This window comes from Rhinolophus ferrumequinum, chromosome 10 (genome assembly GCF_004115265.2).
Source record: "Rhinolophus ferrumequinum isolate MPI-CBG mRhiFer1 chromosome 10, mRhiFer1_v1.p, whole genome shotgun sequence".
Classification (NCBI taxonomy): domain Eukaryota; kingdom Metazoa; phylum Chordata; class Mammalia; order Chiroptera; family Rhinolophidae; genus Rhinolophus; species Rhinolophus ferrumequinum.
The window spans coordinates 9000768-9119961 of NC_046293.1; the positions used below are offsets into that span (position 1 = coordinate 9000768).

General features: G+C 51.3%; 6 protein-coding genes and 1 long non-coding RNA gene across 12 annotated transcripts; 4 read left to right on the top strand and 3 right to left on the bottom strand.

Annotated features, from left to right (window-relative positions):
* Nucleotides 1-6623: 6623 nt before the first annotated feature.
* Nucleotides 6624-16889, top strand: SOX10 (SRY-box transcription factor 10). Its single transcript, XM_033117121.1, has 4 exons — nucleotides 6624-6843; nucleotides 7344-7858; nucleotides 12329-12597; nucleotides 14981-16889. The coding sequence occupies exons 2-4, from the start codon at nucleotides 7422-7424 to the stop codon at nucleotides 15682-15684; spliced, it is 1410 nt and encodes a 469-aa protein (XP_032973012.1). The 5' UTR covers nucleotides 6624-6843; nucleotides 7344-7421; the 3' UTR covers nucleotides 15685-16889.
* A 3617-nt stretch (nucleotides 16890-20506) lies between these two features.
* On the bottom strand, nucleotides 20507-30341 carry POLR2F (RNA polymerase II, I and III subunit F). Of its 2 annotated transcripts, none has more exons than XM_033117122.1 (5): nucleotides 30218-30341; nucleotides 28643-28712; nucleotides 25351-25481; nucleotides 21155-21226; nucleotides 20507-20685 (listed from the first exon to the last, which is right to left on the bottom strand). In XM_033117122.1, exons 1-5 carry the CDS (start codon nucleotides 30235-30237, stop codon nucleotides 20595-20597), a joined length of 384 nt encoding a protein of 127 aa, XP_032973013.1. In that variant the 5' UTR covers nucleotides 30238-30341; the 3' UTR covers nucleotides 20507-20594. The 2 variants fall into 2 exon arrangements, with proteins under 2 accessions (XP_032973013.1, XP_032973014.1); XM_033117123.1 differs by having other exon boundaries at nucleotides 20618-20759.
* An 87-nt stretch (nucleotides 30342-30428) lies between these two features.
* On the top strand, nucleotides 30429-37095 carry C10H22orf23 (chromosome 10 C22orf23 homolog). Of its 2 annotated transcripts, none has more exons than XM_033117119.1 (7): nucleotides 30429-30581; nucleotides 30955-31066; nucleotides 31858-31920; nucleotides 35006-35188; nucleotides 35846-35977; nucleotides 36196-36296; nucleotides 36479-37095. In XM_033117119.1, exons 2-7 carry the CDS (start codon nucleotides 30964-30966, stop codon nucleotides 36548-36550), a joined length of 654 nt encoding a protein of 217 aa, XP_032973010.1. In that variant the 5' UTR covers nucleotides 30429-30581; nucleotides 30955-30963; the 3' UTR covers nucleotides 36551-37095. The 2 variants fall into 2 exon arrangements, with proteins under 2 accessions (XP_032973010.1, XP_032973011.1); XM_033117120.1 differs by having other exon boundaries at nucleotides 35894-35977.
* A 956-nt stretch (nucleotides 37096-38051) lies between these two features.
* On the bottom strand, nucleotides 38052-62624 carry MICALL1 (MICAL like 1). 2 transcript variants are annotated; one of them, XM_033117118.1, is made up of 16 exons: nucleotides 62197-62365; nucleotides 57774-57822; nucleotides 57275-57416; nucleotides 54194-54282; nucleotides 52945-53087; nucleotides 51304-51764; nucleotides 49977-50034; nucleotides 48722-49101; nucleotides 46927-47342; nucleotides 44600-44734; nucleotides 43877-44003; nucleotides 43650-43740; nucleotides 43437-43510; nucleotides 41069-41183; nucleotides 40827-40873; nucleotides 38052-39752 (listed from the first exon to the last, which is right to left on the bottom strand). In XM_033117118.1, exons 1-16 carry the CDS (start codon nucleotides 62340-62342, stop codon nucleotides 39631-39633), a joined length of 2595 nt encoding a protein of 864 aa, XP_032973009.1. In that variant the 5' UTR covers nucleotides 62343-62365; the 3' UTR covers nucleotides 38052-39630. The 2 variants fall into 2 exon arrangements, 1 of the variants encoding a protein (XP_032973009.1); XR_004424128.1 differs by having other exon boundaries at nucleotides 39658-39752; nucleotides 41069-41178; nucleotides 62197-62624.
* A 3777-nt stretch (nucleotides 62625-66401) lies between these two features.
* Nucleotides 66402-70736, top strand: LOC117028908 (uncharacterized). The gene is made up of 4 exons (XR_004424159.1): nucleotides 66402-66451; nucleotides 67480-67535; nucleotides 68715-68778; nucleotides 69784-70736. It is a non-coding gene; the product is annotated as an uncharacterized LOC117028908 (long non-coding RNA).
* A 4461-nt stretch (nucleotides 70737-75197) lies between these two features.
* On the bottom strand, nucleotides 75198-98016 carry EIF3L (eukaryotic translation initiation factor 3 subunit L). Its single transcript, XM_033117906.1, is given in 15 exon segments — nucleotides 75198-75405; nucleotides 76254-76334; nucleotides 79934-80004; nucleotides 80007-80430; nucleotides 81454-81624; nucleotides 82416-82444; nucleotides 82447-82569; nucleotides 84074-84245; nucleotides 87514-87587; nucleotides 87799-87868; nucleotides 90785-90846; nucleotides 93882-93961; nucleotides 96202-96412; nucleotides 97423-97471; nucleotides 97984-98016. Coding segments are annotated over 15 exon segments (1689 nt in total). The 3' UTR covers nucleotides 75198-75366.
* Nucleotides 98017-105265: 7249 nt separating this feature from the next.
* On the top strand, nucleotides 105266-116239 carry ANKRD54 (ankyrin repeat domain 54). 3 transcript variants are annotated; one of them, XM_033118113.1, is made up of 9 exons: nucleotides 105266-106051; nucleotides 107462-107509; nucleotides 111361-111459; nucleotides 113340-113411; nucleotides 113889-113936; nucleotides 114011-114135; nucleotides 114349-114456; nucleotides 114840-114910; nucleotides 115709-116239. In XM_033118113.1, the coding sequence occupies exons 1-9, from the start codon at nucleotides 105718-105720 to the stop codon at nucleotides 115716-115718; spliced, it is 915 nt and encodes a 304-aa protein (XP_032974004.1). In that variant the 5' UTR covers nucleotides 105266-105717; the 3' UTR covers nucleotides 115719-116239. The 3 variants fall into 3 exon arrangements, with proteins under 3 accessions (XP_032974004.1, XP_032974007.1, XP_032974005.1); XM_033118116.1 differs by having other exon boundaries at nucleotides 111366-111459; nucleotides 114840-116174; XM_033118114.1 differs by having other exon boundaries at nucleotides 105272-106051; nucleotides 114840-116165.
* The last annotated feature ends 2955 nt before the right edge of the window (nucleotides 116240-119194 follow it).

Genomic DNA, 119194 nt, shown 5'->3' on the forward strand with positions numbered 1-119194 from the left:
TTTCGTTCAACGGGATGTCAATCCTGCCATGGCTCTGCCAGTCCCCAGGGTTACTGGGAGCCGCTGGGAGAACATCCCCTAACAGCACTTCAGCACGATTAAGAAGCAATGACTACTATCAATCCCAAGGGCCCCCGACAGTCACCCTTTGCAGGCAGAGTCCCGAGATGCTCCTAATAATAGCTGCCATTTATGGAGCCCTGGTATGTGCCAGGCACAGTCCTAAGTGTTTACATATATTATCTGGTTTAATCCTCACCACAACCTGGAAGGAAACTGAGACGTTAAGTCATTTGCCAAGGACACACAGCTAAGAAGTAGGGGTGCCAGGATCCAAACTCCAGAGCACCACACCTTGCTGTCTGTGTATGTCCATCTATCTGCAAGTCACTCATTGTGTACTTTCTATGTGCCTGGCATCGTGGAGGAAGGTGGCACAGATGCAGTTCACAGGTACAAACTCCAGCAGACCCAATGTCCTGCTGGCAAGGTGAGCCAGGCAGGAGGCAGGGGAGGCTCCAGGCCTCGGCCAATAGGCAAAATGTCCTGTGGGCAGGGCTGGGCCCACTGGCTTGGGCCACGCCTCGGGAGTGGGCAGAGTGGATGTGGCTACAGCTCAGGTCGGGGCAGGGGGCGGGGCAAGGTGGGGGGTGGGGTGTGTGGAGCTCTGTGCTGCACTGCAGGGGACACCCTTAGGGACACCCAGGGCCTCCCTGGGTCAGAGCTCCTTACGGGAGTACCCCACCTTCTTCTTGACTCTTGGGAGAGAGGAAGGGGGAGAGAAAAGGACCCGAGTGGGAGGAAAGGAGTTAGGACGAGGAGGAGTTGGGGATAAAAATTTTAAACAAAGATCCATTTTTTAAGTGCAAAACTTAGGGCGTTTAACACCCTAACAGGCCCTGCATCTCAAAAAAGAGGAAGTGGAGAGCAGTGTCTCCTAAACTTATTTGTCCACAAAAATGTCTTTTCAAGAGATGCGATCAATGTCAGGAATTCCAAGGGGCCTGAGGTACCACCTTGGAAATACTGGGTTAGGCACTGGCCTCTTGTTTTGAAATATAATTCACGGGCTATTAAATCTGGAAATGTCTTCGGAGGTAACCTAGGCTGCCCCTCGTTTTACAGATGGGAAACTGAGACCTAGAGAGGGAAGAAGGTGGAAGCAACACACGGCCTCCACAGTCCAGCTGGGACTTAAACCCCAGCCCCTGGGGTTCTAGTCACCCGTTTGGCCATGGAGGACCTCGCGTGGCCAGGGGTCTGAGTTTTCATGTAGCTGTCTCCTATCAAACTCCGACCTCCTCAAGGCCAGGCTCTGGCCTCCATCACCTACTGCCCCCCCCCGCCGACCCCCAGCTCCTGGCTCAGTGCCCTGCACAGAGGGTACATTCAAGAAAGTTCACCAGTGTGAGAGATTCAGGGGAGACACCAGGAAAGGCTTTTCGGCAGCTGGGTTTGGGTGACGGGAACAAGCAGTCTCCTTCTCTGAGGGCTTCTAAGAAGAGGACAGACGCGCTGCCCCAAGGCAGCACTGGGCACCAGCCCCAGCTTCCTTGTTCCCAGAGAGAGCGGGGTTGGGAGGGGAAGGAAGGCTTAGGCCCCAGGAGCTGTCTTCCTGGCCCACGTCCGGGACCCTCAGCTTGGACCAGAAACAGGGACTGGCAAGAGCCCCTGTTGGGACAGGCCCTGGAATGCTGGCCTCCTCCCCGAGTGCTCAGGTCCTCCGCCTCCAGGAAGCCACTCCTGCACGCTCAAGCCTCCCTGATCTTTTCCTCCTTGGAACTATGCCAGCAACTCAACTCGGGGGAGACTCTCAGAGGTCTTGCTAGTGCCTGGAGAGGCTGAGACTGAGAGGAAGGCCTGCCCCTGCCCTCAGGGGGCTCCCAGAAGGCAGTGGAGACTGGCCTGGATGCCAGGCTGTGTGTGAGGAGGGAGGCAGGCATGAAGCTTCTGCCTCAACTCCACAGGAAAGTAATACAGGGAAAGAATTCCAACCAAGGCGTCCAGGAGCGCACTCCTGAAGAGAAGGCCTCTGAGCTGGGCAGCAAGCAGTGACAGGCGTGGCAGAGCAAGTGGAAAGGCTTGGGGGGCGCGGAGCAGGAGGGGACTGGCCCGCAGGACTGTGCCTGGGGTCTGGGGGCAGTAGAGTTCAGCGGTCAGAGGCTGGGCTTGGGAGGTAAACTGCAGGTACCAGTCCACGCCCTGCCATCATCGGCTGAGTGAGCTCAAGCTCGTCACTGAACATCTCTGTGCCTCAATTTCCTTCCTAGAAGGAGAATAATTACAGCACCTACTGAGTGTTGTTGAGAGGACCGAATGAGTCCAGTGACAGGTGCTTCGAGCTGGGTGGGCCCACAGAAGGAAGGAGCACAGGCCGGGGAGGCCCACCCACGAAGAACTTATCACACATCCTGGTCTGATGCTGCGAGTCCACAGGCAGATTAAAAACTCTGCAAGTCCACAGCGACTGCTCCGTAAATACCTGTGCACTTGAACTGAAGTGATTACTCTTCCCCATCTCCCAATGCATAAATTACTTTTTCTAATTACCATGGATTAGTAAGTACCAAACATGGAGCTAGGTACATATGTGTGTGTTCTTATTTAATTCTGCCATCCGCTTGGAAACATAGTGATATAGAAAGTTATCAACACTTTACACCTGCAAAAACCAAGTCCTGGGAGGTCACCAGCATAATCTGCCCAAGGCCATGTGGATACCAGCGGCACAACTTCCTCACTCCAAGTCCAGTGCTCTGTCTACTGCACCCCCAACCAACAAGAACATGGCCTGTCCAGAGGTGGGCGTGGCCTAGGGAACATTCGAAGGAGCCCCCCCCCCCCCCCCCCCATACTCACCCAGCTAAGCTTCTGTTCTGGTCGCTGCCATACCCTTGACACCTCAGCCCTATCCCTCTCCAATGCACAGCCTCTCCCCGGTGTGACTGCTCTTCTGGCCTCCAGCTCTGGGGTCCAGAGCCCTAGCCCTCCCCCACTCCCTGCAGATTTTTGGGTCCTGCAAGGGGTCATCACAGCCTCGGGATTCCAGAGAGCCAAATGAGGGTGGGCAAGGCCCCGACCGAATAAGCTTCAAAATGTAAATGTCTGGACCCCATCCCCAGAAATTCAGAATTAGCCAGTGTGTGGTAGGATCTGGGATTCTGTGGTTTTTTATAACTCCATACGATTCTAAAGTACAGCCAGAGTTAGAATCAGTGCTCTAGACATTTGCCAGGGAGCTGGTCATAAATGCAGAATCTCAGGCCCCACCTGGGCCCCAAAGAATGGGAGCCAGGTCACTGTGCACCTTTACGCCCAGGCACTGCCCTAGGCCAACCTTGTCTCCACAGACAAGCCAGAAGGAATGAAAGGGCCCTCAGGGAACTGGAGGTGGCGGTCTGAGGCCCTGCGAGGGGGCACAGGCCTGAAAGAAGAGGGAGACAGCCAGGACCAGCAGGTCGCATCCACACAGTGCCTAGAGGTGGTGGAATGCTTACTCCCAGTCCCCTCATCTGGTCCTCAGCCCTGTCCTCTGAGGGAGTTGGGAAACTGAGGCTGGAGCAGAGGCTCCACCCCTCACCCCTGCATGGCCCCTGGCTCTGGGAACAGCAGATTTCCCCATCTCATCTCAGCATATCCTAGGAGGCAGGCAGGGCAGGAGGGTGGTCATTGCCCCAGGTGACAAATGAGGGAGTGGGGCCCGGGGCAGGGCACCGAGGGCAGAACCTTCTACAAAACAGGACCAGTAGCCTGGGAAGAGGGCTCAGGGAGCTAAAGGGTTAAGGGTCACCGCTGACCAAAGCAGCTCTGCCAGGCAGGGTCATCAGTGGGCTTTGCATTCGACTGACAGAATTTCCTTCTTTCTCCTCCTCTCTGAGGTCAGCTGAGGAGTAAATCTGCGACCAGTGGCCACAGCACCCAGGTTGGATCCCAGGAAACCCCTGTTGCTCTTGAAAGTCCTCTCCGCCCAGGAAAAGAAGCCTGAATCTCCACCAGTACAATCACACTTTGCGCCCCTCTCTTAGGAAGAGAGGACAGGCTAGAATCCACCTGCCACCACACCTCACTGAGGATGCGCAGACTGGATCGGGGTGAGGTGAGGGAAGGGTCCTGACGAGCATCCTTGGAGAAGGGTCAGGAAGGAGGGGGAAAGGATCTGGGCCACTCCAAGCAGGGAAGGGAGCAGAAGGCTGTGCTGGTCCCACTGGCTGTTCTGCCAAGGACAGAGGCCTGGTGTCGCCATCCAGGACCCCTCCCCCCTCTCCAAACCCCCTGTTCTCCCAGGATGAATATGGGGGCCTTCACCCACCCCTGCTGGAGAAAGCTGGGCCCCCAGGGCTTAGGATAGGATGGAGGGGATCACAGTTGCCAGCATGGTGGTTGGGTGGGGGGGAAAAAGTGTTCGCAGCAGGGGGTCCCCACCCCCACAGCCCTGGGCTTCTAACAGCCCTTCCCCCCACCCCTGTAGGCCCACCTGCCTCATCTAGCACCTCTCAGCAGAAAAGCCCAAGCATAGCACTGAGGAAACAGGGGGAGAGAGGGAGAGAGAGAAAAACAAGAGGGAGGGGAAGAGAGAGGCCCCCTCTGTCCACTGTGGCTTCTCTGCAGACCCAGAGCGCCCACTGCCACCCCCACCCCCATCCTGGCACAGCTGGGCCAAGGAGGATAAGGGAGGAGGCGGGAAGTCAGCGAGGGGAGCTGTGGACCCCACACTCAGCTTCCTACCCTGGGCTCTCACCCTCCACAGCTACCCCTCCCTGCCCTAGGGGGTCTCAGAACCAAATCACAGACACCACAGGGGGCAGGGAGGCCCTTCCCTCGAAGAGGAGGAACCAAGGGTGGAAGGATGAATGGGGACCCACCGGGATCGAGAGATGCCAGGCAGGCAGGCAGCAGCGGGTGTCGGAGACTGCTGCAGGCAGCCGGACACGACCGGCTGGATGCTCGTCCCTCCGTCCCTCTGTCCATCCAGGGCGGCTCCTCTCTGGGCGGTTCTGAAGCCGGGCGGGCGCTGTTAAAAAGCTTTTTATGTGTGTGTGTGTTAATCACATGATTGCCGTTCACCTGTATTTCGAACAAAGACAGCTCACTGTTTCAAGGCCCCGAACAAGAGTCTGGGCACAGGGAAGAGAAGGGAGGCGGGGGGAGGAGGGTTGGCAGCGCCGGGGGTGGCGTCGAGGAAAACTGGGGGGAGATTGTCCAAGGCCGGCAAGCGAGAGAAAGAGAAAACCCTTATCAAACTCCTAATTCACTGGGCTCCGAGGCCCCAGACACACTGGCCCGATTGTCTGGCTGGTTGTGTGTGCGAGCATGTGTGTGTGTGTGTTCCAATGTCCGCTCCCCCCACCCCCAACATGCCTTCGCCTCGTGTGACTACCTCATTGTGTCCCATTACCCACCCCCCTCCACCCCCTTGGCCTTTCCCAAGCATGAGGCCTTGCCTAGACCCCCTTTCCAGCCCCACTCCAGACAGGGACTCCCTTGGGGTAGGCCCGGGGCCTTGCCCAGCTGCTGAGGAGCTCAGAACCATACCTGGTCACCAGTGCGGCCTAGGCTCCATCTCTCCCTCCATGTACACCCCACCTCTGCCTCGACACCCACCCATTAAGAAGAGAGAGGGGCTGTGACCTTTGGAAGAGAGACCTAGGAAAGTGGAGAGAAAAGGAGCCTTGGATGATGAGCAGGACAGAAAAACGGAGGGGGTCATCCAGCTGGGGAGGGGGCTGAGGAGAGAAATGAACAAAGAGGAGGAAGGGGGGACGGGGCAATTTCCCACCCTTTCTTGGGCGGAGGGAGTGGGAACTTCATGGCACCCAGGACCGGGACCCCCCACACCACGAGGATGTGAACCCAGTGTGAAGGGAGTTGGGTCCCAGGAAGGCAGGCCCCAGGAGCCTTTCAGCCCTACTTGAGGAGGCCCTTCAGTCCCAAGTCCAGCCTCCTGGGAACTTTAGCCAGGTCTCTCCACCTTGAGCCAGCCCACCCTTACTTGTGCAGGTGCCCCATGAGAAGGGACCAGGGGTCAGGCTGGGGCATCTGCACTGGGCAGGGGGTGTCCAACTGCACCCTGCCAGAGCAGGTATAGACCTGGGTCGGTCAGTTGAGGCAGAGAGGGCAGCCTGATTGGGGTTGGGGCACATTGAGACACCGGGAAGCAGGGCCTGGCCACCGGCACTCCATAATATGTCTCACACTGAAGCCACACAAGCCAGCCACCCTCACATGTCAACAGAACCTTCATCTGCCTTCCTTTCATCCTTCCCCAATCTTTCCTTTCATCCTTCCCCAATCTTTTGCCAACTGCCCTCCCTGCTATCTGAGGCAGAGATTGGGGGTCCCAGTTGGGCCCAATTCTCCTCCAAGCAACAGGTCTTGACCCCACCCACCTGCATCCCTTGGCTTTCCTGACCTGACTACCCCCACTCTTACGCCTCCCCAACTAAACTCAGGCCCCAAGATGGGCCTGGGGCAGCAGCGCAGGGAGCTGGGGTGGGGGGGCCTGACGGAGGAGTCCTGAGTGTTGGGGACGAAGGAAAGCGCTGGAGGCTCCACCTTCTGCCCTTCCCTCCCTCCCCTCCCCCTCCCCCTCTCCCCCTCCTTCCTTCCCCAGCCCTCGGCAGCAGCTCAGTGCTCAGTCAGTCTCAGGCTGTCCGGCCAGGGTGGTTGGCGGTGAGGATTCAGGCTCCGTCCTGACGAGGCCGTGGCCTGAAGCTCAGGGCCCCCCAGCCCCTCCCTCCCAGCCCACCAGCGTCACCCTCCAGCCCCGAGCTGGACCGCACACCTTGGGACACGGTTTTCCACTTCCTAAGGACGAGCCCCAGGCTGGAGGAGAGGTCTGAGGAGGTGAGTGAGTGCGCAGTCCGCTCCTCCGCTCCTGGGCCTAGGTCTAGGACCCTGCTGTGGGGCGTGGGGTGGAGAGAGGCTGACATCCGCACCCGCCCCCCACCCAGCTTCTCTAAGACCCCGTGGGGGCAGACGGAAGGGAAGAAGGAAAGGTGAGAGAAAAGGTGGGAAATTCCAGGAGCCAGGATTAGAGCTGAATAAAGAGTCCGTTTTTCTTCCCTTCCATCAACAAACCTCCACCCAAAAGGAGGTTAAAAAAAAAAAACCCAAACCCACCCACACCAAGAGACGGTTGGGACCAGGTGGTGGGAAGACGTGGAGGCGGGAGGTGGGAAGCCGAGCAGGGTCTAGCATGTGCGCGGGCCCCGGGGACTGCAATGGGTTTGGGGGGAGCAAGGCGGGTGCCAGCCACCTCGGGGCTGTGCCCGCGTCGTGTCCCGGGCCTCCGGCCGTCGGGGCTGCGCGAGCGACCGCTCCATCCCGCCTTCCTTCCCGTCCAGGTGAGCGTGGGACTCTTCGCAAGGACCCCGGCGGCGGGCCCCGGGGAGGCGGCCGAGGCGGCGGTGGCCGGGGGCGACATGGCGGAGGAGCAGGACCTCTCCGAGGTGGAGCTGAGCCCCGTAGGCTCTGAGGAGCCCCGCTGCCTGTCCCCGGGGAGCGCGCCCTCGCTGGGGCCCGACGGCGGCGGCGGCGGCGGCGGGGGATCGGGCCTGCGAGCCAGCCCGGGGCCCGGCGAGCTGGGCAAGGTCAAGAAGGAGCAGCAGGATGGCGAGGCGGACGATGACAAGTTCCCCGTGTGCATCCGCGAGGCCGTCAGCCAGGTGCTGAGCGGCTACGACTGGACGCTGGTGCCCATGCCCGTGCGCGTCAACGGCGCCAGCAAGAGCAAACCGCACGTCAAGCGGCCCATGAACGCCTTCATGGTGTGGGCACAGGCGGCGCGCAGGAAGCTGGCCGACCAGTACCCGCACCTGCACAACGCCGAGCTTAGCAAGACGCTGGGCAAGCTCTGGAGGTGAGCACCCACCCGCCTCAGGGACCTTCCGCGGGCCCTCCAGCTGCGGGTGGGTTCAGGCAGGACGGGCATTCCTTGGGCCCTTCTCCAGGGGACAGCCACCTCCTGATGGGGCTGTAAGACCAGGTGTGGGCATCAGGGCCGCCCTGCCCCCACAAGTACCCCCTTGGGGTGGTGCTGGCTCCCCACCCGGGGCAGCGGCCAGGAAGGCGCCCCCTCGTGGTTGGAATTCTGTCGGTGGCAGGCGGTAGGGCCTGGGCTTCTGGGGGAGCAAAGGCGGGAAGGATGGCAGAGGGCTCGCACCGCAGACCTTCACTAATCGCTTTCCCACAGCACGCACTCTCACGGGTGCCACGGCCACCGATTCCAGTGGTGAGGGATGCAGGGGAAACGCTTGGGAAAGAACCGAAGGCCTGGCTGGAGAGGCAGGGAAACTGAGGCAGCCAGCTGGAGAAGTAGGGAAAGTTCAAGAAAAGCAAAGAATTTAGTCAGGAGGCTTTGAAAGAGTGAGGGATGGAGAACTACTGTGGGACAAATCTGCAGGACCCTGACCTATCCCAGCTGCCCTCACTGTGCCTTCCTGACCCCCACCCTCCCTCAGGCCAGGGCTTCTTCATCCCCGAGGGAAGTGGACGCACAGAAAAAAGCCTCCCCATCCCAAAGCTGCCAGGCTTGTCTCTTTCTCCCTCCCTCTGCCAGTTCAGCGCCATCTTCCTTTCCAGGGCCCCACCCAGCATTGAGTAACCTCCTACCCCTCCAGCCCTGAAGTGGGAGCCAAGCCCTGGCCAGGAGGAAAGCTTGGCCCTCTTCCTACCCAGGGTCCCTCAGAATCCCAGGCTGGGGAAAAACATCTCCCCAAGGAGGAAGTTGGTCAACCCTCCCCTCAGGTCTGGGTCTCAGCCCTGCCTCCTTGGGAACATGTCGAGCAGGGCAACCGCCATCCCGGGAGTTCTGGGCAGCTCACAAAGACAACAGGGGCTCCAGGAGATGCGACCCTGCCGAGGTCACCCGATTCCCCACTAGACTGCCCAAGAGATAGCCCTAAAAGGCAAAGGGACCGCAAAGGCCACGTAACAGCTGGTGGCAGAGCCAGGGCCGGAGCCCAGGTCTCCTGACTCTGTCCAGTGGTCTTTCCCTATACCGCCCTTGGTGACAAGGGTGGGTCACCCCTTCACTGTAAGGCGTGGTCAGAAGGTTGTGAGGGTGGGGGCAAAGGAGAGGAGAGCAGTGAGGAGCACCCAGGTTTCAGAAAGTTAGGGCTTTGTCAGGCGAGCCTGCTGCCCTCAGAAGGCCAAAGGCGTAGGGGGATGGAAGGCGCAGGAGGGCCCCCAAGAGACCAAGAGAGAATCACAGCCAGCCCCCTGGCCCTGTCCTTGGCCATGTTTGCTGAAGGCCTGGTGCCCCTTGTTCCCTCAGCCCTCAGCGTTCCGCTCATCCTGGGCAGGCCCCAGGCTCAGCAGCCGACCGCCTGTGTGGACCCAGAGAGCAGAAGTCAAAGCTAGCTCCTCTGCCCAAGGTCCATCCTCACCCGCTTAGGCCAGCACCCTGGTTGCCATGGGACAGAGAAGAGCAAGTGAGAGACAGACCACCAGGAGGGAGACAGACAGGCAGACAGAGCAGGCCCTGGGGACCGTGAGCAGATCCAATGAGACAGCACGAGTCCAATGAGAGCTTCAGAGCAAGGATGAACCCCCACTTCTCCCACCACCCCATCGTCAAGGATTTAAGATTGGACCCTCCACTCTCCCTTTCTCTGTTCACCCAGCTAAGAACCTGGGCCTTGGGCTCCTTCAAGAGGACTCCTTCCTGGCCACCACTCAAGGTGTGCGCACAGGGACCCATGGTGCCCCCCAGGGGCCAACCTGGGGTGGGGCAATGAGGAAAGCAGGCACTGCTTGCTCAGGAGCCAATCCCAGGGGTAGGAGAGTGGCAGGACAATGGCAAGGATCAGAAACTATGCCAACATGTGGGCGGGTTACCTGGATCCAGGGCGGGATCAGGAGAGGCATGTGGACCCCTCCCTGCTGGGCTGCCCAGTCTCTCCATGGGCTCCTGCTGAGGTCTTGGCCAGGCTCATGACTCCCAGACCTTCAGGAAGGAGGATGATTAGGCAGGCAAAACTGGAGAAGAGGGGCCCTCAACCTGAAAAGAGAGACAGACGGACAGACTATGTGGGGTGCTGGAAGTGGGTTGGGGACAGACACATCAGCGTCCAGGTCCTGGCTCTTAAGTGGCTACGTGAACTCCGACAGTCACGCTAACCTTTGGCGCCCGCCTGGGAGAGGACTGTTAGGTGCGGGTCACATGGTGCTGGCTGTGTGTTGGTTGACCTGCCTGGCGAGAATAATTAGAGCCAAGAGATTAAAAGGGAGTCGCAGGCTGGAGCCTCCCCTGACACCCCCACCCTCGTCCCAGGCCCACAGTCCCCTTCCCTACCAGGAGGAGTAGATGGTTCCCACCTTGGAACCCCCTCAGGTGGGGAGTTCAAGTTTGGGTGGGGAACCAGCCCTCTCCTCACCGCTATTCCATACCTGGGAGACCCAGAGGACAGAGGTGAAGTGAAGGTGCACATGAGGATTGGGTTTGCTCTTAGAGCTGTGGGTGACAGCTGTGGGTGTCGTGCTGAGTGGGGACCGGCCTGGAGTCAAGGCTCGATTTGGGATTGGGTTTCCGTGGTGGGGCAGGATGGGTTTGGGGTTAGGAAAAAGCCTGAACAGAGCTGAAGTCTGGGTGAGGCTGGGGTTGCGGTTCGAGGTGGGGTGAGCCTCGCAGCCAGTGAGGGACCGGGCTGGGGTGAGGGCCAGGGCTGGGGATGGCGGCGGGGTCTGAGGTTAGGTTTCTATCCAGGCTAACCTGGTACTGTGGGGGACCAGCTGGGGAAGTGACAGTGGCATGCCTTTGGACTCTTCCCTCTTGCCTGGCCTGTGCACTCCCTCTGCGTCCCCTGCCATTTTCTTGCTGATTCACACCCAGCTGCCAGCTGGGCAGAGTGCACAGGGAAGGTCTGGGGTGGGAGACTGAGCTCCGTGGCTCCAGCCATCCCGGGAGCCTCTGTGCTGGCCGAGCCTGCTCTGCCCCCTCAAGTGCAATTCTACCCCCCACCCCCGCACACACCTTCAGGGCCTGCCCCACCCACTCCCCCGGGCCCAGCCTCCCAGAGACCTGGCTGGGGGGCATGGCTGGTGGGAGGAAGACTATCCCACACCCTGACCCCCGAGGCTCTGCTCTGGGGTCCCCATCCCATCACTGGGCTAGAGGGATCCTTGGAGAAAGCTGGGCTGGGGCTGGGCTCCACAGCCTGGGGGAGGGGACAGCGGGGGAGGCTAAGCTGCAGAGGAATGCTGCTGCGGGAAGGAGGTGCCTGGTGTGACCACCCGCTCCCACCCTGGGTGGGGAGGACTCCACCTCCTGCTGACTGGAGGGAGAGGGCACCTACTGGGAGTGGGGGGAGCTGGAGAGCGCCGCCCTTTGGGCAGAGGGACAGAGCTGCTCCTCCAGGAGCCCTTATGTCTAGGTGTGTGTTCTTTCCACTTGGCACCCTCTGCATCCTGCCCTCCTCACCCTGGGGCAGCCAAGCCCTGAAAACACCCCCTTGCCCACCCTCTAGCTCTGGCCCGAGGCTGGAGTCCAGTGGGCAGGGGCAGTGCCTTCAGGGCTGCCCTCCATTGGCCAGTCTCAGCCTGGGGAGAGGGTTTGTCTACCCCTGTCCAGGTCTGGGAAGAGCATCTGGCTTCCTCTATTCTCTGTCACCCATGGACAAGGAGCTATGATTCCCCAGGGAGCAGTGAAGGGCCCCTCAGCCCAGCACGCTGGAGTTCACAGAATCGGTTTTCCAGACTTGAGATGGGCCCACCCAGGTCGTCCTGTCCAAGCAGCATTACAATAGCATCTGTTTCTCAAGTGCCCGCCTCCCACCCCAGGCCTGGTACCACTGCTTCACATCCATTATCCTGGCCAGTCCCACGCCCGCTGAAGTAGGTTATCGTCATCCTCGTTTTGTAGGTGAAGAAACTAAGGCTCAGAGAAGTGACTTGCCCATGGTCACACAGCTAGTAAGTAGCAGAGACTGGGCTTCTCCCCCTCACCACGCTGCTTTTCTGTTTGCACACCTTGAGTGCCAGGGAGCTCACCCCCTGACCAGGCAGCCAGCTCCACTTGCAGACAGCTTTGATGCTGAGAGTTTTTCCTCTCCATGAACTGACGTCTGCCCCACCTCAACTCTATTCCTACTTTGAACTCCATCCTCAGGTTACCAGGAGCAGCTGCCTGACCCTTCTCACACCCCAGCACCTAAGAGATTTGGGGGTGAGATCACAGCCCTCTGAGCCTGGGGTTCCTTCGGCCTCACATCTTCCAGTCCATAAATCAAAGAGCAAGCTCTGATGCTGGGCCCTGCTCGCTGGGCTCCGCATCCCCAGGCCTCTCATGCTGGCCCCTCTGTTGTCTCCCCCAACCGCCCCCCCCCCACAGGCTGCTGAATGAGAGTGACAAGCGCCCCTTCATTGAGGAGGCTGAGCGTCTCCGGATGCAGCACAAGAAGGACCACCCGGACTACAAGTACCAGCCTCGGAGGCGGAAGAACGGGAAAGCGGCCCAGGGGGAGTCAGAGTGCCCCGGCGGCGAGGCCGAGCAGGGCGGGGCTGCCGCCATCCAGGCCCACTACAAGAGCGCCCACCTGGACCACCGGCACCCTGGAGAGGGCTCCCCGATGTCGGACGGGAACCCTGAGCACCCGTCAGGTGAATGCTGGGCTGGGAGCTGGGGTGGGGAAGCCTGGGCAATGCGGAGAGGCAAAGACTGGATGGCATGAGAGACCCTGCTACTCCACAATAACCCTGAGCCCTGGGGAGGCCTTGCCAGGCTGTGCGGTCACCCCAGCTGGGGAGCAGGCGCCCAAACGGAGTCAGTGGGGACTCAGGGGCCAAGGGAGGCACTTGGGCAAGATGGCTCTGGCTGATGGAAGGGGGCCCGGCTGCTGAGTGAACAGGCCAGTTAAGGAGGCCGTGAGTGAACGACAACAAGGACAGGCGGGACAGGATGATTCTGAGAAATGGAAGACCAGATGGGGGAGAGATCGTTGCCATCTCCCCACCTCCCAGTCTGACGGGGGAGACACGGCATGTGATCTTGAGCACATGCCATGCAAGGGCCAGACATAGGGCTTCTTGTTTCATGAATGATAATAGCAGCTACCACTAATTGAGCACCTACTATGTGCCAGGCCCTGTGCTAACTGCTGTATGTATATTAACTTACTCGATCATTCTAAACTGGGATAAGGCAGCCACTCTGCCTGGGCTCAGACCTCAGCCAGGAGGCTCATTACTCTCATCTGAAGAGTGACTTGCCGCACAGCTGAGGTCTGAGCCCAGGCATTTGGCTCTGGGACCTCTGATGGCAACACAGCTGCCTCGCCTGTGTTCGTAGCATAGAGAACGCCATGCATGGCTCAAGCCTCGTGCATGGGAAGCCTCAGGGAGTAGAGCTCTGCCTTCAAAAGACATGTCCCAAGTCTTCTGTGCCCTTCTGGCCCGGAAGCAAACACTCAGGAGCCCACGGTCTAGAGTGAGGAGCAGGAATAAACACACCCGAATTAAGTACAGGAAGAAGCAAGTACACACAAAGCCCACCCAGGACCCAGAGGGGGTATGACCCCAGGGAGGAGTCACCCACCATCCATCCATCCATATCTCCAAAAATAGCCCGCCACCTGCCAGATTCTGGTCAAGGAAGGCTTCTGGAAGGAGGCTGTGTCTGAGCTGCTTGATGTTGTCTCTGTTTTACTGATAAGGAAACTGGTTAAGAGGAGATAGGGGTCTGCCCAGGGTCACACAGTAAGTGACAGAGCCAGGATTGAAACCCAAAGTCCAGAGCACTTGGCCAGTGCAGGACGTGGCATTGCCTCTGGTCTCGGAGAAGGCACAGGCCTGCCCTCCAGGAGCTCCTGGTCCGTCTCTGAGGGAATCCCAGTCCAGCCAGCCCTCCCCCTCACATGTACAGTACACACCACCCTCTGAGATTCAGGGACACACACACACACACACACACACACACACACCCCCCAGATTACCTGGACCGTGTACAGAACCACCACCTTAGAACATAACTGTGAGCGTGGGTTTTTTCTCAGCCTTCAAAGCCCAGCTCAGCTATCTCTCCTCAGTGACACCTTGGCCAACTCCCCAGGGCAGAGCGTGTGGCTTCCTCTGCTGGTCTCCTGAAACCGTGCACGCCCCATCATCACAGCACTTCTGAAGCTCCACTCTAGCCATGTGTGGGGCTCAGGGTCTCCCTAAACCTGTGAGCTTGTGAAGATAGTGACCCGTTTTAGTTACACTTGTATCCCCTGTACCTGGCACAGTGCCCCCTAAGTGTTTGCTGAATGACTATGTGCGTGAGAAAATGGACAAAGAACAAGAGTGGAGCAGGTCAGTTACCTCAGTGCTCTCCTGAACAAGCAAGCAGGGAAAAGCAGCTGGAGGAACAATGGACAGCGTGGTGTGTGATGGGTGCCGACAGGATGGCCAGTGGGGCTGGCTCAGCGGGAAGGTTTCCTGGAGTAAGGGGCCCTGGGAGGAGGGCAGGGGTTAGAAGGGACACATCTGTGTTCAGGAGCCAGGGCAGGAGGAGGCACAGGCAAGCCAGCAAAAGAGAAAGGCAGAGTCAAGAGTGAGGAGGCAGGCGAGGTCAGCAGGGAGAGCAGCCAGCAGAGGCTGAATGTGCACGGAGGGCAGCAGGCGAGCAGGATGGACAGCCAGACCCCACTGGGTTCAGCAGCTAAGGAGCAATGGGAGCAGGGAAAGAAGCCTTTCCAACGGGAAAGGTTTTTCAAAAGGAAGCAGGCCTCTCCAGAAGGGGTGGGGACAAAGGAAGTCCTGCTCTGGGTGGGAGGCAGAACCCATCGCTAAGGTTGGGGACTTTCACGAACAACTGCAGGCCAATCCAAGACTGTTATATAAGTAAATGCCAACTCAGGCTGCCCAAACATGGAAATTGTACAAGGTCACGCAAGCATCAGGCCGCAGCATCCTGGAGGTGAACCTCTTGTCTGAAGGTGAACCATCAGGATCCATAAGCCTCTGACCTTATTTCCTGCTTCTCTCTCTGTCTCCTTCCGCCCAGGCCAGAGCCATGGCCCACCCACCCCTCCGACCACCCCAAAGACAGAGCTGCAGTCGGGCAAGGCAGACCCCAAGCGGGATGGGCGCTCCCTGGGGGAGGGCGGGAAGCCTCACATCGACTTCGGCAACGTGGACATCGGCGAGATCAGCCACGAGGTAATGTCCAACATGGAGACCTTTGATGTGGCTGAGTTGGACCAGTACCTGCCGCCCAATGGGCACCCGGGCCACGTGGGCAGCTACTCGGCAGCTGGCTATGGGCTGGGCAGCGCCCTGGCTGTGGCCAGTGGACACTCCGCCTGGATCTCCAAGCCACCAGGCGTGGCTCTGCCCACGGTCTCGCCACCTGGTGTGGATGCCAAAGCCCAGGTGAAGACGGAGACCGCGGGGCCTCAGGGGCCCCCGCACTACAGCGACCAGCCGTCCACCTCGCAGATCGCCTACACCTCCCTCAGTCTGCCCCACTACGGCTCTGCTTTCCCCTCCATCTCCCGCCCCCAGTTTGACTACTCTGACCATCAGCCCTCAGGACCCTACTATGGCCACTCGGGCCAGGCCTCAGGCCTCTACTCGGCCTTCTCCTACATGGGGCCCTCCCAGCGGCCCCTCTACACGGCCATCTCTGACCCCAGCCCCTCAGGGCCCCCGTCCCACAGCCCCACACACTGGGAGCAGCCAGTATATACGACGCTGTCCCGGCCCTAAAGGGGGTCCTGGCAACCACCAGCCCTGCCCAGCCCCTCTGGGCAGCACGCCCCTCCCCCAGCCCTCATGTCCTGTTCCTTGCCCATCTCAGGCTGGTGGTGGCTGGGGAGGAGGCTGCAGAGGCTGACAGCTGAGGGAAGGCTTTCTGTCTGGCTCACTGCCTTTGATGACCCCACCCCGTCCTATCCAGGCTCCAGCCCAGGCACAGCCCTGGACTACGAGGCTGGGCAGAGGAGAAGGAGGTTGATTGTTGCCCCTAGACTGAACGATGAGGGGCTGCACCTTCCCCCGAGGATGACCCTCGATCCCAGGACCTGAGAAGGACTCGCTCACCCTCCTGTGGGAGGGGAAGCACCCAGGGTCGGATGGGAATCCGAGGCCTTGCCACTCCTGTGCCTGTGTTTCCTTTCATGGAAAATGAGGGGTCTGACATAACCCTTGCCACCTGTGCCACGTGCCCAAGATCAAGGCCAACCAGAGACCTGCATCAGTGCCTGGAGTGGGCTATGTCTGCCCCTTGGGGGCTGAGGACAGCCTTGAACAGCCTTAGAGGGGGTGGGGGGTGCGTTAGGGGCTCAGAGGGAGGTCTCCTCACTCCCCCATCCCCTCCCCCTCCTAAACACAGGAAGGAATTGGCACAGAGGCCCCAGATCCAATTCTGTGCCAGTAACCTCGTTCTTTGTCTAGTGGAGAAAGAGGGCCCCTGGTCCTCCATTGAGACCTCTCAGACCTTGAGGCACATCCCCAGAGGTGAGGAAAAGATTCGGAGACAATTCAGAGCCTTCCTCCCGACTCCCCACGAACTCCCTCTTCCCTTACCAGGCTCTGTGGCCCCTGCTCTGTCAGCCCCACCTCCTCGGGCTTCCCAGAGAGCTAGTTTCTCAGGCCCAAATCCTCTGCTCCAGGAGGAGACGCAGGGCCCAGCACCCAGGTCGCTGGCAGCAGGCTGAAGACACTAAACTCCTTGTGTGTACATTCTGCCCTGGCCTTCTGCCCTACGCCTCCCAGTGGTATCTCAATAAAGTATGTAGCTCTGTCTGCCCCTATTTTCCTGTTCTGCAGCCCCCACAATCCACATGTAACTCATGACTGCCCCCTCTTATTTATCTCAGTAGCTCCCTCTCCCTGCTCCCCTTCCTAGGTTCTGCAGCCCCTATTAACTCTGCATTAAGCATTCCACATAATAAAATTAAAGGTTCCAGTTACCTGCTTGGTGGGACTGACCTAGCCTGTCTCTTGGTCTCTTATCCCTGTACTGGTGCTTCCTCAAACACTTTCTGGAAGTAGCTAGGGGTGGAATGCAAAGGATAGATAACCCAGAGGTCTCCTGTCTCCCCTAGGAAGGTGGGGGCAATGCAGTGGGTTAGGACAACTGGCATCGGAGTGGGGTCAGTCTGTGCTCAGGCTGAAGGCTCAGATGGGAGCTGTGCCCCCAGCCCAGCTGTGTCCACACTGCAGGTGGCCCCTCATTGGCTCAAGCTGGAATGCAGTCAGCGGGCCTCCAAGCAGTCCCTTTGCTTGCCCAGCAGAGGGGAGGGAACTTGCAAAGAATTCAAGGGACAGATATTTGAAAGAGGCAGGTCAGGCCTGACGTCTGTCTGTCTGCAGCCTACAGGCCTGGTCCTTTAGGATGTGTGGCTGGGCCTTCTTTCTCTGCACCCTTCCATTTGCCACACACACACACACACACACACACACACACACACACACACACACACACACACCCCTACTCCAGGATCTAGCCCATCTTGAAAGCCACTGCCCATGTCTAAGTGTAAATCCAGGAGGGCAGCCATGCAATCTAACCCTTCAGTGCTTACTCCCTAAGAACTCTCCTCAGCAGAATTCCAAGCTGTGCTAGGGGGCCAGGAGCCATTACACATCCGGGACAGAGGAAATTTCTTCACCACCGTCCGTGTCCCACTGATGGATGGCTCCAATGGTTGGAAGTCTTCCTTATTCCCAGCTAATAAGTGACAGCTACCATGTACTGAGTGCTCCCTGGCCAAGTACCTTGCCAAGGGCTTTATGTCATTCAGGACAGAGGGAGCGGTCCGATCAGTACCCCCCTTTTCCAGAGGGGAAAACTGAAGCTTTGAGAGGTTCACGCTAAGGAGGCTGGTGCTGGAATTTGAAGGCAGTGCTGACTCCTTCAGTGCGCCATGAACCATCTTCCACCTGCCCAATGTCTGTGGGCCCTACTTTCACTTTCAATCTGAAGTGACGCTGCTTTCACTGCTCCAGACCGCGCCTCTCAGTCAGGACCTGGGGTGGGCTGGGGAGTGCCTAGATCTAGCCCAGTCCTCCAGGGTGGCCAAACTCCCATCTGGAAGCTGTGCCATGGAAGCCCTTCAGATAACCTCCCCCAAACTGCTGGCTCCCATGAAGCTTAGTGGTAGCTGCAAACCCTGCTCTTACAGACGGTATCTGCTGCCAAGTCAGATCACCCCAACTGTACATGAACTGTTTCCTGCTGGTTTGTTTTGTTGTAGATAAATGCACGATTTTATCCTGATCTTTAACAGGTCTCATCTTGTTGGATTTGACCATTTCCCACCTAGAGTAAACTTTCTGGAATCCTGAATACGACTTAGTAGCTCTCCTCCGAGCTTTATGTATCTGCAACCTTGTCACCATTCAAATCGCCAATAAAAAGGTTGAAATGAAGGGGAGCAGGCCCTGTGTACACAAACTCCCTCTCCATCATCAGGTCTGTTATCTCCACTCAGGGAAAGACTGTCCCATCAATTCTGAATCTATCGAATTACAGCACCACAAGGTACACACTTCTCCGTCATAGCCACACGGACCTTGCTAAAATCAACACTTGCTGTATCTGTGGCATTCCTTCGACCTACCAGACCAGTCACCGCTGAAGAAACCGCAATTTGGTTCATGTGGCGATATTCTTAGAAACAAACCCTATGCTAGTTCCTGGATCTCTTCTTTATTATGTTTTCAAATATGCAGTCACCTATTGTCTAATTGTTAGGTATCGATCAGTACTAACCTTATGTACTGCTCATAATTTTTAGTCCACCCTTTTGCCTCTGTTGAAAAATAGGACGTTAGTCCATTTCCAGTCTGTTCCCTGCTCCTGCTCTCGGTGGGATTAGACGTGGAGCCACAGGGCAGGGGGAAGGGCTACCTCAGGATGAAACCCCCACCTCCTGGCCCCTGCATCTCGAGATCGACTGGGAAGTCACTGGAGAGAGGGGAAGCGGGGAAACGGCCCCAGAGGCAAATAACCGTGGAGAAGCTGGAAGACCTGCCTTGTGATCATGCCTTAGACCCAAAGTTCCGGATGTGCTGGGGCCTCAGTCAGGCAGTGGCTCCACGTGGAGAGAAGGGGCCAGGTGTTTCTGGAGAGGATTGAAGAGACGACGCCCAGGCCTGGCCAGGTGAGTAGCAAGGGACTGACTCCCTGATAAAGGACCAAAACCCCCCTTTCTCCATCTCCCCTACACCTTATCCCCTAAGGGTTAACCCCCTACTCCCTCTCCCAGCCCCTTCTCTCCTCCCCACCCAAACCCCATCTCCCTTTAATCACATCTGATACTGAGCGGCCCAGCAGGAACAAAGAGACCATTTAGAGAAACGGGGCCGAGAAAGTGACCCCCGCACTCTGGGGCGGCCGCCTGGATGCCAGCACAAAGGCGGCATTTCAGAGCTGAAATTTCAGCACCCAACTTGATTAAAGGATTCCACGGGCTTGGAGGAGGGTGGAAGGGGGTGCAAAGTCCACTGCTCCCTGAATTAACCCTTCTCCAGAGCAGCAAACACCCCTCCCGCCCCTGGGACGGCTCACCACTCCCACCTTGTCCAGGGTGCACCCACCCTTGGGGACCATGCCTCTTGCAGAGGTCAGGCTAGCCTGGCTCCTCCTCTTCCTGGAAGGGGAGCTGGCAGCGGAATGGAGGTCAAGTCTGGAATACTCAGGGAGCCAATTTTCCCTTCTCTCTCTGTTGGTGTCAATATATAACCTATCCCTGCCCCCCCCCACCACTAACACACCCCAAGGGAGGGAGGAACCAACGTGATTGGTCTTGCCACAGGCTGGGTAAGCAGGGTGAAGAGAACAGGGCCCACTAGAACTTGAGCAGAGCAAGGTGAGCTCATCCTGATTGAATGGTACGCCTTGAACCCCGGAGCCCAGCTTCCACACCCACCATCATCCCAGCACCCATCCCAGTCAAGGCCTTGGAGGCTGGAGGCAGAAAGGAGAGGGTCTGGGTGGGGCAGACCAGAGAGGTGGGCCACGAGGACAGTGTGTGGGCAGTGGCCTGAGGAATGGGGACCGAGGGGGCGGGGTGGGCAGGTGCTTGGTCCTCGCTCCGGCTGCTGACTCGCCCAGCAGTACGCTGCTTGGGGAGGGCGGGAGATCATCCCGTGTCCCCAAGCTTCCTGCTGGGGCACTGCTCCTGAAAGGGGATCCGAGCCATGATAAGAGGCTCGAGGCAGGTCCTCAGGAAACAATGGGTGGCTTGATGAGACCTGCGCTGTGATACTCCTGAGAAGGGAGAAGCCCCTGCAGCCAGTCCCCACTGGAAAGGAAATTGGGGGTTTCCGTGGCAACCAGCTCCCTGGGCACAAAGGCTCGTCTGTCTGCTGGGAAGGCAGCTGAGGTGTCTCCCTGCAGCAGCCTTTGCTCTGGTGAAGGGGAGATGGAGGGAGGGATACGGGGTACCCACAGGGAGTGAGGGCCCTGGTGCTTCTTAAAGAGCTGACAGTCACCAGGCCAGTAGATGGGTGCAGCCTCAGGCAGCAGGGCAGGAACAGGGAAGAAGTGGGTGGGCAGAGCAGGTAGCTGGAGGCCGCGGGGTGGAAAGGCTGAACAGTTTATTATTTACAGGTATAAAGAACGTGAGACTAGAAGTGGGGATGAGGCACCGGCGGGAAGTGATTGCAGCTCAGTCGGTGATGATGAGCTCGTCTACCCCCCAGTCTTCATAGCTCCCGTCTGGCAGGTAGCGCCGAATGATGATGGGGATCTTTCGGGCCCTGTGGCAGGGGAGAAGTCACAAGTACATGAGGGCTGGGGGACAGATCGTGTGCAGACACAAGGGAAGAGAAGTCTTAGGAGCATCCGCTTGGGACCATGAGTGGACTCTGGAGGAAAGGAATTACAGTAATCCCTGAGTGCGGGGCAGTGGGTCTGCAAGGGCTCTGCCATCCCAGGGCTGAAGGGCAGAGGGGCAGGAAGACTGGGTGGATACTGGTAAGGGCAAGCGCAGCAGGAACAAGGAATTCTGCCGGCCAGGAGACGGGCACGTCTCGTCAGTGCCCTCCCCTTTGCCGGCCCCACCACCCCCGCCCTCCTCCTTGGTGGGCTGCCACCTGACCGAGCTAAGGATCCACAGGAACGAGCACCACACTTCCCCAGCAAGGAAGTGGGGATCGGGGTGGGCAGAGAACCCACAGGAGGCCTCCGAGGGCTCTGGAGCGGCGAACCGTGATCTGGGCGACTTACTTGAGCTCTTTCATGGCGATGAGCAAGGGATCTGTCTCCCCCTCCAGCTCGACCATCACAGGTGCGCACATCCTGTGGGTACAGGGACAGGTGTTGGGGAGACTGCAAACACAGGGAGAAGGGTCCAGCAGAAGTCGGGGAGCTCACGTCACAAACAGGACTGGCTGGGTACCCTAGTCCTCACCTTCGAGGCGGACAGGCGGTGGTTCAGGGGCACTGACCGTGAGGGTACACGGGTGGGAGCCAGGAGGCCGGATTTCAGCTTTGCTTCCAAAGCACTGAATTTCTCTCCAACTCTCAGCATGATTTGAACATGAAGACAAAAAGCCCTGCCTTGCCTACACAACAATGTTTAAACACTACTGCCAAACAAGCCAAGACTCACTAAGTGCCATATGCTGCTCTCAGCTCTTTACATAGATTATTTCATTTGAGGTAATGTTACTTCTGTTTTACTGATGAGGAAACTGAGTCACAGAGAGGTCAGTAACCAGCCCAAGGTCACACAGCCAGTAAGTGGCAGAGCCAAGAGTTGAACCCCGCGTGCTCCTGCCCACTGTGCTAGAACATCACTCATTTATAAGCTCAAGATCCATAAACTTTAGAAAGCTTCTGAGAGTGGGACAAGTGTAACCTTTCATCACAAGGCTATATGACATTCACCATGTCAGCTGCCCTACCAGGGACCTTTCCCAGGGCCTACGGCAGATTCCTGAACCCGGTGGCCATGCCAGAGTATTCCAGCACAAAGAAAGGGCATGTGCAAAGGCTCGCCTTCTGATTGCTCTAACCCAACACCCCCAGGCCCGGCCTCAGGGCCCAGCTCCCGTTTTCCTTCTTGGCAACACCTGCTCAGAAGTCCTGCTCTTCCAGCCTCGTGACGGGGCCTGCATCAGGCACTCACCTGCTTACTATCCTTCCACGATGCCCCACGGCCAACAGGCAGAACTCAGTCTGGCCCCTGCTCACCTTTCTAGCACCTTCTCATGTTACTTGCCCGTATTTATCCTGCGTTCCCGCCACACCAAACTCCTACAGCTCCCTGGAAAGACACTGTTGTTTCCTTTTTCATTCTCTGACAAGCTCTTCCTCTCCCTACAGGCCTGAGAGAGGCTCAAGTGTCTCCACCTTGGAGATCGTTTGCTGGATCCTCAGTGCCCTGACTCATTTACATATGCTTCTCTTGGCACCAACCTCACGGTACTGCAACTACTTGTTTGATGTTTCCCACATGAGACCAGGACCACATGCTCCATCACAAGGCCTGACCCACAGCACAGGCTCTGAGCACGAATGGGCAGGGTGCCACCAGTTCTGGGCCCACCTCCTCTAGGAAGCCACCTTTCATGATTCCAGCTCAAGTTTACACTAATGGATCCCAAACCTGATAATCATCAGAATTACGAGGAGAGCTTGTAAAAAATTCAGGTTCCCAGGTCCCCTGAATAGAATCTCTGGTGAAGGAGCCTGAGAACCTGCATTTACAAAGCTCCCTGGGTGACTGTGGCAATCAGCCAGTCTGAGAGCCACAGCTGACACCAAATAATTTACTAATTTTATGGCTGAATATTTTGATGTGTTACTCCCAAAAGCCTGAATATTTCCCAACAGCAGAGACCAAGTGTTTAACTTTCCCTATATCTTCTCTCAATAAATAATTCAATTTCCCCAAAATTTAAAGCTTTAAAGAATATGGCAAAATGCTTTTCCTGATCTGCAGGTGCCTTTCTTTCTTCAAGATATGAGTAATTCAAGAGCACTCATTCATCCAACCCTACTATGTGCAGGCGATGTACAAAGTGTGCGAGTGTGCCTTTGGGTCATTTGTCTGCACGAAAGCCTCCACAAATGAACCCAGCAACGGTCCTTAGGAAGTGGCTGTGCTCCACACCAGCCACCAGGTGGTGCTAAGGAACTGGAGCGAGATGTCATCCATAAACTACCCAAGAAATGGTTGTTCATCTGAGTACAAGGCTGCAAGCCTAGCGCTAAGGATAAGCTACGGCCGTGGCTCTCCACCCCCCCCCCCCCCCCCAGCAGGCAGGAACCCCTGGACAGTGTCCTAGCCCTTATTCAGCAGGAGCACCACAGACCCCACCACGTGGAACTGTACCTTGCTCCCAAAGAAAAGCAGGGCAATGGGACTTGGTAGTGGTCTGAATGTCTGCCTCCAAACTGTTCAGTGCTCCACACTGTCCACCAAATGCATGACCATCTTCTGAACTTGTCACTCAAAGCACCAGGGACATACTTGCCAGTCTTGTGCCCCAAGCGTCTTGCCATTCCCCCGCAACAAGCCACGCTTACCTGCCACCACCTGGACCTTTCCTTGTTCTGTTTCTGGCCCCTGGGATGCCCTCAAAACCACCTTCCTTTCCCGGTCCCCGCCTGAATTCTAACTTCCTTGTGAGGCTTCCCCAGTCACCCCAGCAATTACTCCCTTCTCCCCGTTTTCGCATCTCTTGTCAAGCACCACTCCCATGTGCCTTGGGTTCAGGGTATTTGCGAAGGGGTCCATCTCCCCGCCCACCCAAGGAAGACAACGGTGTCTTTGTATCTTTACTCGCCTTCACATCCCCAACAGGTGCAAGCACAAGTATCTTATTCAATGTTGAAAGACTTGAACTTACATACAATCTGTCTACTTGTCTGGAAACTCCTTGATGAATTATTCTTTCTGCCGGGTCACTTTTAGCAGAGACAGCACTAGAGCACCCTAGAGCACCCATAGAGTGCTCTGCAAACAGCGGAATGCTTTGCAACAAGACGGGAATGTCTTCTTTCCACACTACGCACTACAGGCCACGGGTGGCTACTGAGCACACGAAACGTGGCTAATGAGCCCAACCAACTGAACTTTTCCTTCTGTTTAATGTTACTTAATTGAAATTGAAATGGCCACATGGAGCTAGTGGCTGCCATCCTTGATGGAGTAGGCCTAGATGATCCTGACCCCGGGGTACCAAAATTATCATACTGCGTGAGGCTCTCCCTTCTGCCAGGCCAGCAAGGGGGGCAGGCTGGCAAGAGGTCTGCTGCTGCAGAACCGATGAGGAACCATGCTGCCCGCCTGTCAAACCCTTTGTCACGTGGACACGGTGGTTATCCTCACCCACAGGACTGCAGAGCACGTCCAAAGCTGACTGAAAACCAGGGGGGGACGCACAGACTCGGCCTCACTGCCCCTCCCGCACACAAAAGTCCACACCTCTGGCCCCAGCTTTCTTCTCGCCTATATTCCACTAGTCCCCCCTTGAAGCACCTCCACTTCCAGATCCCCAGCATTTCCCACACCGTCTTATAAGAAGTCTGGGTTGGGCTCCTTTCCTCGGCCTCGTGTTTCCCTGCGGAGACCGTCTACAAGAGCGACAGTACCACGCCTGCCTTCTCTCTGTCCCCCCACTTATTCCTCCTCAGGAAGGGGGAGTAACTTCTCTGACAGGGAGAAGAAGCAAGCATGTGAGGCCCAGCCTCTTGGAGAGGCCCCGCTTTCACAAAGCCACCTGCCTGCAGAGAGGGCACTTTCGAGGCCCACAAACTTAGCGGGCAGCCTTGCTCCTGCAGACACAGCGTCTGGAGGCCTGACCACGCCCTCGGCGCACACTCGGATCTCCGCCTGTCTACCGGCTAGCTCCTCAATCTCGTTCTCCTTCACCTGGTTCTAAACTCGGGAGGGAAAGGAAAGGTTGCTCATTTCAGGTGCCCAGAATCCAACCCATCACTACTCTGTGTTTTCACACCTCTGGCGTGGCTTCTACGTGGAGGGAGGGCTCTCCCACTCCTCTGGGCTGGCCGTCGTCGACCTTGAGTCAAGGACCACATTAAGCCGGGCATTACTGCCGCAGCGCCCCCAACTGACTGGCCCACAATGGTCTAGGCTCCCTGAATCCACACGTTTTTGCTTCGTAACCTGACAGGCCATCATCGAGTTCTGTATTTTTATTGTTACTCTTCTACGGTGCTGTTATTTGACTTCTCAGATGCTCATAGCCTATTTCTCCTGTTGGATCAGACTCCTTGAGGGCAGGGGTCTAGCACCGTGCCTGGCACACAGGGACCGCATTCCCCCCCACCCCCACCTTATTTAGCACGTGAAAGCAGGGAGTCTGCTTTCAGGGGCCAGGCTGGGCCACGTCGACAGTTTGGAGGCTCACTGTAGCCTGACTGATGGGAAAGACAGTGAAGGGGACACTCACGCGATCTGGAGGGCTCGCGTGCCCAGCACGCGCGCTCGCTCGTACTTGGTCATGTACGGTGTAGTGATTCGTTTCTGGTTGGCCTGCGGTCGCTCTCCAGAGGGGAGGATCTCCACATTCTCCTGGCCCTCCTGGACACCAAGGCAGAAAGAGGGAAACTCTCAGGTGTGTTACTGAGGGGAAGGGGGAGGGTGAGAGGGAGGGGAGGGAAGGGGGACGAGACCAGGACTACAACCACTATTACTGCGGAGCATATGCCAGCCACCCTGCAGCTGCCTTACTGACACCTCATTTAATTCTCACAATAACCTTATGAGTAGGGATTACCGTGCCCATTTCAGAGGCCTGGAGAGTTACTTAACTCGGCCAAAGTCTCAGACCTAGTAAAAGAGAGGAATCATGACCAGGATGACAAAGCCAGCTGCCTCCCCCAGAAGAAGGAAGCAGATGGGCCCAGAACGCTGACTCCATACAAAGACGTCCTGAGCACAGACAACAATCACCCTAAGCAGGAAACGAGGAATAAGCACCCCATCTTCAGCTAGGGTAACTGAGTCAATGGGTCAAGTGGCTAAAAAGTCAGCGTGAAGGCAGGAACATACTATATGTATCGTTCATATATACACCGGGGGTGCCAAAAATATATACACATGGACACTTTGGTCAACGTTGCTCAAGAAGTAGTTTGCCGTAATCAGAAGTGTCTGGACACTGATGGGAACCACTTTGAGCACCTCTTGTAATTGCAGAAGTCAAACGTGACTTGTATTCATCTTTTGTTATCAGTATATGTTGCGTATTACAATTTTAATAGTTTTCCTTTCTTAAAATGTGTATACATTTTTTTTGGTACCGTGTGTGTGTGTGTGTGTGTGTGTGTTCATATATTTAACAATTACTTATCAGGCATCTGTCATGTGCCAAACATCATAATAGATGCTGAGACAAAGCTAAGAGCTTTTGCTCTCAAAGAAAGAATTCATGGTCTGGGCAGGAGACAAGAATAAACAGAACAGCAGGTGCTTTGAAGGAATGCAAGTGTGCAACAAACTTAACAAGGTGGGGGGCATCTAACTCACACGGTGGGTTAGGAAGACAGTCCAAAGATGAGACTTGAGCTTGTCTAGGATTAGTAGGAGTTCCCAAGCCCATGAGGAAGGGAAGGGCATTCCAGGCAGGCTGAATTGAATGTGCAAAGGCACAGAGGAGGTAATGTACTAGGTTTGGACAACTAATTATGGAGTATGAACAGAGCAAAGGTGCATATAGGGTCACAGGCAGGAGAATAAATATTACAATAAAGAATTAAGTCAACAGGACGGTGGGGTGGCTCAGTTGGTTGGACCACGAGCTCTCAACAACAAGGTTGCCGGTTCAATCCCCACATGGGATGGTGGGCTGTGCCCTCTGCAACTAAAGATTGAAAATGGGAACTGGACTTGAAGCTGAGCTGCGCCCTCCACGGCTAGATTGAGGGACAACGACTTGGAGCTGATGGGCCCTGGAGAAACACAATGTTCCCCAATATATTCCGCAATTTAAAAAAAAAAATTAAGTCAACAAATATTTATTGAGTGCTTACTGTATGTCAAGTAGTGTTCCAAGTGCTTGGCATAGAGCAGTAAGATAAAATTCTTCCCCTACAGAGCTTATACTATAGTGAGAAGAGATAAACAATAAATAAAATAAGTAAAATGTGTATAACAATAGAGAAACAAGACAGGGAGTGCCAAGGAGGTAGTGCGGGAGGAGGGGGAGAAAGCTGCCATTTTAAATATGAATAAGATGGTCACAGAAGGCCTCCTTGATATGACAGTTGGACAAAGCCCTGAGGGGAGTGAGGAGCAGGTCATGTGCGCTTCTCGGGGAAAAGTGTTCCTGGAAGAGGAAACAGCATGATCAGAAGTCTTGAGCAGAGGTGTGCCTGGCAGGCCAAGGACAGCAAGAAGAGATAAGATCACAGAGGGAGCAGGTGGCCAGATCATGGAGAACTTTGTACGTCTTTTTGGCAATTCCTTTGAATGAGATGGGAAGCCACCAGATGAGGGTTCTAAATCGGAGACATCAGTTAACTTAAGATTTGAAAGGATCACTCTGGATACTCTGTTGAGAATATTTTGTAGAGGGCAACGGCAGAAGCAGAGAGACCATTTAGGAAGACCGAGGGTATCATGCAGGCAGGTAAGAGAGATGACTCTGGCAGCAGAAAGACAATCAGAGCAGACGGAAGGCAGGAAAACCAGGAACACAATTTCTGCAGTAATGTGGTTGTAAAGGAATAAAGATCTAAACCAGGCTGGTGCACTAGGAATGAAGAAATGGAACAGGGCTGAACTAAATGAAGGAGCCAGAATTGACGGGACAGGAATGGAAGGAGACCGGAAGGATGGAGAAAGAGGTTTCTGACACAGTGAATACGGGTACTCGAGAGTGTCCTGAAGAGAGAAAATTCAAAAAGAGGGGCTTTGGCTTCTAAGCCAAACGGGACTAAAAAAGTCGAGGGATCACTCTCCAGGAGACATAAAGCACTTCTTCTTCCATCAGTCACCCAAGACAGAAAGCCCTATTTTATTCATGAAGCTAGTAACCCACCCATCTAGTTGCTGAATCCAGAAACCTAGCGGTCATGTTTGTCATCTCCCACTTTCTCAGCCCCAAATCCAATCCATCAAAATATCTCTTCCATCTGTTTCCTTATCAATGGCCCTAGCAATGCACAAGTTCAAGCTGCAGGTCTCCCACCTGGCGGTCTGTGACAGTCCCCTAATTAATGTCTCTCTCTCATACTTGCTCCTCCCTGCTTCGCTCCTGAGGTCAGCATGCTCTTTCTAAAGTGTCAACTTTACATCATGCCACTCCCTGGTTCAAAACTTGTCAGTGGCTTCCTTCAACCTACAGTCTACAAAATCTTGCCTGATCTGGGCCCTTACCTCGCCAGCTTTATTCAAGGTCACTCTCCCCCTTGCTCCTATGCAGCCCCACGCTGCAGAGCACCTGGCACATAATAAACAATCAACACACAGTCGCTGAATGAATAAATGTGACATCTCACCCATCAGTGAACTAACTGCCTCAGAAACCACGGACTGTGGTCCAAGTGGACAAAAGCCTGCAGGCCCACCCTCTGGGGCTGTTGCGCTACCCAGGACTGGAACTCTGCCCACTCTAATGGGGGGTGGCTGGGGCAGGGCCTTTGGTCACAAACAGGAGGCAGATGCATTCAGGCAATGATCACTGGGCAGCCTGTTTGACAGCCTGGGCTGCAGGAGGGAGACTGAGACTACACACTGACCTCCTCGGCGTTCTCCAAGTCATCTAGCCCTTCATCCTCTTCCACGTCATCAAAGTCATCGCCGTCAAAACTGGACAAGAAGAAAGAGGCCAATTAGTCAGAGCACCACTTACTGGAATCCAAAAGGGCAGAGAGTGTCTCAGCCAACAGTTAGGAGGTGCTCCACAAACATCTACTTAATGAGTGAATCAAACTTCTGTTCCATTTTACTCCTTCGAATTCACCCCCATCAACCCCCAAAATTGGCTAGGACACATTCTTCATCACTGTCTCTTTTCTCTCTCTACGCTGCATCATTCTCATCAGCACAAACATTTTCCCCATCTTAAAAAAAAAACAAAACCTCTCTCCCCCCAGAGCCTTATTTCCATGCTCTGCTTGGGAACAAAAATCATGGAAGAGTTGTCCATCATCACTGTTTCCAATTCTTCTCTTTCCGTTCTGTCACAATTTCACTCCAAGAAGACCTCCATCTCCACGGCTCCATCAAAACCACTCCTTCTTTCAAGTCTGTGAATGATTTCCATGTTGCCAACCAATGGACTCTTCTTGTTCTCGTTTAGCTTGACTTTTCAGTGGCACGTTAGCCCACTCTCGCTCAGTACACCCTCCTCACTCGACTGCAAGGACACCTCCCTCTCTTGGTATTTCCCCCACCTCACTGGCTGCTCCTTCTCAGTGTCCTTTGCTCGTGTCTCTTCTTCTCCAACCCCAAGGAGTCCCTGTTGGAACGCTCTAACGCTCAGTCACCTCCCCTTCTCTACTGACACCCCCTGATGATGTCACCTGTTTCTCAGTTTTGACTAATATACTTATGCGGACCACTCCCCTATTTTAATCTTCAGAACAGACCTCTGCTCCCACCCCACACATCGGGAAATCTTTTTGGCGCCAGCTTCAAAATGAACTCAGAATTCAAAACCACTTCTCACTACCTCTACTACTAACACACTACCTTCTCTCGCCAGACGACTGCAACCTGCCCAGACCTTTCCCACCTGTCGCACCACTCCTCTGGAGTACTTCTACACAGTAAGTCCTCATTCAATGCCCACGATAGGTTCTGCGACTTTAAGCAAAACGATGCACGACGCAACCAATTTTACCATCGACTAACTGATAGCAACAGGTGGGATCCTACCGCATCTCATCAACGTTAGAAAACGGTATTCGAGGACCCGCTGTACTACGTACTTTTACTGCCTCATCTCACACGATCCTACGTTATCTGTCCCCTCTTCTAGAAGGGAGCACCTGGAGAGGAAGGGCTACGTCTAACACAGCGCAATATTCCCAATACAGGACCCGGAACCTGGCGCAGTGGAAGTTTTCTGAAAGACACCTTTTCCACTGATCCTCTCTGCCCCCTCGAGCCTGTGCCTTTTGTGTCCAGTCCCTGGCTACGCTCTTGGTTCCGCGCCCTTCCCTTCTCCGGCTCCGCGGGCCCCTTCAGCAGCCCCAGTCCCCTCGGATACGGTCCCTCCACGCCTGGCTCGTCAGCCTCCTTGGACTCAAACTCCCGCTTCACCCACCCCTTCCGAGGCTCCGCAAAGGCCACTTGGCTCCCGCACTCACTTGTCCTCATTGTCTGACATGACGCCGACGCAGCCGCGACTCGGCTCTGCGCCCCAGACCCGCACGGAGATCCGCGAACAGCGTGCCTCCCACCAGCCCCGCGACACGCGTCCTCTGCGCCTGCGCCGTGAACCAGAAGCAATCACTTCCGGTAGGCAGGACTGAGTAAATGTGCGCATGCGACGAGATGCATGCTCGTTACCATGGTAGCCAGAGCGTCCCGCTGCCGGCTCTAGACACAGCGATCTCAGTGTTTCTGCCGGGTCCCCGCGCGATGCCGCGGTAGAGCCGTGCTTTTGGGCTCCGGAGCCCAGCCACCGCTCTCTGTGAGGAGGGGTGCACCCAGCCGGCGTCTTACTTTAGGGTGAGGTTTCAATTTTGGGGTAACATCCTAGAGGCTTCATAGCAGGGTTTTATCTTGCAGTGATGATGAAAGAATCCAACCTGACTAAATTCCAACAGCTATCTAAAGGCCCTCTTCCTCCCCAAAGGCCTTCCCTGCCACAAGCAGCAGGTCAAGATGAGGTCTCCGTTCGTGTGTGTGTGTGTGTGTGTGTGTGTGTGTGTGTGTGTCGGTCTGTCTGTTTCGGGTGGGAGAGGAGGGCACTCGCAATAGTGACACGCGGCAACACGATTCTCCTGCAGCCGGACCTCGCTCCCAGACTTCGGTGGTGTTGGAAGGGCGGGGTGCAGGAGTAGAGACAGGGGGTATGTCATTGTGTGTTTTCCCTCCTTAGGGCCCTGCCATGGCTTCCCAGGAGAAGATGGAGGCAGTGACCAAAGGAACGGGGTTCTGGAGCTGCCCCAAGCAGGCCACTTATACCCCTGGGACCTGTGAGCTCCTGAGAGGTCAGTGCGCTTAAAGGAAAAGAGGGGTGGTAGCAGTTACCCTCCGTAACTCGGGTCTCCCCTTTTGACCTGTGGCTCAGCAATTGCTATTTTCATTTTACAGAAAGATTCAGGTCCTACAACTTGCAAGTGGCCAAAAGTCAAAGAACCAAGAATTTTAGAGTAGTTAACAATTGTACATCCCTTAGATCACACTTTCAGTTTCCCCTGGGAAGCTTTATCTCCCCCCACCAGGACCCACCACCACAGTGGAACCAACTGCGATGTGACCAAATACCTTTTTCTTCATTGGAATTAGCGCAACCTGTAGTCAAATATTTAGTATGTCCCATTGGATCAGTATCCACCTACCCCTCTAGCCAGTGAAATCCAATAGGGCTGGGATTGTTCCTTTTTTGGCTCACCATTACAGCTTCAGCCCCTGGCACATGGTTAATGCTTGGTCATTCATTCATTTATTCACTCACACAACAAAAAAAATTTTAAAAGCCCACTATGGGCTTTAGACATTGTTCTAGATGCTATGGATACAGCATTAAAAACAAAAACAAAAACAAACCAGCAAAACTTCTGGCTCTCATGGAGCTGATATCCTAGCAGGAGGGTGACAAGTAATAATAAGTAAAATGTGTAGAACTTAGATGGTGATGAGTGCTACAGAAAAAAATAAGACAGAAGAGGAAGAGAGGGAGTATTCAGGTGCAGGACGGGGGTAGGAGGTGATACAATTTTAAATTTCAGTGGGTGAGATGAAGGCTCAGCAGGCTTTACAAAAGTGCTTTATCTTGCAGTAATGATGGAGGAATCCAGACTGACTAAATTCCAACAGCGCCACATCATGGACACCATGAAAAGTAAGAGGCAGTCCACAGAGGCTTCCTGGGCAGAGGGATTCTGGGCCACGTTTTTCAAGCTCCTCCATATTAAGAGGTAGAGGACATCATTTTAAAAGACCAAAATAGTAGAGTGTAGTATTTCCGACCCTTGCATCTGGGGGATTGACCTTGAGGCGGCCTTTGTTTCTTCCCCCAGACACGGGTCCTGGCACCACAACCAGTCTCCTGCAGTTCTGCTCTAGCTGCCTTTCCCAAGAGATCACAGCCCAGGCGAGACTTCCTGTCCAGCCAAAATAGTCTCAAAACTGTCCTGTCTGCAATCTATCCCTCCCTGTTACACACATACCATAGGAGCTCTCCAGAGGAAAGGACTGTGGATGTGTCTCATTTGTCGTTTTATTCATTCATAGCTTAGCTAGCAGAAACAAGAAAACTGGCAGAATTCCAACTTAGGAAGATTATGCAGAGCCTTTCCATAGCTCACCTCTGACCACACATTACATTTTTTTTCTTCTTTTCTTTTTTTTTTTCTTTTTTGTTTTTTAAGGAGGACACAGCTCACAGTGGCCTATGCTGGGATCGAACCGGCAACCTTGGTGTTATTAGCATCACACTTTAACCAACTGAGCTAACCGGCCACCCCTACATTACTTATTTTTGAGGAAAACAAAAAAGTGGAAGTACGTGGGCACAATAGCCAGGGGCCCTCTAAGATCTTGAAAGCAACTTTGCTTTCTGAGATGTAACTGAATCAATCAATATTTAATGGAGCAGAACACAGACCTGTAAAGTTGCCTTTAAGAGAGAGAATACCAGAAGGTCCAACCCTGCCGAGTTTTACTTGAATCTACTGAAAGCTGTTGCCGTCTTTGAAGAAAGAATGTGCTTATCAGGAGGGCATTTGATCAATGACAGAAGCATAGGGAAGAGAGAGTCAGACATTGGCACCTGTTCAGCACTGGCTGAGGGAGGGAGGCTCCATCCGGCCAGGTCAGAAGTCAGATGTCCTTCCTTATTGTGGAAAAGTACAACTCAGGCTGCCTAGTGCCGTGACATATCTGAATCACAACTCAGTCTCCACGCTCAGCAATCTACTAATAAACTGGTGTCCCCTGTAGCATGACCACAAAGAGATTATGCTAGAAATTTCACTAAAAGTAAAACTAGCAGACCAAGGACTCCATCTGTCTTGTTCACCACGGTAGCCCCAGCACTTAGCTGCTCAAAATTTTTTTTTTTTTTTTTTTTAAGCTGCTCAATGTTTATTGAAGGACTGACTGCATTAGTGGTTAGGCCAACATGAGTAATTGGTTCACCTGGCAGTGTTATTCCCCTTAGAAGTTTTATTTTTTTAAATTGCCTCCAAGCATTGGTGTTGAGTCTGCTTTCTTCTAGAATCTTCTCTTTACTTCTCTTACCCAAATCCTACTGTTGTTTTGAGCCTTCGTTCAAATTCTGTTGCAAGCCATAAATTCCTCTCCTTCACCGGAACTCCCAGAATTACTCGGGCCATAAATATTTGCTGAAAACGGGCCAGAGGAAGAGGTAGCATTTGGCACTGGACAGACAGGAATAGGGAGTGGACGGAGCAGGAGGGACATTCTAGGAAGCACAGCATGTCTTCAGAAAAGGGAGATACGTAAAGCTGCGTGACCCCCAGGTACAGGATGGGAGAGGGAAAGGTCAGTGGGAAGTAACGGCAGCACCGTCCTTCCCGTTCCTCAGGGCAGACACCTCAGTCATCCTTGACGCCTCTTCCTCCCAGACCCCCCAGCTGACCCATCAGCAATCCTGTCCACTTGACGTTCAAACCACGTCCTGACTCTGACGGCCTCTGCCCTTGGCCCCCAACACGGCATTTTCAACAGCAACCAAAGGGATCATGTCACTCCTCTGCGCAAAACCCTCCGATGGCTCCCGACCTCACACAAAGTAAAAGCCAGTCTTTCCAGAGGCCTACAAGGCCCTGTACTTTGCTTGGTCCCCATGACCTCTGACCTCTACTCCCACCATGTGCCCCTTTGCTCACTCCATTCCTGGCACCCTGGCCTCCTGGCTGTTCCTCAAGACACGCCAGGCACATTCCCACGTGAGGGCCTTTGCTGTAGCTACTCCTTCCCTCTGCCTGGAATGCTGGCCCCTCATCACTTTTGGGCTTTTCTCAAATGTTACCCTCTTCGTGAGGCCTTCCCTGACTACCCTATTTAAGTGGTAAATCCTGCTGTGACACACTCTATGCTCCACCTTGGTATGGTCACCACCTAACATACTAATATATTGTACTTATTTTATCACCATCCGCACCCCAGATGCAGACACCATGAGGGCAAGACTTTGTCTTACCACTTTACCCGCAGTGTCCTGGGCCTGGCAACGAGTGGACGCTCATTACGTATTCGCTGGGTGGGTGACAGAAGGCTGGGAAGGGAGGAAAGGTAGGGGCCAGATCCAAACAGTGGGTGGGGCCTGCTCGGAGCTGGGCTTTACGGTGATGGACAGAGAGGGGCTGACACACTTGGCTGGCCTGGAGGAGAAGCCCAGGTCTGGCAGGGACAGCAGGACAGACTGGTGTCTATCACCTTCCAAACCACCCCTCCCGGCCATGGACCAAGCCAGTTTTAAGAATCTTTTTATCGAAATAAAAGCACCAGGATGAAGGCTTGATGTACAAGAATGTTTATTGCAGCATTGTTTGAAGTAGTAAAAAGAAACAGAAACAGCCTGAATCTCTGAAACTAGGACACTAGTTGGATAAAGAAGGCAGCCATTCTGAGGACCAGTATACAGCTATAAAAAATAAGTCATATATAAATGGAGTGATCTAGAACGATGTCCATGATAAATTGTTAAGTGACGAGTCTGTTCATCCAGTGTTTGAAAAACGAATCTTAGATATGCACACATATCTTAGAACGTTTATATATATACGCATCAAAAAGAATGGACAGAGACCACCAAATTGCCCATTGTGTGCGCGGGGCAGTTGGAGGAGAGAAGGAAAGACTTCTGTACTGCTTGCTTTGTTAGAACAGGCAGGTATCACTTTTATAAATTAAAAAAAAAAGCCAAGTGGATTCCCCGATGCCAACCCTTCCTTCCCCAGGAGGAGACACTCTGCCCCTACAGTGCAGCCCAACATCCAGCCAGAGGGTCTTGCCTTCCAGGCAGCCAGCCTCAGCCATCTACCTGCCTCCCATCCTGGAGGCCCGATCCCACCTCCGGCCTGCCAGCATGTGCCAGGCCAACGGGGCCTACAGCCGGGAGCAGTTCAAGCCTCAAGCCACCCGTAAGTGGGAGGGCCTCAACCGCAGCCCCTCTCCCACCTCCCTCCATGAGGGGGGTAAGGGGTCCAAGGAGACAAGCTGCCCACCGGGCAGGTGAACATGTATCTAATCAAGTTCTCACGATGTTTATCCCAATGCCCTTGAACCTTGGCACATGTTAGCTTGGGGGTGTTCGGGCTACAGGGGAAACCAGTTAGGTGGTCCTTCTAAAAAATTTTTTTCAGAACCCTCTTTAACAGTTAATTGGATTCTTCCAATCTCTGATAAATGGCTGGCTGGCAGGTCTCATGGCCACTGCTCCCTCAAGCTCACTCGGTGCCTCAAATCCAGAGCCCTTCTGCACGCCGGCCTGGATGGAACAGTTCATCCCCTTCCTCCTTGGCACTTGACATAACTCGTGGCCCAGACCCTCCTACACTCCACGTAGCCTCTACACGCAGGCCACAATGGTGGTCACTGAGTCTTCTTAGCCCTGCTCTGCAACAGAGCGCTGTATGGGTTCTGACAAAGCTCTCTTCTTGGTTCTCTCAATCCCTTTCCCTTCTTGTCTTCACGACAGGCTCCGGTGCACCCTGGAGCAAGCATGCCCAATTAGGAACATAGACCATGAATGGGGGTGCCCTTCACACCATAATTAAGCCATTTCTGGGCCTTAACAGGAGATCTGGAGAAGGAGAAGCAAAGACTCCAAAATATCTTTGCCACAGGGAAGGACAAAAAGGAACGGAAAAGAAAGCCCCCTCCTGTACGACAGGAGGACCCAGCCCCTGAACTGGACCGGTTTGAAGAACGTAAGCCACTGATGGGCCAGTTATGCAGGGGAGGGGTGTGTGTGTGGAGGGGACCCAGAGTCAGAGGAAGGGGTGAGCCCTGAGAGCCAACCAGTAAGAAACACTGACCACAGAACCGCTTCCTCTCCCCAGGAGAGGCAAGCCCAGCCCCCGCCACACCTCCCCGGAGCCTGAAAGGCCCTAAGCCCTGTCCACTGATGACCCTTCTTCCTGTCCAGTGGTGAAGGAAATCCAGGAGAGGAAAGAATTCCTGGCTGACATGGAGGCCCTGGGACAGGGCAGACAGTACCGAGGGATGATCCTCGCTGAAATCTCCCAGGTAGGAGAAGCCGACAGGGAAGTGGGAGGGGACGCGTCCATCAGGATTATGGAGTACGAGACGTGAGGAGAAATAAAGCGTCAGCTGTGGCCGAGGTGTTGGAAGTCCAGTTCTAGCCTCACACCCATGTTGGCTCCCCAACTTCCTAACCTGATACCCAGCTTTCCCTGATACCCTTGCAGAAACTATGGGAAATGGAGGACATTGACCAGAAGAGGACTGAGCAACTTAGGCAGGCACTTGCCACCACTTAGTCTGTCTCCAGAGATGGGGGCAGAGCAGCTGAACCTGGACCACTGGAGCCCACCCCATTGATTGCCAGGCAGGGTCATCCCCAGGTCAGCCCACCCCTCCTGGCCGTCCTCCGCATCAAATGGTCCTACAACACTGCCCTGGCCTCAGGCACCCCGGGCATATACAGCACCCTAGAAAATGGACCACATCAGAGAATGAGCCCGTTCTCAAGACTGTCCAGGGATCCTGGGTCAGCTGCGCCTCAGAGACCCACGGTCACAGATTCACATACGCGTGACTTCGAGTCTTTTCTCAGGGAAAGAGGCCCAGATGCCATGAAAGCAGGTCCGAGTCTCACCATCTTGGGCGACTACCTACGAGTATCCAATGGGCCCTCCTTCCACCATCTCCACCCACCATGTCCCCACACGGAGCTTTCAGAACTTAGGAAAGAGTATGATTCCTGTCTTCCCACCTGTCTAGGACCTACTTATTTGAGTTCTTACAGCCTTAGGTGAATGTTTAACTGCTATGATTAATTGGCTAATAAAACATATTTAATGTAGGTCATTACACCGTTTTGTTTTCAGAGGGATAAGGCTGATTTGTTCAAGGAGTTAGAATTGTTCAAGGACAGATGGTTTCTAGCTGTTTGCATATTTCAGGTGGAAATGGGAACCGACGCTTCTTGAGCACCCCATGGCCGGGCACTGTGGTAGGTGCTGAATTTCACTCTCAGTTAATTCTCTTAATAAACCCGTGCAGTGGTTCATTATCCCTGTGTGAAAACTAAGGCTCACCGAGATACTGGAACCAAGGTCATTTCACTAGCAAGTAGCCTACTCAGGATTAAGTTAGCTTTATGTCTTTCCACTAAACCCAGAGCCCATGCGAAGAAACCCAAAGGGGCGGGAGGAATCCGAGAGCCCTGGCTTTGGCGTTCCGGTGCCAGCCTGTGCTCCATGACCTTGGGCAACCCCCCAGCCTCAGCGCTGATTGCTCTCCTGGGAGGCCTGGCCTCAAAGAGCTGCTGCGGAGACATGTGCCCACAAGAGCAGCCCCTGGGCCTGGCACACAGCACATGGCAGTCCCCAGACCTTCTGATAACCACGAGCCCGGTGTTCTCCAGTACTCTTGTCATTTTTCCTATCCCCATACGTCAAAATATTTTGGAAATGTCAGCCAACGCTCCCTCCTGGAGGGATTCATATAATCCTACAGGCCACGTGACCTAAGTTCTGGTTTGCAGGATAAACACTGCCTGCAGCCTCAAACAGGTAAGCGGAGAGGGCCAGATCAAGGGCTAGCCCCAAAACATTCCACGGGAAGCCTGTGTCCTCACACGCTCCAGACCTGAGGGCGGAGGATACGTGATAAGGACAGCTGTCCTCCACCTGGAAGACCCCACTACATGGCTCAAAGGCTGCAGACTGGAGCATCCCAGGATAAATTCAGCCTACCGTTGACTTCTATTCAGATCAGCTGCCAACATTTACAATTTACGCACGCACACACACAATCTGGATTTCTAGCTTCTTTTGAAAAATGCAAAGATCTGACAACACTTGGTCACACTCCCACAGGCTCCAGTTGACTTGAAGAAGAACTTCCCTCTTTGGTTATGGCATAAACACACCCCAGTTCACCCTAGTCCCCGCCACCTGAGTCTCCTGACACCGAGACAGCCTGATGGAGCCATCCCTCAGGGGACACCCAGCCTGGTTCATGTGTCCTGGCCCCTGAAAGGCCCTGGAGGTGGTGACCCCCGCTGCAGGTCAACAGGCACGTTTGGCAGGAGACCGCCAGGGGTCACAGCGGTGCAGGGGTCACCTCTCCCTGCAGAGGTGGGGAGTCCTGCCGATGGATAGCAGTGAGGGCCAGGGCCCCTATCAGTGGACGGCCCCTACTGGCCCCTCCTCAGCCACGAGGCACAGCAGAGGCAGGAGGGAAGGCAGACCTGGCCAAGGGAAAAGCACCCCAAGTCTGCAGGGCACTGGCAATGAGGTGGCCTCCATTTATTGTTGCTAAGGAAAATCCTCATGAGTTAATACAGTACGCTCTTTCCCCAGAAGTGTGCTGAGGGAAGGGGGCCCTACAGGGGCCCCAGCAATAACTTATAGTAACAGTGCTTCGACCAAGGGCTGCTGGGCCCAGTCCCTAGAGAAAAGGCGTTGTCCCCGGTGGCTCCTCCTCTCCCACAGCCATCCCAGTGGGGCGAGTGGCCATCAGTCCTTCGATGGGAACAAGTCAGGAAAGAATGAACAGACGAGTGTGAGGAAACAGACTGGTGACGACCACACATAGGAGTGGGCCCATCATGCCCTCACCCTGGGGCGGGCAGCGCGGGGGTCAGACTACAGTGCGTTGAAGAACCAGGATTAGCACCTATGTAAAGCATACCCGCCTCAGCTGATGATCAGGGACCAGACATGTAACGGGGGCCTGCCTCCCGGAGACCCTCCTTGGAGACTCAGCACTAGGGCACCCACCCACCCAGCATTGCCATCACAGCCCCCTGTCCTGGTGAGATTTCCTACAAAGCAAGGGAAGATGGGGAAAGCAGCTCCTAGAACTTCAAGGGAGAGAGGGAGGCGTTTGTCCATCAGGCCCATTCGTGTCCGAGGACACAGTAACTAGCCCACACGGAATCAGGGACTTCATAAATACAGCTCCTGACGGAGGAGAAACAGACTCAGTGCCGTGTGCCCTGCAGAGGAGGACAGGAACTCAAGGCCAGGGCCGGGACCGGAAGCAGCCAGAGCTGCCCATCCCAGCAAGGGCCGGGCGGGAGTGAGTGTGCTTGGCCGCGGCCACTCCCGGGACCCAGGACCCTGCTTGCTCCGTTACAGCATCTAGAGTCATCGGAACCAGACTGGGCAGGGCCAAGCCGCAACTGCCTGTGGCTCAGAGAAGAGAAGAAAAGTCTTTGGCCCAACCAGCCAGAGGGCCCTGAGGAGGGAGAGGCCGTCACCCCGAGGTTCCCTCTCCTTAAGTCATCTTTCCTCTCGACTGGTCCTCAAGGGAAGCAGGGTGCCCCCCGTCCAGCGGAGCCCAGCCCAGGGGCTGCGCCAGGAGGGTGTGGGTGGATGGCCCCTCATTGTTAGCTCTTGTCCCCGGGGGACTTGCTCTTAGTGTCACGCTTATTTCCTAGCAGCTTCAGCACCTTCATAGTCTTGAACTTCCCCTTCTTCCTGCCCTCGGGTTCAGCCTCCTTCTGGAACTCTGCAGGAGAGAAAGAGGAGTCTTAATGACATGGGGAAGAAGGGCCAGGCCAGGGGAAGTGCCGGCCCACAGGGGCTGGGCCCAGCTCCAGCACCTCCTCCTGGGAACCCTGGGCCGGTCACGTCATCGTTCTGACCTCCAGTTCTTCACCTGTCAGATGGGAACCAGATCCTCACCCAGTGTTTCATTTCAGCAGGGCTCTGACATAAGGGATGTGAGAGCAGTCTGGGGACTCTGAAGCATGACATACATTTATCTTTAAAATTCTGATTCCCCAGGCTGGTTCCCACAGCTCTGTGGGTTACAACACAAACACTGACTGTTGGCGCTAGAAGAAACCTCAGAAATCATCTCTCCTAGCCCTAATTTTACAGACGAGGAACATGTGGGTTTGCAATGATGGACTAACACCAACTGAGCTCTTTGTAGGTGCCCGGCCCTGGGCAAAGTTCTTTACACACATTATCCCAGCATTCCCCAGCATACACCTGCGAGCTGGGGGCCTCTATCACCCCCATTCTGCAAACAAGGAGACTCGGGCTTACAGGGGTGAGGTGGGTGGCTCAAGTCACCCACTAGTAAGCATCAAAGCTGCGACTGGAACCCAAGCAGTCTGACTGGAGTCCAGACTTAACCACAGGCCACGACGTGAGTCATGAGTGGAACAAAGATGAAACCTAGGTCCCCTGACTCCCAGTCCAGTGCTCTTTTAAGCATTCCAGCACTGTCTACTTCCAGGTAAGCACTGCCATTTGAGCCTACAGACTCCTCTAAGGCCAGCTGCCGATCTCAAGGGGGCCGCACAGCTTAAGGCAAACCACCCTGGGGAAATGCTCTCTCTACACCAGTCCTTCCCATGGACGGATGCCAGGGCATCCCACACCCACCTCCAAGCACAGGCCACAGCCTTCCTGGCTACAGGCTGGCCTGCCTTCCCACACAGGGCCTTCCTAGTGAAAAAGAGGCCGGGAGTTGGCACACACCATCCCTGTAGCGCCAGCTCCAACCCTCTGTTCAGCCTGTCCCTCACCCTCCGGGAGTTCAAATGGGCCAGAGCCCCAGGAGGGGCCTCACCTTTCTTCTTGATCATGGCTTCCAACATCTTATCTTCCTCTTCCTCCCTGAAACGAGAAAGGGAAACTGAGTGTCCCACAGGAGGAGGCACCAGAAAATCACAGTCCCTTCCAGCCTCCGACTCCATACAGGTTGAGCAAGGGTGCCCTGAGATCGCCGATGGTGAGGGCAGGGCTGGCCTGGCCTGCTCCGGGCCCTTCCCCCAGGACCCCCCAGGGGAGCCCCTGAGCCAGCCACGTCACCTCTGCCGGTCCTCGTCCAGGCAGTTGATGATGGCATTGCGCTGCTCAATGAGAGTCACAATCTCCTGCATCAGCACCTTCTCCCGGCCCCGGTCCTCCTCTGTCCACTCCTTTTCTGCCCAAGGAGAAAAGGAAGGGTGTGAGCCACGGGGAAAACTTTCCTGCCTTCCCTGGAAGCCAGAAAGCAACACCTAAGTGCTAAGGGCGGGTCAGCCCCACGCTAGATCCTGTGAGGGCAGGAAGGAGGTGCCCGGATGGGTGAGGGTTATACATTTTCGGAGAAATGCAGGTTATTATAGAAAAGACCAAGGATACTAGGCTGCCTACCAAAAACACCCTTCAAGGGGGCTCCAGCAGGGCCAGCAGAACACCTGCTCTGAGAACAGACCAGCACATGCCAGGAGGTTCCCTGCTTCTGTTCGTTCATTCATTCAATAAATGTTCATGGTGGTTTCTTGGAGGAAGCAGGATTCGGGCTGGGCTTGCTGAGAGCCTCCAAAGGTGGGCTGCCCAGAGAGGGGCAGGGGTGGGAAAAACAAAACAAAACAGGGAACCCTAGGGGTCCTCATGCAGGAGAAGCAATGTGACCCAAGAACATTAATGCCATGAAAGAAGGCAGACAAGAGGGGATGCTGGGGGCAAGGAGACCAGCCAGGAGGTGTCCCTGATGTCTCAGACACCTGCTGCCCCTCCAGCTTCCTCTCAAAAACCCTCAAGAACCACCTTCAGGGGCCCACCTGCTCCCTGGTATTCCTCTCATCCAGCCCACAGGCTCCTAGGGGGTGGATGCCCACACTTGGCCTTCCCTCCACAATATCTGCCACCAAAGGCCTCCCTCTCTTGAAACAGCACCCTGAGGCCCCCTCAGCCCAACCCCCTCCCACCTTACTTTGTCAAAACTCAGGAGCAGGTGGCCCAGCATAGTTCTGGGGACAGCATGGCCTTCAGAGTCACCACCCCGGCTCCTACTCTGCCACTTCCCAAATCTGGGGCCTGGGCAAGTTATGTCCCCAATAAAGGGAAACTGAGGCTCGGGGAAGTTAAGTCCTTGACCAGGGTCACACAGCAAGGGTAGAGCCAATATTTGAACCTAGCAGCCTGACACCCCCAAACTACAGCCCTTATGGATCTCCAACCCACTTGGGGCCTTATAACACTGCAAAAACAACATCTGACCAGCCCAGGATGCCCTGCCACCACACAGAGGGCCAGGCCAGGGCCAGGCTGGCCTGGGATACACAGGTGCTATGCCCACTCCAGCCACAGGGTGGCTCCCTCTGAGTGGCAGCCACGCCCCAACCTTCCGGAGATTTGGGAGTGACCCATGGATGGCAGTGGAAAGCTGGGACTTTCTGCAGCTTCCCCAGGGACGGACACTCCAGCCTCCCAACTTCCCCAGTCACTGGAGAGGCAGGGCCACCATCCCAGCAGGCAGGAGAGGCTATGTGTGTACAGGCCCAGGTCAGAGGCATGCATAGACGCCCAGCTCTACTGATGATGGGCAAGACTCCACCTCTCTGGCTCTCCACCTGTTAAATGGGAATGAGGGTGCCCACGGCCTGGGCCATAGGAAGTAGTCAGAAGCCCTGGCTCCCAGCTCTGGACGCTCCAGTCCTGCGGTCTCTCTCGGCCTGCAGCGGTGGCTCACTCCAGGTCACGGCCACAGACCCCAACTCAGCCACATAATAACCACCAACTGTCAGCCCCTCAGAGGCCACAGTGTTTCCATGTCCACTGTCCCTTGGTCCCAAGAGTACCCTACGAGGTGAGTACCTTCATCCCGTCTTACACTTGGAGCCACTGGGGCTCAGTGAGGCTCAGAAATCTGCCCCCCTCGCTCTCCCCTGCAGCCAGCCTGTTAGGGCGAACATGGAATGTCTGACTCCACACCCAATCCCTCCCGCTGCCCTTCCACCATGCTGAGCCCGTCCTGTCCGTCCCTCCCAGAGTCATGCCGTGCAGGGGGCCCTCTACCTTCCCTTCTTCCGCCAGTAAAGTCCTGCCATGCTCTGGGCCTGAGAGCTGGGAGCCCAGAGCTGCCTCTGGGCAGGCATCTGCTGTCACCTCCTCAAGGAGCAGCCATGGGCCCTGGAGCTTGAAGCCCCTCCCCCTGGGGACCTGCCCACCCACACATTCCAGGAGCCAGGGCAGCCCCAGGTGGTGTGTCCCTGAGCCTGGTGCTCTCTGACACCATGTGTCCACACTCCCACGGGGGCTCAGCCCATTTATCACCTGTTACGGCCCCGACGGCCCCTCCCGCTCTCCCCTCTGACCCGATTCCCGGAGTCTGCCCGTGTGCCTCTGTCCACTCCCCCGTATCACCAGGCCCTGGCGCCGGAGCCCAGAGAATGGACGAGGCTGCACTCACCTGGCTTGTTGAGAAGGCATCGGAGCTCATACTCCACATCCGCCTGACGCTGCTCCAGGTTTTGCTGCTTGAAGCTAGAAGGTGGGAAGGAGCCGACTATTAATTCAGCCCCGCGCAGCTGCCTTGGCCTGTGCTGTCAGTGATGAGAGAAGGAAGACGGGGGACTCTCTGTGCTAAGCTCTATGGATTCCAGGAAGGGGCGGGAGAACTCACACATAGATGAGCTCGGACTCCCGCCGAACAAGCAGGTGCTTCTCATGGATGAGCTTGAACCAGTCCACCAGCATGTCGTCCTCACGGCCCTCTGGAAACCAGACACCCAGTGAGGCCAGGGCTGGCAGCAGTTCCGGCACTCAAAGCAGCCATCGAGGCTCCCCCCGGAGAGAGAGGCTCCTGCCACCCGAAGTCCCACCCACCAGGCCTCCCAGCAGTGCGCGAACCATTCACTCCGCCACGCAGCTTCTTCTCCAGCAGGACCCCACGGTGTTCCAGGGCATCGAGCTGGCGCTCAATGGTGTCCACTTCTCTGTGGATGTCCTCCTCGGGAATGTACTGGTCAGCCTGGACCTGCGCGACAGCACCCGTCCCCTGAAGGACAGCCTTCCCCTCCCACCTGCCCGCTGCCAGGAGCTTGGCCATTTCTCTGGCCAGCATTGACCACCATGGGCCCAGGGCTCCGGCTGCCCCACACCCCAGTGGAGCCAGAGGCAGGATCCCAGTGTGAGGAAGTATGGGTGCGGAGACACCCACAACCCCTGCGTGCCCCTGGCCAGGCACAGCCAGAGGGAAGCACAACTTCCTACCTCTCATGGCAACCCTCCCCCTTCTCTGCCACTCCAGAAATGATATCACAGTGAGAGTGACCCTATTAGAGAGATAAACTAGAGAACACTCTAATCTATTTAACTAGAAGTGTATCACGTGAGGGCTTTAATCCTTGACTTATTATTAGTAACAAGTTAAATGCACCACCCTTTGCTCCTGCTTGAGAACAACTGATCTGCTAGAAATTCAACCATCCTAGTGGGGCCACCCAAGTGCCCCCTCTCCGACATCTGAAGGCAGCTGCCCCGACAGCCCATCCTATCGAAGTGTCCCATGGGGAGCCTGAGGCTGCCAAGGAGGGGCCGAGCCCAGGAAGTCTGGGAGCTCCCAGCTGGTACCTTGCGCTTGATGAGCGGGAAGCCATGTCCTGGGGCAGGTGGCCTCGCTGGCTTGGATCCCTTGATGGCCTTCTTTGTAGCTGGGGACGCTGTGGGTGACGCCTTCCGGTTAAAAGGATTCTCCTTGCAGGAAGACTAAAGGCAGGGCCACATGACAGAGGGTAAGTCTGGGGAGCAGCCATAATACCGCTCGCAGCCTGATCACGTGGGACTATGGAAAGCAGGCTAGACCCCGAGAGCACGGAGAGGAGGGCTCACACAGAGGAAGAACTGCCCAGCATTGAGTTCAACAAACATCCCCATTTCCCAGCACTTCCCCTGTGCAGTTGCGGTGCTGGAGACTTCCCTACGTTCTTACTGAATTCTCACAGCGCTCGCAAAGTGAGTATTGCAATGCCCACTTGACAACTAAAACTCAAGTTCAGAGAGGTTACGGTCCCGCACTTCCCAAGGGCCCAAGCTAAGGTGAGAATCTGTTTCCGGGTGGAGCAGCCATCCTGCACTGGGGACAGATCAGGACAAGGAGTTGCGGGCTAGACAGCTACAGTGGCTCATTCAGGCCTCACAACCACACTTTCCCCAGCAGGAACTCTCAGGCTCAGAGAGGTAGAGCTCCTTGCCCAGTGTCACCCAGCAAGGAGTACGAAAGCACAGATCCCACCTTGCATCTGGCTAGCGGATGGAGGAGGGTAGCTCCCTCCCTGCCCAGGAAAGACCCCTCTCCGCTGCTGCCCCCTTCCACGCACCCAGAGCCCTGCATCTTTCTGTCCCTTTGGGGTGAGCCCTGCCCTCGAGGCCAGCACAGCCGGGCAGCCCCAGCATCGGGACAGGGCTCTGCCTGCCACCTGAGCAATGCCTACATCTTCCAACCATTTTCATCACAGCCCCAGCGCATCCAGCTGGCACTAGATGGCACTCCACCGCCTCGGTGGGAGGCCTCACTTGAGGTTGTGGAGTGCTCCCTGGAGTGTTTCCCCAGCTTGCTCCCAGCAGCTGGGGAAGGCAGAGGGAGCCCTGCTCACCTCCCCTGCACCAGCCGCACAGAGGTGCTCTCAGGCCAGCAGTTGCTCTGAGCCAGGCCTGGCAGGGAGACAGGGTTTGGTTCCCACAGGGCAGCACCCGCCCAAGACCCCTGTCTCCTGCCCCCACTGCATCTGAGATTTCTCTCCTAATCTTGCAGTTAGGAGGAGGTGTGGGGGTGCCCCAGAAGGAAGTCCACTTGGGGCTCTGCCCCCTCCTTCCACAATTGTACCCAGAGGGGCCCAGCAGGGCCAAACAGCCTGAAGCCCCAGCCCCAAGGGTTCTCAGCCTTTTCTCAGCCACACAACGCCTTCAAACTGACCCTCCACAGCAAGCCCAGGAAGGAAACAGGTGTTTAAAGGGAGCTGCCTGAAGGGAGGAGGGGGGTGTCCCACCACCCACCACCAAGGAACCCTGGGGCTTCTCAGAGCCAGCTGGAGAGAAGGGGGGAGCTCTTTTCAAGGTCTCACGGCAAGGGGGTAGCAGAGCTGACAGGAGGCTGTTGCCGGGCAAACAAAGGTTAAATGTCTGAAAGGCACACAGGTAGGGGCTGGACCAATAGCTTGGGCCCCTCCCCAGCCTTATCCTCTGTCAGGTAGGTCGGTCACCCAAGGGACTGTCCTAACTCCGTCCACTAGGACTGGATGAGTCTTGGGCTTTCAAAGAGCTGCAGAGTGTGGGGCGAAAGTGGACCATCAGAACCTGGTGGCCCAAAGGGGCTGAGGCTGCAAGAGAGGCCCCTTCGGGAACTAGATGCCCTGAGAAATGTCCTGACCCCTGGTGAGCCCCGTCTTGGCGTGGGACTCAAGTAAGTGTGCGAACAGCCCACAAAGGTCATCTGAAAAACAAGCTCCCTGGGAGGGTTGCCTCATGACCACTCCACCCCCAAGAGGAGATGGAGTGCAGGGCGGACCTGGGAGGGGGCCTCTAGCATAAATAGGGCCTCAGTGAATGGAAGGGTGGACAGAAGATAGGCAGATGGAGGGCGGCTGGGTGAATGGGTCGCAAACGGGCAAGTGCATGGGACAGGCAGGTAAATAGGTGCCTGAATGCATCAATGCATGGAGGGCCAGGCAAGTGGACAGGAGAACAGGTAGATGATGGGAGGTCTGGCCAATGGGTGGAAGGATGGATAGATGGATCTGTGCCTCAGTGAAAGGTGTGGTGAATGAGTAGATGGACACTGCCAAGGTCAGTGAGGAAATCAAAGGCCAGCAAAGATAGAAGGCCCTGGACATCCCTGCCCTGAGACCAGACCCCCATCCAGTAGACAGGACAGCAGCTTTTAGCGAGGGTGAGGTACTCACCTTTACCTGGAGCTGTGGGGATGAGGTTCCAGGGGAAGGCACGGGGCTCTTGTCTCCAACCAACAAGAGAGGCGTGGGGGCAGCTCCACTGCAGGGCTTAGCAGGCTGGGGACCAGAGCTGCCCCTCGTATTGGGGGCAAGGCCAGGATTGGCTTGCGGTGTCCGGTCCATGCTGGGCTGCACCAGCTCCCCAGAGGAGGAGAAGGAGGAATTGGCAGAGAGGCTGGCAGAGGTCCCAGGAGTGCCAGGGGCATGGACAGCAGGCTCTGAGGAGCTCTTGGGCACAACTGGAGGCTCCAGCAGCTCTGCACTGGGGGTCTGGTTGGAGCCCTCGGATGACAGGCTCTCCACGCTGAGGGCTGGTGATGGGGTAGCCGTGGGTGGCTCCGAGTGTGACAGGCGGGAGGCATGGAGAGCTGTACAAACAGATGAGAGAGTGGGCGCCACATGATGGGGTACAGTCAGGGCTTCTGGTTTCACCTGACACGCTCCACTCTCAACAGAGCTGCAGGTGGCCTTGGAAACCCATGTCCTTCTGCGACCAGATGAAGCAAGGCCCAGAGAACCCACGCCCCACTTCCTCACTCAGCATGGCTGCCACTTCTACCTCTCCTCCCATGTCTGATCTGACCCAAAGCCAAAACAAACTTAAAAGGCAAATCTGCCAGGGGAGGGGAGGGCACAGACAAAACTGAGGCTGGCCTCTCCTGTGCCTGTGATCCAGAGCAGAGGTGGGCGGGAGGGCAGCAGGTGAGGAGAAGGGCGGGCAGACCTCGCAGTGGCCAGCTCTGGGCCAGGCACTGCCCTGCACCACTGTAATCCTCCTGCAGGTGATAGATACCATGTGTGAAAGTATTGTCATGTGCATTTTCCAGATGAGAGAAGGCACTGGCCCCCAAAGGCTGGGTGGAACCCAGCTGTATCTGACTCAGAGCTCACCCCAGTGGCTGCACCCCGCACCCACCCACCCCCTCCACTCGGCTGACTACTCTCAGCTAGAGGATCCCAGGGCTCCAGCAGGGGCCAGGGCGGGGACCCCAGACCACCTGAGCACCTGCCTCTGATTATCTCGAACATGCTCTCAGCCCCACTGTCTAAGCGGCTCCCACTGAGGTCTCGGAGGCAGCTGGACCCCAGGCATGGTGGAAAATGACCAAGCCAGGGCCTAAGAAGACTGCAAGATGGTGAGTGAAAAAACGCAACATGTCTGGATGAGAAAGGGAGTGCTGGGTGGAGGGGTGCAAATGCCCTGGAGCTGGCCCACCACTACCACATTCCATGTGGGGAAACTGAGGACAGATACAGGGAAGGAACTGCTCAAAGTCACAAGGCCCGTGTCACACACACAGAGCCAGGTCAGAGCCAGCAGTTGCCAGCAACTGGAGGAGAGTGACTAGATAGGCAGGATTCCATCTAACCCCTGCTGTGTGCTTTCCGTGGGTCCTAAGTATTTCACCAGCCAATGTATTTAATTCTCACAACAGGCCTGTGAGGTGGGTTACAAAGGGTTAAGCATATGGAGTCTAGAGCCTAGGTTCAAATCCTGCCTCCACGCTGTGAGTCGTTGGGGCAAATCACTTACCCTCTCTGTGCCTCAGGTTCCTCACCTGCAATGAGGGTACGACACCTACCTCACAAGTTAGCTCCAGGATCAAATGAGAAGATACGTGCGAAACACGTGGCACCTGTGCTAACCGGGATCCCGCGGCATCACACCCCCTTCCTGGCTGGGCTGACCCAGGGGCCCGACCCCAGAGTTCCATCTATCAGCAGAACTCCCAGGGATGGCACTCACCGAGTGGGGACGCGCTGGGCGCTCGGGGGGCAGGGCGCTTCTTTGTCTTGGGGCTGCTGGTAGGGGTGATGCCGTACCAGGGGTGCAAGGACTTGGGTGTGGACTCCGAGGGGGCCTGAGCAGCGCCAGTGGCCAGGCTGGGTGCAGCGGGGGGCTCCTCCTCCTCCTCCTCCTCCTCAAAGGGGTTGTAGGGCTGGGGCTCTAGGCCAGCCACCGCCAGGCTCCTCGGGGCCACCTCCTCCATGCCTCCATTCTGTACCTGCCTGCTGTCCTGGCATGGAGGCCCAGGGCTGCTGCTTGGGGGCAGGGGAGCTGGCTTCTTCTTTGGCTCTGCCTGTACCAGAGTGATCCATGGGGGGTCCTTCCTGGGGGCTGGAGTCCTGGAGGGCAGCAGGAAGAGGCAGAAACCATTAGGGGGGAGGGGGCAGCGTCCTTCTTACTCCGGACAGTTCTGAGTCCATTTCAAAGGGGATGGATGAGAAACTGCACCTTTCTCCTCTCCCACCCCCAACCCAGCGGGGCCAGCCTGGGCCCAAGGCTGAAATGGACTATTAGAGTCACATCCCAACTGGGCCCCTTGAGAACCAGAGAGGGTCTCATGTCACACAGCCTCCGTTAGCCCCAGTGAGGAAAGGACCCACAAGGGGCTCCCTGGGTGATACTGAGAAAGTCACCTGACCTCCCTGCCTCAGTCTCCCACCCATGAGATGCGGACTGAAATCCTCACCTCACAAGATCAATGTAAGGGTCCAGTGGGCACAGCACCTGGCATACAGCAAGTGCTCACTGGTGTTAACTATAGTTATGGCTGTGGCCCACCTCGCTCCCTCACGGACCACACAGGGGAAGCAGAGCTCCAAAGAATAGCTGGAAATAGATATCCTCGCCTGGGTCACACGGTCCCAGGGTGGAAGACGTGAGCCAGGTATATGGCTGAGCTTTTCTGAGCCTTTCATACCTGGCTGTTAATTCTCACAACTCTATGAGCCAGGCCTCGGACTCCCCTGTTACAGAGGCAGCAGGGGCTTGGGGAACTGAAGGGACTCCAGAGGCCGCTGTCTCCACCAGGCACTGCTGCCCACAGGGGAGGGGCTCCCAGGGGATGTGGGCACAGCACTCCTGCCCCAGCCAGAGGTGAGCCCTGCCCATTCTCAGGAGGGCGTGGGGTGGGTCACATGCCCGCAGGAAGCCTTGCCCCCCAGGGCACCCCCATGCCCACCGCCAGGGCCCTGAAAACCTCTCAGGGCCAGCATACCTCTCTGACAGCTTGGGCGTCCCTCTCGGCTTGGGGACGGGGGTTTCGTGCAACCTTCCTAAATGGGAAAGGAGAGTAAGATAGGCCTTCGTAGACAGACAGCTGTGGGCTGGACAGCAGAGTGGGGCACCCGGAGAGCCAGCCAGAGTGCCTGCCACACCAAGGAGTGCCCTTCCTTCCCACCTGGCAGGCCATGGACTCCAGGTGGCCATGGCAACCTCACCCGCACACTTGCCCCTCCCGGGCCCAGCACTCAGGGAGATTAGATAAGCATCAAAGGTGACAGGTAGAGAAGGGTAAAGGGGCAAGGCCAGGACACCTGAGACCCCATTTGCAGTTCAGTTGAGAAGGGGGAACCCGAGTACCCCTCAGACACTTCCCCAAACAGAAACATTGTCTCAACTCAGCCCCAGCGTTACCTCCTCCTGGAAGCCTCCCAACGTCCAAATGTTCCTGAATTTCATAACAGCCTCTGCTTCCCCCATCTTAACAGACTTCCATATTCTACTGAAATCCCTGTGTCTCTGCCTGTCTCCCCCTGGAGACTGGCAGCACCTCAAAGCACAGATAGGTCTACACAATGTCAGGGCGGGGCTCAGAGCACATCTCCATGAGTGCGGAACAGAGCTAAACAGGCGGAGGGAGTCTCTCTCCCTCAGGCCCCCACGGTCTTTCCTAACCTACCTGTCCTCCCCGACCAAATGATAAGGGCTACCCAGTACATCTTGGGTTACAAGGAACTTTGTTTCCATGAGCTCATGGAAGCTCAGGAAGCTCATTTGGGAAGGTTCTGTGATGAGGGGGTGAACGGGGGATCCACTGCAGTTCAGACTGGCCGGAAGAGAGCTCCCAGGGGCCCACCTGACCAGGGACACACCCTCTCCTGTCCTGACCCCAGCCTGAGCTCTCCCCTGCCAGACATCCAGACACAGACCAGCACATGGGCTGGGCATGGGAGCGGAGGTCACCTGGGATATTTGATCAGACTGCCAGGACACACAGTCCCAGAGACAGTCGGGACACAGGCACACACCGTGTGCACTCGTAACACCCTGAAACTGAAGCACATGAGACACGCAGCCTGGAGCACGATCGTGTCTGTTTTGTTTGTTTGAGCTGCACCCCCCGCATGGAGAACATAGTGCAGCATAGAGGCCTCAGCACTATCTGTTGCATGAACTAACCATCTCAGAAATAGCATCAAGCCCCCATACGAGGCTCACACAGGCATAAGAGCGTGGCTCCATGAATACTCTCAGTGCACACGTGCAAGCAAACACCAGACACTCCACAGCAGGTTCTTGGCCCCAGCTAGAGCCTTGCTCACCATTCACCAGGCCGCTGCTGCCACCCTGCTCCACCAAGTTCTCAGGCTGCAGACTGGACCGGGGCCGGGGCGTGGGGGGTGTCAAGGCTGTGCTCTCGGAGGCCTTCCTGGGGGCAGGCGTGGGGCGACCGGCCGGGGGGCTGGCCAGCTCCTGTGGTTTGTCCGGAACCCGGGGCTTGGTGGGAATCTGGGGCCGGGCCTCTGGGCTAGTCTTGGGCGCGTCCACCTCAGCGCCTGCAGCCGCACTAGGGCTGAGGCCGCCTCCCTCCACATCCTTGGCTTCTTCTGCTGCTTCTTTTGCTTCTTCTTGCTGTGGCTTTGGCTGCGGGGCGGACCAGGGCTTGGCCCCTGACCGCCCCCCTGGGCCCAGCCTGGCGCACTGCTCTGCACACACGAAGGTGCCCTCCTCGGGTCCCCTCCTGTAAGCCCCAGGGATCAGGGTGCTGGAGCACTGTCGACACCTAGCAGGGAGAACAGGGGCAGGGTGTTCAACTTGGCCAGGCTGGCTACCGAGCCTCCAGCAGCCAAAGCTGTTCCCTCCCTTCTCTCCTGCCAAACGCCAGCCTGGATCCTATCTCAATACCCGGGGCTTCCCAGAGGAAAAGGAAAATGAGAAATGTCAGGATCATTGTAGAACAATAAAACCATGTGAAATCAGCAACACAATTGTGAAACATGCCTTCAGTTTGTGCTGCAAGAGGAAGCAAAGGTTTCCCCCTCCACGAGGTACCATCTAGTGTGCAGGCTGCCACTCACTAGCGGCTCAGGAAATCAGTTCAGTGGTTTTCAACCAACCAGGGTGTTTTTGTTTTGTTTTGTTTTGTTTTTTCATGGAAGAGAATAAAATGAAATCGAATAAAAGAAAATGTCAGTGTGTATCACCCTTGTCTTATGAAACTCTAATTCCAGTTGTGCATCTATTTCTACAAGTTCTATTTCCGGTATGTGTTTACAGCTGGCCAGATGTGACTGTGTTGGTGTAACGGTTCCCCTCCTGGAGATTCTTCCCCAATGACACCTCAGGTCTGCAGTCAAGTCCCCTGGTTCCAGGTCCAGCCACCGCGCACGTGCACGTACATGAGGGTGCACGCACGCACACACACACTAAACCACAGTCGAGTGCATGTGGCAACTCTCAGTCACCAGCTCCCCTTGACTCTTCAATTTTCTTTTCTGATTTCTTTTTGTAACATATAAAATGTTTTCACACATTTTATAAGTTATTTGTATTTTCCTTCCCTCTTACTCCATTTTGTTTGAACCTGGCTTCTCCTGAGAGCCACACACGGACAGCAAGCTGTTATTGTGGGGATTTTTTTTTAATCATTTTTTTCCCAGTGACTTTTAAAGCATATTGTGCTCCTTAAGCATCACTGGGTAGTTTGCCTCAAAGAGCGCTGGTACTGGAGGCAGAACCCCTGAGCTCCAGCCCCATTTCTGACTCTAGTTATGTGACTGAGCAAGTCTCTTGCCCTCACTAGGCCTTCGTTTGCCCCTCAGTAAAATGGGGATAAGCAGGATGCTCTGACCTGAAGAGCCTGCCAAGGTGCCTAGCACACGTGCTGAATCCATGGACGCTCCTTCCCTGGTATTGGGGTGCTGGGGGTGAGGTTCCTGCCCCCAGGCTCCCCAGCCACTCACCGGAAGCAGTGCCTGTGGTACAGCTTGCCCTCGGCCAGGTAACGTTGCACCAGGTGCACGTGCTGCCGGCAGGCCGCACACGTGCTGCTGGGGGTCCGGTGGGCACCCTGCTCCAACAGGTGGCCGGAAGAGAGCTCCTCACCCTGCAAGGGCGAGCAGATTGGGGGTGGAGGTGTGATCACCAGCCATCCTGTTCCCCGCCTCTAATGGCTGCGGGGCCCCAAGTGCACAGAGCTTCACAGTGCTAACACACTTCATCAGAGCCCTGGAGGGGCAGAGGACGGGGGAGTGCCCCGTCTCACAGATGAGAAGGCTAAAGCCCAGAGAGAGTGAAGGACTTGCTCAAGGTCACTGAATCAGGATGGAAACAGGAAAAGTCCTGCCTTTCAGTTTCTGAGGCCTTGCCCACCAGAAAGGCAGCCCCTGGCTGAATAAACCCTTCCCCTCGGCTGCTCTTGCCCCTCTCCCGTCCCTGCAAGTTGGGCCCCAACGGGTGGCTGTCCTCTCAGGCCCACCTCGTCTGCCTTCTCTGCCTCCCCTCTTAGAGCCCCCGCAGGTTTAAATCCCAGGTTCTCTATTTCTAAGCACTGTGACCTTGAGCAAGCTGCGGGCATCTCTGGGCCTTGGGTTCCCAACTGCAAATTGGCATCCGATACCCCTGCCTGTATCAGCCCCGCGCACGCTCACTGGGTACCCACCCGAGGCTGAGCGCCCTGTCCCTCAAGGAGCAGGTGGAAGCAGGTGGGAGAGTCTTTTGCACACTCTGAAGTGCTGTCCAGATGTGAAGGGCTGGGGTCACCCCTTCCCCTGGAGCAGGGGACTAGCAGTGTGGCCCCCCACTTCCTAGCTGAGAGACCTTTGACAAATGACCAAGCCTGTCTGAGCCTCAGTTTTCTCATCTGTATATCAGGACACATCAGACTGACCTCCTAGTGTTGCTGAGAGAATTAAACAATCTCCTGGGAAGTGAAAATCTCTGTCTTAACAGGAATCAAGGGGAGTATTTGCCGTATTACCCGTGTAAATCCTGTCAGTCCCAGGATGGCAAAGTCAGCACTGTGGACTGCTGTATGCCCCCGGCCCAAGCCTGGCATCTCCTGATCCTGCCCCCTGCCCTGGCCTGTAAGCCTCTACTCCCAAAACCAATGGGAAAAGGACCGAACGCCTTCTGAACACTGCATTGGCAGCTGCCCCCAACAGGCACCCTCTCTACCCCCACCCCACCCGCCCACACCAGGTGTCTGCCTACCTGAGCCCTATCTCCTGGTTCCACTGGAGTAGATGCTTCGGATGGTGGGGAGGAAGGTACCAGGCCCTTTCTGGCTGATGAGACACCGGCTGCCAAGAGACAGGAACGAGACCCTGAGGCAAGTGGCGACCCCAGAGTCCCAAGAGACCCCAACATAGCCTAAGATTTGAGCTCTGCAGCCATCCCCTTTGGTGGCTGCAGAACGCAGTGGGACCAGAGCAGTTTCCTGCTTCACACAGGCCAGGGGACACCTCCACTTCCACACTAAGTGCTGAGACCAAGCTACTTACCCTCGCTGAGCCTCTGCAAAGTGACTCCTACTGCACAGAGCAGCATGAACAATATGGCCACAATACAGTCACAGAATTAACAGTGCCCAGCATGTGGCAGGACAGGTAGCTTCCTTCCCACCAGGGTAAGGGGTTGAAGAGAAGGAAAAGAAAGGAGCCACACGGTGCTGGCCTGAAGGTCCAGGAAAACGGGCTGGCTCCCGGGGACCAACAAGGAGCCTGCACCCTGCCTATGCCCAGGTGGGCAGCTGTGGCCCAGAACCCGGCCTGCATCCCTCTCACCAGAAGGAACCACCCGTGCCACCTCACCGGCCTCCTCCCACACTCCTTCATTACTTCAGCAAATATTCACTGAGCACCTACTCTGTACCCAGTGAGTACAGGAGACCCCCTAATTCAGATTACTGTATACCAAAACATGTCCATTTTTACTATATGATCGTTTCAAAAATAAAACCCAAGTTCCTTACAGTGGTCTAAACCAGCGTTGACCAAACTTCAGGTCACAATCCATGAATGGACTCTGAAATAAATTTGATGGGTTGCAAACAGCACGTTTAAAAAATGGAACCCAATAGAAAGTACCTGCGTGCATCATACGTTGTAAGGGGAAGAATCGTTTCCTGAAACTTCTTTCAGTTACATACATGTGCATGAACTTAGGTTATGATGGGAAATGTATTTCTCACCATGAGTCACAGTCAAAAATTTTGGAAACCCAGCAGCTTAATCAAGTCCCAGGCTCTACAGCGCTCCCCTCCCCCAACCCCCGTCCTGATCTCCTCCTTCCCCCTCACCCCCTGAAGCACACAGGCCCCTGCTGCCCCGTTGCCTGGAAAATTCCTTCCCAGACCTACACGTGGCCTCCTTCTTCTTGTTCAAAGCTTAGCTCAAATGTCACCTCCTCAGAGAGGCCCTCCCTAAAGTAGAGGCCATCTAAAGTAGTCACTTCCTCCTCCCGTTCCTTTTCATCCCATTGCCTTGTTTCCTTATTGGAATTTCCTGAAATTATATTACTTATTACTTTGTTCTCTCTCCCCCACCCATCAGACTGCAAGCTCTGTGAGTCTGTCTGATTCTAAGCTCTCTCCCTAGCACAGTGCCTGGCACATAGTAGGGGCTCAATAAATATTTGTTAAATGAATAAGTACCAGGTGCTGGAGCGACGTAGCTGTGAACTAGACAGAGACAGTTTGCAGGGGAAGAGAAAGGAGGAATCAAGATATTACGACCAGAATCCTTATGTGTTCACCACGGGGCAGGGTGCTACAAGAGCACCTGGAGCATATCAGGGTAGGCTGCTTGGGGGAGGCAAAATGTGAAGATTAGAGGATGAGTAAGAAAGAAAGTCGGGGAGGCGGCCAGGTGGCTCAGTTGGTTAGAGCGCAGTGCTCATAACACCAATGTCGCCGGTTCGATTCCCACATGGGCCAGTGGGCTCTCAACCACAAGGTTGCCGGTTCGACTCCCACAAGGGATGGTGGGCTGCACCCCCGGCAACTAGCAACGGCAACTGGACCTGGAGCTGAGCTGCGCCCTCCACAACTAAGACTGAAAGGACAATAACTTGACTTGGAAAAAAGTCCTGGAAGTACACACTGTTGCCCAATAAAGTCCTGTTCCCCTTCCCCAATTAAAAAAAAAAAAGTGACGCCGATATTAACTGGTGTGCCATAGACTTTATAAAGTACATGTTATTTGTTCAAGTATAATATTAATCCCTAGTGTTATCTCAGGGTGGGGGAGGGAGATTATTTTAATTTTTACACCCTTTTCTGTGTTCTAAATTGTACACAGTAAACATGTATTTTTTTATTTTTTTAAGGAGGGCGCAGCTCACAGTGGCCCACGTGGAGATTGAACCACCAACCTCGGCGTTATTAGCACCACGTTCTAACCAACTGAGCTAACCGGCCACCCCATACATGTTTTACTTTAAAAAAGGGAAAAAAATCTGATTTCATAGAACACTGTTTTTAAGAGATGGGCTGGGATTGTCACGGGGAGCTCAGAAGCAGTAGGCAGGACTGAAATGAGGCGGGGGTCGGGGGGGCAAGGCGTCACTCTCTCAGGACCCGTGGACAGCAGTAAGCAGCACCGGACTCAGGCCACCTGGATTCTCCAACCCTGCCTTTCTGCTCTCTTGCTGCGTAACCTTGAGCTCCTTGCTTCCCCTCTCTGGGCCCACTTCTTCTCTGCAGGAGAGGCCCACTGCGGCCAGGAGATTCCTCATGGGGATTCTCCAGGCAGGGGGCTCTGTAACCGCCCAGTGACCTGACTCAGAGCAGAGAAGTCTCCTGGTGCTCCTCCACCGTCCTACCCACCACCCCCACCTCCTCAGCCTCTTAGTTCTTAGGCCTTGAAGGTCATTTCTGGGGCAGACCCAGCCCAACATCCCCACAGGGCCGCTTCCCCACTGGAGGAAAAGCCTCAGGGAAGTGTCTGCAAACAGGAAGTGAGGGTGGGTGCAGAAAGATGAACTCACAGACAGCAGTCTGCTCTGTCTCCTTGCATGCACATTATTTTGCTCCGTTGTGGGTGTCCGTGTGTGTTTTCTGTCTCCCCCACCGAGAGTGTGAGCTCCAGGAGGGTAGCGACCTCGTTCACAGCTATACCCCCAGCCCAGTGCTGTTGGACTCAATCAACAGCATTTCAAGGAGTGAATGAAGGATCCAGTGAATGAATGATGAGCTGCCTCCCCAGCTGCCTATTTGCAGGTCAGAAAACTATGACACACATCTCCAGCCCTGCCCCCAGGGCCAGTCTCCCTGAAGGACTGTCCCCATCTCACCTTGGCCAGAGCTGGCGAAGTGGTTGTAATACTGGGACACGTAGGTCATGATGCTGAGGCAGTCGGGAACACTCATAGAGACCATGTCACTGGGGTCCAGGAGAGCAGGGATCCCCAGCTCCTTCTCAGCCACTTCAAAGGCCTGGGATGGGGACAGAAGCAGCCACAGCGGGAAGAGGACGAGGAGGCACGGTTAGTGGGTGCCTCTCAGCTGAGGTCCAGCTTCCCTCAGTGGGATCCGGGGACCAGGACAGGGGTGACTATGGGCTCACCTCAGCTCTGGCCCCACATGATGACCTGGAGGTCTGGTGCTCCAGGCACAAGTGGGCCAGAGGGAAGCAGGGGTCGGGGCACAGGAGCAGCCAGGGCCCGAGTGCAAGGCAGCTCCTCTGGGAGCTGGTCCAGGAGCCCCTCCATACAGCCCCTGCCCTGCAAGACCCCTGCCCACCCCCACCCCCCTCACACAGCCTCTTGGGCTGCTATCTGTCTGCGGACTTACCAAACGGTTATTCTCGAAGACATTGTCCTTGGAAAGTGACTCAAAATCTCTGGAAGAGGCAAAAGGGAGGAGAAACATTGAGGAGGTGACTGGGCAAGGGTGTGAGGCTAGAAGGAGCTGGTGGAGGTGACCTCATCCCAGGGGGAGGGGTCTGTGGACTGTCTGGGAGGAAACTGAGGCAACAAGCACATGCTCATAGAGCCAGGGCGGCCCTGTGGGGGCACAGGATGAGCTCATGGCACCCAGAGGCAGCTAAGCAAACTGCAAACCGCTCACAACCAGTAGGGCTCAACTTCAAGCTTTTGAGTTGAAGATCCCTTCCCTCATTTCGAGTTCTGGACATCCTTCCCCAGGATGCCATGCCCTGAATCAGTGACCAAGACAAAACTAAGACCAGGACGAACGCTTGTAATAAAAGGGACATCCATGGATTGCAGACCTCACACGGCACTGTGCTGAGCTCCTGTCTTGAAATAATTTTCAGCTCTATCTGGCAGGTATTTATTTACCCCACGTTACAGATAAGGACACTGAGGCCCAGAGAAGGGGAAACCAGCCAGCCCTGAGAATCCACATTCCTGGTCCTTCCACCGCGTGTCACAAATCTGGAGAAGTCACAGCAACATGCTTAATTCTAACCTAGCCCGAATCAGGTTTTTTAATGGGGCCAGGAATAGAACAAGTTTGAACAAGACTGGAAATCGTACATACTCCAGAGCTGCTGAATGGCTGGCCAACCCTGCTGGGCCACTCCTGGGGGCAACTTCTCTTGGGGAAACAGGGGTTTCCCAGTTTCTAAGCTAGGACAATTGAGAGGCAGTAGGGCCTGCCTGGGAGACCCTGGGAGAGGACACCTGGCCATCCTGCTGGCTTTATTTATCCCTGTCACCCCTCCCTGCTCCAGGCTGCTGGAGTGGCAGAAACGGGTACAGGCAGCCATGCCTTCCTGCTGGGCAGCCTCCTGGGTGCACCCGCCCAAAGCCTTGCCCTTGTATGGCTGAAAACTGCAGCCTGACCGCCCAAGGAAGTGGGCCCCGACGCTGGGGCAGGCAGCACGTCCCCTGAGGTCTGGGTCCCAGGTCCTGCTCATCCAGGCTGGGCTGTATAACCTTGGCCATGTAGCAAGCAGTCCTCGAGGCCTTCATTTTCCCATCTACAAATTGGTGAAGGCTCGAGTACCAACAGCCAGGCTAGTGGGTGGAGTCCAGGACTGGTAAAGGGCAGGCCTCACAGATGTGAGAGAGCAGGCAGGCATGCCCTCCTCCCCGTGCCCTCCTGCCCCCTAGCTTCTCCAGACAGAATCCAGGTATAGTGAGTGGAGAGGAAGGCAGGAAAGGGTGGTGTGAGAATTCTGGAAGGAAGTGCCCCAGGCTGGGGAGAGGGGAGGTGACTGTATGAGCTTCAGCACCCTCTTGCCACCTCTAGCCAGGCTGCTTCCTTCTCCCCGCAGCGGGGTCACTAACTCCCCTTCTTTGTCACTGCTTAAGAGCGTGACCCTCAGAAAGCTATTTAACCTCTCTAACCCTCAGCCTCCTGGTCTGTGAACGCTGTGAACAGGGTGAGGGGACCCCAGCCTAAGCCCCCGACAAAGGCTTGTTCCCAGACCAAATGAGACAAAGCAACCTGGCCGTTTATTTCCGTCTCCCCAACAGTGTTTCCTCAAGGCTGGGGTCACATTTTGTTCACCCTGTGCCCCTAACACCCTGCATAGTTCTTGGTACTTAGTAGGTGTTCAATACATGTTTTTTGAATGAAGAAATGCTGGAAACAGTGTGAAAACTATACAGGCTCCCGAGATATTACAATTCTTCATCCTTTCCCCCACCCCCATCTCTGTCTCTAATCCACATCTGGGCTTTAGTAACACAGATTTTCTGAGAGTTTTCAAAGGCCTGGGAAGTTCTATTTGGCTCTGGGGGAGATGAAGGGCACAAAAATGAAACCCACATGGTGTCTGCCCTCCACGGAGCTTAAAGACGCCTGGATTGGGGGAAGCGGGCAGTGAACCAGCCCCTTTACCACGCAGCACAGCCACACCCCCAGCAGAGCCGGGGCCCACAGCGCCAGGAGCTTGAACCACTTCAGAAAATGATTCTTGCCCCACCCCTACTCTCGTGGAAAGCCACTCTATCCATCGCTGAGGTCCTCTCTGTGCCATATGGGGCACACGGGCCTCAGTTTTCGTCCTGGGTGGCAGGACAAGAGGGCTGTCTTGGGGGACAACGGGCTGGCAGCCCTGGCGCTGGTGATTCTGGATCTTCTCAGGAGGGGAGCCGCCCTCCATTCCAAACCAACTTGAGCCACATCCCTCCCCTTCTTAAAACCCACATGGCTCCGCACGGCGCCATTCACCCTCCTTAGCCAGCAAGAGGCGGGAAGCACTCTGGCCCAGCTACTGCTCCGGGCCCTCCCTGCCTTGTGCCATGGGCTACCTGTGGCTCTGCTCAGGTGTTCCCTCTGCCCCAACGCCCTGACCTGGCTCCTGACATCTCCTTGAGGACTACGTGACATCTGGGAGGCATTCCCAGCCCAGCCCTCTGACACAGCACTTCCCACGTGGAATTATCATCCCCTGCTTTTACATCTGTGACCCCATAGGCTGTGGGAGACCATGTGGGGTTAGTCTCTTTGTTGGCACAGTGCCAAGCACAGAGCGGTAACTCTGTAAATACTTGTTGAATAAATGAAAGAATAAGACACTCACCACCTCCCCCCTACTGTCTAATTATACTACTTATAATAACGCAGATTAATTGAATGCTCATTACCTCATTGAATCCCCACGGCACTCCTGTGAGGTCAGTCTTATTATCAACCCCACTTTACAGATGAGGAAACTGACGCCTGGAGGGATTTACCCAAGGCCGCCAACCTGGGACATGGAGGGGCTGAATGCAAACCAAAGCAGCCTGAGTTTTGATGCTGGCAGGCTCAGGCCCACCACACAGCTTCGCTTGACACCCAAGTCTCTTCACACACTGGCCATGTCCTCTGCCTCCTGCCTCACCGCCTGTCCCTCCAGCAAAAACAAGCCTCCACTCCAATCCGGGTGCCCTCCTCCGTCCAAGTCCCTAGTGCAGTTGTCCCATGCCGCCCAGCAGGCAGTGCCCACCTACATCTCCACCTCATCTTGTTTACTTCTGTATCCACACCCCCAAAACACTCTCCTCCAGGGCCCAACACCGGGCCCGACCCGTCAGCCACAGACATTGTGCCACACAATACACAGTAACCCAGTGCACGTGCCATCGAATCCTTAAAGCAATCCTTTCCTTTCTTCCCTCCTTCCTCAAAGCCCTCCCAGGTGCCAACCTCGGGGAGAGTAGAGCTGGAAGTGGAACAGACAGAGAGACTCCAGGACCTGCCAGGCTCAGGTCACCCTTGGCGGGGGGTAGGCAAGCCAGGCAAGAACCATGACTCTTGTTCCCAAATTGAACATTCGATAGGAAGCAAAAAGAATGACTGGCACCAGATAAACTTTCACTTAGTGTTTCATAAATGAATGAATGGAATGGATGGATGGATGGATGGAAGAGGTGCCAGGGCCCAAGGCATAGGGAGCTGATAGAAGCCCTAAGTCAACTTCAACTGCTCTGGAGATCTGAATAAATTTTCCCACGAGAACCTCACTGGACAGCTGGGGGCAAGAAGGGGGCATTTCATACCCTGGAGCAGCCCGTGGATGGCTATCAATAGAACACATTGTGAGTCTTCACTTGGCCCTCCTGCCCCACTGAAGATGGCAGGGCCACTGCACACACACCTGATCTGTGTCCTAATTGTGTGTGTGTGTGTGTGTGTGTGTGTGTGTGTGTGTATGTGTGTGTGGGGGTACATCCATTCATCCAACCAGTTAACCTAGGGGCCCCTCCGTGCCAGGCACTGTACTAGTGCCCTCGAGACAAGATCGCATGGGGGAATCAGAGAAGTGAGGTTCACTGCACTCAGAGCCAGGGGGGCTCCCACAGAGGGAACAGGCCTCAACGCCTCACTGAGAGTGGGGTGCTCAGTGTGACTATTTGAGAGGAGTTTAGTGGAGGCCCAGGGTTCCCCCGAGGAAGGTTCGGTGCCCCTTCAAAGAGTCAAGGCCTTGGGGGGCTGTGTCCCTTTGGCGAAAATCACTGCCCTGTGGGTGGGGCCACCCCCCTCCCACCCCTGCCGCGGAGGGACCAGCAGGCGATGGTGGGTTCTGAGTTCCAGTAGGCGGGGTCAGAGAGGCCTGGTGGAGGAGGGGGTGCTCCGGGTTGGGGGTCTCAGTGACCCTCAAGGCGTTCTGGGCCGGTCGGTAGGGTCGGCGTCTCGGTCTCCGGGGGGCGGCGCCAGCCACCGCCCGGGCCCCGCGTCACTGAGGGGGGCGGGGGTCCCCGGCCCAGGCCCCGCCGCCCTGCGCCCCGACCCTCCCGCCCGCCCTCCCGGCACTCACAGCAGGTCCGGCCGGTGCCGGTGCAGGATGGCGCAGAAGGCCAGGCCGTCCCGGAAGGAGCTGCTCAGGTCGCGGACGTCCACGCCGCGGTAGCCCTCGCACTGGCGGCGGCACCAGGCCAGCAACGCACCCCGCGGCCCCGCCATGAGCTTCACGGGGCTCGGCCCGGCTCCGGGTGCCGCCGGGATCAGGCTTCACCCTCTGGCCCGCCACGGGCGGCTCCGGCGCGGCCCTGCTCTGCGCTGCTCCGAGCTCCGGGCGCCGACCGGCTGGCAAAGGGCGGGGAGGAGGCGGGGCCGCGGCCTCGGTGTCCTAGGCTCGGGCTCCGGCGCGGGGTCCCGGCTCGGCTGACTGCTCCCCGCCCGGACGTGCCCGGACCTGCCCGGCCGACCGCCGCCTACTCACTGCCGCCGGCTCCGCTTGCAATGAGCCGGCCGCGGGCGCCTGCGTCCCGCTGGCCTCGGTCCCCGCCCGCCGCCGCCGGGGAGCGGGTAGGGGGCGGCCGCCTGCCGCCCCACCCAGCGATGGCTCCGCCCCTAGACGCAGACCCCCCCCCGCCCCTCCCCCCCACACGCACAGGCCCCGACACCCCACCGCCCCTCTCCTGGGCGATCCCCAGGCTGCCGTTCCCCACGGTGACCTCTCAAAGAACTCTGGGACAGCCCTGAACCCCTACCCACCGCAAACTAGCCCGTTCCCACGATGACTTCCTCCACTCCCCACCTGCACCAGGCTGCCCACCGAGAACTCCTCTTCCTCCCATCCAGAATCCTTCACAGTCTTTGGCGGAGAACCTGCAAATCCCCCACCCACCTCCCCTGGCCTGAAACTTTGTGGAGGCATTCCCCCCACTTCAGGAGGTTCCCCTGCAGACCCCACAGCACCCACAGATGGTCACCAGCTTCCCCCACCCCATCTCATCACTCCAAAGCATCCCTGACCTCCAGGTAATTTGGTCTCCCTCCATAGCCTGCCAGGGAGACTCCATGTTCCCCACACCACCATCAGTCCAGGTGTCCACCCAGGGGTGTATTGAGCCTGACCACCTGTCCTACAGAGTTCTCCTGCCCTGCCCTGTAGGCCCACTCCCCACGGGGGCCCCTCTCCTGCCATGATTAGGGTGCTGGTGGGTTGGGCTCCATGGGGAGGGAAGCAGGCCCCTGTCTGGCAGGGCATCGGGGGTCTGGCCTGGAAACTTCCCAGCATCATTCTCCACTTGCTTCCCCTTAAAGTTTTGGGTAAGCGACCCCTCCCCAGAGGCCTCTCCTCCTCCAGGAAATGCATCAGCCTTCCACAGGGCTGGCTGTCAGCTGCCTTGGCGGTGATGTCACTGACCGGTGCAATAGTTAGCTGGGATAGGTCTCTGGCTCCACCCCCCAAGGGAAGGAGCAGGATCTTAGTCACCTGTCACCCCCAGCCCTGGGGGGGTATGGGAGTCACATTGACATAGGCTCCCATCCTGGCTTTCCCCACTTGCCCAGACGTGTAATCTTGAGCTGCCCTGAACCTCAGTTTCTACATCTTAAAAATGGGGATAATTCCTTCTTTACAAGGTGGCTGAGAGAATTAAGATATAATGTGCCTGATCCATCAGTCGTCCCTCATAAATGCTAACTATTGCTACCCGATGTCCAGTACATTTGTGGTAAAATGGATTGAGAACATTTCGTACCCAGCTTGTCATTTGGGCTGTTTTGAGGACATGATCAAGGAGAGAGGCCGACTTGGAGAATCCCACGTCCTCAAAGGCCCATTGAGTCCCATCCCAGGATGCAATGACCCGGGGAAGGGGATCCCGGCCTTGTGAACCCAAGCCAGCCTAACACCCTGGCTCTGAGGCTGGAAGCCCACCGCCTAGGCCCAGAAGGTAGACTGTCAGGTGACCTAGAAAGGGGCTGCCATGGGCCAGGATGCCTGGCCAGCCCTCTTGGCCTCTCACCAGCCTGCGCTGCCACCTCCCACCTTCCCTGTCCTCTATGGGAAAGGAAGTTTCCAGGCATGCTCGTTAAATCAGGGGCCTGGTCTCAGGACCCTGATACCAGCACCCACCTTGGCCTTCAAAGTCCACCAGGATTCTCATTAAAACCCAGGAGGTATTATACCCGTGTCCCTGTCCTCACCAGCCTAAGGGGCTCCCTTCAGGTCCCTGAAGATGGCTCCAGATCTGACTTGGTCCCCGTTGCCCTAATAATAGCTTACATGGTACAGCCCTCTGGGCCCCTATTAGCCATTTCTGTGTTTTATAAACTCATTTCTGAGTCAGCTCATCATGATAGGAAATAAGGGCCTGTGTGACCACAGGCCAGACAACTCACCCCTGTGAGCCCCAATTTCCTACCCTGTAAAATCTAGATGACAATCTTTGTTTTGCCTGTGTTCCAGGGTTGTGGGTAATCAGGTAAGATAATGGATGGAAAAATGCTGTGCAGACTGTAAATCTAGGTTCAGGTAGGAGGTGGGACTGTGTTTAGGTGAGGTCAGAAGCCACAGACGGCCAGGTGAGTCACTGGTCCAAAACCATGTCATAATTTCAGGATTAGGCTAGAGGGCTTTGGGCCCTTCATTCAGTGCTTTTCTTTATTTTGTTTAACTGTCGATTAAGAAGTGAATGCATTGTCCTTATCAAACATTTAAAAATAAACCTGAAGTTTCTACTTGACTGTCTTCTCTCAATCCCAGTCGCCTCCTAAGTGGCAGCCCCCATTGTCAGCTTGACCTTGTGCAAGCGTTTACATTCACAGATCCAACAAATACTGAGCACCTGCTCCCCATCTGGGGAGATAGGGTGAAGGAGACAGGGTTCCTGCCCTCATGGAACTAACATTCTAGCTGGGAAGATGGGCAAGGAACAAACAAATCAACGAAGATGGTGAGAGGTGCTCAGAAGAAAACAAAGCAAGGTGCTGTGATAGAGACCATGGAACCGACAGGGCGGCCAGGGAAGGCCTCTTCGAGGTGGGGACACTTGAGTTGAATGATACCCATCTCCCAAGAGAGCAAGCTGAATGCAAGCCAGTGAGAGATGTCATTGCAGACAGAGCTTGAATCCTTTCTAATGAATTCCAGGTAATAGCCGCAGGTATACCAGTAGTGGGCAGGATCCTGGTGAGAGACAGACTCCTTGCTACTCTGTCCAGCAAGGAAAAAGGAAGCCCAGGGAACAGCAAGCTTCCAGAGGAAGCCCCTGATTGGTTGGGGTCAGGGTGCCATGCTTTCCGTTTACCATTCTTTCTGCCAACCTGCTTTGTTAGGAGGGCTGCAAAGGCAAGCTGAAACACACAGAACCGCTGGGAGTGAGAGAAATTACCATAGAATGAGCAATGGGATGAACGAGTGAATGAATAACCAGGACCTATGGTTTACGTTTATTTTCACACAGAGATCTCAAGATAAGTTTCAGAAAGGTAAAAGGCATAGGAACCGCCATGGAGGAGACCTGGGGAAATTGTGGGGAAAACGAATTTCATCAGTGCTCTGGGAACCTCTGGCTGTTGATTCCCCCTGACTCTGCACCTTTTCAGAGGCCGGTGGGCTGCTTCTCTCTCCGAGCCAGAGGTCCATGGGTGCGTGTGTGTTTCCGGGGGTGGAAGGCGATACCTGGCTGGCCCCCTTTCACCCACCACCTGCTCTCTATGCCACTGACTTGCTGGAAGACCCTGAACAAGAATGTCACCTGTCTAAGGTTTAATGTCAACATCTGTAAAAGGTGGGGGTTTGCCCACCCTATGATGCAGCAGGGCTGTTTCTAGATTTTGTTCTCCAGAAATACTATCCCAGCGGCCCCCGATGTACATACAAAGATGTTCATTGTTCGTTCACAGCAAAACACTGCGGACTGGGTGATTCAGTTTAAGCACAGCTGGACAACAGAAAAACCCACAGCTGTTAACGCCGGGAAGAAAGGATACCTGCCCAAATGCTGTCAGTGGTAAACCTTGGAGTGAGATTGGGGGTGTGGCAGACTCATTTTTTACAAGTACTTATTTTTTACAAGTACTACATATGAGTGGAATCATAAAGTATTTGTTGCTGATTAATTTTTAAACTCTTGCTCTGGTTACAGTATTAACCAGTCACTTAGGGAAAAAAAGTCATTTTCATTTTCTCATACCCACACACATTGTTTACAGTTTCACATTGCTAGAAGCAAATCAGGCTCTAGTTTGAAAACAAAACCAGCCTCAAATGAGCGAGAGGGAATTTGCCCACACAGCACCAGGGCCACGGGCAGATCACTTCAAGATGAGAAATCTGGGTAAGTCAGGTGGAGCAAGCAGAATTTTATATGAAAAGAATAAAAGATGAGGGAGGGGAACTTTGGAACTGAGCTATCCGTCCAGTCCAGACAGCCTGGAGCCTCAACACCTGCAGTCTTCTAATTCCAGAATTTCGTTTTTCTAAGCTTGCCTGACCACCAGATTCTAGAATTCTCAGTTCCATATGGGTCTGACCATTGTGTTTTTCTACCCAGCTGTGCCTCAGGATTCAGGGTCCTGCCCAAGCCCTGGGCTCTGAACTGCTCCCTGGGGGGCAGCCTGGCAGAGTTGTGGACAATAGGAGCATTGTGAGACCTCTGGAAACTGGGGGGGGGGGGGAAGGGGACTGGGGGCAGCAGGAGGCGTGTGGGAGGCTCGGGTGGCAGGAGTGGCAGCTGCTTTGCAGCTTTCCTCTGTCCTCGCTGGCTGGGCCAGCGGCATACTGTGAGCATGCCAGGATGTCCTGAGCCCCAGCCTGCCTAGATGTGCCCTGGGTCCCCTGGAATCCCAGCTGTGTCTGAGGACAGTTTGGCTATCTCAAGCCTTTCTCCATAGACCATGCTTCTGCCCACATATACATATAGACACGTTGTGGAAAATCTGTCCGGGACTGGGCATTGTGGCCTTATCCTTAAAACCAAACAACCCTCCCACTAACCCCTCCAGAACAGAGGGGTGCTGCCTGAGAGGGGAGACTAGAGCCCAGGGAAAGAGATGTGTTTGCCCAGGGTGGCAGAGGCACGGAGGGGGAGCTGAGACGGAACCCCCGACCCTCACTCTCTGTGCCACAGGCTGCTTGGTGAGGCCTCAGCCTGCCACAATGTCCCTTGTCCCTTTGGCTGCCCCTGAAATGCCTATCGCTACTATTCCAAATCCTACACAGGCTTTAAGGCCCAGTTTAGCCATCACCTCCTCCCTAAAGCCTTCCCAAATAGGCCCAGACAGAAACCATGAGTCCAGGTGTTCTCACAGAATCCCACCCTTAGAATTAGACGGAACCCAGAGGGGATATCCTTGCTGATTTCAGAGAGGAATTTCCACATGCCTACCCTGGGAGGACTGGTAGACCAGCGTGGAAGACAGGTATGTAAACAACTGCAAAAACAGTCACAGAAAGAGAAGATAGGGGATGTGATGGAGAGATAAGCAAAGTGTAACAGAGCTTCCAGAAGTAGCCTCTCATTTCCTGCCCAGGGACTGAGGGCTGCATGGAGGAGGTGGCATTCATTTGTGCATAAGTATCTCTCCGCACTGGACTATGAGATCCTTAATGATACTGATAGCTCACCTTTATGAGCACTAACCACATAGCAGACGTTGTGTGTTTTGTTCACCTTCACCACCTCTTTGATTCCTCACAAGTCTATGAGCTGGGGACTCTCGCATTATCCCCATTTACTGTTGAAGATGAGGCTCTGAGAGATTGAAGTCGGCTTGAAGCCACACAGTTGGCAAAAGGTGCAGTCAGAACTCTGCCTAGCTCTTTCTGACTTCACAAAGAACTTTCACCACAAACATGTGGTACAGTGTGTCCAGTGTGTCCAGTTCCTCACTGCACACCTAGTTTGCACTGTAAATTCGTTCATGGTTATGTACCTGTGAGTTTGGTGAGCAAGAATTTCCCAGGAGCCCCAGCTCTACAGCCCCCGGAGGCCCTGCTCATAATGCTCCCATCTCACTCCCAACTGTCAAACACGCTGGGTGCTGGGATTCTCCCAGCAGGCTGCAGGGTTGGTGCTTGGGTGCTGATATAGTATATTCAAAGCCCTCGTAATTGAGCTCCTTCTGCTCCACAGGAGGGGCTCAGGGGAGAAATTCAGCGGGAAGGAGCCGAAGAGAGACTGGAGGGCCTGATTTAGGGCTGGGTCTGCAAAGCCAGCCCCTACTTATGCTTTGATTCTTTAGGGGTGACTGGGGGTTATGGTGGAGATCATGGGGGCTGGAGCTCTCCCAACTACCCCTCAGTATCGACCTGGCCAGCTCTGAAAGTCCCAAGCAAGCAGAGTGGGAAATGGTTACTGAGCCTTCCTGACATAGGAAGGGCACGTCCCCTCTGAGGAGTAAGCAACAAGGACGGAGCTGTCAGTTACCCAGAAGATCAGACCACCTGACAAGTCTCGGATGCTAGAAAAGGGCTGTTTGCGTCCCACTTACCTGACTGTCCACATGGAACAGTGAGCAAAGCAGCTCTTCCTGTCTAAAACAGGAAGTGAGACTTATCTGGTAAAGCTCTGAGAGGGAGTTGCTTTTTCCTCTCAACAGGACAAAGGTTCGCGAAGGCACACCTCATCTCCAGATGACACAATACAACACAACTGGGACGGATGTGAGTAACACCCAACACTTGTATCACACTACATATATGCTGAGACGTAGAAGAGCCAGGCACGTGGGGGAGAATTATTCTCTCCATTTGACTGATGAGGAAGCAGAGGTTCAGAGAAGTTAAACGTGTCTGAAATCGCCCAGCTTCTAAGGAGGCAACGTCAGCTTGAACCTAAGTTCCCTGCCATTTCCCAACCATGACCAGAGAGTGAAATCCACTCTCCCATATCCACTGGCCCCAGGGAAAGATATGGAGGTGGGGTGAGGTTCCTTGACCTTGATCAAGTGGCTAAATAAGGACAGGGTGCAGCCAGAAATAAGGAAACGCTGGGATTTTCAGCTGCAGGCTTGACAGAAACGTAGGGCCACAGGAACCAAGATGATTTGCTGCTTCCCATACCCTCTCCTTCTGGAAAACATCAGGAAATTGATGGTCAGGCTTTGAACTTCAAATTGCCTTGCTCTCAGCCTCTTTCTGATGCCCTTCCCCCACCCCGGAGGCCAGCTCCTGACCCCCAGCCACAGCACACGCCAGCACATCGCATGGCCAGTCTGCAGCGCAGGCTGGGGGTGGGGATGAAAGGCACTGATGGGAAGAGCCAGTGACAGCCAAGCCACGGTTTTCATTTGCTAAAAGACTGTACCAGACAGTGCATCCATTCATCATTTATTCATTCTACGCCTCTACGTTCTAGAAGGGATTTAAGGCACACTTCATCACTTATTCATACAGTAAGTCCCCACTTAACGTGGTTGATAGGTTCCTGGAAACAGACTTCAAGCGAAACGATGTACAAGGATACCAGTTTTACTGTAGGTTAATTGACAGACACAAAAGCTAAGTTCCTATGGCCTATTTCTGGTCACAAACACATCACCAAAGTGCTATGTGAGGACCCAAAACACTTCTAAGATTGAACACCGAAGTAAACGTGAGCTATACATACATTTAAGAAAGATTAATAAAAACAAATAAGAAAATTATTTTCCAACCTTCTTATTCCAGTTGAAGGTCACGGGTGGCCTCCCCCAGAAGCTCCGGCTGTAAGGCGGGATCCACCCTGGACAGGACACCCTTCCATCACAGGGCCACTCACACTCACTCAGATTGGGAGAATGCAGATATGCCAACCACCTCATGTGCACGTCTTTGGGATGTGGGAGGAAACCGGAGTACCCGAAGCCACGGGAAAACATGCAGACCCCACACGGACAGTGACCCGGCTGGGAGTTGGTTGGTTGGTTGCTTTTTTGTCATCAACCTTATAATGAAACAATGTTGAACGAAAAATATTATTCAAGGACCTGCTATACACTTACACCGGGGGTGCCAAAAAAAGTGTACACATGACTTGTATTCATCTTTTGTTACTGGTATATGTTATTATAATTTTAATAGTTTGTTTCCTTTCTTAAAATGTGTCTATATTTTGTTGGCACCCTCTGTACTGTTTCATTCAACCCTCACTCATTTCCTCATGCATTTATCATTTACTCATTCAATAAATTCTCTTTACGGCAAAGGCCACGGATCCCAAGTGCTACCTCTTTGCGCAAGTGTTCATGAGGCTCCTGGCCCCCTTCTGGATGTTACCCAGAATTCTAGAACTGCAGGGCTGCAGGCTTCAGGCAACAGCTGGTCTCACTGCCTCATTTTGCAGATGAGATGGTCAGTAACCACTGAAGGTCAAGGCCGTACTGCAAACAGAAGTCCTATCTTGGGTCCACAGTTCCGTGTATCAGGAAGCCAGAGACACTGTGAGAGGAAGCCTAGGCCACCAGAGGCTGGTCTGTGGCGAGAAACCAGCTCTCAGCCACAGGGTCTGAAGATCAACGTTCCAGCCCCAGCTGTTCACTGCCCCTGCTCACATTCGTACGCCCTGGGCATCTCCACCGGCATCTCCCACTGACTCCTCAAACTCGTGTGAACCCAGTTGTCTGCCCACCTGCACATGCCTCCTCTTCCACACCTGCTCCACCCACCCCATCTCCCAGAAGCAACTGCCAGATGCCTGGGCTTCTCTCCCACCCCCACCCCCACATGCAGCCAATGGCCAAGTCCTGTCCTCTGTAACCTCTCAAATTGCTCTTGAATTCCCCTGCCTCTCCCCATGCCTGCTGCTGCCACTGTGAGACCCAGCTCGAGACAAGTGCCTCAGCCTCTCTGTGAACCGACCTCTACGCTGTCTCTACAGGCCTGCCTTTGGTCCATGGAAGAATAGATGGAGAGAGGCTGAGCCCAGCTGTATCACAAAGCAGCCATGCTGATCCACACAACCTTTCTGCCTCTTTAATCTGGGACTCTGACTTCCAACGTCACAGACAGCTCATAATAATGAATTCAGTCCCTAATCACACTCTAGGCCAGGTGCTGTGCTAAGTACTTTATATAATTTAACCAACAGAACAATCCTGAGGCAGGTGCTATCCCATTTTATAGATGAGGAAAGTGAGGCATTGAGAAGCTAAGTAACTTGGCCCCTGGTCACACAGCTAGTATGTGGAGCCAGGATTCAAACCCAGATCGCAGCAAGCCCAAGCCCACACACTTTGCTATACTATCTTCTCTTGTGGGTGCATGAACTTTAGGTAACTGGGGGAGCACCCAGAGGCCCCCATTCCCTGATGACAAAACCTTCACTCCCTTTACGCATGGGAGAATTATGAACTGACTTCCTCCACTCTGGGCAGCTGCCATAAAGATCCTGAGAGTTGTCTGCAGCTGCTGAATGCCCTGCCTTCCTCGAGCGGTACCAGGCAGAGTTCAGCAGTGCCTGCCCCCTCACGAGGGCTGCTGGCTGCCCAGCACTGCCGCTGGACCCGGACCAAGCCACTGGAAAATGGCCCCAAGTCGGGCGCACTCACCGGGTCTGTGACTTGGGGCTCCTGAAATGGCCCATCTCCCAGCAAGGTGACAAGAGTGCCGAGAGGCTGTGTCAGACACAGCACACCTTGACCTGGCCTGACTTTCATGGTGGAGACAGCAGACTCTGACATGAAGTATGAGACTCTGGTGTTGAATGCAAACCAAGTTAACCGTGGGGGCTGCTCAGGTGGGTCTGAATTCCTATGAGCCACCAGTGCCACGTGTCAGGACTGGTGGTGGGTACAGCGGAAGAGATGGTGCTGGACAGGCTGTTCGTTAGGCCACGGAACCTGAGAGTAGGCATCACTGTCGGGGGTAAGGAGGCCTGGCTGGCACTGGCCTGGAGATCGAAACGCTTGGCAGGATCCCTACTCTGCCGCTCGTTAAGAGTCCAGCAAGGTAACAAACGAAGAATTTGGAAAGCTACCAAGAGCCCTGTGAATGTCTGCATTTATTATTCAGAGAGGCTGCTTGTGTTTTTCCTTTCTTTGGAAGGTGGGTGACTTGGAGGATGGTGTTCCAGAGACAGCTCAGGCTTTAGAACTGGGCTGACCCCGGTTCAATCCTGGCTCCTCTTTTGTTCTGGGAAACTTGCACAAGTTCTGTACCCTCCCTGGGTGAAGAATGGCTTCCCACCTCACTTCGTCCAGCCTTAGAGTCATCTACAGGGCCCTAGCTATATACCGTGTTGCCCCGAAAATAAGATCTACCCGGACCATCAGCTCGAATGCGTCTTTTGGAGCAAAAATTAATTAACACGGGCTTATATTAATTTTTGCTCCAAATGACGCATTCCAGCTGATGGTCCGGCTAGGTCTTATTTTTGGGGAAACAGGGTATGACGGGGAGCTTCACCCCTCTTTGGCCTCTCCTCCACCCTTCCCCCTTGCTCACTCTGCTTCAACTGACCTTTTCACTACATTTTCTCAACACACAATACATGCTCTAGCATCAAGCACGTTGCACTGGGTTTCCTCTTCCTGGAATACTTTCTTCAGATATCTGCAATGTTGTCTTCTTGCCTCATTCAGGTCTCTACCCAATGACACCATGTGCTATTTTCTATCCTATTTGAAATGGTAATTCCTACCCTTGATTTTTCTCCTCTACACGTATTTCCATCCAACATACTAAATATGGTTTATCACCTGTCTCCACCCATTAAAATGTAAGCCCATGGAGGACAGGGTTTTTAATTTAAATTTTTTTAAATTGTTTTTAGGAATTTTGTCTTTTATCCACTTCCATTATTTCCTCCTTGCCTAGCAGTTTCACTTGCAGGAAAAGGATCCAACCCCTGTGCCTAAAATCCTAGTGTGCCTGATACACAGTAGGCCCTGTTAGATTCCTAGGGCTGCGGTAACAAATCACCACAAACGTGGTGGCTTAAAACAGAAACTTATTCTTACAGTTCTGGAAGCCAAAAGCCTAAAATCAAGGTGTCAGCTCTAGAGGAGAACCTATTCTTGCCTCCTTCTGCTTCTGATGGTTCCAGGTGGACCCGAGCTTGTGGCTGCATAACTCTAACCTCTGCTTCTGTCTTCATGAGGCCTTTTCCTCCTTTTCTGTGGGTGTCTCTTATAATGACACTTGTCACTGGATTTAGGGGCCACCTGGATAATCCAGGATGATCTTATCTTGAGATCTTTAAATCTATGAAGACCTTTTTCCAAAAGTCACATGACAGGATCCAGGAGTTAAGATACCGACATTATCTTTTCAGGAACCAGCATTCAAGCCACCACAGCATTCAACAGTAACTTTCATATAAGTGAGAAAAAATGAAGATACCGAAAAGCTTATAAATTTGAAATGTGAGGGAGGAGCATGCATTATAGGCCAGGCAGCATGCTAGACATTTAAATAGCACCTCCTTTATTCCTCACGACTCCCCAGGAAGGCAGATTCTACTATCCTTGTTTTATATGCAAGGAACAAGGGCTCGGAGGTGAAGGGACATGCAAGCAGGGACTTCCACCCCAAGAGCCACACTAGTGCCCAGCTCAGGGTGACAGGTCCAGCACTGACACCCAGGATAAGAGGAAGCCATTCCACCCAGCTCTAGCCACTGCCTGCCATTGAGCTCCCCGTGACAATCACCTGGTGCAGGCCTGGCTCTACCCGGCAGCAGGCACGAAGAATGAGAACCCTCAGGTGTATGGCACGTGCACACGCATTTCATCTCACGACCTGGGGAGGCGATCTTTCATTGTCAGACAGGGCGACCAGCCCAAAGGTCACAGAGCAAATTAGTGACACAGTTCAGACTTGAATCCAGATGTCAGCCCTTCAAGTCAATGGCTCTTTCCATGTTCTCAAGCTCCCTTATTGCCAGAACTCAAGAGCCCAATCACACAGGTGAGCACAAAGCCTAGCTTGAGAATTCACAGCACTGTCACCAGGAAGTGGGAACAGCCCCAGTAGCCATGTCCAAGTTACAGAAAACACCGGTTTGCTAATATACACACAACAAAGATTTTTAGGAGTTATCTACTGCTATTTCACCTCTTCTGCCAGTCTTAAGGTAGGACTTCCTCAAGTAAAAACACAAGTTTGGGAAACAAAAGACCTGTCTTCATTACCTACTACCTTGACCTTGGACAAGCTATTTAATTACTCCATGCCTCACTTTCCTCAATAAAATCAGGATACCAAGTTTATCTATATCTAGAGTAAGTGAGATAACAAATAAACTATGCAGGCTCACTCCTGAATATAAAGTTCCTACAGCTCCAAGAACTTTCATCTTTGCTGGGCGGTCAGGTGAGATGCCTCAACCAGCTTCAGTCAAGTTTTCCACGGTCATAGATCTGCATTATCTGTGCTTTGAAAAGCTTAAAAATCGGCTGATTTTTAAGTAAGGGCTGCTAGGTTTTGAGGTACAGAAGATGCCATCTCAGAGCAGTCCCCAAGATGGCAGACCCTATATGGATGTCTAAGGGAGGGGTGGCAGTGAAAGCGAAACACAGGCACAGTTCAGTTGTGACTGGTCACGAAGGTGCTGGCAGGCACACAGCAGTATCAAGAGGGGACAAGAGGCGGCACACAACATAAATCAAGGCTTTCCTTCCATGTGAGGAATCGAAGGCCTGGGCGGCAGACAGTAGAAAACAGTAGTAGTTTGGAGCCAATTCTTGGCTTTTCTATAACGATGTAATATTGATCGAGTCACTTAACTCCCCGAGTCTAATTCCTCATCCACAAAACGGGGGCACTACTGCTAAACCCGAGGCGTAAGGTGCGAGCGATGGACGTGGATTCCTCTTAGCGTAGTTCCTGGCAGTAAGAGGTGCTCAGTGGCCCTCCCGCTAACGTGCATGCAAATCATAGCAGGTCACTCCACGCCCACCGGATTCTCGTGAGGTGCAAACAAGATACTGAATATGAAAATGTCCTATAAACTGAATGGTGCTTTACGACACCGGGATTAAGTAATTCCCTGTAAACACCGGTAACGGAGGCACGGGGGAAGTACCACGGCACGTGGCAAATGACCTATTGTTGCCCTCATCCAACATGCTCCCCAACAACAAGGACGACATGACAAATCTGGCTCCAAAGAAGACCCTTTACTGAGACCTATTGAAAACATTTGAGTCCTTGATTCAAATAAACTTCATCAGTTGGCTGGCCGGTGCCTGAGCTCGGTAAAGGCTTCAGTGGCGAAAACACTCCCCACTAACAATGACATCAAACTAGACTCTAATGCGAGTCTGAACGTACTCAGGGTCTCTGGCCCATCTTCTTCAGAGTTCGATTGAGCTAGAAGAGAAAGAAAGCAAAGTTAGACAGGGGATTTTCACCCATCCTTTTCCTACGGTGTACGTGGTCGCCAGGCCAGACTTCCGGGCCGGCCCTCTGATGTCAGGGAGGGGAGTCTCTGATGTGGGCCTGGGTGGCCACTGTGTGTAAAGCCCAGTTAGGTTCTCCTCACAATTCATGCAGATTGTCCTCCCTGCCCTTCGCACTCAACACACATACCCTATATTGCTCTGACCATTTTATACACAAGAAAAGGACTCCGAGTGGCTAGACTTGCCAGGGCTGTATGACTACCCTGCTGGAGGAGCCCGGTGGCGTGGAACACAGGATAACAGTGACCTCTGCTGGAGAACTCAAGGCACCAAGATGCAGGGGCTCCAGCTATGGCCACAAAAAGAGACCCACACCCTTGTAGTGTTAGACCTGACCCTAAAGACCTCTCCTAGGGCAAAACATAGAATGCACCAAGTCTGTCAAAACAGAGCTCCATGTCCTCTGCCTGTAGGAACTGGCCAGACCTGTCTAAGTTGCAGAATAACTGCCAAATGGGGAGGGATGGCTGAGAGGAGGCAGTGAATCCACCCATATTAGGAAATACTAGGGAGGGAGAGAAGCATCACTGGCTGGCCACCCGCTGAGGGAGATCTTGGAAAGAGATGCTGACATAGCAACTTCTATAGGCCCAACCCCACTCCCCAAACCCCAAGCAGCCAGCCAGTCTAGCTCAGAAACTTACAGGGTCAATTTCGGGCGTTCTTGAAAATAAAAAATTAAAAAATGTAAAATTCCCCATCCAGTTCCTAACTTCTGTCCCCACCCCGTCCACACACCTCACTCAGACCTCTCACCTCCTCAAATTTGTGAATCTGCCGGATGAAGAAATCCCCATAGCGTCTGGCAACCTTGGTGTCTGCGATGTGGATCATGTCCTGTGGGAAAAACAGTCAGAGAAACGCAGTGAGGTGGAGCCACTGATGGACTTGCAAATAATCATGATGCTAAGTGCAAGGTAAACCCCTAAAGTGCTTTTCCAGTCAATAGCAGCTTTCTTTCTAGATGACTGATTTTTATTTTCTTCTTGTTAATCATTTATTTTTATTTTCTAGTCTTTTTCAATCAACATGAATCTTTTGGTAATAAAAACATTTTAAAACAACATTTTATTCTCATACACTATTGACCAGATTGCAAACTAGCTCAGATTTTAAATTTTGTTTTTTAGCTGAAAATATTTTGCTGAATGTCATTTTACTTGTAAATTCCTACATAATTTAAATTAAGACCCCAGAACTTTCTGAATCTTTAATAGGATATTTTCAAATCAAGCATGAAAAGAGACAAAAAGAGAGAAAGAGCAAGAAAGAGCGAGAGAGAGTGAGAGAGAGAGAAAGCAGTATTTTGCCAAAAACAAACCTGAACCAGGAAGAGCAACAACAACAAAAACATGCAATTAAAAACATTTTCAGGTCGGGTCTTTGAGTCATATTTTTATTAATTTAACCTGAATATAATTTCACAGCAAAATTGTATTAATTATAACCAAGTTTCTAATTCTTGGGAGAAGTGTTTTATTAAAGACCATCCAGATAGTTGGGACTAGTTAAGCTGGGTCATTAAGAGATAACAGAGGCATGTAGCAGGTTACTGATATTACCAAAGAATATGTATGTGTCAGCCATTGGGAATAAACTCAAAAAGGACTTTAGGTAGTTGACATGATCCTGCAGGGGACAAACAATGTTGTTTGATTTTTAAAACTATGATTTAAAACACACTGAAAAACTTCCATTACTGGTATGTTTCTACTTTCGGTGAGTCTGTTCATGTCAGGGATAGCTCAATTCTGACAAACATCAAGTCTTTCAAGAGCCATAAACTCTAAATAAGAGGGTTCGGTTTAACAAGATGAGCTTTTAAAAACAAACTACTCAAACTGACCTGGCAACCAGGTATATACCCAAGAAAATTATCTTCACACAAAAACCTGTATGCAACTATTCACAGCAGTGTTACCCACAACAGCCAAAAAGTGAAAACAACAATTATTCATCAATACTAGATAAACAAAATGTGACGTAGCCATACAGTGGAATACTATTCCACTGTAAAAAGGAATAAAGTTATGATGTGTGCTACAACCTGGGATGAAACTTGAAAACATGTTCAGTGAAAGAACTCAAACCCAAAAGGCCACGTTTTACGATTCTATTTATAAGAAATTTCAGGAATAGACAAATCCTCAGAGACAGAAAGCAGATTACTGGTTTGCCAGGGATTGGAGGAAAGGGGGAATTGGGAATGACTGCTAACGGGCAACGAGTTTCTTTTTGGGGTGACGGAAATATTGTGGAATTAGATACTGGAGATGTTTGCACAACACTGTGAATATACTAATAGTCATGGAATTGTACCCTTTAAAATGGTGAAGTTTACGTCCTGCAAATTATATCTTAAAAAACTAAAAAAAAAAACGTAGTATGTTTAAACACTTTCTGAAAACAACCAAAAAAAGCAGGATAATTTATTTTTCTAAATCTCTGCATAGCATCAAAGAGCTGAAAAGAGAATAAAGAACTATTTAAGAGAAAACAGAAATCATCCTAAGCAAACACAGAAGCCCCATCTGTGCTGAGGTCATTTGATAATCTTAAAAAACTTGGGCAGCAGGGACAAAACAAGGCCAGGGCCAGCCTAACAGAAGACTCTCCGTGCAATGCTGGGATCCTAAAGGGAAAGCATAAGAAAAACTACGATCCCACTCCTGACACCAATCAACACTTGCCAAGCGGGGCGGGGGGCGAGAGGAATAAAAGAAACAAGACCCATCTCTGAGACATTATAAACACAAAGTGATTCTGTAGCCTGGGCTTGTCGCCTGCCTGGTCCAGGGGACATCAGGAGTCCCAGAACAGTAACATCCCAGGCACCTTGAAGAAGCAAAGGAAATCCCCTCCAGAGAAGTGAACATTCAACCTTGTCTTCAAATAACGTAACAAATGGTTTTTCAAGGACAATGACTCATATGTAGTAAAAAAAATAACTGAGCACATAAGGAAACACTGCATCGTGAGTTAAAAAAAAAAAAAAGAGAGTGAGAAAAGAAACAGAGCTGAAGAGATTAATTAGGGATAGAACGATCAAACAAAAATGATCCAGAATGAAGGAAAAAAACATGGAAGACAATTTTAAGAGGCATGGAGGACAGAGTGGGGTCTACACACTGTAATAACTCAAGAAGGAGACTAGAGAAGAAATAGCATCTAAGAATATGCCCTAAGAAACATTCTAGAAAAAAATGAAAGATAACCAGTCCACTGATTTTAACGGACTTGTTATAAGTTCCTAGTAGGTCGGAATGGAACGTTTTCTTTACTTGTGAGTGTATGTTCATGAAAAAACAAAAGGGGGAGTTGATATTTCATGGAAAGAACAATTCTAGGAATCTAGCACATTTTAAGTCTAAAAAAACCCAAATCACTCCTTTAAAAAAACCTCATTGGGACATTAAAATGTCCCACTTGAACTTAAAATCCCAACAGTGAAATCTAACACTGTTCCTCAACCCACCTCGCCTCCTGAGGAAACCACTGCTGTGTCGATTATGCCTCTTTCCAGAAATACCTTGCATACACAAGTGTATATATAAATGTATCACTTAAAAAAAAAAACTTAAATGGACCTCTGACAGTCACTCCATAAAGCCATGTGTACTTTTTGTAATAGCCAAAAACCACCCAAACGTCCATCAGCAGCCAAGAATGAAAAACGGCAGTCAATTGCAGCAGATGTTGGACTATGACAGAGCACCGCACATGAATGAACTAACTAACTATTGCCTATACACGATGTTGGATGGTGAATCTCTCAAATACAATGTGAGCAAAAGCCAGACACAAAAAGGGCACACGCTGTACAATCAATCCCATTATAAGAAGTTCAAAACCAGGCAGCACACCCAGGGCGGTACAAGTCAGGACAATGGCTTTCCACTTGCTAAAGTACTTCCAACAGTCTAGAAAGCACCCGCCCCCCCCTTTCTTCTCTATCCTCATCTCCCGCCACAGCCTGCTCCCTGCAGCCCCTTAAAACACACTGGGCTCACTCCTGCCCCAGGGCCTTTGTTCTAACTGCTCCCTTGGCCTGCGATGCTCTTCCCCCAAATACTTGCTTGGCTCATTTCCTCACCTCCTTCAAGTCTTAGCTTCTACTTCACTTTCTAAACAAAGCCTATCCTGAGCACCTGATTTGGTGCCGCAACTTGTACCTTCCACCACCACCACCGCCTTGACTCTAACACCTGGCAATTTCTAACCCACTACATGGTTTTGCTTAATTATAACGCTTACTGTCTAGTTGTTCACACCAGACTATCAGCACAAGAGCAGAAATCTTCCGTTAAGTTTGCTCACCGGTGTCTCCCAAATGCTCAGCACACTGCCGGGAAGACAGTGGGCGCTCACTAAGCACTGACTGCTGACTGGACGCACAGGAAGTGCCCCCGAGAACCTGGCCCCAGGGGCAGCCGTACCTTATCGATGAAGAAGTCCACCTCGGAGGCGGACTGGAATTCGCCGTCCAGGGCGGAGATGCCGCTGGTCCCACACAGGTCTTCATCTTGTGTTTGAAGACGAGGAGCTGGATCCGGAACTCCTGCTCTAGTGAGTCCAGGAAGCCGGCCAGCTTGGCCACGGGCATGGTGGTGTAGAGCTTCAGGAAGCTGCGGATGGTCGATAGCTGGGCCTGCTGCTGGACCTCATCGGCAAACACCTTGAGCTGCTGCAAGAAGGGCTCCTTGTGGTAATTGGGGTGCACGTTGTCGTAGTTGGGCACTACGGGCGACAGGAACTTGGGGCAGGAATAGCTGAACAGCTCCTCGTAGACCTGCGGGTCACCCTTCTGCATACGCAGCATCTTGTCCCCGTACTTCTCCCGCAGCTGCAGGTGAATGCTCTCGTCGATCCGCATGGGGTACATGGTGAGCGCGATGGCCAGCAGCGCGTGCATCTGCTCGTTCTGCTTGTTGATCTGGGGGTGCGGAGACCAGCGCGGGGCCGGTGAATGCACTTCCTGGGGCCCCGCTGCCACCCGGCCCAGCAGTCTCCCAAGTACACTGCACAGATCTCCGACTTCTCCCTGCTCTTGCCCCAGTCAGTTCATTTCCCACCCTCTCTCCTAATCCTCGCTCTCGCTCTATTCAGTTCTGGCCGAGTTCCAGGCCCTCCTTACCGTGTTTGCCTGAAAATAAGCCCTAGCCGGACACTCAGCTCTCAGGCGTCTTCTGGAGCAAAAATTAATAGAAAATCCGGTCTTATTTTACTATAAGACCGGGTCTTATATAATATAACGTAAGACTGGGTCTTCTATTAATTTTTGCTCCAAAAGACGCATAGAGCTGAGTGTCCGGCTAGGGCTTATTTTCGGGCAAACACAGTAGCTGTCTCCTGGATTCTTTACTGGTACCTTCGTCTCTGCAGTCTGCCACACACTTACGGCAGGTCGATCCTCCCACACCCGTTATGATGAAGTCACCCAGAAACCTCCACTTTCACCTCAATGCCTACAGAATAAAGACCAAGTACTTTTGTTGGGCAATGAGACTCTAACACCCCAAATCGACTACCCCTGCCCTCCAGCCGAAATGGTTTATTCTGTTGCTATCACCCTATTTCCAAGTCTCAACATCTTTGCTCTGCCTAAAAGCGTCTCCCAATTCTATGTATGTCTGAGACCCACCCCCCTCCCTGGCAACATGCTTGAGGACAATACCCACTGAACTCATTTTTAAACACCAGGGAACACTCAGCAAATTGTTGCTGAATAATAAGTGTAGGCACTGCTGGGGATAATCCCAGCTAAAACACACTGTCCTTACTGTCAAGGTGTTAATGAACTAAGGTAATAGACACACCAAAAGAAACCCTTAGAGTAGGCCAGCCATTAAGAAATCATTGTGTTGAAAAAGCATATAAAAAAAAAGCGAAAAATGTGGAGTTCACCAACAACTGTTGGCACAGGTGCCCAGGGGTCAGGTGGTCAGAGGCCCCTTACCATCTCATACTTGTAGGTGGTCCTCTGGAACATGCTCTTGGTCCTCTGGATGTACAGGAGGATGTTGGCAAAGACCCGGATGGCATCCTGGTAGCGACGCATCATTAAATATGCAAAAACCAACATAATAGTATGTGGTGACTGGCACTCGGGCACACGGGAGTACATGCTCTGTGGAAGGAGACGGAAGAACACGGGAGTACATGCTCTGTGGAAGGAGACGGAAGAAGCACCAATGAGGCCCAGACAATTCATCCCAGCCAGGATCTGAAAATTGGTGGGCATAGTGCCAGCTGAGGCGGAAGCACTGAGAGCTCCCAGCAGAGGCCCTGAACTACGCAGAGGACGTCTGGCTCTGCAATCAGAATGGCACCGATTGTACCATTCACCAACCAAGTTATGTGACCTGAGGCCTCCATTTTCTTGGCTGTAACAAAGAGACTGGACCAGGTGATCCTAAAATCTTTCCACTCTAAACTCTCCACAGCTCAGTTTTATGTTCTTCCTTGCTTTCTACTCCTTTCTTTTGCAAATATGCCCTATGAAGGAACAGACAGATAAGATACACAGACACACACGTCAAAAAAAAGGTACCTATTTTTAAGTGGCTAAGAAAAACAACCACAGTTAATCATATCGTGATTTATACCATCTTAGAACTAAGACTTTTGTTAATTCTTTAAGACTAGTACAACTTGAATGGTTTTAAAAATCTGCCATTATCTTTCTGTTCTAAAAACAGAATCAAAAGACTGCTGAATATTTTAAGTGTTAATTAAGCACCAAAGAGAAAGTCCCTTGTCCAGGTTCAGATTTTCACTGAAGTGGTTTCCCAGTTCTTCCTTTTCAACTGCCAGGGGCAGAGTCCTCTTTCACCCGCCGGACACTTGTTCTAATAGATTCTCTTGAAGCGGACAGACTTTCTGGCTCAGGGAAGATGGGCAGGGGAAACAGGCAATTACCTTCTTGTTCAGCTCGATATTCTCCAGCCCTTGATGGCCTGATAGTAATCTCCCAACAGGGAGTGCAGACGCAAAAGCCCCACCAGGCTGAAGTAGCCAAGCATCTTGTACAGGGAATGCCGTCCATACTCCCCAGCCACGCTCTCGGGGTCACCTGAGAGAGAGAGAGACACTGAACACTTCAGCACATGGAGGCAAAGGCAGGCACGCCCGACCCTTGAATGTCACTCAGTAAACTCTTCACCCGCTGCCAGCCTCTACAACTTCCTGCAACAAGAAGAACTCTGCCTTCAAAGGAAAACCAAGAAACAGCAGCCTGGCCTATGCTAACTTTAAAATTTACCAACAGTTGGGTAGAGGGCAGCCATTCTTTTATTTTTCATTTTTCGGTCCCAACACATCCTAGAACATGAGGGCCCTTCTCATCAGTAAGTTACTCACAGAAGCCCTCCTCTCAGGAGGTCCAGAGGTCAAAGCCACTCTCCTAATAACACTAAAATGCTATCTGCCTTTCCTACTGAGTTGAAATTTGCACCAATGATGCAAACATAGTGCTGGGTAAAACTACTGACAACTTGGCATAATTTAGGCGGTGGCACAGCTGGACTGGCCGTCACTGTATTCGGTCCCACTGCACACTTGCAGTGAAAGAAGTGGCCACTTTTCACACAGTGCCATTTTTACGTGAAGGAACGATGGACAGACAAACTATGGTTATTTAAATTCGGGTATTTGGCAGAAATCTTCTCAAACATGAATGAAACCAACCTGTTACACTTCAATGAAACCACCTGACAGTGTTTGCTGCCAAGAAAATATCTGAGTTTTTAAGCAAAATTTAGAATTTTATAAAACTTGTATCAGCCACTATGAGCTCAATAGCTTCCAAATAAAGATCTGATAAGGCTGATGGCAAAGTAACAAATGTGAGTTTTAGAAAACTGTAACAAAATGTGCCAACATTTAGAAATTCTTGACAACTCAATGAACCAATACTTTACAAAATCATGTATGAGTAAATGACCCACTCAAGCAAACCAATAAACTTTAATGTAACAAAGTAAAAGTTCACTGATAGGGTTTCAGATTCCTCACTGCAACTAACCTGTAAGACACTATGAAGAACTTGTCAAGTTCTGGTGTGGTATCAAAAAAGATCCGTATTACCTGAAGAGGCTGTTAAAAATTCCTCCCTTTCCCAACTACGCATCTTTGTGAGGCCAGATTTCCCTCATATACTTCAACCAAAACAGCATATTGCAACAGACTGAAAGCAGAAGCAGAAATGAGAATCCACTCTTCTAGAAGCCAGACACTAAAGAGATTTGCAAAGATGCCACTCTTCTCACTGGAAAATTTTTTTTACAAAGATAAACTTTGTGATTCTGTCTTTCAAGAATGTAAGGTGATCTTGACACCAAAATGTCTGAAAAGTGCTGAATCTGAACAAAGGCCCTGAAGACAGAGGAGTGTTTACAAATGCGTACCTCAGAAGTGCTGGTTCAGACTGTCAGCCAACAACTGCCAAGCCCAGCAGCCCCCAATGCGGGCACTCAGCTACTGTTCACACCCAAAAACCAAAGTAACGACACCCCATTCATGCCCTAGGACTTCCCACTGTCTCTGTTCATTAGGAACAGATGGCAAGCTGCACTCACCTCCGCTTGTGTACACCTCCAACTGCCGGTTGATGTTGGACTTGTCTACCAGAGAGTGAAGGACATTGAGGACACTGTGAACGTTCCAGATTTTGGGATTGGAACGAAGGAAGTCAATCTCCTCTTCTGACTTCTTGGCGGTCTTACAGCGGTACTGGCTAAATGACTGAAACTGTTGAGGAAGAAGGGAAAGATGTAGCAGTGGCGTAAACCCCGAAGTGACAGCCCAAGTGCACGATGCTGGAAATGAGGCGATGCGCAGGACTCTGGACTGGCGAGGTGGGGGCGAAACTACGACTCATGCTAACCCTCTCTGTACACCATTTTCTCAGAGCCACCTTTAGTTAAGCTGTGAATTTTGTCATCAATGATTATGTTAGTTGTTGCACAGTTAAGTAAAAATTTCTAAGATTAGAGGTAATTTGTGGGGAAAAGACTCAATTTAGAGTCAAACACAGCCTAAAGTCACTTAATATCTCTGGGCTTCACAATGCCGTAAACTGGGCCACCAGAAACAGGTGACTTGGAAGAGATCTCTATTCAGACATGGCTTTGCCATGCAGGTCAGGATTGTGATGGCGTAGTGGAGACAGCCAGTATCTGTCACGTGTGTGTCTTCCTTCCTACTCAAGTTACCACCTGGCGCGGGACCCCAATCTAAGTTACCTCTCTACCAACCACTGGCCACGTGTAAAGCACACATAGCCGACAAGCCACAGGTTTTTTGGGCGGGCAGTGGTTCTGTACGGGACCAGCACTGGGCTGGCTCCATCTGTCACCCAGAGACCCACCTACTCAATCAGAATTTCTTAAAGCTCCCTGGTTGATTCTGGTGCACTCAGGTTTGGAAACCAGTGATCTAGAAAGGCTCTAGGTCCTAGATGACCTAAAATTATTCTTCAACTCTAAGAGTACAGGAGAAAAAGTTGCCAAATTTACAATAAATAAAGAATAGTATCCAGAAAACATACGGAATTCTCATACATTAATAAGAACACAACAGTCCAATAGAAAAAATAGGCAAAGGAAACTGATGACCACCTCAAAGAAAAACAAGATTGGTCAATTAACAGGGAAAATGCTCAGTCTCTTTAGTTATTAGAGAAATATAAATTGAAATTGCCATTTCCTTCACATCAAAGTGACAGAAATTAGATTAACAACAATGAGTAGAGAAAGCTTGCTCTCAAAAGCTGCTGGTAGTAGTGTAATTTGATACAGCCTTTTGGGAGGGCAATGTACTACTATTTATTACAAATTCAAAGGATTAAAATGTTCTATTATCTTGATTGTGGTTGTGTCATACACTTGGTAAATCTCATCGATGATACACTGAAAATTGGCACATTTTATTGTATGTAAATTATGCCTCTGTAAAGTTGATTTGATAAAGCAAATATCGTTCAACAAATAATTCTACTTCTAGTGATTCCTAGAGATGTACCTATGTGTAACACATACAAAGATACTCACTGATTCATTGTTTCTATAGTTAAAACCAGAACCCTGAATGTTCATCACCAGAGGCGTGATACATCCATACTATGTATACTGCACAAAAGAACAAGGCAGGGCTCCATACAGACATGTTAAGTGTTCCAAGTCATAGAAAATTACACAATATAGGACACCATTTTACAAAATGATACATTTTTATATGTATACATTTATGTAAATGTCTGAGAAACATTAACATCTGCCTATCTTTCCAGACAGTAATTGATGCCTCTGAAAAGACAAGACTCGCTTTATCTGCACTTTGAAATATATACATAAATTAAACAGTATTAACATGTTCATTTCTTTCTTGTATCAATAAAAATGAACAAAAGAGAGTGGTAGGAAAGAGCCACTCACCCTATGCGGCACCTACCTGGCTGGGAGGGATCACCAGGCCCTCACTGGCCAGTCTTTGTTAGAAATGAAAGCACCTTAAAGCCCCTTAGGAAGAGAACAACAGCTAAACCCAGGGAATTATGACTGTCTTCAGAGGGATGAAGAACCTTAGTGCGGATGACTCTCCTCAACTGGACTGCCGAGCTTCTAAAATTATGCCCAATTAGAGGCTGACACAAGCCAAGAAGCCAGAAGGGGCAAAGAAGGCCAGTGTGGTTTGTGGCCTAAACTGCACAAAGGCATTGAAGTCTCCTCACCTTGAGCGGAAGCCTCTTCCTCAAAGAGCCCTAGGAAGGTTTGCTTAGCTCCCCAATCACAACTTAGCAGCACTTTGTATTCACAGTCTCTTTGGTCCATGGAGCTCAAACATTTTTATTAAGAAATCAAGTCCCCCTGAAATACCCAGTGAGAACTATACCATCCCCATGAAACATACAGAAAACAGATTTTTTCCAAATCCTTTTGTTTTTCAATCTATGTTATCTTTTAGAGAATAAAACGGGGCTAAAATAAGGTGGAGAATAATGATGATATTGACCATCAAAACAACCAGGCAACATCTATTGAGTCATTTTTCTGTGACAGCACTGGGCTAAGCTCTTTATACACAATGCCCCAGCAACCTTCCCATCAATCCCTGTTTTAGAGAAACCAAGGCCCCGTGTGGTTAGTAATCTGCCTAAGGTCCTGAGCTAGTGAACAGCGAAACTTGAACTTTTATCCTCAGGCCCCTCAGCTGTATCAGGCATGGTTCTCAGTGGAACCTCTGAGGTGGGTTAAGATTTCCATTTTGATAAAAATGTTTTATTCTGGGCTGGCCCGATGGCTCAGGCGGTTCGAAACTCCATGCTCATAAAGCCGAAGGCTGCCGTTCAATTCCCACATGGGCCAGTGGGCTCTCAACCACAAGGTTGCCGGTTGGTTGAGACTAGCAACTGCAACTAGCAATGGCAACTGGAGCTTGAGCTGCCGCCCTCCACAACTAAGACTGAAAGGACCAACAACTTTGACTTGGAAAAAAAAAAAGTCCTGGAAGTACACACTGTTCCCCAATAAAGTCCTGTCCCCCCCCAAAAAAAAAGCCTTAAAAAAAAATGTTTTCTTCTGATCTAACACATACTTAAGTAACCACTAACACAATCAGGATATAGAACATCTGTTTTATAGGTGAGAAAAGTGAGGCTCGGAGAGCTTAACTAGCACGTCACTGTTACAGAGCTACCAGGTGGTACCCCAGACTAGACCCCACTTCTCCCTGGCCCCGAAGCCTGTGAGACCTGTGTTCTTCCTACCAGACTACCTCTCAAGGTCAGATGGGAACTTGGTAAAAGTTCAACTCTCCTGACTTCCAAGTTCCTAGCTGGAGCCCTAAGGCCTCACTGATTTCAGAAAACCAAGACACAGGAGTCTGCCGCCACAGAAGATTTCACACTGCGATGGGTGTATTTTTATACCATGTACCTTTTTAACAATATGAGCAATGGTAACAGCTACTCCTTGTTTGGACCAGTTATTTCAAACGAGGCCAAGGGCTGACCAGATACCTGATAGATGAACTCATCGATGATATCCCAGAGCCACTGGTTGGGGAGTTCAAGGGGAGCGGGACCATCAGCATCTGTGCAGATCACAGGAAAGTCAGACTCGAAGCGATCACTATGCCCATTCAGAAAAGCCGCAGATCGCATTTCACAATTTCTCTCTGAAAAGGCTGTGAATCACAGGACTTCCCCCCTTCCCACCTGCACATTAAATCCTGCTGAAAAGAGCTGGAAGCCACTATTAGGTCTCATCATAACCTCCCCCACACGGCCAAACCCCAGACTCACTAAGAATGTAGTTGAAGAGATTGCAGTAGTTGTAATAGGATTCAAACCTCTGTTCCAGGGAAGGTCCCCCCTAGAAAGAGAACAGAGACATCAGGATATAATTAATTTAAATGTGTTTTACTCATGACCTACCACGACGGCTGAAAACAAATACATGAGAATTGATGTCTGCTCTCTCCTTAGAATGCAAAGAGCGCTCAGGTGGGAGCGAAGACAGTAAGTGCTTCAGCAGTTCAAAGAGGCACTGAAAACCGGACCACAACGGTCAGGTTTAATGGCAACAACCTTAACCGAAGTTAGAGAACAGGCATACCGATCTGGCAAAGCTGCGGAGAGAGGAAAGGCATTTTAAGAAAAACAGTACTAACAAAGGCAAGAGGTAAAACTGGTCGGGGAGGAACAGCAGACAATGCTACTGGGCTATACTGGACCACACCGGGCTAGAAATGGAGCAGTCTTTCAGTGCCAAACAAGAATATAGGTCAGGGTGGTCAGCAAATCCACCATCATCTGTTTTTGTAAATAAAGTTTTACTGAAATGCAGCCATGCCCACTCGTTGTCTATGGCTGCTAGAAAGGCATAGCTGAACAGATTCCAGAGACCATAATGGCCCTTAAAGCCTAAAATACTGCCTAACACTTTACATGGAAGGCTGCTGACCCCTAATCTAGACTTTAGATTGCTGGCAACTGAGAACCACGGAAGGTTTCTGAGCTGGGGAACATGATGAAGGAAGTATTTATGATGGAGTAGAAAGAACACTGCCTCGGAGTCTTAGCCCCACTGCTTATTGACTGTAGAGTTCTGACAATGTATTCAATCTCTCTGTACAACGAGATTATCTAGTGCCTAATACAGTAAATGCTCTTTTAATGAAAAACCTCTCTCTAGAAGTTCAAAACTGGTCATGTATGTGAAAGTGCCCTGTTTGGTACCTAGCAAAAAGGTTACAGGGTCAATCAATATCTGCTGACTCTTTATCTATAGACCAGAAGGAAGATCAGAGGTGGTAAACCCAGCTATACTATGGCTTCTGATGCATGGTCTTCCCAAAGCAGCCACGTCATGCAGGCTGGCTAGATGCTTGGCCTGGCCCACAAAGTACCTGACCCATAGCGTCAATGGTAGGAGGGACTATTTACTTTCTATCAGATAAGGTACTCAGAGATCTCACTGGGATGCTAGAAAGACGTGGCTCCCTGCATTACTTTGGTAACAGGAACTCCTCCAACTATCACCACTAATGGTGGCTCCAACCAAGGCAGGAGCTCTCGTTAGGTCAGGTGCTCCTCAGGGACAGAAGGTGAATAACAGAGTAGCTGGGACCTCCTTAGGTGGGAACACTCTAAGGCAAGATGATGGTGCCAGTTTCTTTCATTTACACACGCGCACACATGCTCCAGCGATTAACATGTCACCCTCAAGGTGTGGGCACTGATTAGAGCAGTTAACAAGAAAAGTCTGTGCCCTGGTGGAGGTTACCCTCTAGTGGCGGAAGCAAACAAAAACAAACAAACAAATTATACAATGTCAGTTAGTGATATGTGCTTTGAGGTGCCACAGAGTATGGCTAGGAGCCCGGGGAAAGTTGCAGGAAATGAGACTGGCAAGGGAGCCAGAGGCCAATTCAAGCAGGACCTTGACTAAGATTTGGGATTCTACTGTAAATATGATGGGAAGTCACGGTAGGATTGAGGAAGGCAGTGATTTGATGAGACTGTTTCAAAAGGATCATGGTAGTTAGTAGGTTGAGAATAAACTTAAGTGGGCACGAGAGGAAACTGACACCAGGAGAGTGGCTACCCAGGAGCTAAGGCAGATGGTAATGCCTCGAACTAGGGGAGCAGCAGTGATGGCAGAGAGAAGTGGTGGTTTTTGTTTGTTTGTTTTTGTTTTTTTTTTAATTTTTAGTTGCAGGGGGCGCTGCCCACCATCCCTTGCGGGAGACGAACCGGCAACCTTGTGGTTGAGAGCTCACTGGCCCACATGGGAATCGAACCGGCAGCCTTCGGAGTTAGGAGCACGGAGCTTTAACCGCCTGAGCCACCGGGCCGGCCCCAAGTGGTGGTTTTAAGAAGTATGTTGAAGGTAGAGCAAAACAGGATTTGCTGCAAGGATGAATGTCAAATAAGAGAAAAGTCAAGAATGATGCCTAGGTTTTCAGTCCAAATACCTGGGTGAAGAGTGGTGTCATTTATTGAAATAAAGAACACAGGACAAACAGGTTTAGAGAGAAAATAGGAGTTCAATTTTGAGCATGTTAAACTTGAGATGTCAGCCAAGTGAAGATGTTGAGCAGTTGAATATGTACGTCGGGAGTTGGAAACACTGGAGCTAAATCACTGGTCTATTGAAATAGTACAGATAGAATTTTAATATGCGTCAGGCACTCCAAAATTTAGGAATCGAGAAGACTCGAACCAGTGCCCAAAGCTGGGGCAGTGTGGGAGAAAGAACACTGGTGTCACAATAAGACAGGCTCGAGTTTTGTCACTAATCGTGGGAGTTTGAGAAAAAGTAACTTCCTTGTACTCTGCAGGACCGTGGTGAGGATGAGACGTGGAGACGTGTGCCCAGTGCCTAGTGCTGTGCCTGGCACACACTGACAGTTTCATGTACGTTTCAAAGGGAAGGAGGCTCAGGGGCAATGTACTGAAGGGAAAAGAAAGGGCATCCCGAGCAGAGGCAGCAGAAGGTGCTGGAGCACACTATTAGGATGGCAGCCCACAGCCAAGCACACCGCCATGAGGGCACAGCCAAGGAGAACTGGGCATGGAGACATGAAAAAGGATGTCCAGGCTATGCAGTGTTCCAGTTTGTCTGGAATAGATACCCAACTTTCTAGGTTCAATCTTCTCGCTGCCATTTCTTAAAAGAAAACATGCCAATGCCTCTTGGACACTGAACCAGTATAAACTAATGACTGTGTTCCAGGGACAATATGGCATAGAGTTTAAAAACTGCCAGCCACATTTAGATACTCACACTGACTTTGGCATATATGTGTCTGTAGTACAATTCTTTGTACAAAATCAGGAAGACAGCATCTGAAAGAGATGGCAGAAAGGTACTTCAGTAATCCACACAACAACTAGAGTATTCTGGCAGTTTTAGCCCTTTGGGGGCAATAAAGAGATAACCGTGATTTCAGAAACTAAACAACATCTAAACTCTAATGCTTACACCCTAAGAATAAGTACAAGAAAATTTATTTTTCAAGGGAAGAAGACTAGACTTGGGGTGGTGAGCACGCAATAGAAGATGTCGTATTATCAAGTTGCACTCCTGAAATTGATACATTAACCAATGTTACCCCATAAATTTAATAACAAAAAAGAAAATTCATTTCTCCTTTTACTTTCAACCTCATCTTAATCTCATTCACACCCATTTCTGTTCACCATTTAGACTTTTTCCATCACAGTTGCTTAAATAAACCACACATAAATAAATGGTAATAGCTCCGTGAAAAGCAATGACACTACCTATAAAAACTGAAATGTATCATTGACTGAGGAATCCTATTTTAAAAAATACTATTGATATAATCCTTTAAAAACAGGAAAAAAAAGGAAGCTCTTTTAGTATTGATGTTGAGCAGAAAAGAGTTAACATAGCAGAGAAATAACGTCTACTATCCTTAAAGAAGCCTGTGAGTCAAGTTGGTCCCTGGCTAGCATCTGGGAACTAGATTTCAGGAGGGTTCCCACCACCCTGACAAGGGCGCTCTGCTCTCCCTAAACTGTGCAAACAATATGGTTTATTCTGAACATCTGCTTTTCCTTCTAGGAGTTTGGAATTTTGGTACATGCTAGGCAGAGGGTGCCTACATGACTAGCCCCCAATAAAATCCCTGGACACCAAGTCTGGCATAAGCTTCTCTGGTGGACAACTTTTCACATGTTGCCACAATTCCTTGCTTGAGGAATTAAGCACATCCGATGTGACTCCAAGGGAGCAGCTGTTGGAAACTTGCAGCCGGTTTCCTCTAGACTTCACCGCATAACCTTTTCCCTGGGCTGACTTTGCTGCATCCCTTTTGCTGCAAACCCTCACAGCTGTGGGGACGACTATACACCGAGTACTACGAGTCCTCCCAGCAAATCATCTATCCTGGCGATGCTCTTAGGAATCTTGGAGATGCAGAATACTCTCCAAAATATATTAAAAAAAAAAAAAAAGGAGGAGGAAAGGGGTATATAGTCTATGTAAAAAAGGAACAAAAGAGTTCTATTTGACCGTTGAACAACATGGGTTTGAACTGTGCAGGTCCACTTACATATGGAAGTTTTTCAGTAAATACCTGTACTGTTTGCAGTTGCAGCTGGGAGGATGCAGATGTGGAGGGCCGACTGTATGCACTGATCTATGCCATTTTATATAGGAGACCTGCGGATCCGTGCATTTTGAGATTCGCAGGGGGTCCTAGGATCAACCTCCATGGATATCGAGGGACAACTTAAGTTTTGGGGGAATCAAAAGTTACATGCAGATTTGACTACACGGGAGGTCAGCACCCTTAACCCCTGCGTTGTTCAGGGTCAACTGTATTTCTATTTGCTTATATATGCGTAGAGTATCATGGGAAGGATAAACAAGAAAATGATAACACTAGATGGCTCCAGAGAGAGGAACCAAATGCTTGGGGATGGAAGTGGAAGGAGGATTTTTATAACAAATCTCCTTTTATACTCTGAGTACTATGAATCCTTCCCTGTTTAAAAATATGTATTATGAGACTCCTAATGGATTTTAATATACGTAATATTACATTCTTTATAGGCAAACAGGCTCTATATTAAACAGGGATAAGCGCTGAGCAACACAGAAAATAACATTTCTTCTTTCTTTTTTTAAGTGTGTTTTCCAGGACCCATCAGTTCCAAGTCAAGTAGTGTTGCAATCTAGTTGTGGAAGGCGCAGCTCGTAATGGCCCATGTAGGACTCAAACTGGCAACCTTGCTGTTAAGAGCACCGCGCTCTAACCAGCTGAGCTAACTGGCTGTCCCAACATTCAGAGTGAGTTCTAAACCTAGTAATGAGTACGATACAATAGTTTAGTGTTCAAAAAATGTCAGCCATAAAAAAAGAAATGCAAGACTGTACACTGAAAACTACAAAACATTGTTGAAAGAAGTTAAGAACTCAATAAATGGAAAGGACATCCTGTGTCCATGGACCAGAGGACTTAACATTGTTAAGATGGCAATTCCCCCAAATCGGTCTTAAAATTCAATGCAATCCCTATCAAAATTCCGGCTGTCTTCTTTGCAGAAATTGACAAGCTGATCCTAAAATTCATATGGAAATCCAAGGAACTCAGAAGAACCAAAATAATCTTAAAAAAAAAAAAAGTAGGAAGACTTAAATCTCCCGAATTCAAAACTTACTACAAAGCTACAGTAATTAAAACAGTGTGGTATAAGCACAAGGATATAAACATGTATCAATGGAGTCAAAATCAAACTTCAGAAGTAAACCCTCACATTTACATGACAACCACTTTTGACAACGGTAACAAGAGAATTCAATGGGGAAAGATGGGTCTTTTCAAAACTCCGTGCTGGGACCGCTAGATATCCACATGCAAAAGAGTAAAGTTGGACCCTCCTACCTCACACCATATACCGTGTTTTCCCGAAAATAAGACCGGGTCTTATATTTTTGCTCCAAAAGACACATTATGTTCAGGTGATATCCTGAAAAATCATGCTAGAGCTTATTTTCCGGTTAGGTCGTATTTTCGGGGAAACCCGGTACGAAAGGATACCATCAGAAAGTGGAAGATGGGATGAGGCTAGAGAGCCCATTCTAGAGTCACTGTAATGACCCCCCCAAATTAGAGGGAAATGGAAACAAGTCAGGACAATGAGCTCGATTTCAGCGTTCAGCACGTGTTGAGAGATCTGTCCTCCTCACTTATTCAGCCTTCTTCCAACAAGTTATTTACTAAGGGTCTACTATGTACCAAGACCTGAGGAAATAAAATGGTGAGCAAAACAGACACAGATCATCCTGACTTTTCTAATGACCCCGCCATCATAGGATCCCATCCAGCACACAGGAGAGAGCTCACACCTACCGTTTCCAACCTGCGGGGCAATGGCTTCAGCCTCAGGCCAAGGTGTATTCTTAAAGAATCTTTCTGTCAGCTTCGTCCAGCTGAAAACCAAGCAGAAAAATTCTAGAACTCCAAAACAGAAAGGACCCGAGAGAGGCAACCCTTACATTTTACAGGGAAGGACCCAGGTTCGGAAAGGGAAAGAAGTCACAGAAATAAAGCCAGAGCCAGAGCCTTCCAAGTCTACAACTTTCCTCGATTCAACTCTATATCCCAGACAACCTTTCTTACTACAGTAAAACACTCCCTTTCTATCAGTTAGGCATCCACCAAGCTCTTCAGAACCATCCTCTGCCTTTGCATCGTGAACTCTAGCCATATTTACCTGCTCGCTGTTCCCTGATTTGAGAATTACTTTTTGGATACTCCTACCTTCCTCCCTTAGCAATGTTGTTTCTACTTCCTGAAGCAGTTTCCTCCTCCCCCTCTCTAAACATGGAAGCAAATCAGTTTGTTACAGTCTGAGGCCACAACCAACTGAGAGCATCCAACCCAAACACTGCTGCCCAAGATGCTTCACAACCCCACAGGAAGTTTCTGTTTGTTTTCTTTCTCCTTATCCCTTCAGCAGCTACTTCAACTTCCCCCGACTCTCCCTAAGCCCCATCTCTCCCTCTTTTCCACTCTCAGTTCAACACAGAAACACACTCAAGGTCCCCCTTCAAAACAGAAAACAGAAAGTGTCGCAATAACCCTGCCAGTCCTCTACACTTACTAACTCCGCTTTGTCGACCTCCATCCGTTGCCCCACTGTCATCTGGCTTCTGCCACCACCACTCCACTGAAACTGACTTTGCTAAAATTCCCAAGCACCTTCAAAGTCGCAAATTCAACTGGCTCCTTTCTCATCTCAACCTCGCTAGAGCACTTAACATTTGTTGACCCCTCCTCCTTCAAAGTCTCTTTTCTCTTTGGTTCCGAGGACATTTCTCTCTGCTGATTTACTACCTACTTTTCTGACACTTCTCTCTGCTCATTTACTATCTGGTTTTCTTTCTGCTCCATCTCCTTTACTGTTTACTCTTTCTTTGCCCACAGCCCCAAAGGAACTAATTTCCCAAGTGCCAGCCACTCCTCCCACTCCACATTCTCCTCAGGAAAGCTCTATGGCACACTGGGCTTCAGCTACTGTCTGTATCTGCCTGCACAGTCCAATACAGTAGCCACTGGCCTCATGTGACTGAAGAACTGAATTGATCATTTCAGTTAATTTTAAAGTAAATTAAAAAACAATATTTAACTCAGTTACTGGAAAACTTTAAAGTTTTGGAATATATTTTATATTTGGAACATGGACATGTGACTCTACTTTTCCGATTACGATTATGAAATCTAAATAGAGATCAAGTATTTATATTACACACAAATTGAGATGTACTACAAATGTAAAATATGGGATTTAGAAAACTTAATACAAAGAAAAATATCTCATTAATCGTTTAATGCTAATTATATGTGGAAATATTTTAGCTATATTGGATTAATAAATGTTTAAGATTAACTTCACCTGATTCATTTTTTTTAAATGTGGCTGATGAAAAAAATTTAAATTACACGTGGCTAGTATTTTATTTCTATTGGACCGCAGTGAAAGACCCGGGGGATGAAGGAAACACAGGTCAGGGTTTAATCCCTATTCACTGATCCAAGGCCTTTGGCTACTTGCTTTATCCACTTACCCTTCCAGAACTTGCTTAAATTCTATTTCCTTGGAAAAGTCTTTCCTGACTCCCAACCATAACTGACCTGTCTCATCTCTAATGTTCATTACACAAGGGCAGTCCCCTCAAAACCAGAAACAACCACCCAAAGATTGGTTCACCCCGTTATGCACTGAGACATTATATAGCAATTTAGAATTTAGGCTCTGATGTCAGACTGAAAGTTCAAAACTCAGCACATCTGCTTAACTATGTGACTTATCCTTTCTATGTTTTGTTTCTTTACTTATAAAAATGAGGGATGGAATAGTACTTACTTCGTGGGATTACTGTGAAAGGTAAATTAGTAAATATAAGAACAGTATGCTGGACAGCGCCTGATCTGTACTGATCGTACATACTAGCTGCTATTATAATTACTGATACTGATGTTATTTTAGGCCTTTGTATGAGTTCTGGGGAGGCAGAGTCCAACAAAATAACACGTCCCTAGCCCCATGAACCCCAGAAACCCCTTGGGCATTCTCTTAACAGAAAAATGATTAAACGGCACCCCTTTTTTGGGGTGGTATCACTAAGCCAGTCCCACCCGGAAAGAGATTTCAGCCAGCAGCCCGTACCTGTTCTCATAGATGTCCTGGATCTCATACACTTTCTGGTCAATGACATCGCTGGACACTCGACTGGCCTGCAGTTCATACACCTTCTGGTCAATCAAATCTGAGACGGTTTTGTGGAAATACTGGATGAAGTTTTTGATCACTTCAGGGATCACCTGATAGGTCTGCTGTTCATACTGACGTTCGTAGGCCAGATCCTGCTTTGGATCTCCTAGAGGGTGGAAATAATAAACAATTTACAAAGTGTTTTCAAACCCACATATATAACAAAACAAAAGGCCAAGACCATCCCCCAAACTAAACTCAAACTTATAAAATCGGATATAATTCCCTTTTAAACTTTCAGAGATATAATCCTCCCAAGTCACTCCCAATCCCATCGTCCTGTTTCTTCAGAACATTTACCACTAAACTTATTTAGCTACTACCTGTTCCCCCCACTAGAACCTAAAGTCTACGAGGGCAGGAATCTTGTCTGTCTTGCACCAAGATGGACCCAGAGGACCCAGAAGAGTTGTGTGTGCTGGAGAAGGGGGAAGACTGTGGGAAGGGAGAATTAAGTAGTAGGTCCTTAATATTTTTTGAAAGAATTACTGCCATTTTCTACTTATGTGATTTGTTGCAAGTTACTACTGAACTTCTCTGTGCTCAGTTTTCTCATCTGTAAAATGGAGACAACATGAATTTACACACTGTACAGAAGTGTTGTAAGAACTAAATGAAATACTTCAAAGTCCCCAGAAGAATGCATGGCACTCACTTACTGCTAAGTGCTAAGTCAAACCAAATCACTATAACATTTCAGGAAACCTCAAAAACTTTGGACTTGCGAACTATTACATTGTTTTCTACACCTGAAACTAATAATTTAAAAAAAGGGGAGGAAAAATCAAAAACAAACAAAACAAAACAAACTCTGGACTTGGTTTGAATCACTTTAGTTTTTCACAATGAAGATTTTCTTCTTCAGCCAGTAGTTTACACAAGGAAATCACAGCCAGGATAGTAATCCTTCCCTTCTGACACTTTGAGGTGGACCATGAAAAAGGCCTGGTTTATTAGGCTCTATACCACCCTCCTGCTGAGAGCTAATAACTGACTCCAAGCCTAGCCCATCAAGCAGCAATTTTAAATAGGTGCCCGTCATAGCTGTTCTGAGACACACTAATAAAGGTGCCAAACCTTAGAAGTACCCAGCTAACCAGAAAACCCCAGTCTCACCTGTGTGCATATCATAGTCGCCGGGGTAAGTATATGGATCATACGCGGTCTATTAAGAAAGAGACAAAGACAGAACAGTCATCAATTCGTGAATCCAAAATCCTTTCTAGGGCTCATGTGCCAAGCAGGGCACTAAAGATACAAAGGTGGGTAAGACACAGTCCCTGCCTCTGAGGAACTCACATGCCTGTGAGAAAAAGGAGAACAAGCAATGATAACACCAGGTTACAAGTGCTGTATTATTAATATAAGGTAGAGCAAAGCACAAGAGGCGGTGGCAATCAGCGGGGTTTGACAAGACAGCCTAAACCGTGAGAGCTCAGTTACAGAAACACAGCCCCCGCTCCGGGAAAAGGAGAGGACGAGGGGACCGGACATGGGAAGTGGGCGGGCAGAGACGCGGCTGAGGAGCCGGGAGCATGACGGCCGCGCAGGCAAGGAGGCAGGCGGGAGCTGGTCGCGGCTCCCAGAGAGGGCCGGCCACCGTCTCACCGCGAGGCCCAGCATCCAGAGAGCCCTGCCGCCGTCGGGGAGCCCAGCACCCGCTTAGGGCCAGGTTACCTCAGACTCGTAATCATCAGCGGGGTAAGACATGGCTGCGGCCCTCGCGAACAGCGCCGAAGAGAGCGTGAAAAGCTGCCAGCGCCTGTTTCCTGAGGCCGGAAGTTCAGCCCCGCTTGTGCCCGCCTGGAATCGGAAGCGTTTCCGGGGTCGCCGGCAATCTGAGGCAGCCACGTTAGGAAGGGCAAAACGACTGACACCTAAATTCTTCTTCCCTCTTCAAATAGAGGCTTTACAAGGGAAGGCGACTCTGTAGTGCTTGCGTACATTCAGAAATAAGGACAATGAAATAGCTCGGCATGATAAAGAATGGGTAAAGTAAGAGAAACCAGTAGAATGCCACACAAAATATGGCTGACGGCTCCCTCTGGCCGACATCTCGCGAGGGGAAATTCGGCTACGGAGTGGGGTGGGGGTTCTGATGTTGGATTTGGGGGTTCTGATGTTGGATTTAGGTGTAAGCGGTTTGCCCGCGCTGTGAAATGTCTTCAAACGCTCTGGCCTCAAAAGGCTAAACTTACTGAAAGTTGAAACTTGGTCCCGTGCAGTGAAAAAGCATTGAGAAAAGGCGCCTCCCGACTTTGGACCTTAAGGTTGGAGCAGGCAAAGATGAGGCCAGCTGTGGAGTGAGGCCCTGGAGGAGTCCAGGGACCCACCGGAGCAGCACTGAGTTTGGAATTGGGCCGTTGAGTGGATTTGCGTCCCGGGGAAGCCCTCGAGTTAGGGACGGGGTTATAAAACAAACCAACAGAAACCGGTATGTCGAGGGCCTGGCTTAGTTCAGCCGTCTGCTTATCCAACCACCCAGCGGAAATCTGAATTCCAGTCCCTGCTCTGCCACTGATTTACTGTGTGACCGAGAGCATACGATCTCCCTCTCTAAGCTCCAGCCTCCGTATCCTCTTGTTACAAAGGCCTCCTTGCTTTTCCCAGCGAAGCACAGTCCTCGGAATTTTTCCATTCACAGTTACCTGGTCTGGATTCTAGAATGCAGTCCTCCCAGATATCAGCAGGGCTCACTCCGTCACCTGCTGTTGTTTGTGACTCCCGCCACTCAGAGAATCCTATTTAGAATTGCAACTCCACCCTGGCGAACTTCCTGCTCAGGTTTTTGCTTTGTGTTCCCTCTGCACTTCACCAAGAGGTGGTAACATCACGGAACTAAAGCTTCATCTTTAGGGCCCCTCCATTCCCTGGGACTCTTCTATGGATCCAGGAGGATGCCCAACAATTTGCTCCCATGAGCCTATGTTTTTGTAAAATTTGCAAAATACTATCTGTACTGCAATCACTTAAAACCCGCTTTCTTACGATTTCCCCTTGTGTTTAGAGGCATTTGGGATCCAGGTAGAGGAAATCCAGTTGGGAACATTTGAGTTTAGTAGGATATATCTATGTGATACCCTTCCGTGTATAGTTAAGTTATTGCTGGCCTTCTGTGTGTAAGGTATACCTACCAAACACTGTCGTCAGTGAGTGTCCTCAAGGAAAGGAGTATGTAAGGTTAATCAGGGAACTAGAAAGCTTGAAATCATCTGAAATCTTACAGTTCCTATAGAACAAAAATTTGATACAGGTTGCTCCCAACTCTGATAACAATTCACAAAATGACCATGATATTACTAAAAAGGAATTGTTAAGTCAGAAGTTTTTCTAAATTATCAATAATAAAAAACTCAGATCTAATTAATATGCTAGAGGTAAGACTAAATTATCTCTCCATTCTTGTTATGGAAAATGTCACAAAATTGTTGTCATATAAAGAGGTAATCAAAGCATATTCAGCCTAAAAGAGAAAAAAATAGTGTGGCGGTGTTTAAGAAAATTAGCAAATATGTTTCTTTCCTGGATTTTGTGATGTTTATGCTATTTGTCAGCTTTTAAAAATTACAAATTTGTAATTGCATAATTTCTTCCGTAATTTGTGTTGTAATTCTTTGTTCTAAATAAATATTGTCTTTCCTACCTAGTTTTGGTTTTGTAATTGTCTATTCTTCATGTAAGCTTCAGTCACCTGAAACTCAGACCAGCTTGTTTATAACCATCTAACATACATTTTATTTGTTTACTTATGACTTTCTACCTCTTCCAGAATGTGCACTCTAACTTAGAGAATAGTAAAGACTCTGAGAGAAACTTCCTCCCTGGCTACTCTTTCTCCCTTTCCTCTGTTGATTTCTTATCTCTCCAGTCACTAAATGGTGGCCTGCCCCTTCTCTCTGGATTTGGTCTCTTTTCTACCTTCACTCCCAGGTGGCTTATCCAGCCCAATAGGTTTAAATATTATCCATATGTTGTTGACTCCCTACATATTTATCTCCACCCCAGACCCCACCCCTGAAGTGGGCTCAGTGGCCCGTGTGAGTACCTACCTGGATGTTTAATAGTCACCTCAAACTTAACACGCCCAAACTAAGCTTCTCTGATTTCCTGCCTCAACCTTGTTCCTTCCACAGTTTTCCCATCTTAGATAAGGGCAACTTCATTCTTTCATATGCTCAGGCCAAAGCCTTCAGAACCACCATTGACTTGACTCTCTCACACCACATGTTTGAACCATCTGCATTTTTTTGGCTCTACCTTCCAAATATTCCAGACTGTCTATTCACCATGTTCTATCATTCTTGTCCCAGCCTCCATCATGTCATTGTTACTGTAATAGCTACCTTACTCTTCCTGCTTCCAATTCTCAATCCATATTTGTAGAATTGCATTTGAATTCAAACACTCCATTACTTGGCAGCACATTAAGTCCGCATAGAAATGCAACTTTGATATGGAAGCAGCTGGAACCCCATTACAGACTGTGAAGTTTCCGATCATAGGGTGTTTGATTTTGCAAGGCTCCCTTGCTAATGGAAAAGCAGTACTTCAAAGGGAATGAATCTGCGGACGGACCAAAGCTCGTGGAATTTTACCTGGGAGAGTTGTTAAGAGAATTGAGCAGCTGAAAACCTGCCATGATTCTCTTGATCTTCTTTTGCCTGGGATTTGAGACAGGAAATTCTCTGACTCAGAAAAATCGTTAGTTATGTTTTACAGTCTGCCTGGGCTCTTCAGCTGGGTTCCTTTCAACCTCCATTTTCCAAGAACCTTGTATTTGTTTATAATTCACTTACTGTCTTGTTTATTTCATTCTCCTGAGCATGCTCTCACAAGCCCCTGCCCCACCCCCTTTACTGCAGTAATATGTGAGCCGTAGGAGAGCAGTAACTCAGTTTACAAATCGGGACTAGAAACATCCTTAAGGGTTGGTTTTCTGGTACAGGAGTTCACTAGATAGAAAACAAAACAGTGAAGTGGCAGGCTTTTTCCTGATTGCATGCTAAGTTGTATCCCTTCTTTCACCACAGACATTGAAGACTATTTATTGTTCTTGCCCACAAGTAAATATTCACTTACTTTTCTGAAAACACAGGGCCCTCTCTCTATAGCCTAAAAGAACAATTCTCAAATTGTTAAAAACATAATTGTCATATTCTATATCTTGATTGGAGTGATTTTTACATGAGTGTATACATTTGTCAAAAATCATCAACCTTGTACACTTAAAATGGGGATTTTACTGTATGTAATTTATACCTCGATAAATCTGATTTTAATATTATAAGTCAATGACAAATAACTAACCAAAAAATGTGGAACTTACATGATGACAAAAGATTAATACCCTTAAGAAATTAAAAACATAATTCTCATACCAATAAACACAGCTTATTTAATTGTTAATGAAAGAACCAACAATATGACAGCTGATTTGAAAACAATTTGAGAACAGTTACTGGGCAAAGGAATGCTGAAATATGATTAAGTTAAAGCCAAACTTCTTTCATGCCCTGCAGTGTAATAAAATAGTAACCTTTGGGGTTGGGGTTGGTTATCTTCTCCATTGGACATACAAAAATGATTGCACCTTATCAGTTTCCTACAAGTTAACCTCTAACTTTACAGAATTATAAAACATCACTGTGTCCTAATCGATTGTTAGTCAAAGTTAAATTTCCCCAGAGTCAGATGTCCCTCACGTGGGTTTATTAGAAATTCTCTAGCATGATATTAAAAAGTCACACAATCAACACATGTCATATTTTCAGATACTAGATAATTTCCCTCCACACGTTTTTATTATTCCACATTTGATACAGACAAGATGTATAATAATTTCCTATTAAATCTACCTAAGAAAACAATACGACAAGTATGACAATAAATGGCACTTGCCTTTAGGTAGGTAACAGATAGTGGCGGGGACCGTGACACACCAGAACACCATGCCCCATCCCAAGGGAAAAGTTGCTATGCAGCTCCAGCCAACTGTTGCCCTGTGGGAGAGCTGGTCCTGTATTGCCATATCTGTCCATTTTTAGGAGAATCTGGAAGTAGAAAGTTTTATGTGAAAGCTGTCAATATTTACATGTTGGCAATCCGTTCAAATTGCTCTAAAATACTGTGAAGGCCAACAGAATGCGGGAAGAATGTAAAGAAAACCAACTTACTGAATCTGGTCTGAGTCAATGTCATTATCTGACCTAGAATAATACCTTCTTATGGGAAAACAGGCCCAAAGAAAGGAAACACTTACCTCCAAATCACAAGGTGAGTTTGGCGTGGGCAGAACTTAGAACCCAGGTCCCTGGATTCCCAGGCTTTTCCCACGAGGTAAACATTATAGATATTTTCTTTGTCTCCCACTAAGTGTTTCATGTTTTATGTGCTGACTGATGAAATATAAATGGCTGTGTATGAATGCTTACAGTACCCTTAGGTCAAGTTCAAGCCAGTGTAATGTGCCCACTGTTGTGTAGGATTTGCGTGGGCCTTAGCCTGCATCCTACCCTTATTTATACTAATAACAATAGCTACCATGTTTTGAGCCTACTTCTGTGCCAAGCTCTGTGCTAGGTACTTTACTTATGTCATATCATTTAGTCCTTTGATAACCGCATGATATAGGTATTACTGTTACCTCCATTTTGCAGATGAGGAAACTGAAGCTCAGAAAGATAAAGTCACTAACTCAAAACCATGGCCCCACATACTTATGGCTCCAAAGTTGATAGTCTTAACCACTGGGCTAGACTATCTTTAATCATTCATTCATTTGTTCATTCAATCAGTCAGTCAGTCAGTCAGTCAGTTAGTCAAATATCTACAATGTGCTGGTGCCAGTTGCCGGGCCAGGCGTTATGGGGTAATACAACTCCGTAGACCCGAGTTCCAGTCTAAAACATTGAGGCTGAGGCTAACTGGGTCCACATTCAACCCACATCCTATTCTTCTAACTCAAAATAACAAGTGGTTCTTGAAACACACAAAGTTGGTTTAAAAATTATATGTAACAACCACCTCTAGATGTTTAGGGAGCCTGTTCAAATTAAAAATTTGTGACAATGCGAACATACTAGTAGACCAGATTTCTTGAAAACCAGACCCCCTGGTAGGAGGAAGACAATGTTCTTGACTGCTAGAATAAAGGGTTTGGACTTTTCTTTAGCTCAATGGGCAGGCAGTTCCTAGAGATGTGAAGAAAATTGTCCTTTGGGCAGCACGTGCACCTTGGATTCTACAGAGACTGGAGGGATAAAGACTAATTTGGAGGTTATTACACGGGGGAAAAAAGAAGGAATGAATAGTAGTCACTTCAGGGTACATTCAGCAGGAGTGAGGTATAAATGTCCCTTAAACTCTCCGTAGCCAGGTTTCCAGTATGCTCTTCGTTGAAGACAGCAGTGTGATGGAAAGAGAGGACTTTTCTGAGTTCAAATCCCAGTTCTTCAATTTTCTACCCCTATATCATTGGACAATAGATGTAACATCTCAGGACTTCAATTTCTTTATTTGCAAAAGGGGGTATAATAATATCTACCTTCTAAGGCTCTTGTGAGAGAGAACTACATGGTATAGTATATATCAAGCACTCAGCAAATGGTACATGTTCAATATTTTATTTCTTTTCTCTGTTTCCTTCTACTACAAATAGAGTTGGCATATGTCCTTATAGGTTATGGGTCAAAGAAGTTCAAATAACATTTTTCTCCATACAGTACAGTGGTAAGGTAAACCTCACAATGCTGTTCTGAGAGCACTACAAATTCTGAAAGTGCTTTTCACTGTCAGAGAAAGATTACATTTTAACTGGGTTGAACGAGAGGGAAGAACACAAGCCCTCATCCCAAGAGAGCTGAGTTTTCATGAACAAGTCCCTTATCTCTCTGGTTTCAGCTCCTCATCTGTAAAATAGAGATGGTCCTCCTTGCCCACCTTATAGAAGTTTTTGTGGAGTATGTCCAACAAACTCAAAAAAAGACTGGAGGCTTTAGCAGGAAATAAATGATTTTTTCAAGGGTCTTAGAGTTTGCAAACTTAGAACAGAGCTAGGCAAAAACCCAGAAGTGTTCCAAAGAAGAAAGAAAAGTTAAGAGTTCTTAGAGTAAAAAGTACATTCTTGAGAATTATAATTTATGCATTCTTAGTCCTAGGATTGATTGGTATAGAAAGGTTATCAGTCAGAGGTCAGGCAGTCTGGATGATGGATGTCAGGTGGTCTGGTTATGTGAGTCCTTGTGTGTGTGTGTGTGGGGGGGGGGTGGGTGGGTGGTGGATAATCAATCAGAGGGTTATCTGGAGGTCTGGTGTATGTCCAGATGTATAACCAGTCATTGACACGGGACTGGAAAGTTTAAAAAGTTGTTACCAAGCTAGTTAGAACAAGAATAGTGTCTTTCTTCAAGCCTCAACCTTCACAATGTTAATAATTTTTAGCAGCTTGGTTAAAGTGACTTCATTTTATATATTCCTTCTTTCCTCAGGTACAGGGTTGTGAACATTCTTACAAAACAGTGCACCCAGTTGCACTGTTGCTGAGCTCATCGTTATCTGCTTGCGGAATATTTCTCTGTTTCCGGCTCTGACTTCTCCCATAGGACTGTGAACATCTCAGCGGGAATGAAGTCTGATCCTACGTCCAGAACTTAATACAGAGAATTACCTGGCTCAGTGACTGGCTCTCGGACTGAAGCATCGCTCTGGTGTAACTACGTTGAATTAAAATGCTTTGTATATCAGTGATCAACTCCGGGGTTACCGAGAGAACCCTGAATAAAGGGATCTATCGCATTTAGAAGCTATTACTTCTCGGTTAGTGGTGATAGCCCCAGATTTTAACGTATTATCATTTTCCTACTTAGACTATGCAATTGTGGAAAGTTCTTTTTTTTACGTTCATTGATTTAAAATATATCCATATTTATCTTTCCCTACAGTTTGTCTTCTTGACGTTCCTTTTTGAGTGGCTGCAGATCATCTTAATGTGATTGGTTAAAGCATCTGCCCGTTACCTTTCCCATGGACCGACGGAGGAAATGGAAAAAAAAAAAGGAGAGTCTTAAATTCAGCTGTTTAATTGGCTCCGGTGTAGGGACGTATGGCGGAGCCGTGGACACTTCAAATTTATGACTGGTTCTTGTGTCCGTCAGTCACGCAGCCGGAAACCAATTCTATTGCAGGAACTATACCCGGTTGGCGGGAGGGAGGGGTGGTTAGGCCGGAAGGGTTTTCATTGGTTCGGAACCCTTCCGCTCGCGACCGGAGCCCGCCCCTCTCTCGGTTGCCGTGGTTGCAGGCTGGGGCCCGCCCGCTCACCCGCTGACAGCGAGGCTTAGGGTGGAGGGAAGCGGGTCGGTTGGTCGGTCGGGAACGAGGCTTCCGCGGTCTGGCCCGCGCAGAGTTGTTGCCATGGCAGCCGCAGCCGGGGGCGCGGACAACGAGCCGCGCTCTGGCCGCTCGAGCTCCGACGGCGAGTGCGCGGTGGCGCCGGAGCCGCTGACTGGCCCCGAGGGCCTCTTCTCCTTCGCCGATTTCGGGTCTGCGCTGGGCGGCGGCGCGGACCTCCCGGGCCTCCCGGGCCGGGCGTCCGGCGGGGCCCAGTCCCCTCTGCGCTACCTCCATGTCTTGTGGCAGCAGGACTCGGAGCCCCGCGATGAGCTATGCTGTAAGATCCCCGCCACCCGGCTGAGGCGCGCCGCCAGGCCCCACCGCCGGCTTGGGCCCACCGGCAAGGAGGTGCACGGTGAGGAGCGCGCAGGAGGTGTGGCGGACTCCCCGCCAGGAATCCAGCCCCTGATCTCTCCCCAGCCCCCTCATTCTGGAGTCCTCCGACATCGGATCTAAGGGCCCAGAGTCTCCTTTCAGTAGTAATAATTATAGCGGCTAAGGACCGTGAACGTTAAAAAAGTAAATAAATAAAAAAGTAAAGTGTTCCTGCTCAGAACTAGTCACTCTAGGCCTTTCACACTTGGTAATTCCTGAATAGAAACTTGTCATGACTCTAGGTGTTTTTTAGTAGATAATACAATGGAGTACTGGGGAATACTTTTATTATCTGAGAGGGGAGGTCAGCCAAATCCTACCAATATGTTTTAATGCACAGACCTGGATTGGACTCCTCTATCTCATTTCCACCTTAGGCAAACTATACAGCCTTTCAGCCTTCGCTTTCTCACCCGTAAAATTAGTACAATACCTGCTTTACTGGGATGTTGCGAGAGTTAAGGAAGGTAATGCATGTATAGCTATTAATCTGGTTTTGTGTGCCAAATCCTGTTGCGTGATATGTGATCATTTTTAATCCTCACAATAACTCATTGAGATCCAGATACTTCCTGGTTTATGGAAGAGGAAACTGAGGCTCAGAGAAATTGCCTAGCTCCAAGTCACATAGCTAGAAAGTGCTATATTAGAACCCAGGGCTGCCAGACTCAAACTCCTACTCTGGTATGTCGACTGGATTGTCTTTTACAATTTACTGTGATTCCACCTGTATCTTAATAGTGTTATAAAGATTAAATGAGAATTTAAGAGTGCTGTATAAACCATAAAGTACTCTATGAATGTAAGGAACTGTTATGTATCTGAGTTGTCCTTTTTGAGCATTTCTCTGATGACAAAGACATTGCTTTCTATTAGCTTCTAAACTGAAGGTAGTGTCATTGTAGGAGAAAAATGTTTCTGCTTAGGAATTACCAAATTTAAGTAAGTCATTTGGGACTGGCCTGTCTTGGAGAATGTAAGATTACCTGTGTAAGTTCACAGAGAGCTTCCATGTAAACATCTCATTTTGTCTTTGCAACGACTGGGGGGTGTCAGAACAGAGCTCAACCTTGTTTTGGGGATGATGGACCTGAGGCCAGAAAGGTTAACTAACTTGCTCAAGTCACCCAGCTGCTACAAGTGACAGAACCAATATCTGGCTCCAAAGACCTTGGAGGATTTGCTACAGAATGTGGCTTTTGCACTAGCTGTGCCACGTTTCAAGTTTCTCCTTGTTCCCACGGTGGTGTCACTTGTATCCTGGCACCTTTCTTTCCCTTTAGATGTTATTGTGGCTGTGTGGTGGGTTAACTGGGAAACCATCCGCTTTCTGCTTCATCATGGCTGTTGTCGTTTTTCTTTAACTGGGACTCTCCTACTCTCTTCACAGCTCTGAAAAGGCTGAGGGACTCGGCCAATGCTAACGATGTGGAAACAGGTGAGTGTACAAAGCGGATCCAGCTCCATGGGCTAGTTAGGGAAGGAAAAATCCAGGTACCAATACCTGGGCAGATAGTGCTTGAATTCAGCTAACCTGTGGACCAGGCTCACTGTAGTCTTTGCATAACTGCAATCATCTTGCAGACGATAAATCTGGCTTAGGTGCTCACTCTTCTTCCCATGTTTCCTGTCACCCCAAACTTCCTGATGTCATGGTGTTTATCACCCTGTGGGTTCCCTGATGGTGGAGACTGTGTCTGCTTTTGTATCCCTGATACCCAGCAGCAGAGTGGGAACTTTTGGAAACTTCTGGTTAATGGGAATGAACCGTCGATTTTAGCTGCCAGGAGAGCCACCGTCTGCACAGAGCCGCCACCTTCAGCTGTTCATTGAGGCTTTTTGGGTCACCGGTTCTCAAACTTGTTTTTAAGCAGAACACCTGAAAGGCACCACTCTGTGTTTTTGTTTCTCCCTCCAGTGTTCACTAGGAGACAGGGCAGTAGCAGGATCAAAGGACAAGGACAAGTTACAGGAAAACAGTTTTAAGTTTATCCACTGACTTAATTCTTTCTGTGAATCAGGGAAAAGAGGGATATTCATTTTCTATGGCTGCTGTAACAATTAACCACAAACAACACAAATTTATTATTATGCAGTTCTGTAGGCCCGAAGTCCAACACAAGTTGCACCGGGCTGAAATGAAGGTGTCCGCAGGGCCGTATTTCTCTCCAGAGGCTCAAGGGCAGAATCTGTTTTCCCTACCTTTTCCAGCTTCCGGAGGCCACCCATATTCCTTAACTTGTCGTCTCTCTCCAGCTGCAAAGTACAATAGTGAACTGAGTTGTCACACTGCCATCTCCCTGGATCTCACCGCAGGAAAAGATTCTCTGATTTTTAAGGACTGGTGTGATTAAATTGGGCCTGAATCATCCAGGATAATCTTCCTAGTTCAAGGTCCCTAACCTTAATCACATCTGCAAAGTCCGTTTTGGGCATGTAAGGCCCAAAACATAAATAGCCATAAATTCTGGGGTTTAGGGCGTGGCATCGTTGGGGGCAGTTATTCTGCCTACCTCAAGTGGACGTCATTCTGTTTTGGTGGTGGGACCCTCCGGTTGACAGATAAAATGTGAGTATAGATTGAGAGCCATGTGATAGGAGAGCAGGCGTGGAGAGGAGATTGTTTACCTTAGGAGCTGGGGTGTCACACCATGGGCCCTGAAGTGGTTCCCTTAATCCTGGATTAGCATAGTGAGCAGTCCTGGAAACTGGGGGGCTTTTCAGCTCTCTTTACTTTGGTCTCTTTCCTGTGAACTTTAACACTTTGGAATATTTGGGCAGTAACCTAGATAGTTTTTTTAAGGAAAACAGGTAAGTGTTCTCTTTTTACTACTAGTGTGTGACCAGAGAATATTTTAATTATACTTCCCTTTCACCAAAGGTCTAATTCATCTTGAATGAGGTGTTCACATGGTAGTTTTATTATTTTGATAGAAAGGCTGTAATTTTCTATTCAGAGCCTCTAACACACCCATCTTCAAATATAAATGGCTCTTAGATTTATTAGGCTCTTGCAGGACGGTGATGGTGAAACTGGCTGTAAGATTAGCCTCTTCACTCCTTTCATGTTTAGTATTTTGTTTTCTTTTTCTGCATGCTTATTGTTTTTTTTGTATATTTTAGCAATTACTGTGGACATAAACTTTATACCCTGCTATTGTTAAATTACAAGTGCTTTTCTATGAATTCATAAATCATTTAAAATATTTTAAATATGACCTGAAACTAATAAAAAAATAAAATATTTTAAATATGGAAATAATGTATGCATTTTAAATGTTTTGGATATTAGAGAAATATACAAGAGAAACATCTATAATGTCAGCAAAGGAACAAATCTCTGTTAAAGTTTTGGTGAATATTCTTCTAGTCCTTTTTCTTATGCAGAGGAATTTTCTTTATGGGCTTGCAAACTGCCGTATACACAGTTTTGTAGCCTGCAGAATGTTTTGTGTCATAAACATTTTTATAGTCTTTATAACCATTTTTTCAAAATGGCACTGTCAGTTTTTTTCCTATTTACAGAATGTATACATGACTGTATGATTTTTTTTCTAAAGCTTATAAAGTAAAAAGCAAAAAACACTTTATAATTCCATTCCTCAATTATAACCACAATTTTTAACGGATGCAACCTATACCTTCAACAGGACAAAGCAAGAATGATTTAGTTGGTCATATATTTGCATGTTGGTTTTTCATTTTTAAGATAATTTCCCAGGTATGGATTATCCCAAGGGTATGCATATTTTGATGGCTTCTGATAGCTGTTGCTAAAGTGCTTTCCAGAAAGACTATAACTACACAAATCAGAAAGTAGAACTGGCTATTTTAGCCTATCTCTTTGATCCTAGCTATCTTTTGGTGACTGCACCAATGAACACTGAGACGGCCTGACACTTATTTCTCCTCTACTCTCATGAGCCTTTTCCTTCCTTCATTTATTCAGTTAGTCAGCAACATGCATTGAGCAGGACAAGTAATATCTTGGTCCAAGGCATTAAGATAAACCAAACAGAAAACGTATAATATGATTGAAGAAGAACAATATAAAGTGATACTATTTCCAAGACAAACCCTGCTGAAAAACTGAACTTAAGTGGTTAGCTGGAGAGGTGTAAGTTCTGGAGCCAGCGAAGCCTGGCTTTGTACCCCGGTTTGGCCTCGTCTTAGCTGGGTGAGCGTGGCTTGGGCACTCCACATGATCTCTCTGAGCTAGAGTCTGCTGTCTGTAAAATGGACGTGATACCTTGCTGGGTGGCCGAGGGGCTTAGCAGTCAGGTACCTGATTCCTGGCTGGTGCTGACTGTACAGCAGCAATCACTCTAAAACAGCATAGCATGTTAATAATAGGGTCGCAGGATGAACGGTACTGAGATGCGGAAGGGAGTTGCTGACTCAGCTTGAGGAGACAGGAAAGCTTCATAGAGGAGGAGATAACCTGGGCTTTGTCTGGAGTGACTCAAGTCCTTGAGAGGTTTTCTGTCCTCGGAAACCTTTAAAAACCTCTCAAGGTTTTCTGGGACAGAAAACCTCTAAAATGATGTTTGCTCTAAAATGATGTTTGGCAGCAATTTCTACATTTCCGCTGGACATGTACATGTAATACATAATGTCTCATATTTTGTAATGGCTTCATACTTTTCAAAGAAGTAATTTCACATCCATTATTCTCATTACGGCAGCTCTGGAGATTGGCAGAGCAAAGATTATTCCCCTTTACTGGTGAATTGGGGTCCAAAACCAGGCTTTTCTACACCCAGCCAGCTCTTTCCACTGCCCTGTGCTATTGGCAATGTACCCCTTTATTTTTTGTTTGGCTTAGCCCAGGATTTAGTCTCTGTGGCTCTAGAACCTGCATTCTGCCCACTTTAAAAGGCTGCCGCCTGGGAGCAAAGTAAGCATCCGTCAACAGCTTGGGCAGCTGTGTCCAGCTGGAGTGGATGTGTATCCAAACTCAGGTAGAGGCATGGGACCAAAGTCTCTGCTGGGGATTTCTGTGACTAGAATTCCTGACAGAGGGCCAGGATCCTTCTATGATGTTCTATCAGTGGACATGTAGTTTGAGCACCCAGAAACCGGCGCCCTCAGTTGTGTCCTCAAGAGAACAAGTCCCTTGTCATGGCAAGCATCCCTGGGGCAAGCATCCAGGAGGGACTGGCTCTCCCGGGCATTATCAATGCCTTGCCTGGAAGGACCCCTGAGCAGCCCTCTCCATCCCCTGGGGACTGCAGCTTAGCTAACACTGTCATTCTCACCCCCTGCTTCCCTCTGTCTTGGTGGTGTCAGTGCAGCAGCTGCTGGAAGATGGCGCGGATCCCTGTGCAGCTGATGACAAGGGACGCACAGCTCTACACTTCGCCTCCTGCAATGGCAATGACCAGATTGGTGAGTTCTGGAGAAGGAGGAGGGGGTGGGACTGGGCAAGGAGCCTCTCTCCAGAGGCGTTGGGGGAAGATCTGCTGTCTGCACAGCCAAGGGGTCCTGGACAGAAGGAAGAGCCAGCAAGGTGGTGCACGGCCCTCTGACTCCTTTAGCCTGTAGAACGGGCACTGCCAGCCTGGGGAAGAAGTAAACCTGGGGAAAGACTATGGTTGCCTCCAAGGTCGGCGCCAGTCCTTTAAGACATTCAGGCCACATTTACTCAGTGCCAAGGGCAGCAGCGGGACAGCCTTTTTTTTTTTTTTTTTTTTTTTTGAGTCTTTTTTGGGTGTAGTATAACTTAATAAACAGTGAACTTTCAGTATGTATACACCAGTGTAACCACCATGCGGATCAAGACAGAATATCTTCAGCACCACACAGCCGGACTCGGCCCTGGCCAGTCCGCACCCGCAGGAGGACCTTGTTCACCATAGAGTAGTTTTGCCCGTTTTTGAATTTTATACAAACAGAAGCATGGAATATGCACTCTTTTGTATCTTGACTTTCACTCAAAATGATATCCTTGAGATTCATTGCTGAATGTTGTGTTTGAATGTTGTTTGTTCTTTCTTATTGCTGGATAGTGTTTCATTGTGTGCTGCACACGAGTCTCCCATTCTACTACAGATGGACTGTTCTGTTGTTTCCAGGTTTGAGCTATTAGGAATAAAGCTGCTGTGAACATTCTTATACACGTGGCCTGGTGGATATGAGCACTTACCTATGTTGGATATACACCCAGGCGTGGAATTGTTGGGTCACTGGGTCCACACACATTGAGCTTTAGTAGGTGCTACCAAACTTCTTCCAAGGTGGTTGTGCCAATATACGCTCCCATCGGCAACGTAAGAGAGGTCCACATAGTTCCACGTCCTTGCCAATGCTTGGTATTGCCTCCTTTTAATTTTATTATCGCTCTTCAGTGGTGTCTCAATGTGGTTTAGTTTGCATTTGTCTGACAGCAAGTTGAGCACATCTACATGCATTTTTTGGCCATTTTTATATCCTCTGTTGTAGAATATCTGTTCAGGCTTTTTTGTCCATTTTTTTTAACAAGTTGCCTATCTTTTTCTTATTGATTTGTAGAAATTCTTTCTATATTCTGGTTACAAATCATTTATCAAATATAAATGACTTACCTTTTCTGAGTTTGCCTTCTGAATGGTGTCTTTTGATAAATACAAGTTCTTCATTTTAATGACTTTATCAGTCTTGTCTAAGGTTAGCAGTTTTATGGCCTATTTAAGAAACCTGTGCCTCGCCCAAGGTCCTGAAGGTATTCTCCTGGTTTCTTCTACAAGCCTGAGTGAGCTTTCACATTGAGGTCTGTGGCCCCTCTTGAATTAGTTTCTGTATATGGTGTAAAGCTCAGCCTGGCTCCCAGTAGGAGTTAGTCTGCCGGCACTTCCATCTGGGTAACAGATGAGCCCCGGTGATACCACAGCCCACCCTTGAGGTGGCCCAGAGATTCTCAAGGAGGGGAAGCTAAGCATCATCTATTGGCCTAATTCCCACCAGGGTGCTTGGCTATGAAAGGAGCAGAAAATGCCCTTGAGAACCTTCACTGGTAGTCACTGCGATTGGAATCACTTTCTTTAACCCTTAAAAATCTCAGTCCTGTAACACCTGTATAGGCCAGGAGGCCCTCCCAGAATCCTCAGGTCCTGGCCCTCACAGTCCTGCACTTGAACCCTGTGAGTGAGTGAATGAGTGAAACAACGTAGGGAACTGTTTGGTTCCAGTGTCCACATTCTGAGTGAGCTTCTTTAGCTAGGTTGGGGGGGGGGTTAGGATCCAGTCCATAGAAACTTCTGACAGCTACTCTCATGTTCTCCTGTTTCCAGTGCAGCTGCTCCTGGACCATGGGGCTGATCCCAACCAGCGAGATGGGCTGGGAAACACACCACTGCACCTGGGTAAGTGCCTGAGAAGCTGCCAAAACGTACTTCCCTGTAGCACAGACATGCTCCTTTGATGGAGAGCCTGGGGTCCTGCGGGTCCCCAGCAGGAGCTCCTGTCATCTCGGGAGAACCCGAGCCCCCAGGTCTGTACCCGCCCAGCCCCTGTCCCATGGGCTTCCCCGTTGATCACTGCTTGGCTGTACCCTGAACTGGCTCCGCAGCAGCTCTGCTAGGGAAGGTGAGACCTGCAGCTGGTTCCTGCCCTGTGGCTGACTCACACCATGGGTCATGGTGAGGCAGGTCCCATCTCCAAGCCTCAGTTTCCCCAGCGGTGCAGGAAGGGAGCTGGGCTCGATTGCTGAGTCCTACCCAGTTGCTCTCAGGAGGCATGACCTGTCGTAGGCACACTTGGAGACACAGCCCTGCTCCCTCCAGCGGGCACACGGGTCTAAGCCCTGTTCTTCTTCTCAAGTCCCCATTCTTTTTCCCCAGCGGCCTGCACCAACCATGTCCCTGTCATCACCACACTGCTACGAGGAGGTATGTGGTCCCTTCCCCTGTCCCCCCTCTTTCCCCCTCACCACCAGCATGCTCACCCCTGCCTGCTCCCACAGGGGCCCGTGTAGACGCCCTGGACCGAGCTGGCCGCACGCCGCTGCACCTGGCCAAGTCCAAGCTGAACATCCTGCAGGAAGGCCACTCCCAGTGCCTGGAGGCGGTACGGCTGGAAGTGAAGCAGGTGAGTGCCCCTCATGCTGAGCCCATGGCACTGAACAAGCACCGGGCAGGTGCTGCCCTCACCACAGACACCCCGCCTCCAGCACCAGGGCTCCTGGGTCACTTACACTGACCCCAGTTGGCACCTGTGCCACTGGGCCTCTTAGCAGCAGGATCAGGCCTCATGTGCCTGTTAGCTGGGACCCCCCCACAGTTCAGCGCACCCTGGTTTCAGATCATCCAGATGCTGAGAGAGTACTTGGAGCGCCTGGGGCGGCATGAGCAGCGGGAACGGCTGGATGACCTGTGCACCCGCCTCCAGATGACAAGCACCAGGGAGCAGGTGAGCTGCAGCCGCAGGTCCAGACCCAGGGCCTGGCAGGAGCCGCAGGGCCAGTCTGTTCCTGCTCTGACGCAGCCAGACCCTCATCGTAGAAAGAGGCCATGGCTGTGCATTGTAGCCCACTGTGGGCCTCAGAGCCTCTGCCCACTTCCTTTGAAGTTGCTCATGGCCCTTCTCTCTGGGGCATTCTGAGACCATCGGGTGTCGAGAATTACCACTTGGACACTTGCACACCTGTTCCCTAGTCACAGTGAAGCCACCACATCCCCTAGAAGAGAGACAATGTCTGCCCTCCAGGCTTTGGAATTGGGAAGGAGACCCAGGGGCTGAGGCACCTGGGCCTGTCCTGGCACCCATGACAGAGCCTTACTTTTGTCCTGCAGGTGGATGAGGTGACCGACCTGCTGGCCAGCTTCACCTCCCTCAGCTTGCAGATGCAGAACATGGAGAAGAGGTAGCAAGAGGGGCTTCCTGCCTTCCTGCCCTGCCCCTGCCCTCCCTGCCCACCTGCTGTCTCATTACAAAGAAAAGCCTGATGCCCAGGACTATAGAGCTGCACGTGTCTGGGAGGCCCTCGACCCACCCCCAGAGGCCAGAGATGCTCTTCCACCAACCTCAGAGCCGTTCCCAGCCATGGTTTCCAGCGTCTCTGTGGGCCAGGACCATGCCTCCAGCTTCTTCCTCTGACTCCCATCGCAACGCAGCCACACCTCATCTCTGGCCCACATGCGCCGTTGTAGCAGGCCTCACTGTCCCATGGCCTCCCTGGCACCCTTAGCAGGCCCCAGACCCTTTCTGTGTCCCTTCCCGAACGTGGGCTTGTTGCAGCCGCAAGGGGTGGACTTTGGGCAGGCATCCTCAAGCCTAGAGGGCTTCTCGGCTGGCCCTGCACCTCTCACCAGCACTTAGATTTAGACTTGGCACCTGACTTGCAAGGAGACACCGCAGTGAGTTTCTCTGGTTGCAGGGGAGGGTTGGTGTTGGTGAAGCTCAGACCTTAGAAATACAAAGTTAGGAAGGACCCTGCTGAACCCAAAGCTGAAAGCCCCCAACCCTTTTTCTCCTAATCACTGAAACACCAGGAGGGCATTGCAGTCCTATAGCCTCGCTGGGGTAGGCTGAATAGCGTCCCCAAGATGTCCATGTTCCAATCCCAGGAACCTGTGGACGTGACTGTACATGGCAAAAGGGACTTTGCAGATGTAGTAAGTTAAAGGATCTTTGGACAAGGCGATTATCTTGGATTATCCAGGTGGGCCTGATGTAATCACAGGGATCCTCAGAAGAGGGAAGAGATCAGAGAGGACGTAGGAGATACGGTGACAGAAGCAAGAAGTTGGAGTAATGCGAGGAAGGGGTCACAAGCCAAGGAACGCAGGCAGCCTCCAGAAACTAGGAAAGGCAAGGAAATGGAGTCTCCCTTCAGTTTCCAGAAGAAGCCAGCACTGCTGACACCTTGACTTTTGCCCAATCCGACTGATTTTAGAATTCTGACCGTCCGAACTATAAGAGAATAAATTTGTGTTTTAAGCCACTAAGTCTGTGGTAATTTGTTGCAGCATCAACGGTAAACTAATATACTAGAGAGAGCTCAAAACTCCCTGGAAAGGAGGTACCCACTCCCACCCCTGCAGGAGCAGACATTCCCTTTGTCGTGGGCCTGGACGCACAAAAGGCAGGGGTCGTCCACAAGGGGAGCCTGACGGGAGGGAGCTGCCTGGCCGGGCCCTCCCCGAGGAGGCATCTGTCTACAGAGTAAAGGCAGACTTAAGCGAGGTCGTCAGTCCTGTCCACTCGCTCTGCTCCACTTCTCCTCACCAAATTGGAATCCTGGCTACTTTTCAGAGGGGAGCTTGTCCCCAGATCCCAACTGGATCTGACTTAAACTTATGAAAACCAGCTGTTCCTCAGACCCTGAAGGAAAAAGGGTCTCCCTTTAGGTATGAGATACAGGCCCAGGCTGCCTCCAGGATCCCCTCGGGGGGCAAGCTGGAAAGCCCACCAGGTCTGCAGGGTTGAGGAAGGGAAAGGGGCAGAGGTAGCAATGAAGTGTTTCCAGGGAACTTGAGCTGCTGCTGTTGTGTGTGAGGTGGCTGCCGGCTGGCTGTGTGTGGGGTGAGGAATGGAGTGAATGAGGTGAGGAGCAAGTGGGAGAGGTGCAGTGGGTGGGTGCCTTTTCTCCCTTTCTGTCCATGTTATTAACCCTGCCCACTCGGGCCCGAGAGGCAAGTTGGAGCTCACTTTCCTACAGGGGCTGTGCTGGGGCTTGGAGCCTGGACACAGCCCCCCTTAGCCCATGGCCCCAAGGGTGTGCTGGGCAGGGAAGAGTCCAGGGCAGTGGGGAGGCAGGGGCGAAAGGGAGTGGGCCCCTTGTCTTGAAACCAGCGTCTCTGGGTCTCTGCCCACCATGTCCCCTGGGCCAGGGCCGATCATCCTGGAGAGAGTTGAGGAAAGGTTTCTCAACTTCAGTTCTAAGGAGTTCAATTAATGGGCCCTTAAAGAGGTATGAATCCCTGAAATGATGTAAGATTTTGTGTAGAGAGAGTGCATGTGTTTGTGAGAAAAGGGTGCATAGCTTTCATTCTCAGGAGGGTCCACACACAAAAGGTTAGGAACTCTTGCTGTAGAACTTTGGGAGCAGATAGGTGAGGGGCCTGCCAAGGGCATCCTGGGCACTGCCTGGGCCCTTCTGCGACCCGTTATCCGAAGGGCAGGCTGCTTTACATTGGCAGGCTGAGAGGTGGTGCCTTGCTAGGACTTTGAGAGGCTGCCTTGAGATGATTGCACGTTTCCGGAATGGCCCGGCATGGAAACTCACTGGCTCAGTTCTAACGAGCCCTTGGCCTGGATTGACCTGTCCCCACCTGGGTCCTCCATCCTGGTGGTGCCTTACCCAGCCACTCCTGGCCCTGTAGCCATGTAACCATGAGAATAGACTGCTGGGGCAAGTGAATGGGACACTGTCAACTCTCCCCGGCCATGTAGACAGTGAACAAAGGGCTTGACAGATGAAGGTGGCTTGTACAGGCCAGACATCAAACACTTGCCAGACAGGGCAGCAGCCAGCCAGTCTGCCTCATCTCATTTCCAGCCAGGATTCACCCTGTAATCCCATAGCTGTCTGAAGAGCCAGCCAGTTCAAGACACTGGAGTGAGTCAGAAAACACACAAGTGGGCCCTGAGCTGGCTGGGCTGGGCGGGGGGCAGGAGGGAGAATCAGCAGAGGATGCCTGCCAGGAGGTAGTTCTGTTACTGGGTTAGTGGGGGAAGTGGGGGTGGGGGGGTTGCAAAAATCCACATCTGTTGATTTCACTTTCTGGGGAGGGTCCTTTGCATTATATCTCACATTTGTTCATGTTAGAAACTACAAATTAACAGTCATATTGTCTAGAAACGTTAAACAGAATTTTTTTCCATTTGTACATGGGTAATGCACTGTATTAAATATGTAAGGTCTTATCTTACATGGGTTTGATTACAGAAACTAATAAAGTATTCTCTAAATTAAAAAAGAGAGAGAGAAACTTGCTGTGCACAAGGCAATGGTCCAGGTGGGAACACAGTAGTGAACGAGAGGACAAAATCCCTGTCATGGCCCCTGGCAAATGGCGGAAGTGCTTGGAGAAGACACAAGTGCTCACAACCATCCCGCGAGACAACTGGCCTTGCTGCTGCCTTTGACAGGTGAGCAAATGCAGGTTTGCCAGGATGACCCCACCAGGTAGCTGGGCTGGAACCTGGACCCACCTCCAAGCTCATGCAGTTTCCACCAGGCCTGAAATTAGAGCCTTCTCAGAAGCAGTTTCCTAAAACGGAGGGTGGCAACATTTGTTGAGCTCTTACTATGTGCATACAAACCCTTTGATTTAGTGGTTGCTATAAAATGTTAGGGAGCCAATGTTATTGCTCCCACTATTTTATAGATGCAGAGAATTGAGGCTCAAAGAAAGTAAGTTGCTTGAGGTCAGGTGCGTGGGACCCAGCCCAGGTCTAGTGTAATCTCTGCCAGGTTTCCAAAGTGCCAGTGTCCCCAGTGCCCCTGGGACCCAGTTGGTAGGAACCGACGGGCCTTACTGAGTAGGTCTCGGTCTCAGTGAGCAGCCTCGGGTGCGGGAGGGTCTGGCCCTTTCCCCACTTAGCACAGCATATAATGTGCGTGCACATGGTCACCGGGTTGCAGAGAGGGGCCAGCACGAGGCAATGGGTCTGAGCTGAGTCTGGAGTGGTCCTTGATGACCTCTGGTGGCTGCCTCCACTATTACAGGCCCTCCGAGGTGGTCCGAAAGCTGCTTATGGGACCAGGAGGGTGACAGACTGGCAAGAGAGGGAGGTGGGACCAGTTTGCAGAGGTCCTGAGGTCTGAAGATCTGCCCTGGTAGCAGAAACCAGGTGAGGCAGTCTGTCGCGTCCACCTGGAGATCAGATGTGTCCTTACCCAGAGCAGGCACCATGAGCTTGGAGAGAAAAGCCCCTCTGGGAGAAAATCTCTTTCCCCACCAGGTCTGCCTGCTGCCCAAACTGCTTCAGATGCTGAGCCCAAGTCACAGTTAGGAGGTCAAGAAACTGGACCGATTCCTGGGCAATCCCAACAAAGTCCCTGGCTCCCCTCAGCTATGGGGCCCAAAGGGAATTACTGCCCGAACCCCCTGATGCTGGCTTGCCAGCTGACACGAGACCTCCGTCCCTGCAGAGAGAGATGGTCAGCTCACTTTTCAGATGAGGAAACAAGCTCAGGGAA

What these genes read in the sequence shown, in the direction of transcription:
- MICALL1 (XM_033117118.1), bottom strand. Translation starts at nt 62,342, where the DNA reads ATGGCGGGGCCGCGGGGTGCGTTGCTGGCCTGGTGCCGCCGCCAGTGC. An exon ending in CGGCACCGGCCGGACCTGCT is followed by an intron (nt 57,823 to 62,196) that starts GTGAGTGCCGGG and finishes TGCCTCTTCCAG; the next exon opens with AGATTTTGAGTCACTTTCCA. An exon ending in TCCCGCTCATCAAGCGCAAG is followed by an intron (nt 44,004 to 44,599) that starts GTACCAGCTGGG and finishes GCTGTCGCGCAG; the next exon opens with GTCCAGGCTGACCAGTACAT.
- C10H22orf23 (XM_033117119.1), top strand. Translation starts at nt 30,964, where the DNA reads ATGGCTTCCCAGGAGAAGATGGAGGCAGTGACCAAAGGAACGGGGTTC. An exon ending in CATCATGGACACCATGAAAA is followed by an intron (nt 31,921 to 35,005) that starts GTAAGAGGCAGT and finishes TTCCTTCCCCAG; the next exon opens with GAGGAGACACTCTGCCCCTA. An exon ending in GTTCAAGCCTCAAGCCACCC is followed by an intron (nt 35,189 to 35,845) that starts GTAAGTGGGAGG and finishes GGGCCTTAACAG; the next exon opens with GAGATCTGGAGAAGGAGAAG.
- POLR2F (XM_033117123.1), bottom strand. Translation starts at nt 30,237, where the DNA reads ATGTCAGACAATGAGGACAA. An exon ending in ACTTGGAGAACGCCGAGGAG is followed by an intron (nt 25,482 to 28,642) that starts GTCAGTGTGTAG and finishes CTTGGTGTCCAG; the next exon opens with GAGGGCCAGGAGAATGTGGA. An exon ending in ACGCGAGCCCTCCAGATCGC is followed by an intron (nt 21,227 to 25,350) that starts GTGAGTGTCCCC and finishes CTGTACCCACAG; the next exon opens with GATGTGCGCACCTGTGATGG.
- SOX10 (XM_033117121.1), top strand. Translation starts at nt 7,422, where the DNA reads ATGGCGGAGGAGCAGGACCTCTCCGAGGTGGAGCTGAGCCCCGTAGGC. An exon ending in ACGCTGGGCAAGCTCTGGAG is followed by an intron (nt 7,859 to 12,328) that starts GTGAGCACCCAC and finishes CCCCCCCCACAG; the next exon opens with GCTGCTGAATGAGAGTGACA. An exon ending in GAACCCTGAGCACCCGTCAG is followed by an intron (nt 12,598 to 14,980) that starts GTGAATGCTGGG and finishes CCTTCCGCCCAG; the next exon opens with GCCAGAGCCATGGCCCACCC.
- ANKRD54 (XM_033118113.1), top strand. Translation starts at nt 105,718, where the DNA reads ATGGCAGCCGCAGCCGGGGGCGCGGACAACGAGCCGCGCTCTGGCCGC. An exon ending in CACCGGCAAGGAGGTGCACG is followed by an intron (nt 106,052 to 107,461) that starts GTGAGGAGCGCG and finishes CTCTCTTCACAG; the next exon opens with CTCTGAAAAGGCTGAGGGAC. An exon ending in CACCACACTGCTACGAGGAG is followed by an intron (nt 113,937 to 114,010) that starts GTATGTGGTCCC and finishes CTGCTCCCACAG; the next exon opens with GGGCCCGTGTAGACGCCCTG.